Below are 144,179 nucleotides of genomic sequence, written 5' to 3' on the forward strand. Positions count from 1 at the left end.
AGGTAATTCGGCTTAGAGGAGGTCATGAGAGTGGGGGCCCCACGATGGGGTTAGTGTTGTTATAAGAGGAGGTGACAGAGACCGTGCTCTCTCTCCACACTCTCCCCCACTCCTAACACGTGGGGAAACCAGAAGAGGGACTTCACCAGAACCTGACCATGCTGGTACCCTAATCTTGGACTTCCCAACCTCCAGAACCGTCAGAAATAAATGTCTATGGTTTAAGGCACCTCGTTGACGGTATTTTGTTACAGCACCCCAAGCAGACTAAGACAACAGGGAAATAAATGTCTTTCTCCCAGTGCCAGATGTCAAACATTCCCTTCAAACACGGGCCAGGAAACTGGATGTAATACAAAACACGTTCAAAAGTGCCATCTCCTCGCAGCAAAGAGCTGTGTGCCCGGCGGTCTCAGGCGTGCTCTGGGGGTGTCTCCATGCAGGCCCAGAGCCCCCCTGCCTTAAGCAGGTGTGCGATGGAAGGAGAGGAACGGAAGCAACAGGGTTTTGCCCCATTCACCACATCAATGGTCAAAATGTGGGTCAAAGACCCTTACACGGCTCACTCTCAAGTACTCCTCAACTTTGCTCTCAACAACACAAAATCTGGTTGTCGAAATATTTCCAGAAGAGGCTTTTCTTCTTCTCCTGAACTGCTTGCTCACACATGGGTCTCCTGTCACACTGGTGCAACAGGAAAATTGCGGGTTTTCGCATTCCTGGGATTGGTATCGCCATGCTCCCTACCCCATATTTATCTCTGAGTTCCCTCGATGATAAAAGGAGTGTTGTGTCAAATATGAGTAAAAGCAATTAGTGGTGCCTGACACATGGTATAGCTAACCGGTAAGTAGTGGCTTCTTTCCTCTTTACCCAAAGAAATACATCATTTAAGAACTTGGAAAAAGAGATGAATGTTTCAATTTAATGCTGAAGTAATTGCGCCCAGAAACTTGTCCAGAAGCAAGCACACATGTTGGCTTGGGCACATTTTTAGTACGGAGAACTTGCCAGTTCATGGCAGGACCAGAAATTCCTATGGCTTCACTTTGGTCCTTTGGGGAGCCTAACTCAACCCAGACTACAATGACTCCCAAGAACCCTGTTCCATTTCCTCAGACCTTTGCTGTCCTTCGAAAGCAGGTCATCCTCTCTCTCCTCCTTTTGGCATTCCTTTGGGAGTAATTCCTGAGACAGTCACTTGTGGAGATATAGCCTTATGCACTTTGTTGTCCCCTGTGTTAACCTGTTTCAGACAGAAGTGCATAATAATGCGCTATCCTAGAAGTGACACTTGTAATGAGTTTGCTTTAGTCTAACAAATTTGTGAGCTCAAACACACTTGGGGATTCTTTTGCATTCAAGGCCATTTTGCACAAGAAGCGTGAACTTTTGTCCCCTCCAGAATGTGGTGCGTTGCAAGTATAAGAAAAAGTAGTAGCATTTGACCAAAAAACAGAGCAAAACAAAACAAACAAACAAAAAACCCAAACTGTTCAAGGATCAGTTTCCCTCTTAATAAAGTAACTGGCTGATAAAGTGATAAGGGAATAAACTCCCCCTCAAAACAAACAAACAACAAAATCTCTAACAAATGGTGATGGCGGCCACAGTAATTATGACAGGAAGACAGCAAAACAGAAAACAAAACTCAAGTTCCAGCTCTAACACTTACGAACTCTTTTTCATCTCACAAAATGGGGTCACCACATCTTTCCTTACCTACTTCACAGGGTTTTATGAAGATTAAAGAATGTATGTCAAGCATAAAAACTGTAAAATGCTATGCCTCCTTACAGGTGCCACACAGGAATTAAATATGCTTTACACAGACACAGAGTTGTCCGTAATCCATTCCTATTCTAATTTACATTAGTGAGTAATCCAGTATCCTGCTTCTGATAATCTTATCTATTAGAAGAAAAGGAAATGTTGGATGTCAAGACCTACCGAGCATCACATCAATTCCTTGTGTAATGCATTCTAGACGAGGGTAGTCTTAGAACATATGCCCAGTGCAACCAGCAGACCACAGTGTTTCACGCAGGAGGATGGCATCATCAGTGACATAAGCTTTCCATCCAAGGCTTGGGTGCACGTGGCAGAAAGACTATTCCGATCTGTACTCTATTGTGTCTGGAAAATCTAAAGAAAAAACCTGAACTACATCTGACAACTTAACCTTTGAACCATATTATCTTACTCCCCTTGCCCCACTCAACTGCCTTTACTAAATCTGTTCTGGGGCGTCATGCCTTTATCTTTCATCAGGGGGTCCAAAACCAACTTATGGAATCAACGGTAGCAGTGACTGTTGAAGTCTGCTAGAGGATATCCCCTCAGTGTCCCATTAGTGAAAGCATGAGGATGACATTTCTTTCAGGACTGAGTGACAGAAAGGACTGTTTTCTTTGACGAATTAATGATTCTGTCCCTTTGTGAACAATGTAAATCAGAATCATGGAGTGTGTAGCTGATTTTTTTACTTCCCATAAATGACCTTATATTGTTTGGAATTATTTTTCACCTTAAATCCAAGGGCAGGGGAAAAAATAACACATTCCAGTTTACTTACAGTTCTATTAATTGAAGGTTATCACCTTATTTTAATAATAGTGCTTGAAGAAAATAATCCTCTTGTGGTTTTAATAAGCACTTAAAACCAAACAAAAATTTAAAATCTTTACAGAAAATAATTTTTTTAAAACCAAAAGAAACAGTAATACTAATTTTCAAAAGACTGTTGATGTCACCGTGGTTTATTGGGTAAATACAAAGTGTAGGCTCTTGCTTTTTTTTTTTTTTGCTATTTTTTTTAAAGCAAAGCCAAGGAGATTAGAAACCAAGTACACATATCCTCTTTAAAATAGAAACATAAATTAGTTTTAACTAACAATTAGGCACTTAAAATGTAAATGTAAAATGGCATTTTTAGAAGTATAAACTATAGTTCCACTCCTAAATTCCTTCTGAAATGTCTTTTACAGACACAAAAGCACAAGCATGGAAAACATTTCTAAACGAAGATAATTTCCTCTTAAAAAAAGAAAACAAAACAAAACAAAACTTGAATGCAAATCCCAAATGATAGACCAATGATTAAGGTACTGGTGGGTAGGAGAAAAGAGCTTCTGAAATTTACATGTTTGATTAAAATATAAGCATTTAATAAAACTATTACAATAGCATACAGTATATATCGTAATGAAAAATATGTCAGGAAAATAATGAATTCTAGACTTAAAATTTTACTTTACAACAAGGCACTTAACACATTGAAACAGTACAGTAAATTTCCGAAAGAATGCAATTGGCTACCTCTCAAATCTTGTAATAATATATCTTTTGTGAATATACTGTAACATAACCATACATTTTGCAGCATTAATCATTGCATAGGAGGTAAATTAAATAATGAATTCCAACTTGGCAACTAGATTAGCTTATGTTTACAGTTTCTTCTTTTTCTTTTAAAGGACAGTTTTAAATAATTCCATAATAAAGAGCTATTCTCACTCATGATTCATTTAGAACACAGTATAGTTAATGAGTAATAAAATAAATGAGAACTTATAAGGTGTATATCGGTATAAAAACTTATCTTTGGGTACCTTTGACATGATTTTCAGTGTTTAGGTACTGAAGTCAAGAGCACTTCTTAATAGAAGAAATATTTTTAGCAAGTAAGTCAAAGGAGTTAAATTATTGCAACACAATGACATTAAAAAAAATACCAGAAATCTTTATACATACAAATAGAAAAGCCTTCAACACATGGCATATTACTTATCATATGCTCATTTAAAACTTGTAAACTCATTTATTAAGAAATTCCTTCTCACACTTCCTACAGAAGTAAGTGTGTTAAGACCAGCTTAAATTTTTAATCGGTTTTACAGTGTAAAACAAAAAACAACAAATAATTAAAAAGAAATGTTCAAAATATTAAAGAAACAAGATGTGAACTTTTTAATTAAAACAGAAACTGCATGAGCTCTAGCATGTAAAAAATAATAATAAAAAATAAGAAAGCCAACCTGGTGTTTCAAAGTAAACAAAGTATATAGGTAGTTATAAAGGGAGACATTAATGATTGTGACAATGAGAGGTAAAATGGTGTTCAAATTTTCTTTGATCAAATGGATGAAAGATTAGAACTGCAACTCTCTGCGATCTAAGCACATTTTCCCTTGGGGAAAGGTTTAACATACCTTGAAGTTCCTTTTGCATGATGTTTTCAGATTATTGGCAAAAAATAAAACAAAACAAAAAACCAACCAACCAACCAACCAACCAACCAAATGCCTTTTAAAAACACGAAAATCTACTTTTAAAAAGTGGCAAGTTTGTGTTCCAAGTCATATAACATATTTCCACAAGGGGGCACTGGTATACAGTAAAGAACCTTACACAATGTCATCATTCCACCAGACCAGGGGCTTGGGCTCACTCAAAATAGCCTTCTTTCCTCAGCAAAGCTTGTTTCCTAAGATGCCAGTAAAATTAAATAACAAATTTAAAATTAGTTTGGGTGGAGCTGGGAACAATGCTTTATTTTCAGAGCTGTGGAGGAGCTAAAAAAAAAAAAAAAATCGAACCTGAGAGGAATCCATTTCCACTTGAAAGAATTTAGAAAAAATATGGAGTAATTTACAGGAATGATATATTATAGATATTGTGCAGAAGGACCAAATTACAAGGAAAGCTTCAAACAGGAGCACTGGTTTACAAAAACAAAGATAATGGATAAGATCTTGTACTGTAATTAGCAAGGAAAAGGAGCTCCCAAAATTTATTGTTTCAAAAGCAGGATCATAATTGTTTAAGTTTTCTAAGTGGCATGTTAGGTTAAGCCTCAAGTTTGCTTTCCTACATGTAATGGAGTTTCACTGCTTTTCTTTTCCCATCTTGAAACTTTGGTTATTTGCCCTCCTTATTTTCAAACCTCATGCTTAGTGTCTACTAGACATCTATGAGACATACACGTAAAGAACATGTGAGCAATAGTGTCCACATGTGAGGTCAGAGAGGTTTTTAAAGTTCTTTAAAAGGTGATGTGTTTTTTTAAAACTGTATTACTTGACTAAAATGCAAGCTTTACTGTTTCAAGGGTCTCTGGCAATTCACACACCGTGATTTTTAAATCTTAAACACTTTTCCCTTTTTAATTTGCAGAAAATTAGGTTTTCCAACACACTGTTGAATAAGGCTCTCAGGTATATCAGGTTATGAATCAGATGCTCAAGGACTATTCCAATGTAAGGAGCATAAAACCCAGGCTTCAGTGTCACATGCTTTTGCTCATAATCAGGGAGCAGGAATTTAAACTCTGTGTTTTCAAGCACAACCCCTTATATATCACAAGTGTCAATATTTAATAAGAGAAAGTTATACAGAATTATGGCTAAGCACATCGGGGAAGCTACAGATATATTTTTTATCGGTTCATTTAATAACAAATACCTGAAAACTCCTTGCATTTCAAAGCCTGTCAAGGATATTTAGGATTTCAATTCTTGTTTTAAATGATCGGATGAAGAATGTCTTTCTTCCTCCCTTTGAATTCGACTACCTTTCCTTTAGTGATTCTTCTGTTACACTGAGAAAGAGCCATACTCAATACACAAACAGAATTTTAGCACCAAAAATAAGGACTCTTCTGAAAAATTTGTGCTGTGCTTCTCTCAAGCAATCTGAAGGTCAACTTTGTGTATCAAATCAAGGCAAACCAGTTTATAATGATAAATTTCGGGATATTTCTCATTCTTAAGTGGAGGGAAATTTTCACCTTCGATATAAATGTAACTGCTCGCTCACTGGCGTCATTGGCCTGTCTTCTGACCTAGTGTTGATGATTTTGTAACCATAAATCTTTTTTTAAACTTACTAGAAGTTTTAAGAGATTAACTCGGACAGCATTGATCTGATCCGATTTTTAAAAATCCATCTTTTTGCACCACCTCAAAGAACTTTAGAAACGATGATCCCCCTTTTACTGAGAAGCTGTAACTGTCTAACAGACCGATCTCAACAGTAGGTTATAGTGCAGCACCGTGGTGTAAGTTCAGGATCAAAGTAAAATTACTCAATTGTGGCATATGTCCTTAGGACCAGTTTATAAGAAGCTGAGTCTCTTGCTAAAAGGCAAGGATACATTACACTTTTGGACTCCTCCTTGGTTTTTCCACAAAGTACAATGTAACTAGGAAGAAATCGTCTGCAGTGAAATGTGGCCAACTGCATTTTTGGGTTCCAACCAGCAGCTCTAAAACAGATCTCCCACAGGGTAGGACAGGACAGAAATGCAGCCTTGTTCCCCAAGTGGCATGACCATCCGCTCACACGCCTATGTGTTTCCAGCCTGTGCTGGAGCAGCTGACTGCCCTAGGGATACCAGATGCGTATCTACCCGGCAGATAGCATATACATGTGTACTCAAGGACCACCTGTTTAGCAGAAACAGCTCCAGGTGTCCTGTATATCTGCCATAGAGATTCTAAGGGGAAATATTTACACACACGTAAAATCTGTGAGATGTGTCAAATACTTCCATATTTACTTAGATCACCTTTCCTATATATATATATATCTATATATATATCTATATATATCTATACACACACACACACACACACACACGTGCGCGCGCGTGTTTGTGTGTATGTATAAGTATCAGTTAAAAAAAGTAAAAGTGATACATAGTGCATGGGGTGGTAGCAGCAGTGCACATTCCCAGACCTGACCCTGACCTTCCCCATGACAAAGTGGAAACAAAGTTCACCTCCAGTTTACTCCTAACCATGGATCTCCCCCTCATTAATAAGCCTAATACTAAAACCACTCTCAACATTGGGTAATTCTATTTACACAGTAGCTGTATATATCCAGATAGTTTATTTAAAACATTAACAAATTCTTCTGACTTTGGAGAAAAAAAAATCCTGAAAAAATTCTGTAGAGGGCTTTAGTGGAGAAAGAATAAGGATAGGAATAGTATGTTCTTTGGCACCTCTTTAAGAAGCTCATTAGTAAAATCCCAGTGGGGGGGCTTGTCACCAATGAATGAAGGGCTGCAGGAGAATATACCTTTCTCAGGATGAATCAGAAAAGCAGTCAAAGGGTAATACTTCGTTCATCTTCCTAATCATTTACACAAAATTTGGTCCACTTCTTCCTTTACCAGTCAGTTCTTCTAAAATAAAAACCCAAAACTATACCTTTGGTTACAGCGTTAACTCTTTTGGTGTAAGAGCTGATGCCTTTGTTTTGCTCCTCAGGTAGATTTCTCATTATCTTCACCGATTTTCTGAACCCGTGAATACTTTTTGCATGAGGATTTAAAGCAGCCAGGGGGCCAGGAGAGTGGCCAGGAGAAGCAGCAAGGAATTGAGCCTTGTACGTTTTTCTCGAAAAAATAAAAGATGGGGAACCACCATGCTCGAGACAAGAAATTAGTCTGTGAAGAGACCTTCAAGTTCTGTAAAAAGGTAAAAAAAAAAAAAAAAAAAAAAAGGAAAATGAGACCTATTTTTCATGATTTGCATCCCATTTTTTTTTCTTAATTAAATTGTCATTCATTGTACCATAACAGAGAAAGCAGCAGAATCAGGATCACAAGGCAGTAATTGTCTTTGCGCCTTTTCCCTGATTCTGACATGTTTCTGGTCCCAGCCCCCTTCCCCCCTTGCTCCAGCTCATGCAAATTCTTCTGCCTACAGTCCCAGTAAGAGTGCAGATTCAGGAATGGATGTGAGAGTGGGCCAGGAGGAAGAGTTGTAAAGATGTGTGAGCAGGTAGATGTAGGCTGGAGGAAGATGGAAGAGTGCAGGGCAAGCTCGCAGGGTGGAACACATTTAAGAGGAAAGGTGAAGGTTTTGGTGGGGTGCTGCCAGTAGACATTTAGACGGAAGTATAAGGAAGGGGGAAATTAAAGTTCATAAAATGGGAAGTAGAACTAGAGACAAAATAACCCCAAAAGAGGCATCTATCAGTGGACACCACTAAACGAGAATTGATTTAGACCCTTTGGGAATGGCATATTTCAACTGCTCACAAATTACATGCATTGGACAATACGGCAAGACTATCCAAAGTTAGACTACACAGACTCATGCTCTTTCCTTTTTTAAAATTTTTAAAAATGTTTTATTTATTTTTGAGAGAGACAGAGTGAGAGCAAGGGGGGGGGGAGGCGGGCAGAGAAAGGGAGACACAGAATCCGAAGCAGGCTCCTGGCTCTGAGCTGTCAGCACAGACCCCAACATGGGGCTCGAACCCACAGACCGTGAGATCATGACCTGAGCTGAAGTCGGATGCTCAACCAACCGAGCCACCCAGGCGCCCCTGCAGACTCACTCTCCTACCCCAAGCACACACACCTAGACTAGGAAAACACATAGAAGGGGAGGAGTCTTCCCATCTTGGGATGACAGGAAGAGAGCAGGAGTTAGGAAGGCTTCCCAGAAGACGTGGCATTTGAGCTAGCTCTTCGACATGAACAGGAGAAGAAGAAAAGGTCATCTGGGAACGGAAGGCACCAGCAACAAATAAGGAAGGGACAAGAAGGGAAGCCAGAGAGCACAGTATCACCGAAAGACGGACTAAATCTAGGAATTCATGGACTGCTTATTTTGCCTTTTTAAAATAGATTCTGTCTTTGCCTCAAAATTTCAGTTCTTTGAAGGCGGGGAGCATGTCTTACCTGGCTGCCCCATGACGCTTCTACAGAGAAGGTTCCTGCATTTTAATTTAGCATTTATACTTCTTCAATTCTGGTATTGACTAGTTGAATTAGTAAAACACCATGCTCTATAATTATACAGCACTTTTATCCTTAAATGTCATTTATAACGGTGACATCATTTAAGAAGCAGTAATGGGTATACATTTCAGTGAACTGACCCAGACCCCACAAGTGGGTGGTGACAGCGGCTATTCCCACTAAGCCACCTGAACCCCCGCTGCACGAAAAGGGGGCCACTGCATTTAAAGAAAAGAGAATCATCCCAGGATAATTTCACTGCTCTCACCTTTTCATTGGCCATTGAATGGTACCACCAAAACAGCCGTGTTGTAATATAATAAGCAATGATCACGTCGACAGTGTAGTGTTCATGTGCTACAAGAATGCAGATGATCCCGGCGGCACTCAGCAGCCAGCAGATTAAATGATACCACCAGAAGTGACGAGGCGAATCTAGACGGGAGGAAAAGTATAGAGTTAGTAAGATTCCCAGAGATGAATTTAATGATTACAGTCTATGTTAATGACCTTAAGTAGAATAATCTAAGGTCAGGAAGTCACTGGAAGAAGAAAACCGATTAACCCAAAATGAGTCACTGTGAACAGTCCAGGATTTGCTCAGGTACAAAGAGAGAAGGAGGGGACCACCGGGGGCAGGTCTCATAGTCATTCATCGGGGAACAGTCACTCCCTAGGTATTCTAGGCCTCGTCCGCTGCTAAGTTGTTCAATAAGGAAGAGAACAGAATTGTTTATCAGGTTGGTTGGAATTGGCTCTTATTGGCTCACAGAAGAGATCCCACTGGAAAGAAAAGCAGTAGGGGTCAAAAGAAAGGGTAGTTGTCAATGAAAATGTAGGCAAAAGTAAGAAAGCAGGAGTAATTTCAGGTCTTACAGAAACGTATTTTGATTTCTCCAGGGGGAGAAAAATGGCATTGTGGCCAACAGTATTTTGCTTCTCAGCAGTTTCATACTATTATTGCTAATCGTGACTATGAAACACTCCCGATGTAAAGCTTAGGGTTCTGGCTCATTCACTTGTGGATTTTAACCTTCTCCTAGTGAGTCCAGTAAAAAAGGTCATTATATTGATTAGCTAGAGGAGAGAACCAGAGCACTCATCAGGTGAAATGCGATCATACACCCCACAGCCCGCGCACACAAGTGATGAGGACACAGGCAGCAACCTCTGGTTCATCTCTAATAACTTTCCCTTTTTTCTTTTTCTTTAATAGCTGTGTCTTTTTTTTTTTTCTATTTTAAAGCCTTATTAACTCACAAAGTTAATAATCTAAGAAATTTATTTCCTATTTAACTGTGTTTACATTCATAGTGACATTTATTTCTAAGTACAGCACAATGGTAGAATGCCAAGAGAATCCATTTCCAGAAATCCAGATGAAATAAATACGAAATCAGGTATCATTCAAATGAAGAATATTTTTTGGTGAAATAGCTGTTGCTCTTTTGGTTTCAAGTATAACAGGAAGTTTATAAACCTGTTTGCATTTGGAAGTCTGCTGTTTAATTTTTGCATGCACGCCTTATCGCTTCTCAGTTGGTTCATCCTGGCACAGACTTCTAGCAGACAATGGATAGACTCCTAGAATTTTAAAGCTGGAAGAAGCCTTACCCTTTACAGCCTGGTGGCCACATCCAGGCCCCATAACTGTTCCATTAGGTGGAGAGTACTCAAAATTGAACCAACTCTTAGAAATCTGGAGATTTCACGAAATATGTGTTCTGTAGAACCACAGACTCCACCCTTCTCTGAAGCTTCACAGCAGCTCAGTTCCCTTTGCTTATAAGGTCATCTGGTACTTATTACCTTAGAAGTTAAAAATGTTGGGCAAACCAGAACAATTTTGTATTTGTTTATCCACAAGAAGCAAAGCTGAAGTATAAAAGGAGTAAAGAGATGGGCCGAGTGGTCATTTAGTACTTGTGGAATTGAAAATGAAGTTTTAAGAATGTCTGGAAATACTAACACTGCTCTTCCATAAAAATGTATTCCCAATTATGCTACCACATTGCGACCACTGCTCACTAACTGAGAACACTGGCTGGCTGAGCCAAAGAAAAGATTTAATATAAATTTTGAAACAGAAATGGGAAAATGGTAACTTTTCTGCTTTCCCATTCTACCACAGGGATTAATAACATCAGGCTGAAAGAGGATGACACAAATATGAATTCACCCCACTGCCTGTGTGGCATCCAAGCCCTACAGACACTGAATCATACAGACAATGGACTTTGTGTGGTAGCATGGTAGGAAGGAAGGAAGGAAGGAAAGACAGAAGGGAGGGAGGGGGAGGGAAGGAAGGAAGGAAGGAAGGAAGGAAGGAAGGAAGGAAGGAAGGAAGGAAGGGAGGGAGGAAGGGAGGAAGGGAGGGAGGGAGGGGGTTTTTCCCTCTCTACCAGCAAGGCACTTGGTACTAAAAGCTAGGCTGATTTCTTCAGGCCAGTTTTATAAGGAACCTAGGCCTCAGTGAAATATTTGCACAACTGTGTAAAGCTCCCCTCTGTGTAAAGCCCACAAAATGGTCCTGGTCCCATGTTTTTATCTGTTCTCTTGACTAAATTAAAATCTATTCACGACAACCAGGCACACAAGGAAAGAGACCAAACAGATCAAAAGGCAGGAAAACAAAAAAATATATGAATGATGCATCTGATTCTAGAAGCAGACGGCTCAAAGAAACCATCTGGGACCACTGCTTACTCTGAACCAGAACACAGGGCATCACTTAGAAGGTGACTGTTTTTCCTAATTGCATAGGAAACGGGCACAAATGTGGAATGCTCTGTCCATGTACAGAACTGATGCTAGAGTTGGGTTTGTACTTAGCATTACAGATTTGCCATTTCATTCCTCACCAAAAATTAGAAACATCAGGATGTAATTCTTTCACTGCTGTATGTTAACTCACACAGTTTTTGAAACCTCAAGCCAAAATCACGTTTTGGGAAGAAAATATCTCTACATACTGCATAGCCTTTATCAGAGCATAAAAATAATCACAGGTTGCCTTGCTATTGTCCTGAAGTAAAAGAAAGAACAATAATGGGCAATATATCTGGAATGTTCCTTAGCAATTTTATAAGATCAGACAAGTTGGGCTCCCAAATATTCTAAAGAGACCCAAGAAATTAATAGCATAACCTCTAGAGTCAGCCTGCTTGAGGTTGAATACTCCATCCTCCAATTACCAACTATGGACCGTGGGAAGTCACTCTAAGTGTCCTCCCTGAAAAAGGGGAAAACAGTGCTGCTCTCATGGGGTAGCTGTAGGATTAAATGAGTTATTTTGCATCAAGGACATAGAATAGTGCCTGGCACAGAGTATTATGTCTATTTGCTATTATTGTTAGCATCACTTGGTCTTCAGTTATTTTCTAAAATTGACCTTCAGTTTCCTGGGGTGTTTCTTGTCATTACTTGCAACTCACCATGGCTTCGTTCCAACATGCAGCTCCTCCCCGCCTCACCCTCATCTTCTTCTTTAAGTTTTTTATGATTCTCAGATTAGAGAGAAACTCCTATAGCACGGGTCCACCTCTGGACTAGAAAATAATTGATCTTACACATTGGTGGAACTCTTCCCAGCAAAAGTTAGAGTTAGAGTCATCAACAACACAGATCTCTCTACTGGCTCATCAGAACCAATAACTACATATGAGAAATAACTGACATTGAAGGAAGAGACAACCCCGATATAGGTGCAGAAACAGACTCAGGTTCTCCCCATTACCACCTCTGGTAGAAATGTGAGGACAGAAATAAGGGGAAAGGTTCAGAATGGCCTCCACCTTATGTCAGGAATAATGAAGCCTGTGTACTTAACATGCTACTCTCCCCACTCTAAGTGTGTGTGTGTAGCACTTACAAAGGAAACACCTCAAACTACACAATTCTTACCAAAAAAACAAACAAAAAAACAAACAAAAAAAAAAAAAACAAAAAAAAAAAACTTCCTCTACTGCAAATAATCTCAAATCTTTGTCCTAAAGCCCTCAAAGCGGAACTGAAACCTGAGACCCCAGGTGGCCTATGGGGACAAGAACTCACTTATGTGCCACTGACAGATAAACTGTGATGTCCATACTGCCATGAAGTAAGGCTAAACCTGTTTGGATTAATGACAGGCCAAGAGAGGGTAGAAGAAGCAGGACAACAGAAGGGCAGGCGACCTTCTGTTGGTCTTTGCCAAAAGGCCTCTTTACAATGCTGAGGAAGTGAAGAAAGTGGAGATAAAGTTCTAAGAAACAATATGGAGTATTCTGGAACTAAAGGTGAAGGTTAACCTGACCAGCTTTGCAAAAATGAAGGAAAAGGTATCACTTACTTTGAAAGGATTTTGAGGTGATGGGTCTACATAAATCGAACCTCAGAAATCTACAACAATGGGATTTGCTGGGCAGCTAACCTCAAACACAGCTCCCACGATGAAGGAGGCACCATGCCAGCCATGAAAGCTGCTGGGCTCCATAAGGATTTTGTATAACGGCAATTAAGTGTATAAATATGGAAAGATACTTCACATTCTTTTTTTTTTTTTTAATTTTTTTTTTTCAACGTTTATTTATTTTTGGGACAGAGAGAGACAGAGCATGAACGGGGGAGGGGCTGAGAGAGAGGGAGACACAGAATAGGAAAAAGGCTCCAGGCTCCGAGCCATCAGCCCAGAGCCCGACGCGGGGCTCGAACTCACGGACTGAGAGATTGTGACCTGGCTGAAGTCGGACGCTTAACCGACTGCGCCACCCAGGCGCCCCAAGATACTTCACATTCTTGCCTCCATGTTTTGTATGAAGAAATGATCAATATTGGCAAAATATTTTTTGAAGATGCCTATTAAAGCACAGAAGTCAGCTGGAAAATGGTGACACTGAAATGGGACAAGAAAACATCTAAAAAAAGGGGAAAACATCAAATTATTTGGAATGATGGAATGGAAGTTTCATACGATGGAAATTACACGCTCATAAGTCATTTACATTCAGCTTTCCAGTGCACTGATTCTGTCTGTAATAAACTTAACACCTATTTGCCAACACTAAAATAGCTTTTCATACCTTGAGAGGTTCTAATGAGGGACTGAGACATTCTGGAGCCAGATTAAATGTTAGAGAATCCAGGGCCAAGTTTTAAGTCTCCCATGTTCAAATCACATAGGCCTAGTTGGAATGAATTAAACACACTCAGACACACACACTCTCACACACTCACACACATGTACCTTCCATAGATATCAAGCCCAAAGGGTAAGAGTTCCCATAAGTTTCAGGGCCCAGGGATCCCTCCTACTACAGCGGTCAATAGAATGGGAATGAGTTAGTACTCACATTCTTTGATGAACAAATAAGTAAGTGTCAGCACAACGGTGTGACCACTGAAGAGGAAGTCTCCACACAAGATATGGGATCCAGTTATGGACAATCCACCACCAGAAATCAACCGTAGAATCCGTTGTACTTTTGCCTGAGAGTCTCCGTTGAGCTGAATGACACAAGAAGATAAGGAAGAAACTTTACAAGCCGATAAAAATCACATTTCAGCCTAATTTATAAGATATTTAGAAAGGTCAAAACAAAACAGCTAAAAAAAATTCACCAGGCTGTGCTTTTTTTCTTTTTAACTTAAAAACTCAAAAAGAATCCAAGAGGGTAGCTCCTCAAACTAGGTTTTATTCATTTATTGGCGAGTTTTAGTGACATGCTTTAAATTATTCAATATGTTACTAATAATATGTTTTGGTGGTAGTGTGTCCTTGGGCAAAGCTTTTAAAAATATTAATAACCAATGACTTCACCACAGCTATGCACTGAAAAAAAATCAAAGCTACTTTCTTTCCTCTTTTTAGGGGGAAGTCAGGGTTTTGGATGGTTAATATTTGATTCAGCTGAATACCACATTACTAATATTCTAAAGTGTATTCAGACCTTGTGTTAAGTGGGCAGCCGAAAGTGTACAAATAGCTGTATTAATATCTGATCAAAACATTTCACAGTTAAAACGGGGAGCTGCAACACATTAAATAATTTAAACAGGTTTGAAAATGATGGATTAGAGATGTATTGGGAGCTTTAAAAATGAGTAGCTTTGATTAGGAAAACCATCCTCCAAAGAAATAATCTGTGTGTTACTGCAGAGGGTCAGAAGAGAGTCCCTAGAACAATGGTGCAGAAGCCCCTAGAAGCCACCATGATGACACGGGAAACAATGATGGGCCAGGATAGGAGTTTGACCCAATAGTCAAAAGCTTATATCCCATGAAAATTTTAGCATATGGGAAGGAGCAGTGGACTGAGCTGGTCAGAATAGTAGGCATGAAAAATTGGAAAACTGAAGTGCTTGGGGGTCCAGGGTTTCAGATCAGCCTAGCATCAGTTGAAGAGGCTTAGAAAATCAAAGAATGATATTCAGAAATATATTCAGTAATAATACACAGGAGAGGAGAAATATAGAAAGACCACTAATGACTATTCATTTGGCACCTAGGGGGACAGTTGTATGCCATGCTGTCTTTTTATTTTTTTATTTTTTTATTTTATTTTTTATTTTTTTAAATTTATTTTTTCAACGTTTATTTATTTTTGGGACAGAGAGAGACAGAGCATGAACGGGGGAGGGGCAGAGAGAGAGGGAGACACAGAATCGGAAACAGGCTCCAGGCTCTGAGCCATCAGCCCAGAGCCTGACGCGGGGCTCGAACTCACGGACCGCAAGATCATGACCTGGCTGAAGTCGGACGCTTAACCGACTGCGCCACCCAGGCGCCCCTGCCATGCTGTCTTTTATACTCAATGATCCCTGAACCATGGCCAGTCCAGCCTTGATGGTGGTTAAACTGGTCGTGAAGACAGGTAGTACCCTGCCCAAGTGGATGCATGGGGTGAAGGAGGGTAGGGTGTGTACAAATGGATGGGAGGAGAGTCTGGGAGGAGAGAAATTCAATTAGCCTCTAAAGCAAGTAGAAAACCATCTTATCCAGTAGAGTAGGAATCAGGGCATGATTCTTTGCCCAAAACATCACTACTGGGGAGCCTAAACATTTCCTGATAAAAAACAATTCATATGGATCTGGAAAGCTTTCTGGTATCCAGATGACTTATGTAAAAAGGCAAACACACCATGATTGGTTAATAGTTGAGAATAAAGCTCTGTAACAGAAAATGACATAAACCATGATTAGAGGGTAAAGTGAGAAAAAACCTTCTTCAAAAGTTTGTTTAGGGCAAGCCCAGCTGGCAAAAACACAACATAGATATTTTATCAAGACTTGATAGTCCAGGGGTTCCTGGGTGGCTCAGTCAGTTAAGCATCCAACTCCCGATGCTCAGGTCATGATCTCATGGTTCATGAGTATGAGTCCCGCATCGGGCTCTGGCTGACAGCGCAGAGCCTACTTGAGATTCTCTCTCTGCCCCTCTCTGCTCTTTCCCCGCTCATGCTTGCTCACTCTCTCTCAAAATAAACAGACATTACAAAAAAAAAAAAAAAGTAACAGGTGATCTTGCCTTGAAAAGACAGGCTCTAGAAGGCTGCAAAGGATCCACATCTGAGGAAGGAGAAGTACTGTGGACAGAACTACAGGACTCATTTCAGGTTCACCTCAGGAAATGTGTGCTGTAAACTACATAAAATTGTGGATACGCCCTTCATGTGCAAGACAGAACCTAGCCGGGTGCTTTATCAGATCAACCACAGTCCTTCAGGAATTTCTTGTCACGTGGTTGGGACAAACAACTGTCAACACGGAGATCAAATAAAAAAGTACATACACTGCCCAACCATTGTGTTTCCAGTTTAAAAGGACACATGACTCTTCATTTCAAAACCCTAATATATATGTATTTTTATGCGCTCATCGTTCCCAACTCAACACTCTAATTTTTTTTTTTTTTAACGTTTATTTATTTTTGAGACAGAGAGAGACAGAGCATGAACAGGGGAGGGGCAGAGAGAAAGTGAGACACAGAATCTGAAACGGGCTCCAGGCTCTGAGCTGTCAGTACAGAGCCCGACGCGGGGCTCGAACTCATGGACCGTGAGATCATGACCTGAGCCGAAGTCGGACGTTTAACCAACTGAGCCACCCAGGCGCCCCCCAACACTCTAATTTTCTAAGGGCAGAAACACTTAAAGCCATCAGTCCCTTTACCTGGGATTAGATGGGCCCCAAAGGTATAAGCAAACTAGGAGCTAAACTATTGCCACACATTCTCTTCTCCCCTCTTCCTTTCAGCAGCCAGGGTGAATGGAGATTCCTGATAGCACTGGATTCATTATGCCTTTACAGAATACAGAACAGAGGAAGCACTCTCTCTCCTTGCTCTGTCTTTTCTCAGTTCTTAATTCCTCAATCCTGTCACTGCTATCCTAGATAGCAGTTCATGCTCAAGAAAGGGGAAAAAAGAGGGCGGGGTGAGGGTATAAAGAAAACTGAGGAAGGTCAGGGAAGGTAATGGTGAGAGTTGGGATTAATGGACTTATTTTTCTAATTTTGTTCTGGTTCACTGGGACCCCCAACGCTCACCACTTATGACTCTCATTCCTATTAATTTCCTGATTTGTCAGACACCATTCTATGCCATGACTGGATATGGAACTGAAGATGCAGACAGCTAAGAGGAGAAGCATCAATCACAAGAGCCAAGGCAGAAAGAGGCTCAGTGTTCTAAGGGTTCCTCGAACTGTCACCTCTGCACGCCACTCCCCACAAAAAAAAAAAAAAAAAAAAGTACAAGACAGCCCAACTTCGTTGCTGCCAAATCAGAAAACTTACCTTGCAGACTGTCCCTTCAGTTCAGAAGAAAAGTCCTCCAGACATCCTTGGCCAAGGTGTGAGGAAAACTTTCTCAGGGAACAGACTATAGTCATTCCAGCCCAACATTCTTGTATGTGGCAAAATGGGTTTGAAAAGCTAAATCATTTCATTCACGTTCTAATAACTGGGCCAACATTTATTTAAACACACTTCTCAGAACACACAGTTTGTGACTGCAAACCAAAGCTTGGATTGCTGGGTTGAAGCAAATTGTAAGCAAAAGACTTAAAGTAAAGCCCAAGACAGACAAGGGAGAAGGCAACTGGAAAACCGAAAGCCAAATATTTCACCAATCTTGTGAAATCACTCGTGGTGATTGTATCTTGTGAGTAACAAGTTTATTCAGCACCAAGGACTAGATGTGACACCCTCTCACAGAGAGTGGTTTCAGTATACATGGTTCTGTCATTGCTCATAGCCACGAAGGACATTCTACACAGTCAGCAACAGATGAGGCAGGTAGATTACCTAATAGCCTTGTGACCACAAAAATCTAAGAAGCACTCAAAGCCAGTGGCTGAACCACATTTAGAACACAATTCTGACTCTTGTTCCATAACACCCTATCACCTCTAGTCAAAATGATTTGTGTTTGTTTTACCGAACCATTACTCAGGCACCTATAGCCTGCTTATGCTTCAGGAAGAGGTCTTGACAAATGAACATGGGGGCTATTTAGTTAGGATGCCACCAGAGCTTCCATTGGGAGTATTTGTAGCTTGGTGATCCAGTGGTATGTTTACTGATGTGGCTTCTGAAAATTGCAACTCTTCCAGGGAGGATAATCTTTAATTTACTTTCTTTCTATAATCATAGCAACTCATCTCTGCAAACCTCATCCATTACTAGGATGGGCTTGCCTTCTTTTCTGTGCCCATTTCTTCATTTAACACATAGCAATAACCCCTTAGAAGTGTTTTTACATTTCTGAACTTCTCCCATGCCTTAAATTAGTTTCACTAAAAATCAGCCAATGTTTAAATTCAATATGTACACTGTTTTAATTACAGATACTTTCTGCTTTGATGGCTTTGGAAAATTATAGCTTCTCCAAACCACACCTATATTTGGTGAGGGAGACTGTTGACTTAGAACAACTCTATTTTTCCTTCCACCTTGGACATCTGCTTAGTGTTCAGTAAAATATGATGTTAGACTTTACTCCCTTGTCCAGAAAGCACATGATTTGTAGGCTTCTTTTTTTATAAACCAGGACATACTGGGGTCTAAGATGATTAACAGCTCTCTCACGAAGTGGCTCTACCTGGAGAGACTGTAAACCCTGCTTAAGACAGTTTCAGTATTTATTCCCACAATGTATTCCAGCAAAAGGCCCCTCTAGCTTTCCAACTGCTAAAAACTTTGGGGTCATCCTCAGCTTCTTTCTTCTACATCCATATCCAACTTATTAGCACATCCTGTTGGCCTTACCATCAAAATTCATCTTGAATTGAATGACTTCTCCTCACCTCTTACCGCCACCACTGAAGTTCATTTTCAGTGGGCCACAAAGGGCCTAGGGGACCCAAGGCCTGTCCCACCTCCATCCTTTGCACCTCTACTCAGCCACATGAGCCTCCTGACACCTTTTAAATCTACTGTGACTAAGCTATTTCCTTGGCTTAGGGCTCCCCCCAACCACATGGCTCACTTCCTTATCTTGTTTCCTGCCCAAATGCTTTCTTACTACAGAAGCCTTTCTGATCTCTGTATAAAGTAGTACCTGTCCTCAGCATCGCTCTTACCCTTACTCAGCTTTTCTGTTTTTCATCTGATAGCAACCTGACATATCATTATGTGACAAGGTGTGCATTTATTTCTCAGTTGTCATCCCCCAACAGAATATAAGCTTTAGAAGAAGAAAAACTTTGTTTTGGTCATTGCTGTTGCTACAGTGCTGGCCTGGTGCAGAACAGGAGCTTAATACTTGAATGAATGAACGAATGAACGAATGAATGAATGAATAGGTAAATAAGAGGGCAAAAAAGCAGAGTTGAACACCCCACTGTAACTTTTAGTTAGTAGAAAATGAATGTCTAATGCGCAAAGATACACATTTTATGAACATATTTAAATTTCTTCCCCCAAGTCTAAAGAGAAACAAAAACTATATTAGATTGCAGTTAACACATATGAAAGTGTCTAAAGAGCATGTCAATAGGGAGCAGGTGTTCAATAATCGTTTTCTTCATCTCCTCTGTATGGTAATTCAGAGGTACTTACCTTTGGGGCACACTGGAAATGCATTCCAGGCACAGGGAGAGTAGTAACATACATTGTGATACAGCGATACAGGTATAAAGTTCCAATGATAAAAAAGAATCTGCGCCCCACAATTGACCTAAAGGAAAAACAGGGGTGGGGAAAACAAGTTTACTTGTTGTTTCTGCTCCTAATGCATTATCAAACAACGTTTAACAGAATAAAGAATAATACAGAGTGGCATTAACAGACCACAGTTTCACAGCTCAAAGGCTTATTTGTGAACTGCCCACCCCTGCAATCCCATGGAGAGGCCATACTGTAGCTTTCAGAAACAGAGGTTCACATATTGTGATAATTCTAGGTGGGTTGGGACCCAAAAGGAGTGTCTGTGGGGAGTGGGGGAGTTAAAGTTGACTCAGGGTTCTAGACAACCACCTCTCCTAAAAAAGTTACTCTTTGTGCCAAAGAATTCAATGAACTATGTTTTCAGTCAACTCACTGCATTAATAAAACCTTCTCTTGAGAACATATCAAGGTATAAACGAGCCAGTCACAGAGGAATTAACTAATGAGCCAAGGTGATACTATATAATTGGACACATAGGGAAATGGGACAACTAATTTAACCTAAGTTATATAAGCAAGGTTTATTTGGAGACCATCCAAAAGGATTTTCACAACTTGAGCATGAACTATTTTGTCTATGACTATATAGATTTTTAAAGAATTAAAAAAAAATTTTTTTTTAATATTTACTTTTGAGAGACAGAGAGAGACAGAGCATGAGCAGGGTAGGGGCAGAGAGAGAGGGAGACACAGAATCCGATGCAGGCTCTGGGCTCCGAGCTGTCAGCACAGAGCCTGACACGGGGCTTGAACTCATGAGCTGTGAGATCATGACCCGAGCCGAAGTCGGACGCTCAACCAACTGAGCCACCCAGGCACCCCAATTTTCAGAGAATTATATTTTGAAACTGTCCGAAGTATCCTTGTGCATTTACGGGCGTTTACCAGTGAAGCTCTTAACTGATGAGTTTACCCTTGTTTTATTCAACCTTGATCCAAAAAAGCAATAAATAAATAAATATCCCACAAGTCCTTTTATACTTTCGATTTTTTGGTGGAAACTGATATTAGTCCCTGTCCTGGACCACTAAGTCCTCACTCCAAGGCAGTGGTTCCTAGAGGGTGACTCTGAGCACATCTCAGGAATCCTCCACAGGGGTAGGCCCTGCCTGCTAGCACCACTGCTTCATGGGTATCTGAATGGGCTTTGAGGGTTCCGGGTGTCCTTATGTCCAGTTGAAGATGACAGCTCATTTTCTGCTATGCAGTTAGGGGTGGGTCTATAAACTCTGGGCTCTGGGGATTCAGAGATGGGTGGGGTCCATAAAGCCCCTAGAATTGCTAATTGTGACTTCCCTAGCACATAAACTGTATTACTCCAGGTCCCTCATTTTCAGAGCTCTCAAACTTTCAAAACTAATACTGATCAAAGACTTCCGGAAAAATAGGCAGTTTCAGGTATGTGGCATATTTTTAGTTTTCTCCAAGACTTTCATCTGATGTGGATCAAGGTCTAATTCAGGTAACTGTTAGGATTTCTAACTTACAGAATTATGTACAAATGTAATTTTAGTTGCATGTTTCCAGTAACTATTTTAAGAATATTCCAGGGTTTCTGGGGTCAAAATATAGAGAAGAAAAATACCTAGACTATTAGATGAAAGTATTTATTTAGTGCAAGGCCATTTATTTCAAAGGTTTGCTATGCTAACTATGCCTTTTCAAGTACTGAAAAGGAATGGGCGATAAACAGTGCTGAGTCTCTCCATTTGGTTAAGTGAAAAACAATTCATTCTTTGCTTCTAGCTCAGACCCAAAAAGTGTTGAACTGTGTGCTTCATGCTGTTAGACAAGGTGAAGTAATAGGCAGGAATTATTATGAGTCAATTATATTCATTCCAGCATTCTGAGTTCAGCTGTACTCAGAACTGAAAATTAACTTAGAAGGTAAAATGTGCACTCTGCAACCTTATTTAGAAAAATAACTAGAGCTAATGTTCCCCCCCGCCCCACACAGCTTTGAAGATGCTTTAACAAAGAAGCGCAAGTAGGATTTCTCATTCAGCCAGGATGTTCAAAACATGTTACAAAAATTATTCTACTAGTTACTAAAATACATGATACAATTTTACCTCAAAAGTGAAAAAAAATTAGTATGATTTCCCCAACAAATTTCTGATGATGGGTTGTGACCAAAATGGTAGGTATCATTAAAATGTGTGGTCATCTATGACATGGTAAAATCTCAGGTGGTCATGGAGAGGCAGTGCATAACAACTCTTTAGATGAAGATTCAAATAAATTGAGACTGTACCTCTGGATAGAAGCCAGCTACTTACCAGACCCTGGAAAATATCTCTTTTCACATATATACAAATAAAATGTTGGCCTAAATTAAAGGAGAAAGCAAACACCTTTGGCCTATGCAGGCTCTCTTATTTTCAGTGTCAATTGTAGAAACCAGAAAGAGAAACACTAAAGTTCAACAAATGTATTGTTTGCTTTTGGCATAAAGCATACCATAACTAATAACTTTGGCAGCAAAAAGTTCTAGTAAAAGGCAGTTGATGGCTATCTTTTACCTACACATATTAAAGAAAATGTTTAGGAATGACTTTGGTTTGTAGAATAAGTTTTCAAAACTACAAACCTGAATTTGGGGAACTCTTCAGCAAATAGAGACTGAATTCTTCTATTCTCAAAGCAACAACCAATGGAAAGAACAATATGACATAAATTCTTTCTTCTAAAAATGATCTTGTGGTATTAATGTGAAAATCCTATTTGTGAATTTTTGAACAGTATGTATTGACTAAATATATATTACATTTTCAAAAGCCTCAGTTTATGAACAATGCTTTGATCAAACTTATATTTTAGCGATTTAATTGCTAGAATCTTAGTAGAGAACAAATCTCCGAAGGGTAAATGAAATGAAAAAGGGAATTGAGGGGCCTTGTTTTTATGGGCTAGCAGCGAGATTTCACAGGGAAGCAAAAATAACCACTTCAGAGCTATGTCCTATTTTTAAGTGTCTTTAAAGCAAAAGTACCTGGCTTCCTACTTCCTGATTGCTCCTGTTTCAAAACAAGGAGACTGAAACCAGTGAACTAAGAGCTCCTTTGTGGTGCCACGGGGGAAACTGGACAGTGTGTTTACTTTAGAAGTCTAAAGCCCAAACTTCATAGACCCACATCTAAATTCAATTTCTAAAGCTCTTGTGATTGGATTCCCAATAGGCAAAAGAAAAGGAAATGTAAAATTTGAGAACTCCTGAATAGAAGCAAACCTCAAAGAACGCCATTGACTATAGACCAATATAGTCATCACATCATGAGTAATAAGAGAAAAACACTTCCCAGTCTACTCCATTCCCCACCTGTTAAAAGCCTAAAATAACAAAAGCATGATGATGTGAATGTTATTCCTTTCCAAGCCTCTTGATTTATCATTCAGATACCACAGTACCAAGTTGCTTAAAATCAGGAACTGCACCTTACATTCATCAACTCTGAATCACCAACCACAGCGTATCTGTAGTGTCCTCATATTTGCCCCTTTCATACACAGTTGCTCAACAAATGCTTACTTATTCAATAAGGTAGATCTTTGCATGGCTTCTTGTCATCAAATGCCTGGCTAGGAATGAATTTATTGGACAAAACTGAGGAAGACAATTTCAATTATATATTTACTCCCTTAAATACAAGCTTACGGCAAGTCCCCCTAAAATTATTAGACCTACTTACTTGTATCTCAGAAACAGCCACTGGGTGATCCATAATCCAACTAATATAATCCCATTTATTTCTGATACAGAAAATGCCCATTTTACCCGATCAATGTAATCAAAAAACTTGTCTGGTAGTGGAGGGCTGAGCTCCTTGGGAGGCACCCTTTCGTGCACAACTGTGATCATGACGGTTGTTAAGACAAGGTTGAAAAGAGCGTACACAAAGGCGATCCCTGTTTTCCACCACTCCAGGGGAAATTTGTTCCTTGATTCAGTGGGCATAGCAATTTGGATATAGTCCGGGTACTTTTTGGTGCCCTTTCGCAACCCATTGGATAAGCTCTTAGGTTTACTGTTGCCATTTTTGTTTTCTTCTTCAACAGGCTCGGCAGGTCTTGTGTAAGTATTTGCGGGATCATTGGTTTGATTTTCCATATGTTCCTCGAGTTTTGCTGTCTCTATAATATCCATGGTCCCCCAGTCTTCAGATCAAGAAGGAGATGGTAAAGTTCTTGTTCTTTGTGCACACTTAACTTTTTCAAATCCCTCTATTTCCGAGATCAACATGGACTCTTATAACTGATTTTGTTTCCTAGCACAAAGTGAAGAAGGTGGCCATCTGATTACTGTTCCTTCCATGCAGCTACCTGCTGTACACTCACCACCTTCAAGAAAGGAAGCCAATTTTCTTTCTCCCAAAGGTGTTACTCACCCACCTGTAAGAAATAAAACAAAACTACGTTCAGAAACGGTACATGTCCAATTGTTAACCATCCAAAACAAAACAAAAGCATTATCAAAATAAGGAAGCAAATACCAAAGCCATTTGCTTTATAAATATATCATAAGAACATGGTGAAAGGTGTTGAGATGGAGTTTATTTGTAAAATACTGAGTTGTCTTATCTTGGGAATCTTGTCTCTTTCTGAGCTGATGTCAGTATTAATGGAAACATTTTAATAAATCCCTTTAAAATCTCTTTAAATAAAAATCAGGACCCAACTTGGCAAATACTTCATCAGACACTATTACTTGTTGCTAACCATGAAGTCACAATAAGTTAGAACCTCTCCAGAGACCACATCATTCTTTCCTAAGACTGTAGCTTTTCTGTGAACCTGGAAGAATAAAAAACTGATGAGGTGCTTACATGCATTGAATAACCGTTACTCTCTTCACTTGTCAAAGACTCAATTTTTTATTTCCTGGAGTCTTCTTAAACGACCACTTCTCAGAACAGATTCAAGAACCACATATGCAAGGTACTTAAGGTGGCATTGCCTCAGTTTATCCTTTTATATTTAGAGATGCACACCACACATCAGGAACGCGGACAGCCTTCAAAATAATACAGTGAAAAGACACACAAAGCCTTAGCTATGTTTTCATTCAGGGAACACATTCCACTTGTTACTCGAGAAAGATAAAAATCCTCCAGCTGACATGCTAAATTAGTAAGGAACCACATTTTGAGGCGGCCGGCACAATTTCTACCGCGCAACAGAAACTGACACCCTGGGGACCAGCTCCAGGCACTTACCACCGCGACACGGAGGAGGAAAGGATGCCTTCGGCGGAGGCTCCGCAGGCTTCAAAGAGCAAAGACTTCTTCACAGCGCAGAGCCCCAGCACCAACTCTTTTATACTTGCTAGCAACACAGCCCCAGCTGTTCTCAATTTAGGAAAGCAGTATTTTAGTCGTGCTGCAGAACCCAGCCACCTGAAGAGGTTTTCGAACCTCGTAATTAGTCCCCACCCTGAGTACACTGCACAACTGCAGCGTAATTCTTCACATTTTAAAGGGCTCCCTTTCAGGGGAACTTTAGGAAAAAACAGGGAGGAGGAAAAACTCAAAGCAGGACAGCTAAACCTTCACTTAATGAAAGAAAGAGGGAAAAAAGGTAAAATGGCACAGTCAATAAGTACAGGCAATATTTGTTGACAGTATGGATGGCAAATAGATCAACCACACGCCTTTATTGTGCACCTGAACACCTCAGCGCCGAGGGCGCGACGCAGAGTCAATTAAAAGGAGTTTATTAAAAAACATGCCTGGCCTGAGCATTCATCCAAAGAGCTTGCAGTCTGAGGAGACAGAGCTCAAGTGACAACGAAACTACTGGGGAAGACAGAAAGGTGTACTGTAAAAGGAAGGACAAGGTGATCACTAGATAAAAACGTAGTTTTAGTTGTATGTCTGCTCCCCTGACAAGCTGTGTCTACAGAGAGGCACTGTCCACTTCCAGGAAAGTGACGGCATAAGGTGACCTGGAGAGAAACGGATGGTCACTGGACGACGGACACAGGCTAAGAGGTCTTACTGAGAAGCAGACATCTCACCTTTCTATGGTCCCTGTGAAAAGCCCCAGGCACTAAAACATTAGAGCAGGATGAGAAAGGACCAGCAACCTTGTGTGGAAACTGGGATTGACAGAGATCCTTTGTAGAACCCTAGCACAATGTTGTGGGAAGAGTAAGTACAAATAGCAAAGAGATGTCTTGTTAAAATATTTGCAAAACCAAACCTTTGACACCCTGGATTACCACTTCTAATGGAGGTGCCAAAACACCAACTCAGTCGTTGCCTGTCTCTTTTCACCACATCTAGGCTAATCCACTCATAGTCTCTTGCCAAATTCATCAAAATTCTCTCCAACTTTACTACTCCACATCTGCTCCTAGCCTGGTGTTCATATGTGAAAGAAGCTTGTGATTTTGAAACCCACGTCCACTGGCGGTCTTTATAAGGTAGCTATCCAGTTCTAGAACACAAAATGTAGAACAGAAGAAAATCCAATTAGTTACCTGTTTTATTATTTTTTTTTCTAAGAGGAAGCACTCAGCCACTCACCTCATGGGACAACTGTGAGGATGACTGAAATAATTAATCATAAAGAGCTTTGCACTACTGGGAGTAAGAGCACTTGGTGTGTGCAAAGCCCATTTATCGTCATTAGTAGCAGGACTGATATTTTCCTTGGGATTTCATTAAGAAGACTGAATATACAAAGCACATTCATCCTGTGTCAACCAATTTTGTGACACAATGTCACCGAGATGATGACTACAAACATATTCATTTCTATGGTGATCCTTTGCTACCAAGTAAGTATCTGGGAAAGTGACAAAAACCACAATAGTTTCGATGGACAGCAATCCCATTGGTTCATTTGTTTACGGTACTATGCCAGAGCACAAGGCAGATGAAACCTTTCCAAGTCCTTACATTGCAAAATACCAGAAGTTAACCTAGAGAATATTAAAAAATTTTTAAATGTTTTTATTTATTTTTGAGACAGAGAGAGACAGAGCATGAACGGAAGAGGGGCAGAGAGAGAGGGAGACACAGAATCCGAAGCAGGCTCCAGGCTCCGAGCTGTCAGCACAGAGCCTGGGAGCGGGGCTCGAACCCACGAACTGTGAGATCATGACCTGAGCCGAAGTCAGATGCTCAACCGACTGAGCCACCCAGGTGCCCCAGAAAAGTTAAAGACCTGTATAGACTAATCTTCCTTTTGAAGGAAAGCGCAAAACCCTGAAACTTTTTACACTGATATTCTGTTAGGTTGTTTTTAGGACAAAGAATAACTTATTCCAGAAGTGCAAGTAAGGTTTCAAATTAGGAAATGATTGTAAGAAAACACAAACATATGTAAACAGAAAAGACAGATTATCTTAAGGGAAGTACAAAAGGCATTTGATACAAATCAACATCCACTTGGTTTCAGGGGGAAAAAGTATTCAATAAAGGGAATAGAATTATCTATTTAGAAACACATTCTTTCAATGCCAGTATCCTGTAATATGTGTTTTAGTATCTGGTGTTACTCCTCTTTTCATCCCTAAATAAACTTTAGAATCTTTGTCAAATTACAAGAACACATTACTACTACTACTACTACTACTACTACTACTATTTAGGGGGTGGGGGGAGAGCACAAGCAGGGGAGAAGGGGAGAAAGAATCCTAAGAAGGCTCCACAACCAGTGCAGAGCCCGATGCAGGTCTTGATCTCACAATCGTGAAATCATGACCTGAGCTGAAATCAAGAGTTGGACGCTTAACCGACTGAGTCACCCAGGTGCCCCAAGAAAACACATTATTAGCTTCTGTTTTATTTCTGTCACCTCTATTCCATAAAGGGTTTGATATGACCATATTCATACATTAGTTATTCCCTTTAATAATCTCAATAGGATTTGTCTGTGTAATTTGACAAAACAATTCCAAGATTCACACTGGTAGGTATTAGGTTATATATTACATAATACTAGGGTAATGACACTGAGTTATTCTATTTTGAGTTTATCCAGAGGAAGTAAGAATGTACACAAAATATTTCTACATTTTTTTTTAAAGTTTATTTATTTATTTAGAGAGAGTGTATGTGTGCATGCTCCAGCAGGGGAGGGGCAGAGAGAGAGGGAGAGCATCCCAAGCAGGTTCCACACTGTCAGTGCAGAGCCCAACATGGGGTTGATCCCACAAATGATGAGATCATGACCTGAGCTGAAATCAAGAGTCAGACGCTTAACCAACTAAGCCACCCTGGAACCCCTAAATGTATGTTTTCAACAGTCGTTGATATGAGAAAATTGAAAATAATCTAGTATCCAAAAACAGGGGGTTAAATGAATTATGGTTATCTTACTATCATAAAATACTATGTTTTGATGTAGTAACTATAAAGTGTGAGACAAGCATAGAAATATTACATAAGAAGGATGCAGTTACCCAATAAAGACAAACTTAGATCTGAATAGGAGATGGAGAATCTCAGTAATTCATATCAGAGGTTATGGTTTTTAAAAACTGGGGAAGGGGCCATGTGACAGATACTCAAGGCTATCAGAAAAGGTATGGTTGTCAAACTCATGATGCACATATCTTCTTAACAGTCCTGACCTGAGGCTCACTGATGGCAGCCTGTAGTGGAGACTGAGTATAGACATGAGCTCTTGTCACAGGGCTTAGAAATGCACTGCTTACTAGATCCCTATGGCAGCCTGGTTGTGCATTTGTAGTAGTAAAGAAGACAAGACATATTAAATGTGTAAATGTAGTTTAAAAATTAAGGAAACTTATCTGAGTTTAAAAATGGGTTTTAATGTTTAAAAAGAGGTCATCTATTAAAGAAGTTAAACACTGATGGAAGGAAATGTGTTTTTAACATCTGCAAGTTGGAATTATGAATAAAAGAAAATTTATACATTCAGCTTAAAGTCTTAGGAAAAACTAGGTCTTGAAACAATTTTAATGAATGGAAAATCAGTGGAAAGAAACACCTGATAAGTTTCTTAACAGACATAAAAGCTTTTCAGACTTAAAAACAAAACAACTCAGTTGTCACCATAAAGCCATTAAAAAGTCAAGTTGTAGAATTAAACAGCCACAAATAGTTCTCAGAAAATGCTACTTACCTAATTAATCCTCATAAAACCCTAGGAAATATTTTAAAGAAATTGAGGTAAAGTGAGATGCTCAAGGCCAGACAGGGAGAAAGAACAGAGCCCAGATTAGAACCAGGAATCCCTGACCTCAGGAGCCCGTATTCTTAATGGCACATCACCACCTCTGGTGCCATTATGTTAAGAGGTCAACAATATAGTCAGGAAAAGAAAAGTGACAACTATGAGTTTTTAACATTTTTTTTAATGTCTACTTATTTTGGGGAAGAGAGGGAGGGGCAGAGAGAGAGAGAGAGAGGATCCAAAGTGGGCTCTGTGTTAATAGTGGAGAGCCTGATGTGGGGCTTGAACCTCGAGATCATGACTTCAGCCAAAGTCAGACACTTAACCAACTGAGCCACCCAGGCTCAAGCTTATTATTTTTATTTTATTTTTATTAAAAAAAATTTTTTTTAAACGTTTATTTATTTTTGAGACAGAGAGAGACAGAGCATGAACAGGGGAGGGGCAGAGAGAGAGGGAGACGCAGAATCTGAAACAGGCTCCAGGCTCTGAGCTGTCAGCACAGAGCCCGACGCGGGGCTTGAACTCATGGACCGTGAGATCATGACCTGAGCTGAAGTCGGATGCTTAACCGATCAAGCCACCCAGGCGCCCCTTATTATTATTTTTTTTTAAATAGAGATACATACTTAGGAAAGTCCTCTAGATAACATCAGAGGCATTTTTAAATCTCCGTTATTTTGCAAAAATTTGTATACACTTAGAGAAAATTTCAATATATAATTCACCCCTCTTGTGACAGGAAGAACAAAGGAGCCAATTAAGTATTTCCCATTACCCCTATCTACCATTTAACTACAGTTGTTCCTAATAAACTACCATTTAAATTTATCATATATCACTTTATGTTAATAAGATCCATTTTAGCTAAGATATGTCATGCATATAAAGTTTTTTCAGAGATCAAAACACCTTACCTTTTCCTCTAATCTTAGAGCTCAGCTTGTATAAAACTCTTCCCACCTAAAATGGGCAAAAGTCCTACTATGCTTGCAGATAATGAAGGCATCTTCTCAATCATGGGATTCTATTTCAGAAGCACTCACAAAATTTTCTGAATACTGAGAACTGAAAAGAAGATCTATAATTTACCAATAAATTATCATGTATTTTTGTGAAATACTTTCTCAACAAAAGTTAACATGAAAAGAGTCCTTGGGGCGCCTAGGTGGCGCAGTCGGTTTAGCATCCGACTTCAGCCAGGTCACGATCTCGCGGTCCGTGAGTTCGAGCCCCGCATCAGGCTCTGGGCTGATGGCTCGGAGCCTGGAGACTGTTTCCGATTCTGTGTCTCCCTCTCTCTCTCTGCCCCTCCCCCGTTCATGCTCTGTCTCTCTCTGTCCCAAAAATAAATAAAAAACGTTGAAAAAAAATTAAAAAAAAAAAAGAAAAGAGTCCTTATCAGAGCTTTATAATAAGTTTTTATACTGCCACTGGGTCTATATAGGTATGATGATAGACTTAAAATTAGGGAAATGGGCAGGCTTTGTAGGGTGACAGCATGCTGGGAATGGATCTGGGAAAATATTTTTTTTTAATTTATTGGTTAAAAAAAAATTTTTTTTAACGTTTATTTATTTTTGAGACAGAGAGAGACAGAGCATGAATGGGGCAGGGTCAGAGAGAGGGAGACACAGAATCTGAAACAGGCTCTAGGCTCTGAGCTGTCAGCACAGAGCCCGGTGCAGGGGTTGAACTCACGGACCACAAGATCATGACCTGAGCCAAAGTCGGACGCTTAACCGACTGAGCCACCCAGGCGCCCCAAGAATTTTTTAAATTTAAAAGATAAAACCGAACCTCTAAATTTTGGGAGAGATAGCTTGGGTAGAGGACAGATGTTTTAGCTTCTGGTACTGATTTACTATCCTTCATGAAGGCAGAGTAGACATCAGTTCAGTTGTTATAGAAGAAAGATCCAGGATATTGCAATGGTTGCCTGGGGCTGCTGGTGGGAATGGAGAGTGACTAGAAATGGGCTGCAAGTTTCTTTTGGGGGGGATGTGAAGGCCTTAAAGTAGAAGGGATGATGGTTTCATAGTTCTGTAAATTAAAAAAAATCATTTAATTGCACCCTTAAAACAAATGAGGTAGGTATGTATGTATTTATTTATTTACTTTTGAGAGAGAGAGAGAGGCAGAGAGAGGGAGAGAATCCCATGAGGTGCAGAAAGAAAGGAAGAGATGGTGAGAAGTGGGGCTCGAGCTCATGAACTGTGAGATCATGACCTGAGCTGAAGCCAGGTACTTAACTGAATGAGCCACCCAGGTGCCCCACAAATGAGTTTTTTACTATGTGGGTAATAATGACCTCATGAAGCTTTTTAAAACAAAACAAAACAAAACAAAACAAAACAAAACAAAACAAAACAAAACAAAACAAAACAAAACAAAACAAAAAAACCCACAGACTGTCATGCTAAGTTCTTTCTAAGGAACCAGAAAACCAAGGACTATCCCACACTTATTATATTCCTGACTGACGTATCCCTGTCAAGGGTAGTACTTACCAACTGAAAACTTCTTTAGCAGTGATTCCACAATACACATTTCTAAGTTCTCTGCAGACAAGTTCAAGAACCAACCAATGAAAATCAAACAGCTTAATAAAATCTGTGTAAACTGTGCTCCAAAAAAACCCTTGTAGCTAAATAATATAAAGTGACAAAAAAAGATGGATTTTTCTCTAACAGAATTAATCAAAATTTACTGAGTTTATTAAAAGAATTAAAAAAAAAATGGTCCATTGTTTTTCTCATTAAAAAAAAAATTGGGGGGCGCCTGGGTGGCTCAACTGGTTGAGCATGCAACTTCGTCTCAGGTCGTGATCTTGCGGTTCAGGATTTCAAGCCCCACATGGGGCTCTGTGCTGACGGCGTGGAGCCTTCCTGCTTCAGATCCTCGGTCCCCCTCTCTCTCTGCCCTTGCCCCACTTGCATACTCTCAAAAATAAATAAAACATTAAAAAAAATTGGTCACTTTAACTGGTGGGGTAGATAATTTAATACTTGTTGAAAGGAATACTTATTTACCCAGAGCAAATATTAGCTGTGTCAATTGGAAAACCTTAAACCGTGGCACTGGGAGCATTTCACAAGAAGGGATCATCTCCAGGCCATAGTGCAGCAGGAGAGGGGGAGCAGTGCGTGGCCTGTATTAACTGTTTCTGACTTACCTGTGACACAATAAAGTGCCTTCACTAAGATATAACTAGCAAAATGTTCCATTGGATGTTTCAAAATCTGGCTTCTATTTCCTAGCTGCTATTCTTTTTATTGCCAATGGCTGCCAAATTCTGATGATCAGATCTGATTCCAGTGTATATTGAAAAGACAAAACTGTCACCCTGGGGTTGAGAGACTGAAGTTCTCCAATAGGAGTTCTCCACTCAGAGAGCTGGAGTCACAGGGAAAGACAAGGTGACAGTCTGCGGTACAATGTGGAAGGTGGGGTGAGTGTGAATGTGTAGATGGACAAGACAGATTGGGAACCTGAAGACAGAAGAAGGCCGTAAATCGAGGTCAAGGACTAGGAAGTATTTAAAATAATTCTTCAGTTTCCTTTAGGTATACTCTAAAGCAGACGTTCTCAGAGTTAAGGGGTAGAGTCAGGGACACATCACACACTTTGCCCAAAGGCTGGCTTATGCTTGCCCCAAACCCTTCTCCCCACCTCTATTCTGGATACATCTAGGAAAGCTTAGAGAATTTCAGGGGGGTAGGGATAGAGGGACTCCCCTGGTAGTTTCTTCTTTCTTTATCTGGTGTTTTCAGTGTTTGGTAGAATGAGGCTAGAATTTTCTACTTCCCACTCCTCTTTTCTGAACTCACTGCCAGCAAAGTATGATATGTCCATGGCCTCAGAGAGTAAGGTGAGTTGAAGTCTTGCCTTTGTGTCAAAATGCTTATCTACTTTAGCGTATGAGCAAAAGAAAGCCCCTCTCGTTTAAACAGACATTTGTACTCTTAATAATCTGAACTGTAATTATGTCAATTCACAAGATACAGGACAGACATTTGGTCACTAGAATCATTCCCCCTGTCCCCCACCCCCACACCTGCACTACCTGCTGCATGTTTAACCATCAAACAAAAGCAGCCAGCACTTATTTAGTATAAATACCCTGGAGGCTTTACCAGAAAGGTTAAATCTACAGCCTAACTAAACAACAGTGATAATCACCTGTTTCTACATTCCTATTCTTCCTTATATACCCCAAAGATTTATACACCTAGAAACCGATTCTCTTGGGTTTTAATACTCACTACTCTGCAACGGGAGCACAGATTACCTATTGAAATGAGGATGTTTCTGGAAACCACAAAAACTCCATTTAATAGTTTTAAAATATATTAAGTCTGCAATGAGAGCTTCTATTTCCTGAGAACAGTGGCTGGTCTAAACGAAAAGCAGAAGTTAGGGCCAACAATTTCACATAGTCTCCAGACCACACAACATGTTCTAAATATCAGAAGACCTCATTCTAAGTAAGTAAAGAGATCACAGTCAAGTCAACAGTGTATTTCCTCATCAACAAAATAAAAAATGTTCTTAGATTTGGAAGCATATCTTATTTTTGGAAAACCATGATAAAAAATGAGAAGGAAACAAAGAATAGTAATTTAATAATTCTCTACTTTAATGGAGCTTCTTTATTCCATGCCCTTCAGGTTGCTTAGAAATACACCTATTGAGGGGTGCCTGGGTGGCTCAGTCAGTTAAGCATCCAGCTCTTGATTTTGACTCAGGTCATGATCTCACGGTTTCTCTGAGTTCAAGCCCCACATCCAGCTCTCTGCTGTCAGCACAGAGTCCGCTTTGAATCTCTCTATCCCCCTCTTTGCCCCCATCACGCACTCTGCTCTAAGAAACAAATAAACATTAAAAAAAAAAAAAGAAAGAAATACACCTATTGATTTCTCCCTCTACCCCACTGTGACCTCACTGTGGGGATACTTTATTCAATTTCATAGCCTATTTAAATGGGTATTTAAAAACAATATCTTGAAGCTTTCCCTGATGTTTACTAGAATCTCACCACTTTGGGATTTGAGTGAAATCGCCTGTAAGCAAGAACGACAGGAAGGAGGTAAGTGATCTTGCTCTAGTGCAGAGGCAAAGGTGAGGCTTTAGGAGCGACATTTAACCAGGCACTTGCAGTCCGTACACAGTGTGGTAACAGAGGAGAGCTGATGCTGAAGAACAGGAAGCTTACTCAATCCCCAGCACTGCTGGAGAAACGACACCCAGATACGCTCCAATACAACTTCCTCGTACAGGTCTAAAGTCTAGAATCAGACGTTTTGATAGGAATCTAAAATATAACAGTTATTGTATTTCTGCTTAGTGCTGTGCCAAGAAACAGGTTCAAGAGTTCAAGAAATAGCTTAATACAACTGGAGAGATTTTGGGGGGAGCACTTCCTGGTAGCAAGAATTAAACACCGAAAAATTAAGGAGCTGGACCTTCAGCAGGTTTGCCCCATCTGCTTGTTGCGATTTGGGTGTGGTGTTACATAGGCTTCGGGAGAGGGCAAAGGTGTGTGGGGAACACGAAGGCTAGGTATTTCTTTATGTTTTTAAGTCCTTGCTGCAACCCACCTGGGTTCCTCAAGGCAGAGCATGGTTTTCACTATAAGGCAAAGGAAACAGACCACAGAAGACCCAGAAAGGTCTGTATAAAGCCTCAGTTTCTCATTTTCTTATGCCAACCACAAAGCTGTTCTTTTGCATGACTGGCCGAACAAGCCACTGCTTTCAAATGGTATGAGACTATAAAAAGCAATACTTTCTCCAAAGCCATTAAGGTCACTATATTTGGCTCTAGTTTCTCTCAGAATTTAAACTGCTATGTTGTATTTAAATACATTATTTGTTTCTCAAAAGCACTTATTTGACCAATCTGCTTGTAATCTAGGATTTTGTTACTGCAAAAAACCTAATAATGATAATTTATGTTTCCTAATTTTAGGTCTCTGAAGAGGGAGCCAGATTTCAAACCCAAACTGACACAAGGATTAGTACACATGGGGGAAAGGCAGCAAAAAAAAAAAAAAAAAAGTAACTTAAAAGATTAAAATCTTGAATCTAACAATGCCATTTTAACAATTTCAAGGAATGCAAGGGACTGTTATATTGGTATCTGAACTATATCTATAAAATGTTTACCTACTGAATTTTCACTTGTCCTAGTAAATTAAAGAAGAAACTATCACAAAGTGTTCATTTCTGTAATTGTTACCAGAAAGTTTGCATATTAAAAAATTTTTCATTTGAAGGAAATAAATCTGGTTTAAACACCATAATATTTGAATATTATTTTAGTAAATATTAGTGGCTAAGTATCCGAATACTCAAAATGACTGCCAACCGGCATGGTGTGAGAGGGAAAATGAGGTTCTTCAGAACTAGGTCCCGATGCCCGATGTCTTCAGCGAGAGCAAGTGATCCAGGAACCTTCAGCTGCATCAAAATGTTTTGACACATTCCTCCCTCAAAACAGGGAGACAGCTTAGTCAAGACTTTTATTCTTTCCATTTGTGACCACGTGCACTGGTTCACAAGTTGCAAAGCAAAGTTTCTAATAAACAAATGTATCCTTTGTTGTCTACTGAAGGTACCCAGGATGGAGTGTGAGCCCCTCCCCACAAAGAGCAGGGACTGTGATAGAATAAGGACCACAAAGTAGATGATATACACCACTGATTATGTAAGGTCCTTAGCCAATTGCCCATTTCTTTTCAGCAAAAATCTAGAACAGGATACACAGGTCTTCTTTTGTATTTCTTCTATGTATACCATAACATGAGACATTTAGTTCCAACACACCTAAGCTATGCCTCCAGGAGATAATTAGAAAAAGAGGGAAGAGATTGGAAAAGAAAAGGGATAGCAGAAAAAGAGTAAGAGTTTTTACAATGAAACCTGAAAAGAGAAAGAGAATATGGAAAAGTATAGACATCAGGGCTGCACTTAAATGGCTCTTAGGGGACCAGAGTAAGATTTATTCTGTGTAAGGGTGGTTTATAGCTTGGGGAGTGAGAAGAGGCACTGGAAGGGAGCGTCAATCCTTGTTATCAAAAGCAGGAAAGCCCTGAGTATTTGGATGGAAAACCAAACTGGCAGGGACTGGGGGGTAGGTGCTGCAACCCAGCAATACAGTGTTGGAAAGTCTGGGGACTACCTATACTGGAATATTACTACCATAGTAATTGTCAACATAACCACAATTAAAATTTATCATGTAAAAATGTCAGAGATTCACTTAGCAGAAATTGTTATTAGACAGAAACCAGTAATTATAACATAAATATAAATAACTTCTATATAAATAATATATAAAATATTAATTATTCTTTAATCCAGGCTTCCACCTGGGGGTTTGGCCCTATACTTTCTTTGTACATTAAGTCAGCTGTTCATTCTTATATTCTGTATGTTAAAGCCAGGTGATTACAGGACCCTGATTGTGACAGTCCACTGTCAAATGTAGTGGGGAGAGCATAGAAGGAAGGGGGACAGAGAGTATTTTTTTTGCTGGGCTATTCTCCGGGAGAGTGGAGAATGGGCAGGAAAGGAAACACAAGTAGGGGATAAAACTGCTAGGTCCTGTCTTATAGCCAGAACTCATTTCCTTAATTTCTATTTGGAGCTGATTTCCCCCACACCTCCTCTGACATATCCTGGGCAAAAGAGTTCCTGCATCTAAGTATCTCCCAATTACTAGTAACAAAAACTTCCTACAGTATATCTCATTGACAGATTAACATACAAACTTCTACCCTATTGTCATCTGTGGATAAGAACAGTGGAAAGTTACCTTCAAACAAAGTCCATTAAATTATAATTTAAACTGTAATTGGAAAGGAGCATAAAAATTGCAATGAATGTCTGGTAGGATCATAAATTGGCATAATTCTTTTGAAATTCTGTCTCTTTTTAAACATGTCAAGAGCTTTGTTTAAAAAATATTTTTAATGCTTATTTATTTTTCAGAGAGTGAGCAGGGGACGGGCAGAGAGAGAGGGACAGAGGACCCGAAGCGGGCTCTGTGCTGACAACAGAGAGCCTGATGTGGGGCTCGAATTCATGAACTGCGAGATCATGATCTGAGCTGAGGTCAGATGAACCAATTGAACCAACTGAACCACCCAGGTGTCACTTAAACATGTCAAGAGCTTTAATAATGCTTACACCTCTTGACATAGTAACTCTACTACTGAGAATGTATTTTAGAACAAGTCTTAATACAGAAAAAACATTATCCAAAAATATATTCAGTGAAACAAAAATCGAAATGTCTACAGGAGACATTTAGAAGCATCTGTGAAGTACAGTAAAACATATGTAATACATTAAATATGCATCTAAATGTCCACAGTAGACATTTTGAGGCATCCATAAGATACATTAAACTTACTGTTTAAAAAACAGCACTGTATTACTTTCATAAACGTGTAAATGTATGAATTTTTAAAAACCAAGTCAATAAATACACCAAAAGAATATCAGATGTTAATGCTGATGGTGAGATTTACCAATTATTTTTATTTTCCTTTGTACTTTATTTTCTCCAAGTTTTCTACAATAAAAGTATTCACCCATGTATCTAAACACAAAAATATTTTCAAATAGTTTATGAAGATTATGTTTACAATTCTAATGATCAGGAAATACGGTATGATTTCAGTAATGTAAAGATGTATGTTGTATTTACATAGAAAAAACCTGAAGAAAATATACCAAATATTAACCCTGCTTTGATGAATTTAAGATGATTTTAATTTTTTCCTTGTTCCAAGTAATATTTTCCACTTTCCACATTAACCATTCTTGTAATCAAGAAAAAGCTGATGGCTATTTTAACTATAACAGTATTGACAGAGTTAATAGGGAGAATGTGTTTGTTTTTAAAAAGGTATTTTGTTTTGTACAATTCCAAGTATGTAAAAAATGCATGTACAGAAAAATCAGAGCACAAGTACACTAAAATATTAAGAATGGTTATCCAAGTGGTAGGAGTAGGAGATTTTTCTGCTTCCTACATTTGTGTGCAGTCCACATTTAAAAATGTTTCATTACAAATGTAACATTTTATATCTAAAAGTACCTGAAACCATGTATAGTTGTTGCTGTTGCTTTCATGGAAGTACTTACCAACTGAAATCTTTTTATTTCATGTTTTCACTCCCACAATAAAGTGCAATAAAAAATACATGTCTACAAAGTCGTGTGTGTGTGTGTGTCTGTGTGTGTGTGTGTGTCTGTGTGTTTTAATTTGAGAAAGAGAGAGAGACAGACAGACAGACAGACAGAGGGAACTCAGGCTGGGGAGAGGGGAGAATGGAGAGAGAGAATCCCAAGCAGGCTCCTGGCTCAGTTCTCAGTGCTGAGCCCAACATGGGGCTGGATCCCACAGCCCCGGGATCATGACCTGAGCTGAAATCAAGAGTCAGAGTCGGAGTCTCAACCTACCGAGCCACCCAGGCGCCCCCACAAATGTTGTTTTTCGACACACCTGCATCACTGCGGCTCCTTGGCAAAGCCTGGTAAACTAACAGCTAGTTGAATGGTACAGCCCTAACTTGACATACACACACAATTAAATTGGTGTTCAGTTAGTGTCAACTTTCAAAAAGAGACTTAATTGTACTGAAGCGTGATACCTTCTGCAGGGTTTATTTGCAACAAAGGAGGGAGGACTGCTTTATAAATTTCCATATAATGGATGTCACTCAATATTTCACAAAACAAAACCAGTCACTAATTCGGTTTAGTTTCCCCGGAATAAAACTAGCTGCCAAGTAGCAGAGAATGAGGCCAAACTGGATTTGATGGGGAAGTTGGTTCAGTCAAAAATGCAGATCCCCAAGCCCTCTTTTCAAATATTGGTAATTTTTGTGCACTGTGGATGCTTTAAGCTTATGTATTTTAAAAACCTTTCTCCTGGTATTTGGTGGACTTTTGCTTCATTGTACTCATTATCAGTTAATGGTTTTTGTCCTCTGTTCTGTGACAAAACTTCAGAAATAACCTGAAATTGCCAAATGATCATTAAATAATGTTTTTCAAAACAGTAAGTATACCATAGATAAAAGTTACTTTTAAAAATTCAAAGAATGATTGGAAACCTTAATTTAAAAGTTTACAAAAACCCATAAATCATACTGAGTAATAATCCCAAATACTACAAAATTCTAATTCCGTATCTTCTTTTTTAAAAAAAATTATATTAGTGCTTTTTTCCCTAATTCCAAAAGCTAGATATTACACTTTTTAGAATTACTTCTGGGAATTTATCTAAAGATACCAGCATAAGCATGAGAAGATTGTTTTCCAAATCTACTCAATAGAATTTTTGGGCAACAGATGCACTTTAAAACTCAGAACTTTGAATTTCAGAAAAACTTAAGTATAGGCTATATTAGGTCACACAGCTCACCCCTACCCCCTTGGCTGGATCGGGGAAACACTAGATACTCAAATATTAATATATCTGAACCAGACATATGAAAATATTCTCATTAAGTTGGGTAAATAAAGACTATAAAGAGCTTCTGGGTAGTTCAGGAGTTGTGACACCAAGGGTTACTGAAGGGAGGAGGGAAGGCAAAGAGAATAGGAGAAGGGAAGGGGAGGAAGAAGGAAGAGGGGAGGAGGGGAGGAGGAACAGATAGGTCAGGAGGGCCTTTAGTTTTTAGAAGTGTAGTTTTTGAAAATACAGATAAGTGATTCTGGACCTGTAAGACTGCAATCACACTGTCCATCAAGATAGGACTGGTTACATGATAAATAGGTTTTATTTGTACAATAAAATACTATCATACCATCATACAACGTTAGGTGAAGTAAGTAAGTTATAAAATGTTTTCCATATATAGCATGTTTCTTTATTGTGGGGAAAAACTCTTCTGTGTGTGTAAATAAATCAACATGGCTACGAGACAGGTGATACTACATGGAACATTTACGTTTTACCATTTTGTATTGAAAAAATAAATAAGCAGCACGTTTTGATTTTATTGCCTAAAAAGACAATGATAATTATTCATTTCAGGGTCTTTAGTGTTTATTATAGGAAATGCTGTAGGGATGCCACAGTTTTAAAAAAGTCACTTCCCCCACAAGCTTATACTCTGCTGTGTACAACAACAATATAAAGATTAAAATTGGGGACGTCTGGGTGGCTCAGTCAGTTAAGGGTCCGACTTCGGCTCAGGTCATGATCTCACCATCCGTGGCTTTGAACCTGGAGCCTGCTTCAGATTCTGTGCCTCCCTCTCTCTCTGTCCCTCCCCCACTGTGTGCGCTTGCTCACTCTCGCACTCTTTCTCTCTCTCAAAAATGAATAAACATTAAAAAAAGATTAAAATTGTTATGAAAAGTGTTCACTTCGGCAGCACATATACTAAAATTGTTATGATGAAAAACCAAGATGAGGCAAGAGAGTAACAGGAGGGTTATCCAAAATAGAATCTCTGGGCTTACGAGGTAACAGTCAATTTAAACATTTTACATGAATACTCTTAATCAGAAGAAAAAAGTCAGTGTATCACCAAGTCAAAGGTATATCAAGAACATCTATCATCCATCCTGCTGAGATACAATTAATATAAATAGCTCTTAGAAACCTGTGCAAATCAAACTTTTTAAAACTAAAAAGGGATTCCACTGGAAATGCTCCAATTATTACTCAATTATGGATTTTTGCCTTTGAGTTTTTTCCATTTCTAATAGACCAAAATAAAACATATGTGTTTAATATTCTAATTATATACATCACAATGGACTTTTATTTAATTGATCACCCCAGTGTTGTCTTCTAAGAAATGTTTAACCCACATGAGGCTTTTAAGAAAAGATTAAGGACGCAATATTATAATCACAGGAAGAGTAAAATCAATTATGCAGGAAAAGAAAGGTTGAAGGTAGCAAATACCTAAAGAGGATTTAGAATCCAATTAGACTTACAATGCAGAAACTTTATCATTGAATCCTAATAGATAGGATAGAAACTACGGATATAGAAAACTTCAAAACCTGTACCCCAAGTCTAGTGACCAAACTCAAGCAATACTCAAGGGTTAAATATGTAGTAACTGTTACTACACTCACTGACAAAAGCCTGGAAGGTAAGGCAAATACATGGGCAGTCAACACAGAAGGCAGAATTATTTCTGGCCTTCCGTTCTGTGCAGAATTTGGCTCTGAGTGCTAAGGAAGGTAGCAGCAGAGAAGCCCGGCTACTATTCTCAAGGGATTTTTTTGGTTAAGTATCTCCCCCCAATCTTCCCAGACAGAAGTGACTTAAAAAGACCAAAGAGCCATAAAAACAACTTTTATAAATTAGATTACAGCCTGAAATAACATTTGAAGTTTAGTAAAACCATATATACCAGATAGAAGTACAAGTGAAAAGAAAATTCAAATAATGAACTTAAAATGGGGGAAGAAGACTGGAGATGCATGTGCGTGTGTGTGTGTAATAAATGTCACAGGAATTTTAAGTCTATGAAAACTGAAAACAAAGGTTTTAAAAAGTAAAATAGTTTTTTTTTTGTTTGTTTTTAATAAATAGCCTTTTAAAAATGCCAAGCCCCACCAGGTGCTGTAGGAATATTGTACACCTGGAACTAATATTACACTGTATGTTAACTAACTGGAATTTAAATATTAAAAAAAAAATAAAGAAAAACAAAAATGCCAAGCTCCACAAATCAGGAGTGAATGGAAGATCAGTGAAGTAGTTATTCAGTTTAGCAGCGGTCTATCCTTGGGAGTAAACTATGGTCAGAATTCTTTTCTACAGAGTGAAGCAGATTTAGAAAAACACAGGATGATTAAAAGCACTGAACATGAACATGATGCCATGAGGTAGCCAGGAAACACTATAAACTCAATGTTCAATTAGCATCAGGTAACTGAAAGATGTAATTCCATACATAATCTTATTTCTATTAAATCTAATTTTCATTGATAACCCTACATAAATAGAAGTATTTGGCTATAAATAATCACCTGAAATTGTTTTTTAAAATATACTTTTGCTATCAACAAAATACATTTAAAAAACTGAAATAAAGTAACAGGCTAGAAAAGAAGGTTTTTTTTGTTTGTTTTCCAATTTGGGTTTTGTTTTGTTTCTGCTTCTAACATCTCCTGTAGCATAATCTGCAGCAATAATAGGAGATTGGGAGCCCATTTCCAGAGCTTAGGCCGAACAAGAGCAATAATTACATTCTGGTTCATATGGATCTATACTTTAGAGGCACATCTTAAGAATGTCAAAAAGGGGGGTGCCTGGGTGGCTCAGTTGGTTAGGCGTCCGACTTCAGCTCAGGTCATGATCTCACAGTTCGTGAATTCCAGCCCCGCATCCAGCTCTATGCTGACAGCTCAGACCCTGGAGCCTGCTTCTGATTCTGGCTCCTTCCCTCACTGCTCCCGCCCTGCTCACGCTCTGTCTCTCTCTCAAAAATAAGTAAACATTAAAAAAAAAAATTAAGAATGTCAAAAAGGATTATGGGTTGATGGGGAGCACTGAGAAGAAGAGAGTTCATTTGGGGGGTTTCACTGACAATCACTCCAGGTCCTATCCATTTTAATCCTGCTCCCATCACCTTAACTCTGCTTTCTCCAGCTTAGTTCAGGTCAGGAACATCCTGACTTACACAGGGCAGGATATCAATAGCCACAACAAATTTTAAATGGATTAAATCCATCCACCAAAAAGATACCTAAAAAATTATTTTTCAAATGAGAAGAAAGCTGATATAGTGCTGGGAGTATCAGGCACCACTTGTATTTTGTACTATCAGAGTGAAAAGTGAAAACATTGAGAGAAGGGTTCCCTAAGAAGATATAAACTCAAGGGGCACCTGGGTGGCTCAGTCGGTTAAGTGTCTGACTTCAGCTCAGGTCATGGTCCCGTGGGTTTGTGAGTTCGAGGCCTGCTTCCAGCTCTGCGCTGACAGCTCAGAGCCTGGAGCTTGCTTCTGATTCTGTGTCTCCCTCTCTCTCTGCCCCTCCCCTGCTTGCACTCTCTTTCTCTCAAAAATAAATAAACATTAAAAAAAACTAAATGGAGACTTGGGGAAAGGGGACACTGGGCTCTGTAACCTCACTGGGCCAGGAGTACTGTACTTGACAATTCATTTCTGGGTCCAAAAATTGTAGCAGGAAAGGTTTTTGGAGGAAATGACATTGACGCTCTGAGACCTGACACATGAGAGGCAGGTATGTAAGCAAGAGGGTAAGGGTGAAGAGGCTGCTAAAAAACCCACTCTATGTAAAGGCCTGATAAGAGGGGATACTGCAAGTAAAGGGAACAGAAGTTAAGTAAATATTGCTGGGAGCACAGGATTTAGGGAAAGGGAAAAACTCATCCCAAGAACAAAGCCTGTAAAAGGAAGGCAGAGGCCAGATTACAAAGGTCCTTGTAAGCAATGTCAAATGTCAGGACACAACACCCTCTAAGAAGCAGTCTTGGACAAAAAACTGAGATAACTGAGGAACGGTGACCTGACTGGATATTTATTATTATGGAAATTATGTTAATTTTGTTTAGAAGGAACAATGGCAGTAAGGTGTTTTGTTTGTTCTAAAGAGACCCTTTATCTTAAAGAGGCATACCAAAATAGGTACAGATGGATGATGAGATATTGGGATTGCTTCAAAAAAATCCAGGGGTGGGGGGGATGATGAAAAAGATTTCCTGTGACAGTTGTTGTAGCTGATAAGGTTCACCACACGGTTGTCTCTACTTTCAGTATAACTGCTTGAAATGGTCTATTGTAAGTTTTTTTTAAAGTCAAAATAAGCAATGGATTTTGGCCACAGAGAGCCATTTAAGGGCTTTTAAAAAGCCAGTAAAGCAGGAAATGGGCTGGGAACAAAACCAGAGAGAGAGAGGGACAGCTGCTCAAATGGTCAGTGGTCAGTCCTTCCCCACAGTGACTGTGCTGCTTCAGTTTCTTCTTGGGGAAGATTGTTTGTGACTTTATAATCTTTTTTTTTTTAATGTTTATTATTTATTTAGTTTTGAGAGAGAAAGAGAGAGCACAAGCAGGGGACGGGCAGAGAGAGAGGGAGACACAGGATCTCCCCAAGTCTCCAGTTAAAAACAAGTGCCTATTTATAACTTCGGGCTTGTTAGAAACTAACCTTCCCTTCTGGGGTCCTTTGTGTCCGACATTTTCACAGTATGGTTACTATTCTTTACGTCTGCCTGTTGACCTATGTATTCATGCATAATTACTACACAAACCTCTTATAAATGGTGTTCTATAGATGCAAATCAGATTTTGCTTCAAAATTTGCCAATTGTAAGAAAATCCAGAGCATTTAATTACACATTCTATTTAATAATCACAAAGCCTTTCAAATGTGAATTACATACTTAGTCAATATCTGGGTGTCATAAAGAAAGCTTTTATTGGGAAAAGTATTTTACAAATATGTATTCTAAACAATTTTATCAACATTATGATCATGCAAAGCTAGCTGGGATTTACCCCTATTATGCTAGATTCTCTCTGCCAAGAAGATAAATAACTATTTAATTAATAGTTTAATTAATGCTAGGTTGGAATATTTAAGTGTTGAAAATTTTTTGAATTTGTATCCTATTAATGATTTAAATTTATATAGTGTAGACTTAAGACTAAGAGCGGTAGCTAACACTTATGTAGTATTTATTATTTCCCCAAGACTATTCTAATTGCTTTACTTATCTTATTTAATCTTCACCACAACTCCAAGATCGGTATTATTATTACCCATATTTTACAAATGAGCACATAGAAGTTAAGTGAATTAGCCAAGGTCACCAGCTACTAAGTAGTGGAACCAGCATTTGGTACTTACATGGTTCTAATTTAGTATGCCATTTTGCCACTTTTTGAGAAAAAACATCTACAAATGAGCACACGGCTTCAGCAAAGAAAAGGAAATGTGAACCCCTACCAAATCTGAAGAGCCAACCATAGAGATAGTAGGTTCTCATAGCCAGATCTCCTCTGCCGCTTCCTCTTGACACAGAGTAAAAATGTTCCACAGTCAAAGGGGAAGACCTGACATTTCCTTTATAGCTGTGACTCCCACGCTCGGTCAACTCACCTTCTCCAACTTTTTCTTCCCCCCCCTCCCCCCCCCCCCCCAAGTAGGCTTCACATCCAGCATGGAGCCCAGTGTAGGGGTTTGAATTCATGACCTTGAGATCAAGACCTGAGCTGAGATCAAGAGTCAGATGCTCAACCATCTGTGCCCACCCCCCCCAACTTTTTCATTTATATTCTCTTTGAGATACAGGGGACAGAAATGCTCCAGGAAAGCAGAACCAGGTCAGGTTTAGTTTGTTGTGCTAAGGGTGGAGAAGGGCCATGCATTTTATCTGTGCTGTGTACTATACTGGAAAGAAAGAAGTACATTACAGTGCACAGTCTCAGGGAGACCATGCAGACCCATCTTCAACTAGAGGAACTCTGCTTTTCTATTTTGGAGGGGTAACCCAAAATCTCATCTGAAACCTGGGTTCTGTGGCTAAAATTTTAAAAAGTAATGGTACCATGGCAAGGTCCTGGATCAGAATAGACCAGAATCCTTATCTCTATGTATTTGGTCACAAATAAGCCATGACTAATCCTGGGTACATAATTTAGCAATGTTGGGTTTCAGTTTCATTTAATAGAGTCCCATTATTTTATTTCTAAGACCTTTTGCCACATTAAAAAAATATATCATCCCAGGGCACCTGGGTGGCTCAGTCAGTTGAGGGTCCGATTCCTGGTTCAGTTCAGGTCATGATCTCATGTTTGGAGAGACTGAGTCCCACATCAGGGGGACTGATAGCACAGATCCTGCTTGGGATTCTCTCTCTCTCTCTCTCTCTCTCTCTCTCTCTCTGTCCCTCCCCAGCATGTGTGCGTGCATGCATGCTCTCTCTCAAAATACATAAACGCACTTAAAAAATATATCCCATAAAAAGAAAGCAAAGATGCATTAGCGATCTCAACAAAGACAGCTAAAAGAAGGCAAACAAAAGTCCCATTTCTCACATAAAGAAGTAGGGTAAGGTAACTTATGGATAAAGAATGAACTAGCCATCGGATGCTCTAGGTAATTCCTCCTAGGTAACCTCCTAGGTACCTCTAGGTTACCTCTAGGTTACCTCCTAGGTAACACCACCATGAGATTGGTCCTATGAGCGAGAAATTGATTCTGTCAAAGATATAAAAATGTTTGATATTTTAATTTGCTTGATATAGATAATTTATGGGTAACAGTCCATAGGGGTTTATTAAGATAATGAACAATAAAAGTTTACTCAACAACCACAACCCCTACAACATGTCCTTGATAATATCAGAAGCAAATTAAATACAAGTTGAACTTACATGGTAATTAATATCTTAGAATCCTAAAGTCCAGGTTCTAACCCTGACTCTACCACTTGATAAGAAGTGAAGCAATCTCTTTGGTCCTCAGTTCCTTCTGCCTTACCTCTCTGACATTCTCAAATAAGGAACTAGGCCAAATGATTGGCCATTGGCATATTACAATAAAAATATGGTTTATCTTTGTTCCTTATGATAAGAAATAATATTTGTCAATATATGCCACATGAAAAGGGAAATAAATTCATGGAAGAAACATCCATTAGGTTCCATTCACTACTTAGCTGTCTAAATGGAGTAAGAAGTCTACAGTGGGGTGGGGGTGGGGGCTGATGGAGAACCCTTTTTGTACCAGGGCTGAAGCCAATTAAATAAGATCTCAACAAAGAGCTCCCGATTTCAGGTTAATTAAAGAAGAAATAAGACATCAAAACTGAAGAAAATAACTTTATAAGATTGTAGTGAAAGGTCACATCACATAGAACAAATGATGGTTAAATTAGATGCAAGGTAAAGAACACAAAGTTATTGGGTGAGCTCAGAGGCCAATACCAAAAGATGCAAAAGAACCAAGTATCATGCTTTATTATACCAATTGACCATTATATGGATGCAGATCCAAAATTAAGAAATAATATAATACAAGTTAGTGTAAACTATATAGTGTTAAACCAGGAACAGTTCTAAAATATTTAACATTGAGAAGTAAAAATATCCCAAGTAACTTGAAAAAGTATATCTTGATTTAAAGAGCTAAGCTATTCTATTAGCATTAATAGAATGTCTGTTTAAAGGCAGACAACTTACAATATCAAGTAAGACTAGACTTCTCTGGTAATGGATTAGCAATCATTGATTTGATTTTTTTTTTTTTTTCTGGTTAGCAGACTATTATATCAGTGTTAACCTCAGACATCACACACATACACACCCACAACCATACACACAGACACATACAGACAGAAAACACACACACGCTAAACCAAATATTGGACACGCAGAGGGTCACGTATTAGAGCTTTTCTCTTTCTTTCTTTCTTTCTTTCTTTCTTTCTTTCTTTCTTTCTTTCTTTCTTTCTCTTTTTCTTTTTCTTATGTTAATTTCTTTTTGAGGGAGAAAGAGAGAGAAAGAAGAGGGCGTGTGTGTGAGCCAGCGGGACAGGGGCAGAGACCAAAAGGAGGGCAGAGGATCTGAAGCAGGCTCCATGCTGACAGCACAGAGCCCAATGTGGGGTTTGAACTCATGAACCATGAGATCATGACCTGAGCCAAAGTGGGACATTTAACCAATTGAGCCACCCAGGCGCCCCACATATTAGAGCTTTCTTAATTAAAATATCAAAGTCTTCCCTCAAATTTTAAAATAAAGTGAGCTCCATCAAAGTTTCTGAACCATCTGAAACATGATTTATGGCTTCTATTTTTGAAAATAAGTTATATACGCTCAGTAATCCTTTATGAATGGTTAATACAGTTTTCCACCAAGTAACAAAGATTCCTGATGAAGACTGAAAATCTAAATTAATAGAAAAAACTCTAGGTTCGTTATAAAGCCAAGCTTAAAAACATTTCCCCAAATCAACATTCTACACTCAGGAAGTTATTCAAGGTATGAGACTGCATATAAAATGGATTCTACCGTTCAGTGCTAAATTTCATGAGCACTACTGTGGCTTCAAGAAAAGTCAGAAAATCTTAGAGTTAAATAGGCATGTCTCCTACTTTTTATAGAGATCCAAAAGTTAACCTTAAGTCACTAGGCTGTTGTTTTGGTAACACATCTTCATAGTTGCTGAATAAAATGGTGTTAGTTACTTAGGTGTACCGTTGGCCAGGGCATTGAAATAATTTTAATGAATGAATATGGCTAGCCTTTGAGATAATCCTGAGAGCCACCCCCCCCCCCCCAATCCCTTTCATCCTGTTGATTTTATGGCAGATCCTTCCTTGGGAAACACTCCCACCTGACAGAACCAGAGAGAGCCTCTCTACAAGTTCAGGAAGAAGAAAGCTTCCTATCTCACAACTCCCTCACAGCACTGCTGAATCGCTACAGGTGATCAAACATCATCCAGGCACTGCTGTCCCACTAGGCCAAAGGGCAGCAACATATTCTCAACAGAGTCTGGTAACACTCTGTTTTCCTTCAAGGAATAAATTCAAGGGAAGTTAGAACTCTTCAGAGATGTAATTGGGATTAATGCCATGGCTTCCTCCCCTTACAGAAGCTCCTCCCATTTCTTTTGTCTAGTTCTGGAGGGTTTGCAGTTTGCACCTACTGCAGGTTATATCTGCTGGGGTGGGAGGTTCAAGGGCAGTCCATGTCTGCCTTGTGGCAGTATGGCTGGCCACCAACCAAGTGCCTGGCTTCTAGAGCATTAGAGTGGCCGTGAATGAATGTATCAGCTCACACACTCAAAGACACCAGATCTATCTCCCTGTTCTCCAAAGAACCTCCTAAAGGAGTCAATAACGTGTCCGCATAATTAGGATTTCCATACATGCTACAAAGCCCAAAAATTTCACCCAACTTATGATGCTTTACTTAGTGCGACTTCAATCCTTATTATAATGTATCTTATATAAGGGGGACATAGCATAAGGTATAAGAAATAGAACACAAAAACACGTGTATGTTGCTTCAGAACATTATAGATGCCTCAGAACCCCACAAGGAACCTCTGTGATTATATCCCCCTCTCCCTGCATAATCCTGATGTAGGTTTTCAATATATAAATAACTTTCAAAGTACATAATGCTGAAAACCGTTGGAGAGCTTTCTTAAAGGATGCTATAATTATAATTTTTATTAATTGCAGCTCTCAAAATGATAAAAGCATAAATGATTCCTTAAAAGTTCTCCTTGGGGCACCTGGATGGCTTAGGCGGTTAAGCATTCTACTTCGCTTCAGGTCATGATCTCACCATTCATTCGTGAGTTCGAGCCCCATGTCGGGCTCTGTGCTGACAGCTCAGAGCCTGGAGCCTGCTGTGGATTCTGTGTCTCCCTCTTTCTCTGCCCCTTCCCTGCTCATGCGCTGTCTCTCCCTCTCTCTCAAAATAAACATTAAAAAAACATTTTTTTAAAGAAAAATAAAGTAAAATAAAAGTTCTCCTTTTTGGGTTTTCCTTCATTCCTTCACAATTCTGCCCCTGCCCCTTAGGGAGTTGTCTAGAGGATGGGATGCACGGTAACACTCACCGGAGCTTATGATAATAGACACTGGTGCTTCCCAAATATTAATGTTAATAATATTTAGTGTTATTACCACATGTGCTTGTTAACATGCACACCCACTTCGTGGGGTAGGTACCATTATCACCTCCATCTGTGGCATGAGGAAGTGAAACCCAGAAATCTAGCACGTGGCCCAGAAGATTTGAATCCAAGTAATCTGGCTCCAGAGTCCATGCTCTTCTTAGCCACTATGCTATGTTGTGATTCTCTGAGATTTTGGTCTATTTCCACAATTAGGAATGTGCTATTTTTTTCCTTAAGAGAAACGGATTTCCTTCCTCATGAATCCTTCTGGGGAGAGAGATCTCATCTTTCCCTCCTCCACCCTTCCTCCCCAGTTACCATGCAGGTAACAGTCTGTTTGCCCGTTGAGGTGATTTCCTTTCAAATATTAGCCAGCCCCACCTTCTAACCGACAGCTTTGAGCTCTAGGTCATCTGATGCCTTCAGTGCCTGTGTGAATGTTTATCCCACTCCCCAGTGACTTATAAGAGGGACATTTCCTGGAAATATTGTGGATGGACATTTCACTATGGTGAGGTGTCCAGAGTGTCTGAATCACTCCTGTTGCCTAGTAACCTGTTTGTGTTTGGCAGGAGGAAGGTGACTCACACACAGGTACACTCAGACCCAGGGCAGATATTTATTCAGCATGACCTCCTCCCGGCCCTAGACGGTTGATTTCATGTTTAACCTTGACACTGTTCCTTCTCACATGCCACTGTTAGTATAGGCCCCTTCAATTCTCTCCAAGTCAGGGAATTCAAAATATAGTATGCTGTGCATAGAATCAACAGATCTTTTGTAGCTGAAATACAGGCTACATTATTTTCCCTACTGAGTTCTAAAGGAAAAAGTTCAAGACAAAAGTAATTACAAAATTCTTACATGTAAAAGTGAATTGAAATTATATGCAGTCGTGGAAGTTACACGCCATCCCTCTGAGAACTTAGTCCTTTCATGAATTCAGTTAATATAACATATTCCTAAACAGCGATGAATCACTAATTTTGACCTCATACTTAAGAATTTTTTCAGGAAAATAGAGTTGACTCATTTGGTGGGCCACATTCTAGGCCAGAAAAACTTTTACACTTACACACATACCTGTCTTTATTACCTGAAAGAATTGATGACCAAATATAAGTAGCATCAGACTTGAAGGGATTTACTTTCAAACAGAATATGAATATATGGAGAGGTCATAGCGGGCCTACGGTCACCTCACTGATCTTTGCCTTCAAATTTAAGTTAGCATGCATGCTTTAGCCAAAACGCTCCAGAATAAAACACTCTGGACTTGCACTTCATGTAAATTCTCCAGCAGTTATTACTATTCCCCTAATATTTTACAGACCCACCATTTCTCCTAGTGATTTCTATTTATTAAATATTCAAAGGAGGAAAAGTGGCTTCAAAAAAGACACACACATACACATATACCAGACTGTGGGGTTTTTTTTGGTCCTTCTTTTCAGCCATGCCTGCTATAGACATGGAGAGTAAGACCTAAGAGTGTACCTAAATGGCACCTCTAATCTTGATGGGAAAGTCCTGAATCCTAAATTTATTGGACTTATGGACATATTGCTTATAGACTGAAGGGTACAAATGTAGTTTAGGAAGTTTTCTTTTTTCTTCCCTGCACTAAGTAATATTCATCCTAACAAAGGGGTTCCAGTATGCCTGGTATCTATAAGTACTATTAAAATCTAATACAGGATATAAATTTTATTTTGTTCTCGATAGGTATAAAAGGGATACATAAATGTACTCGGCAAAGATTTTCATCTTAAACATATGTTAAAACTTTTCTCCAAAAATTTTCTCCAAAACTTTTTTGAAAGGCATATTTTAGGAAACAAAATCTTTCCATGTCTAAAAACTTCTTGAAGTCTGCCAAACTCCATGGCAGGCTTAAGAAAAAGATGCCTTCATTATCCAGAACTGGCTAATTGGTTACAATTACTACTGGCAAGCAATATGGGGATAAATTGCCCTCCAAAGTATTTTGAAGTCCTTAACCATGCCTAAAGCAGGTTCGCCCAATTTGAGGTTCGTAGTTGATAAGTGAACCTGCTGGAGCCCACATGTTTGGGCTTGTGCATATAACCGGGGATAGAGAGTAAGCTCTGTTCTTCAGAGTCCCAAAATGGAGCTAGGCTTGGGAAATGAAAGTGCCAGCAGAAAGCTTAGGATTTAAGCTCATGAATTTGTTGCTGACCATCTGCTTCATGCAAGTTTCAGTCACAAAAGAACTTTCATTAGCATCAGGTGAACCAGACAGACATTGTCCCTGCCTTTACAGAGCTTGCTGTCAGAAAAACAAGTAACTATAACATAGGGAGAAGACTCTAGGAACACCTTGCAAAGGTATACCCCTTAGTTTGGAAAGATCAGGTAAGCCTTCCTGGAAGAAAAGAGCCTCTCAACTCAGATCTGAAAAGTGAAGAAAAATCAGGCAAGGTGGGGTGGGGTTATTTAAGGCAGAGAAATAGTATATGCAAAGGCCTTCAGGAACAAAGGAGAATGTGGTTAGTATGGATGGGAACAGAAGGAAAGTCAGCTTGGCTGAAATGGAGAAAGGCAGGCTCCTGAAGAACCTGATAAGACCTTTTTATGATGTTTGGATTTTGCCCCAGGATGATGGGATCAGGGACACACTCAGTTTTGTAATTTATGAGGATCTCACTTAGGATTCCTGACACTTAGAAACCAAGGAGATGAGCATTTCTTACACTCAGCAGAAAATGAATAGGTCACTCCTCTACCCAAGGGTGAATGTATGAGATTCTTCATGTAACCTGTTTCCTGTAGAGCCAGTGAGATGTTACCATGTGACCTGGAAAGAGAGTGGCTAAGCGCTCAGCCTGTGGAGAGGACTCAGATTCAAATTCTAATTCTATCACGTTCTATCCAATACTTAACTTTGGGCAAGTCCTTAAACCCTCTGTCTCCGAGTGGACTTAAAAGTAGCGACCTCATACCGTTGCTGTGTAAATGGCATGAGGTACTATATGTGGCCAAGAGCAGCAGCTGCCACGATGTCATTCAATCTTGGTCACTGTCATCAAACACATGCCAGTCAACCAACTGCAAGCATTAAGAACCATTGCTGTAGACTACATTTAATATTTTTAAACACTATAAACACTTTTCTTTAGAAGCCATCTATTGAAGAAAAGTAGCTTACACAAATACTGTACATCTTTCTGTTTAACACTTATCAGTTTCCCATTTGAATATTTAAAATTTAAAGTGGGATGCTAAAGTTGTATGATTATTCAAAAATAAGCTTTATTTCCATCTTTGGGCCTTATGTCTATTTGGACAAAGATCCGCTGTCCTAAGCAAAGTTTCCAGGACGATTTGCAGATGAGCTTCAGAACTTCAGAATCAGAGCATAGTTAGAAATCACACTGCCTAACTATACTTCTATGGTCATGAGTCCAAAGGAATTTGAGTAAATCCATTTATTTAATAATCAAATTATAGAAAATTAAAGCAAAAGGTGTTGAAGCCTAAATGTAGACATTGGGAAGACCAAAGAACCAGTTGTGGATTCACCATTAAATGTCTAACCCTCTGATATCAGCCGCCTTCTTGCTGCCTCCATTAGTTAGATGTAAATGCTAAATCAGTGTTCAGAAATCTGAGGAATTATACATTTTACAAGAGAACACAGACTACGAGTCAAGATATAACGCCGAAGGTCGATTAACTGCATGCTAACAATATTTGTGTCACTCACCACGAACACCTCAGAGTATTAAAGTCTTTTAGAGCTGATTGAGCTATAGTGCAAGACCACTTCCAGTTCAGTGATTCACTAGGAGGACTCCCAGGACCCTGCCTGTAGTTCTACTCATGGCTATGATTTGTTACAGCATGAGGCTAGAGAGTCAGCAAAGGGAGAAGGCACATGGGATGAAGTCCAGAGGTGATCAGTAGCAAGCTTCCAAGGGTCCTCTCCCACTGGTATCACACAGGTTGTGCTTAATTGCCTGGCACTGACTGAGTTGTGACAACACCTGTGAAATATCATCTACCAGGGAAGCTCATTAGTGACTCAGTGTCTGGGATTTTTACTGGGGCTGGTCACAGAGAAACCTGCTGTTGGGCATGTACCCAAATTCCACACTCCTGGAATGCAAGTGGGTATTCAACAGAAACTGCACTGTTTGCACAGTTTAGGCACAGTGAGCCACGCTAACGAGGGAATGATGGGAACCCTCCCCAAATCTGTTCCCAGACGCCAGTCAAGGGGCCAAGGGTGCAAGCAGGCCTCTAGGGAGGGCAGTCTCTCCATCTGATTTCAATTAGCAATATAAGACCAAATTATAGGAGAAAGGTCTTACTCTTAGCAGGTCACCTAGGTACATTGTGAGCCTGAGAAGCACTTTTATCCTATATACTTTCAGTATTCAAAATGTAGCATTTTTAATGTAGACAACCATGATCTTAAATTACGTAACAGAAGATTTAAGACAGCCTTTTGTACAATAAAAAAAAAAAAGCTGAATTCTAGTCCTATTTACTTTTCTGAGCATCTTCTTTTCCAAAATACCACTGAAAAATCTGAACAAATAGTGTTCCTACATTGAAACTACTCTCAGAAACCATTTAGCCTACCAGATTGGCAATAAAATCCAGACCCAGATAACAGGTACCCTTCACACGTTTCTAGTAGGGATGTGAATAAGAAAAACTCCCTCTGGCAGGCAATCTGACAAGATATCTTATGAAAATTATACATACACCTTATGACCTGCAGTTCTGCTCTGCAAATTATATGCTCTGGAATATAATTGTGTACACGCAGAATAACCTATGTACAAAGTTATTTATTGTGGCATTGTTTAAGAGCAAAGGACTGGCCACAACCCAAGTGTCCATCAATAGGTCACTATTTAAATTGTGGTACATCCATACAATGGACTACTCTGTAACTGTTGAGGGGAAAAAAAAAAAAAAAAGAACGAGGAAGCTCTTTTAGTACTGATTTGTTAAACCCTTCTACATATGTTAGGAGAAAAACATACATTGTACAGAAGTACAGTTTACTATCTTTTACTTTATGAAAAGGGCAAATATGAAACCACATTCATATTGTCTGTGTATGCAGAAACTCGGGAAGGATGCATGGGCCCCTAATAACAGGCTGGGAGAGGGTAGTGGAGGCAGAATTGGGGCAGAATCTGTGAACCTAAAAAAATATATATTAAAATGACACCCTTGACATGTAACCCTTCTGTCTTTTCTAAGTCCAGGTCATATCCCTTGGCACCTTTTTGCATGCGTGTGTTTTTTTAATAGGCTTCTGTATTTCTGCAGTGGTTAAACTAGAACATAAGATTGCTTTATCTTCTTTTCCAAATCCGGTTCCCGCTCTCTCCTTTGCATCTTGAGTCTGCCTGCCATCTTGAAGGGGGTCTCCCCAGGACAGCTGACAGTGAATTAAGTTCTCTATGCCTCCCTTTGAACATATGCCTGCTGAGGAAATTTGGGAGCTTCTTAAAAGCTCAATTTCTGAAAGCAGGGATTTTGTTTTGTACACTGCCTTATTTGCAACACTGAACAGAGCGCCTGGCACACAGAAATTGCTCAGTAAGTATTTGTTGAATAAATGAATTCTTTTTTCTTCATCTAGCTTCAATGGAACAGACACTACCAGACAAAGAGGGAGATATCATCGGGGTCAAATATTTAGAAATAGTTGTCATGCCCAGTATTGGCTCTATATAGGCATTCTAATCCTAGCAACATTCCTAGGATTATTTTGAATTTTACAGAAGACAAACAAGCCTATAGAATGCTGTGCTGAACGAGGACTCTTAAATATTCATAAAAATTTATTTTTAATTAACTTGGGATTATAAGGCCTTGGAGTCCATCTCAGGGCTGAAGTCTTTTTAGGCAAACACCACACTAATTAGTAATGATAAAAAAAAGAATGGCTAAAAGAACCAATGAACCCCCAATCGTAAGGTGCCTGCCCACAAGCAGCATAGAGAAAATATTTTGCATTAAAAATGTTACTGCTCTTTTTAGTTAGAAATAAAATTCTCCTTCAAATTAAATTCAAATCAGTCTAGACAGTGAACTGAATTGCACAATGTCAATCCTAAAAGAGAAAGTTTCCTCCTCAGTGAGTCCAGAAGGGGTATGACTACCATGCCTTTCTAACCTTGGTTTAAATGACTATAAAAACCAAATAACTCTGCTAGTAGTAATTTCAGTAATGTGGCTAAATAGGTGCACACCTGACTGATGTTCCTTTGAAGCATTTTCTTAATGCATGCTTGAGGTGGTTCCTGAATGCTGTCTTTTGGCCATTAGTAATGCAGAGAGATTAGGAGGTTTTGGTGCTCCATCTCTTACTGTCATTTAAGGCAACAATCCAATGAGTGAGGAAACATGCCAGCACCTGGATCAGCATGAACTCTAAGACTTTCCTGAGGACATTCTCAGTTAAGGCATTAATGGAATGTTTTAACTGGAAAGGGAAGACAGAGAAGTTTCAGGACAACTGGTAGGTAACCAACCGTCAGCTGATGCAAATCGTACTTATGATCTCGCACCAGGAAGCACTGAACCTACTGTTTGCAAATGGTAGCACGCTGAGCCCCACCCTGGTTCATGCAGCAGGCAACACCCGAGGTCTCACAGCAGATCCTTTCTGCGAAGAGTGGTATAGGGCAGAGGCTGACAGCTCTAAAAGGACGGGAAGAGTGAGAGGTTCAATAAGAAAGATGCTTTGTTGTTATGTTTTGTTGGTTTTCTGGGGATGGAGGCGAAATAAAGAGCTAATACTGTCCTCCTGGAAGAGTCACCAGGAGAACACGGACTCTAACAGGTACCAGCATTTCAGGAGGAGAAATGCAACTCTTGGCCAGTCATTCCCCTGACATTTAATACCTGCCAGACCCTGTTCAGAGGTGGAGCAATGAAGGTGGGCATATTCCTGTCCCTTGTGATGCTCACATGGAAATGTGCCAACAAACACATAGATAAACAGGAAGACTGTGATAAATGCCACTGAGAGAAGTCAATCAGAATCACAGCAAGGTTGGTGTGGCTCATTTAGAGCAAGTGGTCAGGGATGCAGAGGACGCTATTTAAGACAGTAATTGTGGGGGAGGAGGGGGTTGGGCAGCCAAGGAAGAAGAGCACTCCAGGCCAAAGGAGCAGCTGGTTCAAAAGCCCTGAGGCAGGAATGAGCCAGGCGGTTTAAAGACTGGAAAGTCATGCATGCAATGCTGAAGCACTGTGATCAGAGGAGGACCAAAGCACAGTGGAGGGCAGAGGCCAGGTCACCGAGGGTTTTACGGGCCAGGTGGAGGGACTGCCTACACACAGGACAAAGTAAGCATCCAGGAACCCCAGGCTGCTCGGGGGTGCACACTTGGTCACTTCCACACAAAATGGTGGAAGACTCTCTTTGAAATACATACAGCTGCTGCAACCTTTTCATGGATTTTTTAAATAGACTGTAACTGTTTATAACTTGGTATTCATGACATAATAATATATTTGGCTTGCAGATTTTTTTTTCAATTACATAGCTAACATGGTGCCTTTCATCTAGTCAAACTTAAAATACGTCCCCTTACTGGGGCGCCTGGGTGGCTCAGTAAGTTAAGCCTCCGACTTCAGTTCAGGTCACGATCTAACGGGTCCTGAGTTCGAGCTCCACACCAGGCTCCATGCTGGTGGTATGGAGCCCGCTTGGGATTTCTCTCTCCTCCTCTTTCTCTCTGCCCCTCCCCCACCTGCACATGCACGCTCTCTCTCACTCAAAAATAAATTAAAAAAAAAAAAAAGTGCCCCCTTGTCAAAAAGAAGAATGGGTAAAGAGGGGGTGGATGGCAGAATGCAAATTCATGGTTACTATTCCAAAATCTCTTATGTACACATGCTAACGTAGTAGCATGTTAAGACGCAGTTTTAAAAAATGCCACCAAAGTTTATGATTTACTGTAATTTGAAATATACGTACTATGCATGACTTCCTAAAGGAATAAAGTAAATGATATAACTTACAAAAGAAAATGCTACTATAAGAAGAGTAACATAGAATCAGAGTGAGGTAGATCCAGACCAGGGGTTCTTGGTCACAAGATAGAGTGGAAGAGGGAGAGGTATTGCCTGTGACTGAATATTGTCGCACCTGCTCCTGGTAAGCAATCACTGTTAAGGTAGCAAAGCTGGGAGGTGGGGGTGGCTTATGAACAAGGGCTCTGACACCTAACTTCACAATCAGCACCTGTGTGACTCCAGGAATGATACTTAACCTCTCTGTGCCTCAGTTTCCTGGTCTACAAGTGGGATAGCAACAGTACTAACTCCATGGGGTCTTTAAGAGGATTGAAGGAATTCATATTTATGGAGCTCAGAAATAGCACCTGGCATATTGTGTACTACTGTTAAATAACTAAAATAGAGATGAGGTAACAGAATGTACCCAGTCCTACAATGTGACAAAAGCTCATGCCGAGCTGGGCTGTGTGTTAGGTTCTCACTTCCTTTGTATAAGGAAGAGAGACGAAACAAAATTTTCTAAACTCAGAGAGACAGCGTATGGATCGCCATACCTGCATGTGTTGGGACAAAGTGGGGAGCCGTGTTTCATTCCCCAGGGGACCAAAGCTTTTCTTGACATTTAGCTCAAGAAATACACTCACTGCGGGTCTCTACACAGGAGGCCAGCCATAAGCAATAACGCAGACCAGGGAGACCATCGTCTGACATCATATGATGGTTTTCCAGGGTATCCCTCCATACATTCCAAAGCAGAACTCTCTAGAGTTTCTTTGGTAGGAAGCCAAGGCAACATGATACAGATAAGCTGCTCTGACGGTCTGGTTCGTTTCAGGGATACACCTGCATCAGAAATGCATCCTTTACTTCCATTTCCTTGAGCCATGCTTCTGATAAGAGTTGAGGAGGAGACTGCTCCAGATTTGTAAAACAAATTCTCCAACATCAGGAGATGGACAAAATGCAGCCATATTAAAAAAAAAAAAAAAAAAAAAAAGAAACCTTAAGTAACCTGATGCATTGAAAGCAACTTTCCCTAGAAGCATCTGGTTTTAAGTCTAATGGACTTGAGAGCTGTTGTCTGGCAAAGAACAGCCATAATCGTCTCAGGGGATTAAACAATTTAAGAGAATATTCCTTTTGTCATAGTCATCTCAGGCTCTACCTGGCAGTAAAACATGGAGATTTTCCAAACGACAAAAGCCACTGTGGTTAAGGCACATTTCATTGTGATGTAAGTTGGAATGTAAAATATCAGCTGAAAAAGAGAGAAGTTTTTATTTAAAAAATTAGTTATTAGAAAACCTTAGCTAGAAAAGGACCTTTGTCCCTTCAGATATTCCCACACCTCACGTGCAATCTATGGTGCCACTGAACTATCCCCCCAAGTCCTATGGATAAGAATGTATCCCAGCGGTTTGTCAACCTTTTTCAACCCATCAGGCAAAGTATGCTGTTTTTAAGGCTAGTTGTTTAAGCATCTTTCTTCAGTTGACATAGTGTTAATCTTCAAATTGTTAACTATGGCAACGTATTTTCCTTTTAATACTTGTGACGTATTGTCAAAGCCACCAAAGAAAGCAGAAATAGATAAATTCATGTGCAATTCACAGGCAAGGAAGCAGAGCAAGAGAGGATGTGTATAACTTATCCCTACGCACCCTTGGACAAGCATCATTTCCTCCAAGAAGGCTTTCTTGATTCTTCCAGACTGGATTGTGGCCCCGTTCACCAACTCCACATTACTCTATTCTTTTTCTCCATCGTAACAGTGGTAATTTTAATTATGCAGTAAATTGTTAGCAAAGATTTACTTGTCTCTTTTCTGTAAACTCTATGAGGGAAGGGACCATATCTGCCAGGTTTTCTGCAGTCCCTGGCACACAGTCAATGACTATTTGTTCACAGCCTAACTCGCTCTTTGTAAGACAGTCAGCTATGATCCTGAAGAGTCCCATGCAAGCTACTTGCAAATCAGATAATTATGGAAGTCATTGAAGAAATCCTATAAAGGGTGGGGCGGGGTGACGACAGGAAAGCATTTTAATATTATAAAACCGACAAATTTGATGCCTTGAATTTTTTCAGAAGCAGAATCCGTGGATGTACATATGGCAGATACGAGTGAGAGAGGGAAGGAGAAAAGGAGGGGCAGGAACGACCCACCAATTCAGATGGGTGCTTTAAGAGTAAAATTGTGTTATGAGAACTCAAATAGGGTTTTCTAATTATAGACCCTTAAATTTAAAATATCTTGAAAGGTCACTCTGTACTTCCCTCTGCCTAATACAGGCTGCATTCAAAACATCCCAGAAATAGGAGTCAAATTTTTTTAAGGCTAGAGAGGTTGAACAACAGATTAAAAAGCCCTGTGTCTTGCAATCTCTGCTTTCTACAGTTTTTCTGTTAGGTCTTCCGTGAAGAAATGATTGCCAATCTAGTCCTTTCCTTCATGACACAAAGGTGTTATTGTTACAGCTGAACTCCTAAACTCCTTCGAGTAAAAGTCCTAAGAAATGACAAGACGGTCACAACAGTGAAACTTTAAGAAATGCTTTCATATCTTCTGCAACAACAACAAAAAAATAACCCCTTTATACTTTAATATTGAAAGGGAGAAAGTGCCGGGGCGCCTGGGTGGCTCAGTTGGTTAAGCAGCCAACTTTGGCTCAGGTCATGATCTCGCGGTTTGTGAGTTCGAGCCCCACACTGGGCTCTGCGCTGACAGCTGGGAGCCTACAGCCTGCTTCAGATTGTGTCTCCCTCTCTCTCTGCCCCTCCCCTCCCCTGCTTATGCTCATGCTCTGTCTCTCTCTCTCTCTCTCTCTCTCAGAAATAAATATTTAAAAAACATTTTAAAGAAAGTAAGAAAGTGTCTAACCTTATTGGTGAGCAAAGCAACCCAAATCAAAAAGTGAGATACCACGTTTTTACATATTGAATTGGCTAAAAAAACAAAACCCAAATCATCAAACTCCTCTCCAGGACCACTGTAAAATACATTTCTTATATTTTACAAACACCCTAAGAATGTGAGCCAAGATTTAGCTCTGAGCTTCTAAGAACATTAACAACAGTAAAAAGCTGATAATAACTAAGTGTCCAACAATAGGGGATTGCTTAAACTGTGGTGGATGGACACAGTGGAATTCTGAAATATACTTCCTTACTGTGTTTAATGGGGAGGGACAAGAGGTTCAGGAGCATTCATGAGGACACAACAATAATATGTATATGACCCTATCTATCCTATAAAGTGGCATGTGTAAACATAAATGCAACAGGTGATAGATTTATGTGTGATTTGAAATTTCCTTCTTATCCAGGTTTAAGTTTTTCTAAAATAAACATGAGTTATTTTTATAATTACAAAGTTAAAAAGAAAAGATGAGGCTAAATCTCCCAACACAAACTTCCAAATATCAGTTACCATATTAACAGTCTCTTTAAAAAAAAAAAAAAAAAACAACCATTTATCATAAGCACAAAGTCTGTTTAATATCATTATGTACTAAGGATAAAAATAATAAACCCGAGTTTTCATTTTGGTCACTGTGCGTGGGGTAAGCAAATAAAAATACTCTGTCCTGGAAACTTAAAAGTTTTCTTTATAGCAAGATGCCATTTGTGGTAATGTACCACTGGGTAGCAAAGAGGCCAGCCTCTCTGGTTAAATATGGCATAATTATATAGTTCATAAAATTAAAGCAACATGTACATATGTGCTATGATTACTCCTGCTCAAATAAAATCTTGTCTTCTGAAATAAAAATGAAGCTAGAAGTAAAAATGAAATGAGACACGGATAAGCATGAACTAAGATGGAAGCAAATGTGGGAGGAGGCTGTTATTAGAGAGTTCACCTCTGGTCACGGAGAGAGGACTTTGAAGGCAGAGTAACTCCTCAGGATACACGTAAGCATTACAGCTGAAACCACTGGGATCCTACAGTATACTGTACATACCTGAGGAGGGTAACAGATGGAGTGGACGAGCTACCCCTGAGTCACTCTCCAGCGCTAAACCATGCGGACCCTTTGTCTTCTGCTCAGGAAGTCCCCAGGTTCCAGTCCATTCCAGTCTTTTAGATCTGCGACCATTTCCCTCCTGTTTTTATTTTTCTCTCTCACACTTTTGTTGTCCTTGGTCTTAAGATTTCTAAGGATTGTTTCCTCTAGCTTCTTCACTAGTTATTAGCAGTTTGCTTCTCTTGTGAGAAACTTGTTTGGGGGCACCTGGGTGGCTCAGTCGGTTGAACGTCCGACTTCGGCTCAGCTCATGATCTCGTGGTTTGTGGGGGTTTGAGCCCCGTGTCCGGCTCTGTGCTGACGGCTCAGAGCCTGGAGCCTGCTTCGGGTTCTATGTCTCCCTCTCTCTCTTTCTGCCCTTCCCCCACTCATGCTCTGTCTCTGTCTCTCTCTCTCAAAAATAAATAAACGTTAAAAAAAAATTAAAAACTTACTTTAAAAAATAATCTAGTTTACCCTTGTGCTTCATCACCCATCTTACAGTCTCACCCAACAGGCTTCCAACATTCCTTCAAAGCAATCCCAGGGCAAATTACATTTTGGTATATTTACATAATCCTTATTTCACAGAGCAACATCTTTCAAGGTCTTCTTTTAAGTATTAGATGAAGGATGATGTTCAGAGAACAAAATGAGGGTCAAGAAAGTCAACTCTCAGGGCTCCAAAGAGTTATTTGGTGTCCAAATAGAAGACCAATTAAAGTACCAGGAATAGGGGTGCCTGGGTGGCTCAGTCGGTTAAGTGTCTGACTCTCGGTATTGGTTCAGGTCATGATCTCAGAGCTTTGGGAGTTTGAGCCTTGCATTGGGCTCTGTGTTGGCAGCTTGGAGCCTGCTTGGGGTTCTCTCTCTCTGCCCCTCCCCCTACTCATGCTGTCTCTGTCTCTCAAAACAACAAACAAACAACAAAAAAACTTAAAACAAAAAGAAAGTATCAGGAATAAATGGAAAAGAGGAAGAAGAAAGAAGGAAGTGAAATGAGGGAGGCACACTAATAGAACTTTATGTAACTGAATCTTGAGCAAGACAAAGGAAGATGAAGCAAAGCACCCAGAGGCCTGGCATGATGAACACATTTTGGGGGTAAGGGCTAGAGCTGAGCATCTAGATGTAAACTAGAAGTGCTGAGGGTAGAATCTGAGGCACCACCCAGACTCTAATGGGCTGCCACAAAATGGGATGGTGATGCTGACCAAATAAATAAATCTGCCCCGTGCTTTTACCTTCAGCTTCTAAATCATGCATGCTCAGAGGTTACACCTCAGGTACAAAAAGCAAGAGCTGAAGGAGTAAACATTAGGAATGTCATTATTCACGACCATGCTTCTCTCTCTTGCTTTCAGAGTACTATCTACGGGCTTGGACACCTTGGATGTTACTTTGATCTTAGAATATGCCACCTTCAAGAGAAGGATGAGGTTTAGCACATGGAAAAAGAACTCCGGATTCACCCTGCCTCTGTCTCCCTAGAGTAGGGAAAAGCAAAGAATAATTCTTACTTCATCCTTGAAGAAAGGTTTACAGATAGTACATAATCCTAGTTTTTCCATCACATTTCTTTTTTTTTTTTTTTTTTCAACGTTTATTTATTTTTGGGACAGAGAGAGACAGAGCATGAACAGGGGAGGGGCAGAGAGAGAGGGAGACACAGAATCGGAAACAGGCTCCAGGCTCTGAGCCATCAGCCCAGAGCCTGACGCGGGGCTCGAACTCACGGACCGCGAGATCGTGACCTGGCTGAAGTCAGACGCTTAACCGACTGCGCCACCCAGGCGCCCCTTTCCATCACATTTCTAAACAAACAAAATGCATGAAAGAAATGCACACCTGTGTCCTCTCTCCAGTCAGGGTATACACAGTCACTTTTCATGGTACTTTGGCTAAACCGTAATAGCGTATCAGTGGTGAGCTACTCCTAACTGTCAGCAGTAAGAAATACGATGGACGAAAACAAGAAGCAAAGGGGTTTCCTGGGGGAAGCAGAATAGACAAAGAATATTTCATTACAATGGAGAGACCTGGCTTTCATCTGGATTCTGATATTGCTAATTGTGATCTTTATTTTTTTTTTTTTTTCAACGTTTATTTTTGGGACAGAGAGAGACAGAGCATGAACGGGGGAGGGGCAGAGAGAGAGGGAGACACAGAATCAGAAACAGGCTCCAGGCTCCGAGCCATCAGCCCAGAGCCTGACGCGGGGCTCGAACTCACGGAGCGCAAGATCGTGACCTGGCTGAAGTCGGACGCTTAACCGACTGCGCCACCAAGGCGCCTCTCTAATTGTGATCTTTAAAACGTCACTTGAATAGGTCCAACGGGCAGAAAATCAGTAAGGACATAGTTGAACCCAACAATAAAAACTAATCAACAGGATCGATTGACATATATAGAGGACGTCATCCAATAACAGAATACACATTCTTCTCAAGCTCACATGAACATTCACCAAAATAGACCACATTCTAGGCTATAAAATACACCTTCATAAATTTAAAAGACATAAACAGTGTCTCTTTTCTCAGACCACAATGGAATTCAACTAGAAATCAATAACAGAGAGCTGGAAAATCCCCAAATAGTTGGGAGATTAAACAACATGCTTCTAATTAACACATGGGTCAGTGAAGAAATCAAGAGAAATTTTAAAATATTTTGAACTAAATCAAAATAAAATCACAACTTATCAAAATTTGTGGGATGAATTAAAACCAGTACTTAGAGGGAAATCTATAGAAGTGAATGCATAGATTAGAAGATATAAAATCAATAAGCTAGGCTTATACCTTAAGAACTAGCAAAAAAGGGAGCAAATTCAATCCTAAGTAAAAGAAAAGAAATAATAAAAATTAGAGCATAAATCAGTGCACTTGAAAAGAAATTAATAAGAAAAATCAATGGAACCAAAAGCTAGTTCTTTGAAAAGATCACTAAATGTAATAAGGCCTCTAGGTAGGCTAAGAACAAAAGGGGCAACATAAATTACTAATATCTGAAATAAAAGAAAGGACATCACTACAGATTTTAAAGGGATGATAAAGCAATACTATGAACAATTCTACACCCTCAAATTTGATAACCTAGGTGAACTGGACCAATTCCTTGTGAGATACAATCTGAGAAAATTCACACAAGAAACGGACCACCTGAATAAGAAGCCTATTAAGGGAACTGAATCAATTAATAACATTCCAAAATACAAAACACCTGGCCCAGACAGCATCATGGGTAAACTCTTCCAAATATTTAAGGAAGAAATTCTACCAATTCTCTGCAATGTCTTTTGGAAGACAGAAGCGGAGGGAGTACTTCCTAACTCACTGTATGAGGCCAACATTACCATAATACCAAAACCAGACAAAAACATTAAAAAAGAAAACTACATACCACCAATGTCTCTCATGAACACAGATGAAAAAATGCTCAACAAAATATTAGCAAATTTAATACAACAATGTATGAAAACAATTTATATCATGACTACGGATTTATACCAGGCATGCAAAGCTAATTAAATATTCAAAAATCAATAATGCAATCTATCACATCAAGAGGCTAACAAAGAAAAATCACATCATGTCAATAGACGTAGAAAAAGCATGTGACAAAATCCAGCACCCCATTCATGATAAAAACGCTCAGTTAGCTAAGAGCAGAGGGAAACTTCATCAGCTTGATAAAGAATATCTACCAAAAACCTAACATCATACTCAACACTGAGGAGCTCTTTACCAACATACTAAAATCCTAGCTAATGCAGGAGGAAAATGACATAAAAAGTAGACTGGGAAGGAAAAAAATTAAACTATCTTTGTTCACAGGCCACATGATCTTCTATGCAGAAGATCCAAAAGAACTTACAAAACCCCTGAACTAATAAAAGATTATAGCAAGGTTGTAGTTTACAAGGTTAACATACGAATGTCAATCACTTTCCCGTACATCCACAATGACCAAGTAGAATTTTAATTTTATAACACAGTACTATTTACATTAGCACTCTCCAAAAAAGAAATACTTAGGAATCAATTTAAGAAAATATGTACAAGAGCTACATGAGAACAACTACAAAACTCTGAAGATATCAAAGAAGTAAGTGGAGATATTCCATGTTCAAGCATAACAAGACTCAATTATTGTCAAGATATTAGTTCTTCCCAACCTGAACTACAGATTCAATGCAACCCCAGTTAAAATCCCAACAAGCTATTTTGTGGATATCAACAAAGTTGATACAGAAAGGCATAACACCCAGAATAGCCAGCTCAATGTTGAAGAAGACTAAAGTCAGAAGACTGACACTATCTGACTTCGAGACTTACTATAAAGCTATAGTAATCCAAACACTGTAGTTTTAGTAAAAGAACAGAAAAACAAGTCAATCGAACAGAATAGAGAGTCCAAAAATAGACCCATCTAAATAAAGTCAACTGATCCTTGACAGAGGAGCAAAGATAATACCTTGGAGCAAAGACAGTCTTTTCAACAAATGGTACTAGAATAACTGCTGGTCATCCACGTGCAAACAAAACAAAAGTCTATATATAGATCATAGCCATTCATAAAAATTAACTAAAGATGAATCATAGGCTTAAATGTAAGATACAAAACTATAAAATAATAATCCTAAATAGATAACACAGGATAAAAATGATTGACTTTGGGTATAGAGATTTTTAGATACAACCACAAAAGCACAATTCATGAAAGAAATAATTGATAAACTGACTTCACTAAAATTAAAAACTTGTGCTCTGTGAAAGGCAACGTCAAGAGAAGGCAAGCCTCTCAATGGGAGAAAATATTCACAAAAGGGACTAATAATAGTCCCTTGTAATAATAAAATGTTATCTAAAATACACAAAGAGGGGCGCCTGGGTGGCTCAGTCGGTTGAGCATCCAACTCTTGAGTTTGGCTTAGGTCGTGATCTCACAGTTCAGGAGATCAAGCCTCACATCGGGCTCTGTACTAGCAGTATGGAGTCTGCTTGGGATTCTCTCTCTCTCGCTCTCGCTCTTGCTCTCGCTCTCAATCTCTCTCCTCCCCCCCCCCCCGTTTCTCTTCTGCCCCTCCCCTACACTCTTTCCCTCTTAAAATAAATAAATAACTTAAACATTTTTTTTAATAAATAAAATACACAAAGAATCTTAAAACTCAACAATAAGAAAACAACCCAATTCATAAATGTGTAAAAGACCTGAACAGATCTCACCAAGGAAGATATACAGATGGCAAATAAACATCTAAAAAGATGCTTCATATCGTATATCACAGAGAAATGCAAATTAAAACAGTGAGATACCACTATGCACCTATTAGAATGGCCGAAATCTGTAACACCGACAAAATTAAATGCCGGTGAAGATAACAGAGTAACAGAAACTCTCATTCACTGGTGGCAGAAATGCAAGATGGTACAGCCACTCTGTAAGACAGTCTGGTGGTTTTACACAAAACTATACATACTTCAATCATATGATCCAGCAATCACACCACTTGGTATTTACCCAAGGAGTTTAAAAACTTATGTCCACACAAAAACCTGCACACATCAAATATTTATGGCAAGTAATTGCCAAAATTTGAAAGCAACAAAGATGTCTTTCAATAGATGAATGAAAAACTGTGATATACCATAGAATGGAATGTTACTCAGTGATGAAAAGAAATGAGTTATTTCAAGCCATGAAAAGACATGGAGGAACACTCAATGTAAATTGCGAAGAAGTCAATCTGAAAAGGCTATCTACTGTATAATTCCAACTATGTGAGATTCTGGAAAAAGCAAAACTCTAGGGGCAGTAGAAAGATCAGTGAGTGCCAGGAGTTAGGGCGGGGGAATGAAAAGGAGAAGCACTAGGAATTTTTAGGGCAGTATAACTACTTTATATGATACTGTAATGGTGGATACATGTCATTACACATTTTTCAAAACCCATAGGATGGGTTTATTCTATGCAAAGAGTGAACCCTAATGTAAACTATGGACTTCAGTTCATAATAATGTATCACTACTGGCTCAACAATTATAACAAATGTATGACACTGAGGCAAGATGTTAATGTTAGGGAAAACTGGGGAAGTGGGGACACGGTACATGGAAATTCTGTACTTTCTGTTCAGTCTTTTTGTAAACCAGAAAAGAAAGGCTATTCATTTTTTAAAAGTTCTTCTCAGATTTACCTAAACTCATTCATATTTAAGACAGCGGTAATTTAAAAAAAAAAAAATACTCCAAATACTGTGATTTAAGCTGTAAAGCAACATTCGAACATTAATGGCAGAACAGCCCCAATTATGTCCTTCAAGAACAATGACCATTTGCTCAAATACAACCACTGATCTGAATTTGCCTTATAATTCAAAAGCACTTAAGCCTTCTAAATGTAGAAGGCATTCTAAACACTACTTAATGTTGACGAAACATCTGTGGTCAGGGCAGCATTCCATTTTGTGGTATAACATGTTTAGATGTATAACTCCATCACAGCCCCCACAGGTTTTCATATTCTACATACGTATTCATTCCAACAAACACGAAGGCTATGCTTTGTATACCAAATGGTAGGGCACATCTCATCCCTGTGGAAATTAAAGGCCCCATTCAGTGTGCAGCCTAAACCCATATAGGGAGGGGCTCAGAACAAATCCATAACGTGCCATTTGCAAAACTGTACCCAGATGAAACCACACCTAAGACTTGTTGTGCTTCAAAAATGACACCTAAGACATCCCTTAAGAACATGCTTATAGCCGAACACTCACTTTAACGGAGCCCTCTAAGTGAAGAGTTTTCTCAAGCTGTTTGCCTCAAGGAACCTTGCTACCAAGAACCTTGCGATCAGTTAAAACGCAGCTGAAATTTGCAACAGAAATAATGGCCAGGTCCAAAAGATATTTTTCTTCCATTTGCAAAATCCCATGTAAGTTGTACACTGTGATTTTAAATGAAAATATCTCAATTTTGGGGTGCCTGGGTGACTCAGTCAGTTGAGCGTCCAACTTCAGCTCAGGTCATGATCTCACGGTTCATAAATTCAAGCCCCACGTCGGACTCTGTGCTGACAGCTCAGAGCCTGGACCCTGCTTCAGATTCTGTGTTTGTGTCTCCCTCTCTCTCTGCCCCTCTCCTCCTTGCACTCTGACTCTATCAAAAATTAAAATAAGAAAAACATTTTTAAAAATCTCAATTTTAATCAGCCTTCTTAAGACTTCTACGAATTACATCTTCGGTTCACAAGTGCACATGAATGCCTTTTGTAAAGAAGCACTTTACTGCACGATGATTTTACTCTTTAGTCCTAATCCAAAGGGTGTGGGATCTGGGAACCTCTTCCTATGAAAGCACCCTTGGGATGGAGGCTGACGCTAAGGAGTCTGGGCCTCAGAGTTCCATTTCCAATGTCCTGTTGCTGGCACACCCTCAGCTTATTACACTTCTCATTGACAACCGCATCCAGGGCAATTCACAGCTGACACCACATTACTTCCACTACTTCCGTTTCCAGACACAATATTTAGAAACTATTAGTAACACTTGTGGTTTATAAACAAATACTTAATAATAAAGCTGGCTCATCAGACAGCTGTATTTGTTAAATTCTGGCTAGGTTTAAAGAGTCAATCCAAAATCTTTGTAAAATATAATCAAATCTCATTTAGAGGAACAAAAATGTTTTTGAGGACAAATGATTCAAAAAAGAATTCTGTCAATATTTCTTTTTTTTTTTAAGTTTCATGTTGGAAGGAATCAAAGGATTCTTAGAATTCAAAAGTAGGTAATTAACTACTTATATAAAAAAGGGAGTATGTATCCAACCCTGATTGTTTCACAAACAGCATTTTAGAAGCACAGTGCAAGGACATCATTTAAAACAAACAAACAAACAAACAAACAAACAAATTCAGCTTCATTTTCTTAATGATGGCTGAGTAGGGCAGGGCTCCATGGCTTGTATAAATGGGGCAAAAAGAACAGAAATGAAGTTTAGGGACTGATACCATACATTACCTTTACTTTTTGTGTTTCCCACTTAACCATTTGGAAGGAACTTTTATAAATGACATCCTTCTGGCTCTAGTTTCATACTTTTCCTCCTTCTTGTTCACCTACTAGAGGCAATGGACTTGTCGAGAAGGTAAACAAAACAACCAAAAAGAAGGATTAGAAGGGGGGAGAAGTAGACTACACCACTGAACAGAGAATCTTGAGAAAAATCATTAAAATCTGTATGTCACTGATGGTCGATGTTGGATGAAGATACATACAGTAAGAGGAAGTAACCACTGCAAAATTTATAAGTCTGTGACACACACTAAGCCTATGTCCAAAATTCACAGAGGTACAATAGGAAATTACAAGACCGGTCATTAAGACAGGTACACCTTTCTCCGGTTTCCATGACTGTTGGCCAGATAACTAGCTTAATCTAAATTTCTCTCTCACGTACGTGAACACAGATACAGATACAGAGAAAGAGCCAGACCAGAGGTTCTATCACCTAATTTCAGATATATTCCTTGCATTTCTCTCAACCTTATATTACATGAATTATCCTTGATAAACTCACATCCTTTAGACATGTATAATCTCAACCTGAATGACCAAAGAATCTTAGTGATAAAGAAGAGTTATATCACCCCCTTAATTTTCTTCTCTAAAAAAGGTTACTAGTACTCTCTACCTTTACTTCGCTTTTCTCCTAAATTCCTATAGAGTTTCTTTTAGACAAATGTGCTGTCTCTGAAACACAGAAGCAATCACGAATCAGATTTTCCTTTTTATCCCTCTACGCAGCACCCGTTTCATGATCTTCATCATGTTTTATGAAAGTACTGGAAGAAACTGCCAAATTAATCTTCCTAAGTAGGATTGCAACTTTGTGCACATCCAAATCTTCAGGCTGCAAAACAAAACCTGAACTCCCGACAATCACCATCTTCTCGAATCTGGTCCTCACCAGGAATGCCCTGAAAATGGCACCAAATTAGATTAGAGGGACTGATTAATCCCAGCCTTCCTAGACCATTTAAGGATTTTTCATACTGTATTTCAAATGCTTTTATTTCTCCCTTCCCAACCTTGTGGAAGATTTAAAAAAAAGTGTCTAGGTAGGTGGCATCATTACTATTGTCCTATTAGAGATGGTGTCTGCCTCAAGAAACGCTAAAATGACCCCCACAGACAATAAGTAATAAAGTATGCATTCTCAATGGTGAAAACTGGTGCTCTAAGGGTGGAAGAAATGGTTTGTAATCCTCCAAAAGGCATTAAAATTTCACAGGGGGAAGGGAGTAGTTAGGAAAAAACTGTCTAAAAAAGGCAATAATGAAAAAAAAAAAAGGCTGAGAAACACAGATAGAGGAACCCAGAGGGCACCTTATATGCGAATTGGCTAAATGATCATGAACAAATTACTTAACCTGAGTTCCACATTCATATACAGCTGACATCATGGGTTTTTGCTCACACTGGCCAGCATCTTCTCATCCTTCACTTCTCACTTTTAATGTTCTTTCCTCAAGGGGTCCTTTCTTGACCACTGTCTAAAGAAGGTCTCCCCTCTTTTTCTCTCTGAGCACTACTGACCCACTTTCACAATTTGTGATTATATGCTTGTTTCCTTGTTTTTTTTTTTTTTTTTAATTTTAACGTTTATTTATTTTTGAGACAGAGAGAGACAGAGCATGAGTGGGGGAGGGTCAGAGAGAGAGAGAGAGGGAGACACAGAGTCTGAAACAGGCTCCAGGCTCCGAGCTGTCAGCACAGAGCCCGGATGCGGGGCTCGAACTCAGCCACAAGATCACGACCTGAGCCGAAGTCAGACGCTTAACCGACTGAGCCACCCAGGCGCCCCTTGTTTCCTTGTTTTAATTGGATGGCTCCCACAGTAGGTGGTAGGCTCCATGCGGGCAGCAACCACGTCTGTCTGTTCACAACAGCACACACCCAGCCAGGCACAAAAGGGTGCTCCCTGGTTCTTGCCAAGCTCTTCCCCTTCAACCGACTTGTATTCCCCTGACATACTGAAGGGTGCACCAGCGCTCTTCTCTAGAGATTAACCCCAAGAGATAGTCGTCAATACTGGCAATTCACTAACTCTTACTTTCTTTTAAAACCACTTCAAGGGGTGCCTGGGTGGCTCAGTCGGTTGGGCATCCGACTTCAGCTCAGGTCATGCATGACCTCACGGCCCATGAGTTTAAGCCCCAGGTTGGGCTCTGTGCTGACAGCTCAGAGCCTGGAGCCTGCTTCACATTCTGTCTCTGTCCCTGCCCCTCCGCTGCTCATGCTCTCTCTCTCTCTCTCTCTCAAATATAAAATAAAACATTAAAAAAAAAACAAAAACAACTTCCAGGTCTCCTTGGCCCCAGAGCGTAACCTGCCAGAAATTTTCCCAAGGATCTTTGATCAATTATAAAAATTTTAGTATGGGGGCACCTGGGTGGCTCAATCAGTTAAGCGTTTGACTCTTGATTTCCACTCTTGATTTCCACTCAGGTCATGATCTCACGGTTCATGAGATTGAGCCCCACACTGGGTTCTGCGCTGATAGCTCGGAGTCTGCTTAGGATTCTCTCTCTCTTCCCCTCCCCTGCTTGAGCTCTCTCTCAAAATAAATAAACAAACATTTAAAAAATTTTAGTATGGGGGCCCCTGGGTGGTTCAGTTAAGTGTCCATCTTCAGCTCAGGTCATGATTTCATGGCTCGTGGGTTCAAGACCCATGTCGGGCTCTGTGCTGACAGCTCAGAGCCTGGAACCTGCTTCAGATTCTGTGTCTCCCTCTGTCTCTGCCCCTCCTCCATTCACACTCTGTCTCTCTTTGTCTTTCAAAAATGAATAAATGTTAGAAAATCTTTTTTTTTTTTAAATCTTAGTATGACTTTCAGAGTTTTTACATTAATAAACTTGATATCAAGAGGGATGAGTTAGGGAATGAATGTGCATATTTTTTAAATTCAATTTTGAATATCAAAATGGTACTTTTTACTCTTCAACGTGTCCAAGATTTTTTTTTTTTAATTTTTTTTTCAACGTTTATTTATTTTTGGGACAGAGAGAGACAGAGCATGAACGGGGGAGGGACAGAGAGAGAGGGAGACACAGAATCGGAAACAGGCTCCAGGCTCTGAGCCATCAGCCCAGAGCCTAACACGGGGCTTGAACTTCTGGACCGCGAGATCGTGACCTGGCTGAAGTCGGACGCTCAATCGACTGCGCCACCCAGGCGCCCCAACAACGTGTCCAAGATTTTAAAAGCCCTTCCTTTTCTTAGTCTAGTGGCTGTTGTTCTACCTTTGGGTGTATCAATAACTGAGCTGCTAATAGATGATACAATGGAATAGTCTAGGATATATATCCAATTCCACTACATGCAGGGAGAAAATTCTGATGTGAACAAGAAGTGAGTGTTTGTATTAGGTAGAGAGAAACCCAATGAGATATGAGAAGTCATTTCAAATCAGAATAGCTAACATTTGGAGAACACTGCTCCCTCAAAATAGCTCCTGTCCATTTAGGAGGAGCCAGGTCAGCCATTATTACAGTAAAGTGAATCTTGGTAAAAATGTAACATGAGGGAATCATGTAAAATCCTAAATGTAAAATTGTTGTAATGTTTGTTTATTTATTTTGAGAGAGAGCTCAAGCAGGGGAGGGGAATAGAGAGAGAATCCTAAATGTAACAAGAGAATCACGTGTGTATATATACATATATATATATACATATACATATGTGTATCTGTGTGTACATAGATGTATGTATATATGTGTGTGTATATATAAGTATATGTGTCTCTCTACAGCATCAAGACATTTGGCAAGTTTTAAACTATAAGTTTAGTTGGAGGCAGTAAAAGAAAAAATACATATACACATATGTATGTGTTACATATATATATATATTACACATACATACATGGGAGTATATAATCCACATATATCTACCTAAAAATATGTACATTACATGGATTAAAACAAAAAAAAGCATAAAATATTTCATTCCTTCCATTTTCTATTAAATGCGGTCTTTACTTAGGGTGGCCATATAATTTAACATCCTAACCAGGCCAGTTCTGAGAGTGCCAGATAACCTTACCAGTAATGACACCAGCACAGCAGTTATACACTGCGGCTGTCCTGGGCATACGAGGACATGGTCACCTTAATAATAATAAAGTCCATGGAAAACTGCAAGATTTCACGAAATAAATATAAGATGAACAATATTAAAATGTGTCCCCTTTAGAAAAGTTTTTTAAAAAAGGCTCTAAGAAATAAATCTTAAAAGATGAAGTCCACAAAAAACTTGCTCTATTTGGGACAACAACCTGCCAAAGAATATAAATTAAAAAATGAATAGTAAAGGATTAAACTAGGGAATTAGCCTCTAAGAGGACCAGCAGCTTAAATTAATATTTTCTTTAATTAAGAAAGCCAATCCTTTCTAAAACCATAAGCCGATCCCATATAGACATTTCTGCACCACAGACTCTAATACCACTTAGTTATTTTTGTTACTAGGAAACATTTGCACGAAAACAAGATTTATATTCTCCTCTTGCTTCTATTCTTCCACCTAAAGGAGTAATCCTCCATTATTAGCAATGCACTTACTATCTCCACAGCAACTAGTGTAATTGTGGTGTTGCAACAGGCGGAGAATGAAGTGGAAAACAAAATAATAGAAATAGTGTAGAAGAAATAAAATTTCCACACAGCCTTGGTGAGGAAATAAGCGTACACACACACACACACACAAGGAAACTTGCCAAAAAGAAGCCTTTTGAAGTTGTTAGTTGCTTCTAGGCCTTTAAGATGCGTAAGTATGCAAGGGGGTAAAAATGGTAAATTGTATGGAGTAACTGCAGATGTCTTCTCCCCAAGAACTTGAAGGTGGGGAAGAAGGGTGGTTTCTGGAAGAGAAGTGATTTCCACAGGTGTTCACATGTGGATCTCAAGAAAGTATAAAGTATAAATGAAAGGTCTAAGAGAGGACCAGAGCAAAGACTAGAGCTAAGCAAGCCTTCCAAAGCAATCACTGGCCAACAGGTGTTGGGGGAGGAGTAGAGGGGGAGGGGGGGGCAATCCTGGGCAAAAGGGGAACATCAGTCCAGGCAAGACTATGGCTGTAGAAGGCAGAGGGCAGCAAACTAAGAATCAGGAAATCTGGGCTCTTCATTGGCCTCTGCTGATACAACACAGGAGTAAATAACACAAGGAAAAACGCAGTTTCAAAAATACTCAACGCATTAATTCAGAAAACATGTACTAAGTGTCTGCATCATGCTAAGAAATTAAAACACACACACACACACACACACACACACACACACACACACACACACACAGTATAAGTTTTGCTATCAAAGAGCTCAGTCCGAAAGAACCTAATTTCAACAGAAAATCACCTTCCAATATGGTAGTCCAGTTGACAGAGAAAGGCCTAAGTACTCCAGAACAATGAGGGAACCCCTAGCCCCCAGGGGTGATGTGGAGAAGGGAGACTGTGAGGAAAGCTTCCTGCAGGACCTGCTGTGGGTCAATTCATTTGTGCTTTAAATCACTTCTCTAAAAAACAAGGTCACTACGTAAAAGAATCTTCCACATTGCTAAACGCAATGAATACTGTGTTCTCCTCGTAATCAACTTTTCAAGAACTTACAACAGAACTAATTACTCCATCCTCCTCTAGACATTTGATTCTGCTGGCATCTGGAACACTGCTCTTCTGGTCCTTCTCCTGCCTTGCTGGTTACTCCATAGTAACCAGCTTGATCTTTCAACTCGGTTATTCCCTGGGGTTTGATCTCAGTCTCTCTTCTCTGCCTACAAAATCTCCTTAGATGACAGTAGATTCCCCATAACTTTACATAGCACCAGTCCCATGCTGAAACAGCTCCCACACCGACCGCATCCCTGAATGCAGGTCTCTTGGTCATGGCTGGCTATCTGACATCTGTCTCCATTAGGATGACTAACAGGCAACTCAAACTAACCAATGTCCAAAACAGAACTCTATTCTCTACAACTGTCTCACCCACCAAAAATCTGGGAGTCCTCCTTGACTTCTCCTACTCTCTCATGCCCCTCATCCAAACCTAACCATAAGTCTTGTCAATTCAATCTCCATACCTCTCAAATGCATCTGGGGCTCTCCCTCTCTCATACGGCCTCCCATACAGGCTGCATCCCTTCTCGTGCAGTAGCTTAACAACTGATCCTGCTTCTACTCTTGCTCCTTTCCACCTCATTCTCTGCCCAGCAGCCACAGTCTTATAAATGTAAATCAGATCATGCCTGCTCCTTCTTAGATCAAGTCATAAGGCCTTCTGACTGCATTTGCAGTTAGGCCCATACTCCTCACAAAGTCTGCAAGCCCCATCCAACCTGGTTCTGCCAGCTGAGCCACTTCTCCCTCACTGCTGGCTCCTTCCCACCACTTGTGTGACCAAGCACTCTCCTCCCCAGGCTGATGCATATGCCCTTCCCTCTCATCCTTCACAACCCAGTACAAGTCTCACTGCTTCCAACAAACTTTTCCCAACTGTGCTAGAACAGGCTTCCCCAGTCACTCTCCACCATATCACCCTTAAGTTCCCCTTAAAGACCGGCTCTACCTCTGAACTTAATCTTCTTTACTTATTGGTTTTACTTGTTTATCATTGTGCAATCTTTCTTTTCAGCGTCCTTTCCTCTCTCAACGCATAAACTCAAACAATCTCCATTAGGGTAGGAGCCCTGAGTGCTATTCACTGAATCTCTAGAATCAAGAATAAAGTCTAGCACCTAGCAAGTGCTCACAACATTGTGTTAAATGTGCTAATCAACTTCAGAAGGAATCAAGGAGGGCTTGGAACTATGTCTCAGCCATCTGTATAGTGTCAGTACATTTATGAAACCCAAAGAAACCTATCTTGAGAATTTGGTGAGAACAGTGGCTTGCCCAATAGCTGGGGAATGTTTTGCTATGAAATCCTCTGCTTTTAGTTATGTTCCCACACAGAAATGCACTCTTCCCTTCCTTCCCCCCTCCCCTCCCATGTCTCCCTCTCTCCTCTCTCCCTCTCACATCGTGCCTGTGTCTTCTTATATTCTAATCTGTTTCTGGCAGACCAGTATTTGGTATCAAGTAATAATTTCTGTGATCTAGGTTTTAGAGTGGACTTGCTCCTCAAATTGTTACAATAGGGAACTGAACAAGGGCATACATGAGTAAGCAGCATTATGTATATACACAGGGCAAGGACAGGATGAAGACAATGGTACATAAACAGGTAGAGAGTGAGGTGACAGATGAGAGGAGTTAAATGTGGGGAGGCACTGGGGCTGAGACCAGGCCAGATGCTTCACACATCCTATGGTATCAGCTCATAAATGCATAGGAACAGTCATCTTTTCTCTAAGCATTATCCTAATAATCTACACATTTCATTTATAGGCCTAGGCACACCTCCTGGCATTGAAATTCACAAATTTATGTTACAGATAACCTCAGAGAGATGTTCCCCGGTACCATTCAGCCTGTTCACTCTTTCCAGCAAAAGGCACCAGAACCAGTTTTTTTCTGGTGCTAAGGCGACACCATGATATAATTAATTCAGTTTTTATACAACACACCAGAATCACTAGATGGCAACTATTAAGGAATTATCCTCAGATTCATGCAGGGTATTTTTGCTTAAAGATAAAATTGGTCACAGCTGCACTTCCCAGTACAGTAGTTGCTAACCACAGATAGCTAAGCATGCGAGACGTGGCCAATGCATGCAGAAATGTGCTGTTAAGTGCAGAATGTATACCAGATTTCAAAAATTTAGAAACAAATAAATATTCCCAGAATTTTTATATTGACTATAATTGGCAATAGTAAATAGAATATTTTGATCTATTGAGTTAAAATATGCTCTTAAAGGGGCACCTGGGTGGCTCAATCAGTTGAGCATCTGACTTCGGCTCAGGTCATGATCTCACAGTCCGTAAGTTCGAGCCCCGCGTCGGGCTCTGTGCTGACAGCTCAGAGCCTGGAGCCTGTTTCAGATTCTGTGTCTCCCTCTCTCTGACCCTCCCCCCGTTCATGCTCTGTCTCTCTCTGTCTCAAAAATAAATAAACGTTAAAAAAAAATTTTTTTTAATATGTTCTTAAAATTAATTTCACTTTAAAAAAACTTTTGTAATGTGGCTGTTGGAAAATTCAAATTATACATGTAGCTATCATGTGTGGCTCATATATATTTCTATTGGCAAACACTGAGTTCTTAGGGGATGGTTACCTCCTGGGGGGCAGGGCAGCACCTTGGTCCCAGGTCTGATCTTTGCCCAGAAACTATTTCATCAGCTCACCCAGGAGAGAGAAGCTCTGATTCATACTAACAAAAGGTACAACAGGAAACATTTATCTATTAACTTATCAGGGATGGCTATGAGATAGGATAGATACCTTCTGGTACTGGTGAAGGTTACTAGGCCTCTTACATAACTAAGACATCTTCATTCCATGATGGAGATATTGGCAGGGAAGGCAAACTATTAACCAAGAATTGCCTGATGAGGAGAAAATGCAAGCAAAGGAGTCCAGAGTCCTATAGGAGACCGGCACTCCTAGAGCCGAGGCTCGAGAAGTTCCTAGACTAAGGAGATGAGAGCCCAGAAAAATCTCCTCCCAAAGCATTTTAGAACACAGACCAAAAGCTTCTTTCCTACACATCATTTGAGTTTCTTCCAAACCTTCACATTTAAGATGAAATCAATCTTACTTTTTTTACGCCTATATAATTTCCCCCTTAAATTAACAAAGTGACTCCAAATCTCAAAGGGGTACATTCAAAGGAAATGCAAATATGAAAATGTCCTATCTCTGTGGTTTTAAAAGTTTCCATTTTTTTAAATATTTCTACACAAGGCAGTCTCTTCTCCTAGAAACAGTCATATATATATATATATTTATGCCATCCAGCTAATTTTCTACCAATATTTCTTTAAAATTATTTTTAGGGGCGCCTGGGTGGCGCAGTCGGTTAAGTGTCCGACTTCAGCCAGGTCACGATCTCGCGGTCCGTGAGTTCGAGCCCCGCATCAGGCTCTGGGCTGATGGCTCAGAGCCTGGAGCCTGTTTCCGATTCTGTGTCTCCCTCTCTCTCTGCCCCTCCCCCGTTCATGCTCTGTCTCTCTCTGTCCCAAAAATAAATAAAAACGTTGGAAAAAAAAATAAAAATAAATAAAATTATTTTTAAAAATCTTACATTAGCCCTTATTTCATTTGTTAAAATTTTATTTATGTATTTATTTGAAAGACAGAGAGATGAGAGTGCTTGGGGGAGGGGAAGAAAGAGAGGAAGAGAGAGAGAATCCCAAGCAGGTTCCATGCTGTTATCGCAGGGCCCAAATCAAGAACCATGAGATCATTACCTGAGCTGAAACCAAGAGATGGATGCTTAACTGAGCCACCCAGGAGCCCCTTTCATTTTTTAATATAGGAAAATCCCAAGATTTTATTCCTTACACTGCTATGTCTACATTGTACAAAGGAGAGACCCTGACTTTTAAAATTGTATGTATGTATGTATGTATGTATGTATGTATGTATTTATTTATTTTATTTATTTAGATGGAGAGGGAGAGTGAACAGGGGAGGCACAGACAGAGGGGGAGAGAGAGAATCCCAAGCAGGCTCCACGCTGTCAGCACAGAGCCCAACACAGGGCTCAATCTCACAAACTGTGAGATCATGACCTGATCCAAAATCAAGAGGCTGAAACTTAACGGACTGAGCTACCCAGGTGCCCCAGAAGAGACCTTAATTCATGGAAGTTGTCTCCAAATCACAACATAAGATTAGCTATTGGATGATTCCTTTAAAAAACAAAACAAAACTAATCCCATCCATTATAATCCTTGTTATTTTTTTTAATGTTTATTTTTCAGAGACAGAGAGTGTGCGTGCATGCAAGCAGGGGAGGGGCACAGAAAGAGGGAGACACAGAATCCAAAGCAGGCTCCAGGCTCTGAGCTGTCAGCACACATCCCGACATGGGGCTTGAACTCACAAACCATGAGATTATGACCTGAGCCGAAGCTGGATGCCTAACCGACTGAGCCACTCAGGCGCCGCCCCCCCCCCCCCCCCAATTCTTGTTATTTTTAATTCTAGTAATTGATTCTTCGATTCCAAGATATCACCTACTCTGGGGTCCTCTAACCCTCTGGATACTTACTATAGACGATCCAATGAATGATACCATCTTTTATTTAATTTACTGTAGTTTGGGAAGTCCTTGTACAGATATGCCCTTGCTCTCAGAGAATTCATGACAAAGTTGCCGGATAAGCAAAGAGCAGATTTAGAAAAAAATTAAAGGACTCTGGAGTCAGAACTCAAGTGATAATCCCCCCCACATTTGGACTATCATCTTACCCCCAAACAAACGCAGAGTGGTGATGACCACCACGTGGAGTGCAGAGCCATATTTCTGTCCTGCAACTCTGATGAAAAAGGCCCAGCAAAGTGGCGCTACTTGCTCCAGAACCAACAGACTTTTTTTTCGCTGAAACCTTGGTACTGTCACTTTAAATGTTTGCTAGGTATAAGAATGTACAGAATTATCAAAAGCCCCCAAAGCGGTTAGTTTTGCATGTAAAATATGATAGCCCCCAAAATATAAACACTTGCTATACCTGATGTGCCATAACAATAAATCATGAGATTACACAGCTTTCCCAGTGCTGGCCTAAGGAACAGATCCAAATGCAGACTGTTGTGGTAACTCTATTAGTTTCTCTTTGCTGCTGTAACAAGTTACTACAAATTTGGCGGCTGACACAACACACATTTATTTTCTTACAGTTCTGGAGGTCAGAAGCACAAAATGGGTTGCACTAGGCTAGAATCCAAGTGTGAGCAGGGCTGTATTCCTTTTGGGAGGCACTAGGGAAGAATCTATTTCCCTACCTTTTCCAGCTTTGAGAGACTGCATACATTCCTTGGCTAGTGGTCCCCTTCCATCTTCAAGGCCAGCAACGGTCCTTTAAGTTTTTTAAACTCAAAACTGCTAGTTCGGACTCTCTGATTCTGACTCCTGTGCTTCTCTTTTCCACTGGGTCCAACCAAATAATCCAGGCTAATCTCCATGTGGTAACATCAACTGATTAGCAACTTTAATTCCCCCTTGCCATGTAACATAGTAGATACACAGATCCTGGGGATTAGGATGTGAAACCTTTGAGGGGGGCCATGATTCTGTCGACCACCATCTCCAATACCAATTAGAAGACAGTCAATGAAACCTCACATGTACAAATACTGGCCCCCAATAGAACTTTCAACTATGTTATAACGGGTGAAAGCCTTAAAACTTAAAAAATAAATATCATGGGGCACCTGGGTGGCTCATTCGGTTGAGCGTCCAACTTCAGCTCAGGTCATGATCTCACAGTTCGTGAGTTTGAGCCATCAATTCCTGTGACTTACCACCCAGAGGATTAAACTAGGTCCTGTATTTCAGTATCAGTATTGAAAGATGGTGATGCTTAACTTTCAATACAGTATTGTCAGACATAGTTCTCTAAAAGTTTCCGAGCGTTCAGTCAGGGTTGGTATTGAGTCTGGAAAAGAAGTACATTCTTCCATTCCTGAGATTAGTGCACACGGCTCAGCATGATTTGCAATTTTATGCCTGCTACTCTAATGATATATATTTTTTAATTTTTTACGTTTATTTATACTTAAGAGAGAGAGAGAGAATCCCAAGCAGGCTCTGCAGTGTCAGTGCAAAGGCCGACGAGGGCCTCGAACCCATGAACTGTGAGATCATGACCTGAGCCAGTCACATGTTCAACCAACTGAGCCACCCAGGTGCCCCTCCATGCTAGATTCTTTAAGTGCAATGGTTCAACTCCACTGCCAAACTGTCTGCTTTCAAAATCTAATTCTGCCTCATACCAGCTCTGTGACCTTAGGCAAGTTTAACCTCTCTGTCTCAGATGGGGATTCTTAAAATGGGGATAATAATATGGGCCTCAGAGTGTTTGGGGAGAAGTAGAGAAGTTCTAAGTGCTCAGAAAAAACCCTGGCAAATACTGAGTGCTTTAAGTATTTGGTGAATAAAATTTTAAATGTTCCTGCTTGCTGCTTATAACTTGCCAAACTATATTCCAAGGGAATGTGCTTCTCAGCACTAATCCATTATAGAGGATATATCATAAACACACACAGATTATATATATATATATATGTATATATAATATAATATATATATAATTTTATTATATATATTTATATATATTATTATATATATAATAATTATATATGTTATTATATATTTATTATATATATTATTATATATAATATATATATATAATTTTTTAACAAAAACAATGCCTTTTTTTGCTATTAAAGTTGGGTAGCTACTGGGGTGGTCATAACTGGACATTAAACAACTTGCTGGACAAATGCAAATCTTAGAAAACAGTAGCAGCTGTGTGAAATAAACCGTCTCAGGGCCTCCTAAAGAAAGACTCACAGCATCGGGGAGGACAGTGGGGTCTGTGATTCTTAATGGCCCTGGGCATTTTCTGGGACAGTGGTGTTCATGGTACAATACTCTTCAGAAGGCTGTGCTCCGTAAGGCACAGCAATTGTGCTCCGTTAATGCTACCAGCATCTGCTGAGAGGGCTGGCATATTGTGATTGCTACTTTGAAAGCTTTTCAGCATTCACAGATGATGTTATATAGTTCTTATGAAAGTTCTTGAATTCAATGGCAATGCACAAACAACTTCAATTATTTCATTTTAACCGTGATGAGGAGGAGGAGGGAAGGGTGAAGGATAGGACCCAGACCCTACCAATACAGGCATGATGGACGAATGGCTATTCTATTGCAAAAGAAATAATGATGGAGCACCTGGGTGCTCAGTCGGTTAAATGTCTGACTTCACCTCAAGTCATGATCTCACGGTTCGTGAGTTCAAGCCCAGTGTCAGGCTGTAAGCTGACAGCTCGATTTTGTGTCTCCCTCTTTCTCTGCCCCTCCCCTGCTTGTGCTCATGCGCGCGCTCTCTCTCTCTCAAAAATAAACATTTAAAGAAGTTTTTAAAAAATAATGAGAAATAATTCGATTTTTGAGGTAACAGAATTGAACCCTTTGTTTTAAAAGTTAGAGATGCACGTTATATGCAAAAAAATAAATAAATAAAATAATGAAAGCTAAGCCACTGAGTATTTACTATGAACCAAGCATTACCCTTGAAGTTTTGCTCACAAAGTTTTATACATCATACAGTCACCTTATTGAAGTAAATATTTTATTCCCTTTTTATAGCCGGAAAATGGAGGTTCATCTGAGAAAGCTGCTCAAGGTCACCTAGTGGCGAGGGGTGGTGTTGGGATTCATGACACCCCGCTATCCTCCCTGATGAGTATGTCTTTCTTTAGGAGGCCACAAGACCATATATTTCACACAGCTGCACTTGTCCAGGTGGGCCTAAGCCTGTGTGTGTTCATCTCTCTGGTGTTACTTCATGACCTGAGGTCAGCTGAGACCAAAGAAGCATCCCAGCAAATGGGGTGGTAAACATACAGTCCCGTATCGAAATATCCACTCCCTAAAAACTGCCATATTTCCAAAGCCAGTGAAAAGATTACAGAAAGCCTGGAGGGATGTCGGGCAGTGTGGGACATTAGAATCAGCCGGCCCTCCCTTCAAACCCTTGCTCTGTGGTCTTGAGTGTGTTAACATTTCTAAAAATGGCTTCCCTACCTCCACAGTGGAGACAGCACAGTTTCTGTTTTGCAGGGCAGTCTGGAGATGAAGAGAGTGGTTCCAGGGTAGATGAAAAAATGCTATCTCAGAGTATCTGCCATTACTCAACCATCACTATTTTCCCCGATTAGCTCCAGCTTCTGGGTGTGAGGAAGCTTGGAGGACAAGCTCTGTGTCAAAGGCCTGGCTTCAAGTTCAACTACTGCTGCAAGTGTCTTCCGAAGAGGTCTCCACTTGTCTTTGGACATGGGCTGCCATCTAAAGGTATGCCTCCACGGCCCCTCAATTCATAAGTGGTCCATGATCCAAAACCATATAGTCTTTCTTTGACTGGCATCCCTACCCCTAAATAAAAACTCATTCCTTCTCATTTTCTCTAGGTATTAGATCAGATTACCTACTTAAAGTAATTCCCAGGTTAAGGAAAAGGATCCTTAACCCATCCAGTGAAGTGTATGTTAAGAGTGCCTTCCCAGGATGATTCTCCTTGGCAAAACAGGCCAAGGAGGCCTCTGACACATGTTGTCACACCTGCCAGGCCAGATGCTCCAGGGTCACGCACGACCCCAGTTCCAAGAGGAGGAGCCAACCCTGAGCAGGCCTCTAGCACATTTCCATCTTGGTCTCTGCAGTTGTCTCTCCATCTCCAGGGCTACCCCTCTCTTCAGCTCCTTCCCACTTGAGGAACAGCTTTTCAAGAGTTTAATTCGTATCACGTATTTTGCATTTCTAATCATCTTAAAAAGAGGCAAGGGCACCTGGGTGGCTCAGTCGATTATGCACCGGACTCTTGATCTCAGCTCAGGTCATGGTCTCATAGTTCGTGCGTTCGAGCCCTGCATCAGGCTCTGCACTGATGGCACAGAAAGCATCCTGTCTCTCCTCTCTGCCCCTCACCTGCTTGTGCATTCTCTATCTCAAAATAAATAAACTTTAAAAAAATTTTAAGGAGGTAATTAAATTCCAGGGGTAGACACTTCTCCCCCAATTTTCCATAAATATGATGCCTCCAGTTCCACAGTTTCAATTGGAGAGCAATTTACCTTTGTTCAGATACTCACTGAACACTTTCTTGGTGAAACAAGTACAGCCAAATAAACTTAAGAGTCAAGGATGCCCTAAGGTGGGTACTTCAGCTCCTTCCCAATTCTGCCCAAGGCTAACCCTGACATCTGGGCATCTTTCTTTCCACAGATGAAATGCATCACTATAAATGAACCTCAGCACAGACAGTACCAGGCAAAGAAGTGACATTCACCTGAAGGGGTCCTTCCAGAATCTTTCACCTGATTTGACTTTTAGTACCTGGCTTTCTTTTCGGACACTTTGGCTTTGAATTTGTTACCTCCTCTTTAACAACTTTAATAGGTTGTGTTATTCTTTTTTAACAGTACAACACTCAATCCACTTAATGCTTCTTTTAAAAAAAAAATCTAAGAATGTGCCAAATTTGGTTTGAAAGTTTTAAGCGCCATGATTAAACTACGAAACAAAATTGTAAAGCTGAATCTTAAATTGTCAGCAAATCATCAAGTTAGGGTTTGGTAGCAGGGAAAACTAACCAGCAAATAACAGATTACCCTATTTATATTTTCATCCTAGAAAAGTCATGGATAGAAATTAGAACTGATCTGAGTTTCTGTATGAAAAGGCTAAATTGGGGGCGCCTGGGTGGCTCAGTCGGTTAAGCATCCGACTTCGGCTCAGGTCATGATCTCACGGTCCGTGGGTTCGAGCCCCGCATCGGGCTCTGTGCTGACAGCTCAGAGCCTGGAGCCTGCTTCAGATTCTGTGTCTCCCTCTCTCTCTGACCCTCCCCCGTTCATGCTCTGTCTCTCTCTGTCTCAAAGATAAATAAAAAATAAAACATTAAAAAAAAAGAAAAGGCTAAATTGAACACTATGCATAATCTAACATCCTTTATTAAAACCATAATAACAGAGTAACTGGCATTGGAAATGCAAATGTAAACCCATAGCAAAATTTAAATGCTGACTCCAGGTAGCAAAGAGGGTATGATAGAATAATAAAACATGAGAATGCATAAATGAAGAAATGCTTTATACCTATAATGAAAATTAGCTAGTGGAAATTTATTGCCCTTTCGTTAAATCAACCCAAAAATGTGTTACCAATGATATGCTTTTCAAGAGATCAAACAACAAACACATAAGGTTTTTTAAAAGGTGACCTATTTAAAAATGATGGTGCTTAGTCTAAAGCTAGTGTAGTGATAAATCTGCTAAATGCAATGACTGAAAGTTTTAACTTGGTCATCCTACTGGGAATGAAGTTGGCAAATTGTAGAAGCAGAATTTCTTCCAGAGAGCTACCAGGCAAAATTAGCACTGCTCCATTCTGCTATATTTCCCCACAAAACTTTAGCTTTACAGCGAACAACAAAATACAATCCCAAATAGCTCTTTAAGAAAGCCTGTGTGTTCTGTTTTCATCAGATAAATCCCTTGCGTAATGAGCTACTGACCTATTGTGCAGCTCCACAGAGAATGTTGATCCTATTGCTGAAATCTTATGAGAAACACTAAAGGAACACAGAAACTAAAACTCTTAAATTTTAAAGAGAGAGGAGAAAGTTTTCTAATTCTGAATATCATTTAAAAAAAGGCAGCTAAATTGAACATTATAATTCACTTTTTAAAATGCAAAATGACTAAAGTGATCATGGATTATATACTCATAGACATAGCTAGAAGGATACTTAATGCAGAGTTGCTTAAAATAGTAAAAACTGGAAGCAAACTAACTGTCCAAAAATAGGCGATTGGTTCAGCTGGGATGCAGCCATATAATAGAAAATTATAAAAGCTGCTGTAAAAGAGTATTTTAGTGATAACGACGTCCATATTTGAATGAAAAAAAGCAAGTTAGAAAATAAGGTATAGGGAACAAACTCAGTTTTGTAGAGAATGACTTTCTAGCAGTGCAACTTCAGGAAAGTTATTTTCTCTCTTTAAATCAGTGTTCTCAATACACATTAGCTCTTTGTGTTATATGTTCACAGGGTGAAAAAATTTGAAGATATAGTATTAAGTGATTTTCTGAGTGATGGCTGGTTTGTTTATCTGTACTTTTAAACTTACATAAGTAATATACTTATCATATGGGGGAAAATTAAATAAATTGGAATATTCTCACACAGAAATCATCTTCTTAAAAACCTACCATAGAGCTTTGCTCACAGTAAATAAGCCTTGGTTGAGTTGAATTTACCCTTCAGATTTCATTTAAACCAGTTTGCTCTGGGGTTCATTTAAAATTACTTAATTTAACAGCCAAACTTGCCTATAATATTTTTAGTGGACAAAGGAAGGCATACTTGCATTGTTCAGCCTCTTACGAATTTATGAGCCCCATTTCAGGACTCATTAGAAAGCCACTGGATCTTGCTATTACCAGTGGGAGGCAGCCTATGGGAGCCTAGTCACTTTCTGTTTCCTCCCCATTCCCCACTGTCTCCTCTTTTTTGGCTCCTTCTTTCCCCCTCTATTTTCAAAGCCAAGGGACGCTCTGTACTGGACTGTAAGCTTCAAGGACAGTTACAAAACCTCCTTCGTGTTAGCATCACCAGTACCTAGCACAGTGACTGGATCTGTTCACTAAATGTTCATCAACTGAATGAAGTGAATAAATGTCTGACAGTTCAGGTTAGAGGCTTCCATTCCCCCGTAAGATAGCCAGATAAAGGTAGGTAGGCTACTCTAGTCTGAAACTGTCTAGTAATTGTCAATCCCCCCTCCCCCCAAAACAAAACTCCCTTCAAAGTGTCACTTCTTTAAAAAAGAAAAAGTCCAGGGGCACCTGGGTGGCTCAGTTGGTTAAGCCATGGACTCTTGATTTCCACTTGGGTCATGATCTCACGGTTCGGTTCGTGAGTTCCAGCCCCACATTGGACTGTGCACTGACAGTGTGGAGCCTGCTTAGGATTCTCTCTCTCCCTGCCCCTCCCCATCTCATGCTATCTCTCTCTCTCTCTCAAAATAAATAAACAAAAAAATAAGAAAAAGTTCTCATTTGTATTCTATTGTCTATTTTAATAGATGTAAGATTATTTTTATTTTCCCCTATATATTGTTTAAAGTATCTGGAAAATCCCAGTTTAAGTAACTTGCTCAAATAGGGAGAGTCAGGTTACCACCCAGATAGCCTCAGGTCTCCTGGATTCCAAAGCCCAAGACCATTCTACATCATGTGGTGTGAAAAATTCCCTCTGACCTTTGACCCTAAAAGCCGTTTTAGATATGGTTAAGAACAAACGTTTTCAATATCACCCAAGCAAATACTTCCTATCCCTCCAAATACTTCCTAGGGCTTTATAAAATCCCAGAAGAGAAACGGAGACCAGGAGGCAGCAGCCCAAAGGTGTCCAGTGTTTCCCTCCAGGTTTATAAGTCAACCAGCTTTACTTAAAAATGAAAACTAAAGAAACCAAATTAAATATTAACTCGCAAAACAACACTTCAACCAGAAGACTACCCTGAAGTAAGGCTAGCAGCAAACTAAGGAAAGGACCATGAGAATTTTGCACTGCTTATTTGGGGGTGGGGGGGGGGAGTTAAGGGTAAAGTTAGAGTTTTCCACACGTCCAGTCTTCCTCCAAATTCTAGGTTTGTCAGTTTCAGCCGTTGCTCTGGCCCTGTTTAAACAGTGAACAAGCAATTCCCCTGAAATGGGGTGGCAACCAAAACCTGTCAGGTATCCACAATGAAAGGTTTAGCTTCCTGAAGATCTGAGGAACTTGCCAAAGGGTTTCCCACGCTAGACCACAGCCCACCAAGTTTACTGAGCAGGAAATTCTGTGGCAATTCACTGGTTATCACCCAATCCAGCACTCAAACACACTATTATTTATACATAAAGTCACAATTTGTTGGGGTCTGAGTTGTGCCATACATTATGACAGGTCTTTCTTGCTTTAACCCTCATTATTCTCATCTGTAGTTATAGTCCCATTTTACTGCTTCAGAGTGTTTAATGTGACTGGGAACCCACCGTTAGTAGAGGAGACTACGAGCGACACCAACGATCTGAAAAGTTCAAATTCAAAATCCACACCCAACCTGGGGTCACTAAACAGTTGAATGTCTTCAAAATTTAGCATAAACGTCAAAACGTTTTGAGGTCATATTAGAGCGAGCAAGATGAAACAGAAGAATGGCCAAGACTGATGAACAGAAAGAAAAGACTGCAGAACATTTGAGTTGTTTCAAGGGGTCGCCGCGGGTTACTGACGACGATCCGTATCTCGGAGAGGTAGACGCGTCCACTCCCACCCATCTGCGCTGAGAAACCCACCCTCCCTTTCCTTAAGCCAAGTAACTCGGGAATGCCAACCGTTGAAAGGCTTCAGGGAGGGCAGCCCAGGGCTGGACTGTTACTGTCCACACGTCGTCAGTAAGTGGCTCTCAGAAAAGAACAAGACAGTCCCTCCTCCACCTCCTGAACTTCAGTCCTGCCCTCCGGAGTGGCTCTGGACAATGCACGGTTTAATCTGTGTCCTTTCAACGCCAGGACCGAGTTACCCGAAATGGTTGCAAATGAATGAGACGAATGAATGCTCAGAGCTGGGAGACTCGGCCACACACGCACCCCCTAGCAGGCAAAACCTGGAGAAGGATGCCCTGGGGCGGGGCGCGCGGGGGCCGAATTAGAGCCACGTCCGCGTTCGCCATCCACCTTCCCCCTCCCCGCGCCGCGTCCGTCGCGCGGCTTCTCAGCCCGGTCTCCTCCCCCGGCCCCTCCGGGCGCTTCTCACCCGCTCTCAGCCTGGGGCTCCCGACGCTCCCGGCCGAAGGCGGCGGCTCCCGGGCGGGATCGGCCAGGGGACGGAGCCCGCTGCCGCAGCCACCCCCGGACCGAAGCCGCTAGAAAGTTTGCTCGGGGTCTCTCGCCGTGCGCGCCGCGGCCCCGCCGAGGAAGCCGCTCTCCGGTTCCCTCCCGCGGCCGCCGCCCCCGAGGCCGCTCCCGGCGGCGCTGCAGCACGGGGCCGGGCTCGGCGGCCGAGGACGGCTCCGTGCGCGCCGAGGGCGGGGTCTCCCCGCCCGCTCGGCCCGCGGCGCGGCGCGGCGCGGCGCTCCGTGTTTACCGCGGCCCGGCGGCCCGCTCTCCCCGCCCGCCGCCCTGCGCGCTCCTGACATCATTCATTCTCTCACACCCTCGCCCGCCCACTCCATTTCCAAACAGTGACTCACCCGCGGCCCGGTGGTGGCAGCGGCCGTTCCCGCTGCTGTGGCTCTCCAGGCGCAGAGCGGAGCTCGAAAAACCGGTGCGACTTCTTAAGAAGAGAACCCCAGCCGACCCTCCCCTCTCTCAACCATTAAAGGTGCTGGGAAGGAGGGGCTTGGCAGGCACGGCCGATTGGCTCCGGGCGGAAAGCCTGAGGGCCCGGAGCAGACCTCCCTGAGCGGTGACAGAGATCAATCTGGGAAAGTTCTTTGGGTGCCGCTCCCAGCAACTTTTAAGGATGGGGCGGGGAAGGGATTCCCCCACCCCGTGCCTCGCCTTCTTCAGGAACTGCTTCCTGACGTGGGTGTGAGTGGGCTTGGGGACGTCAGCGGTTATTCGAAGGGTTGGTGCCCGGGCCTAGGTCGAAGAAGTGGGTTTCCAAACCTCGCAAGGTTGCCTGGCTGTGTCAGTAATAGGTCCGCTCGGTGGCCAACTCTAGGTGTGAGCTGGAAGGGTGCTCCAAGTTAATGAGGCTAATAATACTTTCCCCTCGGTGACTAACCGCCGTGTCATCTGTCCTGTTAATTGATTTGCTTCTCTTTAAGGACAAGAGACCGTAACCAAAATAAACATTGAGAGAGTAGTTCTTTGCTCAAGTGAGCGCTGCGCTCTTCCGCAGCTTTTGGAGCACAAGGCGGCCCAGTGGTTTCCTTGATGAGCTCAGCAGATATGTTTTTAGAAGGGGTGTTGCCTTCTTAAAAATGGTCAAGGCTCTACGTTTCTTGGAGTTGCTACTCATACACCTGCTGGGCAGTTTTCAAAGTAAACAATGGCAGTCTCAGAGTCTAAAGAGGATGAATTAGAATTGGCCAAATCTTCATTGAATTTAAATGACAAATATTTTATGTTCATTTCTACTTCTGGACAGGGTAATTATGTTTGGAATTTGCATTGCCTTATGGGTGATTACATACAATCAACAAAAATAATCCAGAGGCATCTCTAGGTGCCTATTGCAGAAATCATGTAGGGAAACAATCATTTATCTATGACAATTAAAAACTACTATAACATGGGGCGCCTGGGTGGCGCAGTCGGTTAAGCATCCGACTTCAGCCAGGTCATGATCTCGTGGTCCATGAGCTCGAGCCCCGCGTCAGGCTCTGGGGATGGCTCAGAGCCTGGAGCCTGCTTCCGATTCTGTGTCTCCCTCTCTCTCTGCCCCTCCCCCGTTCATGCTCTGTCTCTCTCTGTCCCAAAAATAAATAAAAAACGTTGAAAAAAAATTAAAAAAAAAAACTACTATAACAATAACAACAGCAACAACAACAACAAACACACAGGGCTGTTCCAAAACACACAACTGTAAGATTCCACTACAGAAGCTTCCCCCAAATGAACTTGCTCCTGAAATTAACCAAAGTTTCAGCATCGTTGTTGTGAAAAAATGCACTCACTTAAAGCTGCAGAAAGGCAAGAACCCGGAAGAGCACACCAACAATTGAAGTTAATTTTCCTTGGGTTTATTTTTCCTTTTCAGGAGGAATTCATTTTCAATTTTACAAAGCCTAGGCATTTTGCCCAGAAGACAATAGCAAATAGATTGGTTTGCTAGGATGCAGTCAAAGTAAATGGAAATTCAAACCAACAGTTTTTGTGGAGAATCACAGACAGACCTCATCAGAAGTTTGGGTGTCCTGGGACTAGATTCAAATGTGTAGCCACAGGCAAGTTTGGGTGAATATCCCACTGATTCCCTACTTTATAAAGTTCAAATATCTGGACGTTATGGAGATAGGTACAAATAAGGTTTTCTACAGATCTCAAAAAATGATGTTGTGGACTTTTGGGCCTATGCACAAAGATAAACTCAAAAAATTCATAACAAAGCCTGCCATCCCGTCTGTCTTACTACATGATGTAAATCCCGCAGCTCCATCAGGGGAGGATCACTTTCTTTACAGAAGGCTGTTTTGTTTTGTTTTTTTTATGTTTATTTATTTTTGAGAGAGAGAGGGATAGAGAGCGCACGCCTCTGCAAGTGGGGGAGGGGCAGCGAGAGAGGGAGACACAGAATCCCAAGTAGGTTCCAGGCTCTGAGCTGTCAGCACAGAGCCCAAAGTAGGGTTCAACTCACCGACCGCCAGATCATAAACCTGAGCTGAAGTCAGACACTTAACCCACCAAGACACCCAGGTGCTCCCAGAAAGCTGTTTAATGGATAGTTCTGGATTTGTGGTTATTACTGTGCCTCAGTTTAAATATTGTAAAATAAATAATTAGGCCATATTATTATTCACTTAAATATCCTCCAGTGAACATAATAGTATAATTGTGATTGAGTTGCATGAAGTTTTTACATTTTATTCATTGTTAACATATGGGAAAACAAATTATTCATCTTAATTTCTGTGTTTTGAAAAATAGTGACTTGTCCTCACAGAAAGAGGTGCTTTTTTTTTTTTAACTTTTTGTTCTTACAATGTATCAAAGTTGACTAAGTCCTTGGTTAGTCACATTACAAAAATTATAGTGCTGAATGCTCTAAGGGAAAGGAACGGTTGACCAGTATGTTCTTGTCAATTTTTTCGAAACTAGTGCATACTTCAAATAACATTTTATAGATCTCTCTTTGTTATGATAAAACATACTGATTAAGTTAGGGAAACATTTGCAGTACTTATCTCCTCTTATACTAACTCTTACTCTGGACATATCTAACATTGACTCAACCAACAATGTTTATTAAGTTCATACTTTGTGCTCACATTGTTTATCTCAGAATCACCATGTGCATCTTCTAAACATAGGTGTCAGTAATGGGAAAGTTTCTTTAAAAAATTTTGCGTTAGAATGTTTATTACAGTATTATGTATTATTTTCCCAGGATCCCGTGTAGTGCCTGGAATGTAATAGTCAATGAGTGAAATAAACAAATGAATAAGCCTTAAGGAACAAACCAATAGTGAAGTGACTCCATGTTATGGGATATTATGTAGGCAACAAAAGAATAAAGTAGTCCCATAGGCTCTGACTTCAGAAAACTGTCCTTGTTAGTGACAGGTATAAGCAGTGAAAAATATAAGCAGAGGGAAAATACAGCACACACACACACACACACACACACATACACACACACACACCCCATTTTTGTGAAACAAACACCACTCCCATGAAAAATTTCAGAACCACACTATATTACCTCTCAATAGTGAGATATAGAAAGGCAGAGTGTGAAGGAGAAACTTGTATTTTTGGACTATTGCTCAACACAAGCAGTATTAGAACTTAGAAGACAGTAATGTAAGTCCACGGCATAGGAAGTTTACAGTCTAGTTGGAGAGACAATGACACCCAGAACAACTAGAGACTAAGGCTGTTCACCTTTCGGATTTGGAATTTCAAATATTCACTTTGTGCCAGGCCCATCCAAAGGCCAAATATTTACCATTTATTGAGTACTTACTATATGCCAGGGACTATGCAAATCGCTTTAGCTGTATTATCTCATTTAATCCTCTTTCTGTGAGGACAAGTCACTATTTTTCAAAACATGGAAATTAAGATGAATAATTTGCTTTGTCATATGTTAACAATGAATAAAATGTAAATACTTCAACAATCTGAGGTTAGGTACTCATAATGCCTTCCTCTGCACTTGAGGGAACCAAAGATAAGAGAGATTATCATTTTCCTGAGATCACACCCAAGTAAGTGGCATCACTAGGGCATAAAGCATTAATTTTTGGCTTCAAAGTACACACTTTTTGACACCTATTCCATAAATTTCACCTACACAGATATAACTCTTCTCATTTAACATTACTTACTTTTTTTTAAAGAATTTTTTAAAAGTTTATTTATTTATTTAGAGAGTAAGCATGAGTGGGGGAGGGGCAGAGAGAGAGAGAGAGAGAGAAAGAGAGAATCCCAAGCAGGCTCCTCACTGTCAGCACAGAGCCCCACCGAACAGCGAGATCGTGACGTCTGCTGAAACCAAGGGTCCATAGCTCAACTGACTGAGCTGCTCAGGTGTCCCACTTTTTTTTTTTTTAATGTCTATTTATTTTGAGAGAGAGAGAGAGCATGCGCATGTGCACACAAGCAGGGGGAGGGGACAGAGGGAGGGAGAGAAAGAATCCCTATCAGGCTCCAAGCCATCAGTGCAGAGCCTGACACGGGGCTGGAACTCAGAACCACGAGATCATGACCTGAGCTGAAATCAAAAGTCAGACACTTAACTGACTGAGCCACCTAAGTGCCCCGATACTTACATTTTTTTTAGTTTTAAACACATGTTTATTTTAAACTTAAAAAAAAAAATTGTAACATTATCATATTCTAAAGCAATTGAAAAGTGAAAAACATAAGCACTGTAAACATTTTGGTGTCTAATTTCCTTTCCTTAAATTTCTATTGTTAAGATAATTTCAACAACATCATACAGAGAATTCTTATTCTGATTTTTAAAAATTTAGCACTATATCTGTATCCTTTTCTCACAATTATCGTATTAGTGGCTCTATGGTATGCCAAAAAATCGTATATGCTTCCGCATGTATGTGTTGTTGAACTTAGTCTCAATCTGGTAGTCTGTTAATTTGGGGGGTTAGTATAATATTTTTTCATTTTTCTATCAATGAAAACTCTTAGACTACCTTGTTTATATTAGTACTACTATACTATGTGTGCAAATGTTCTACATTAAATAGAAGTGTTTTGAGTCTTCAGAAAAATGAAAGGTACTATGTGCCACACTTAATATCATTGTCCATCTGCCTCTGGCCTAGAGGAAGACGGGGAGGGTGTAGGAGGGCAGCTCCCAGCTTTGCAGCAGCCCAGGTGCAGAATGGCCATGGTCTGCGATGGTAGATGGGATTGCAGGAAGTACAGTGGATTTGAAGTAGAATGAACAGAATTTGCAGATTGATGCGCTATGGAGATGGAACCAAAAATGACTCCAACTCATTTTTGTTTGCTTAAGCACTTGGGTAGATGGCAGTGCCCTTTACCAAGACAAGGGATGCCAAGATAGGAACAGGTTTGTGAAGGCAGAGAATGATTTTTAAAAAAGGAGTTTGAAGGGTTGCCTGGGTGACTTGTCGGTTAAGCATCCGACTTTGGCTTAGGTCATGGTCTTACAGGTTGTGAGTCTGAGCCCCACATCAAGCTCTGTGCTGACAGCTTGGAGACTGGAGCCTGCTTTGAATTCTGTGTCTTCCTCTCTCTCTTCCCTTCCCCTGTTCATGCTGTGTCTCTCAAAAATAAATATTTAAAAAAAATTTTTTTAAAAAGGAGTTTGAGATGTGGGTGGTATAAATGGAGATGTCAAGTGGGCACCTGATGATGTTAGTCTGGAACTCAGAAAAGAGGTATGATCTGGAGACAAATTTTAGAATAGTCAGCATGTAGATCCTAAGGGGAAAAAAAATGAGATGGCCTGGAAATAGTATCCAGAGTAAGAAGAGAAGAGTCCAAGAGAGGGCCCAAAATTAGAGGGTTGGTAAAGGAGAACCCTGCAAATGGGTGAAAATACATAACTAGGAAGAAAAGTAGGACAGTGCAATGTTAAGGAAACTGAGAGTGTAATGTTAAGGAAACTAATGTTAAGGAAACTCTACATTAAATGCTCCTGAGAAAGCACATAAAATAAAGACCAAAAAAGTCCACGGATTTGGTGACACAGGGTTGTTGCCTTAACTGGGGTGGGCAATGGGGGGATGATTATGCCAAGATGGAGTGGAATCTGAATGAGTGGGAGTGAGGAAGAGCTGGGGTTGGCAGGGGGCTGACTGGGGTAGAAGCTTACTTGGCTTCCTGGAGTGCTAGTCTATAGGGGTTCCAAAGCATTACAAAATAACTTCATAAAATATAACTTGGGTTTGGTAGGAAATGAGAAGTGACTGCTAATGGATGTAAGTTTTATTTCTGGGGTGATGAAAACGTTCTAAAATTTATCTACAACTGATTGAATGCTGATGGGAAGCCATCAGTAAAGGAGATGAGGAGAGAGACAATGGGGAAGATAATCAGTAGTCAAGGTTCAGGAGAAGTCAGGAGAAGATAGTACCCACCACACAGAAGGAAGGAATGGCCTAACAGGCAAGAAGGAACAGCTCCTCTAATATAAGAGGGGAAAGGGAAAAAAGAAGCATGGGACTCATGTTTGTAGATTGCTTATAGGAAGTTGAAATCATTGCTTTCTATTCTTCCATTCCTTTAGGAGTTCAGAGGTGGGTATTAGTTTTCAGTTGCTGCTGTAACAAATCACACACTTACGAGTTTGAAACAACACAAAATATTAGCTCACAGTTCTGCAGGTCAGAAGCCCTCCAAACTCTCTGCTGAGTTTCCCAGCTCCCGGTTTTCTGGGGCTGAAATAAAGGTGTTGGCAGGATAGGCTTTTATCAGTAGGCTCTGGGAAGCTTCCAAACTCATTCAGGCCCTTGGCAGAATGTAGGTCCCTTTGGTTGCAGAACCAAGCCCTCTGTTGCCCTGCAGGCTGTCAGCTGGGGGGCTACCCTTGGCAGCCAGAGGCATCGGCCCCAGAGTTAACGATGGAGTGCCGAACCCTTCCCACACTTAAAATTGTTCTGACTTCTGCCACGTGTCTTTGCCTCAGCTGGAGAAAGGTCTCCGTTTTTAAAGGGCTCATGACTAAATTGGGCCCACTGGATAATTCAAGATACTCTTTCTATGGTAAAGCCCATAATCTTAATGACATCTGCAAAGTCCCTTTTGCCATGTAATGTAACATATTCACAGGTTCCAGAAATTAGGGTGGGGACAATTTGGGGGCCCATTCTGCTGACCCTAAGGTGACATAGTCAACTAAGAATAAGGAAGTGGAAGAGGTGGGTGGTTTTAGAAAGAATGAAAACAGTCTGAAGTCACCACACTGCAGAGTAGGAATGTGAACTGACTAGAAAAATATAAATTTGGCAGATGCTACTGAAGACTCAAGTCAGGCCGCAGTGGTACCAAGAATGTCCTTCTCCAGCAGTGTTCAGACACCAGGGCATGGGCACCAAGAATGGGGGTGGTGGATGGGATAGACAGGCAAGGAGGGGGGGAGTCTAGGATAGTGTCAGTGGAGCAGTGGACTAGGGAATAAAAGAAGGTCAGGGGGAGAAGCAAAAACACTCAGAACTATTTCTGCCTTTATAGCCACGACGAGTGGGCTGATGCAGAAGGGACAAGAAAAAGGACGAGTGGCCTAGAGATCCTGGAGACATGGCAGAAATGTGAACCAGGGGTAAGAGACAGAAAAAGTTGGAAGCACAAGAGATTGGGTGGTGAGACTTATGAACTACTTATCTGAGTAGTTTGGGCAATGGCAGGGCCTGAAACGTGGCTGTGAGTGGGTGGCTGAGGTGGAGGGAGGGAGAAGAGAAAGAGTACAGGGCACTGGAAGAGCAATTCTCATGGCTGCCGAAGTTACCCGGAACGATGGCCAGACTAGGAGTAGAAGACTGTAAATCAGCTGTCAAACAATTAATAAGTGGGAAGAGAGGAAGAGGATAGCAGAAAAGATGTGAACGCTTCAAACAAGCAGGGCACTTTACGAAAGCCTGGCATAATCTCAGTCCAGACATATATCTAGAAATCAAAGAGACACAGCCTTCACCTTTCAACTCCAAGGGATGTAGAGTGTGAGAAGATAATCAGATATCCTTGATAGGCTTCAAGGAAAGCATGTTCCTAGATTTCACGTAAGGCCAAAAGATATGGGGGAGATTCAGAGACATGATTGAGCAGATAAGAGAATTTGTGATCATAAAGTAGGTATTTCAGAGGATATAGGAGAAGGGTTTAGGGAGCCTTGGGTTAGAGTCAGAGACATCGGGGAAATAAGTCACAGAGTATTATAGAAATAAGTATATGGAAATATGTATGGAGATGGAATAGGCAGGTGTTGGGGGAGATTTTCTCCCTAAACCCACTGCCTACATTTTCTGAAGCTGACAGCTTGACCCTTTCCCAAAGCCAAGGTAGTAAAAGGTATTCTTGTGTAATATAACTCAAGGCTGAAATGGAGACATACTTATTTAGCGTAATAGAGTTCTGGAGATATGTCAAGAGGAGATTAATCTTAGTGCAAATGGTCTCATTTTATATTGGCTATTCCATTCTGAGGCCAAACTACTATAAGGACCCCTGCTCCTCTCCTTTTCCTCCTTCAGGATCCAAAATCCACGAATTGGCCCCTAATCACCTGCACTTAGATAGACTTCACAATGAGTGACAAATCATGACAATGTTTTGGAAATAGGCAGGAGAAACTGGATTTGAAAATACTGAGCACCTCTTCTTGGGAAGAGAGAGAGAGAGATCCGGTAGGGGTGGAGTTGGGGGGGGGGGCACACTTTACTGATCAACATAGGAAGCCATGGAGTCAACTAGGATAGGGCACGGCTGTGGATGGAGCAGGAGTGGATTGGGCTAAAGAGAACAGTACCAAATATCCATCACTTGGAAGAATCTGGTCATTTCAAATATAGTACTTGAACTAAAAGTAAGAGCTGATCTAATCTCTGGGGTCTGCTTGACTGGCTAATGTTGAGATTGCTTTTTTTTTTTTTTATTGTATGACACTCACTTCACTTCCACCATAAAGGGATAATTGTTGGGACAACATGAGAAAAGAAATGGCAGAAATAGTTCCGAGAGTCTCCTGGAAGGTAGTGGGAAAAAGTTCTTTAGAAAATTCAGCAGGAGCAACAACAACAAAAAAAGATGACAATGAGTTGATTCCCAGATAGGTGAGCCTGGAGCAGCATTGCCCAAACTTGCCAGTTTTGTAACAATCGTCATCGTGTGAAGCCCACCCATGACTTAATGAATCTTCAGGGGAGGGATTCCAGACACCATCTTAAGTCAGTGTCTGAGATGATTTGAATATTGAGAAAAAATTGGAAAATTCCACCTCAAGGTAATGATTCTCTACCTTTTTTCCCTTTATTGTTGAGCAAACTGCACTCTTATTAAAGAAGCACTAGCCATAATTTTCAACCTGGGATCATGCCATCTCAGAAGGGCCTATCGGAATCACAAGACTGTCTGGGGTTGGGTGAGAGGGGGGAGGGAAGGGAGGATGGAGGGCACTTCAACTTTAACCAGCTTCTTCAGGGAGACTGGAGGCTCCTTTTCAAGAGGGAGGGTCATCCCCCACCATTCTACTCCCAAACTCCTTCCCTGTGTGAGTCACTCATCCAGACTAGTCTAGGGGAAGAGAATTTACTAACAAGCTTAATAGTTATATTCTAATGTTTAGAGTGTTCTGTGACTATGATTCTTGTGAGTCAGTCTCTAGTGGGCCAGTCACCTTGATGTTCTAGCAAAGTTGAATTTTAAGCCAATCAAACTAAAGACCAGACTTCACAGACAGGTACCCACAGCAGGGAAGTCACTCCTTATAGGACACATGTCCTTATTGGACAGCCTGATAGCCTCTCAGGCCACACTCACTTTCTCCATTCACTGCCTCTTCAATTGTTCCCCCTGCTTCCCTTCCAATTAGAATGTGTGCACACATCCTCCCTCCATACCGTTTATTAGGGCACTACATGTGATTATATCACCTTACCCCACTCTGCCCTTCTTAAAAGGAATGGGACTTGAATCGCAAGTTTTAACAGACTTTTTCCCCCTAATTTAAAATGTGAAGGAGGACGATATTGCTGTAGGACATGCTAACTTTATGCAGATCTGACTTTTCAGCTATTAGTTCAAACTGAGATGTCTAATGCAAAAGGTACAAAGTCCACCTGGTTATCCAAGCCCTTTCTAGAATGAAGGGAGGTAATAATTGCATCCTGTGCTTTCTATATGAAAGTATCCAGTCAATGACCTTTAGTACGTAATAAATACTATATCAATCATGTTTTCAGTTACAAGTTACATGTTACTTCCTAGTGACTAAATATAGTCAGGGATAAAGAGACACGGAAGATAGATGAAAATCTTTGACTTCTCAGCTTTTTCAATTCTTCCAGTCATAAGTGTATTTTTAGGCAGTGGCCACTAAAAACTATATCATATATACAATTTATAATTTTGAGATGAAATAACATCTGCTTTTATACTGTCATTGAAAAGAATCCAGAATACTTTCATATAACATTAACTCATGTATTATATCTTTACAACATCCTCTTAAATTAAATTTTGATGGCTCCTTAGTCTGCATTCAGTATTGAATATGCATGCTCCAAGATTCAGAAGAAAGTAACTGACTCTAATAATTTTTAAAAACATTTCTCATTTTCCTTTGTGTTTTTAAAATCCATTGTTTTCTGTTTATTTTTTTTTTTTTTAAGTATGCCCCACACCCAGTGTGATCTGCAGCTTGAACTCACGATCCTGAGATCAAGACCTGAGCCGAGATCAAGAGTTAGATGCTGGGGCACCTCGGTGGCTCAGTAGGTTAAGTGTCCAACTTCAGCTCAGGTCATGATCGCCCATTTGGTTTGTGGGTTTGAGCCCCACATTGGGCTCTGTGCTGACAGCTCAGAGCCTGGGGCCTGCTTCGGATTCTGGTCTTCTTCTCTTTCTGCCTCCTCCCCAGCTTGCTCTCTCTCTTTCTCTCTCTCAAAAATGAATAAATGTTAAAAAAAAAAAAAAAGAGGTGGATGCTTAACTGACTGAGTCACCCAGACACCCCTACACTTAATTTCTTAACATTATATCATCCACTGCTCCCCCCAACCTGGCATTCTTCATTCTCTCCTGCCCTTGCCCTTTCTTAGCTAGTTCCCATAAATTAATCTTGTCCTTGTTTTAACCATCTATTCCTTGGTCTGGTTTCATTCAATTTACTTTTCCTTTGATTAAATCTGAAGAAAAAGATTATCTTATTTATTATATATATCCTAGGTTTCTCCACTTAGCAACCTGTCACTACTCATTTGTTTAGTTGTACTTTTCACTTGTTTTGAGTCCATCCATCCCATAAACATTTATCAAGTACCTACTGTATGCTGGGTTTTATAGGGAGACAAAGGTATAGCATATATCCCTGGTTTCAAAGTATTCTCAATACAGTTGGGAAAACAAGATGAACACATTAGAATTACATGTGTCAGATTGTGATCATATTTCATCTAGAAGTAACTTAAAATTTAATGCATTTATTTCACATTTGTTTTCAAAAGTTCTCACTCCAACTCATGGGCCCCATGACAACCTGCTTAGAACCCACTTTAATTGTGTCTACCAGTGTCAACCAACCACTTCTGGCTTCTGGCTTCCCACTGCCCCTTCATCTGTAGGATAACAGCCTTTGAAACATGCTAGGTGATTTAAGTTGGATGTAATTGCATTAACAGAAAAAGTTAAGAGGAAAACACAGAATAATAATTGTAATCATATTCACTAAAATGCCGCACCATAGGCAAACGGCTATACATGTACCCATATAGCCAGGGTCTTGGCAGGAAAAAGTTGGCATACCCAAAGAGATTAACTAAAAAGAGTTTAATGAAGGGACTATTTATAAAGGATGTAGTCAGAGAGGCTGGTACAAAGATAAAACAAGAAATGATGAAGCACCCAGGCACACTGGGAAGTCATTACCACCTCTGGGCCTGAAAAGGAACGGAGGGAAAGACGTTTCCATTGCCAATAAGAGCTAACACTGTGAAAACGGGCTGCCAGACAGAAGCTGTGGCTGCAGGTGGAGGAATGTAGCCATTCAGAGTGGAGAGAGTGAGATGAACACTGACCCCGACCTCTCTCCTCCTGCCCCCACATTTCCTGCTGGTGACTGACCTGGAGCTGAAGGGTGAGGAAGCCCAGATGATACAGTCAGTAAAGTTCAGGGTCCAGGGCTACAGAACAGGGCTGAGAAGGATGAGAATGGATCTGGAAGGGCAAATGGAGAATAACCACAGCATAGCTCCCTACAGAGTTTTGGGACCTATGACAGATGGGTTTATGATGAGGTATATATATTTTTTAATGTTCTGTTTTTGAGACGGAGAGCACAAGTGGGCGAGGGGCAGAGAGAGGGGAGGGGAACAGAGGATCCCAAGTGGGCTCTGTGCTGACAATAGTGAGCCCGATGCAGGGCTCGAACTCATGAACCGTGGGAATGAGATCATGACCTGAGTCGAAGTCAGACACCCAACTGACTGAGCCACCCAGGCACCCTTATGACAAGATATTTTTACAGGCAGTGAACTCCAGCATCCTCAGCCCAGTTGGGAATAGGCGTAATAGGGCATATTATAAAGACCAATGACCTCAGAGTTTAGTCTAACCAATCACCCTCCCAAACTCCTCCCCTACACCAACTACTGTATGTTTTTTTTTTTTATAATTTTTTTTTTCAACGTTTATTTATTTTTGGGACAGAGAGAGACAGAGCATGAACGGGGGAGGGGCAGAGAGAGAGGGAGACACAGAATCGGAAACAGGCTCCAGGCTCCGAGCCATCAGCCCAGAGCCTGATGCGGGGCTCGAACTCCTGGACCGCGAGATCGTGACCTGGCTGAAGTCGGACGCTTAACCGACTGCGCCACCCAGGCGCCCCACTACTGTATGTTTTAAACGTGGCCAAGTTGTTCACATTACATTCCTTGTTGCTTTTGTGGGAAAATGCTCTTGGGTCATGCTAAACCTTATCTTTATAGTAACTAGGAGAAAAAGAAGCCACCATGAAGGTAAGGTAAGCAGTTATGCAGGTATGCCCCTGGATAATTCCAAATTAAACCACACATACAACAAAAATCATCCTAAGGTTTGTGATTCAAAGACTCCCTAAATGGCCTCTCCTCAGAAATATGCAAATAATCCATTCTGAGGATCTTAAATAATTAGAATTAATTTGTGGAAGCATTCTAGGGGTAGGGTGATACACAAAATGATTCTTAAGTGTCACAATTTGCCAATTGTTTAGTCAATGAAGACTCGGACTCTTTTCCTGTAGCAAATGACCTTCTGTGGGCCACATAATCTGACCATGGATTCCCAGGCATTGTCTGTTGATAGCAGAGTTCTCTGAAACAACTGGGCTTTAATCAAGGAGACAGTGAAAGGAAAGTAGCCTGCTCTTCTCATCTCCACCTACTTCCTGGCCTCCATTCCACATTATCTTGACCAAACTGTGGTCATTTTAAATAAAGAATCGTCATGATCAATAATCTCTGTTACAGAACGGATGAGGACAGGGGAACAAACATTGCATTTTTCAGTGAGGTCACTGATGTCCTTTGCCAGAGCAGTTTCAGTGAAGCAGAGTTTCCCATGTGGTAAGACAAGGGAGGCTGCTGAGCCATGAGCGATTGCAGGTGAGCTAAGCCCCTTAAGTTTCTAACATGGCCAGGAAAGGGGCTGAAGCGACCTTGATGGGATCCTTAGGATGTCAAGTAAATACAGTAATTTCCTCTGGTTGCCACGGCATGGGAAAGTGTGGAAAGCACAGCTGTAAGGTCATAGCAATGGAAGTCAAATTGCAATTGAGGGGGAGTAAGCAGAGAAATGGAGGTGGAGGCTGCAAGTACAGAGAATTCTTTCAAGATATAGGTCAGTGAAAGAACAGGGAGGGAATAGACTGATTCTAAGCAGGTTCAGTAGGTAAATACTTGAGCACATTTGTGGAGAACAGAGAAGGATCTGGCCATGGGGAAAAATTAAAGATACAAAGGAGAGGAAAGCTATAATGTTAAGGTGGAAAGGAGGAGTGCTGAAGGACTTTACTACTTATACTATTTTCTTTGTTAAATAAGAGGTTGAGTTAATGGCTGAAAGTGAGAGAGGCAGGATCTTGATATAGGGTTTTAAGAGAGAGAAAGATTTGAGATATCTGCTTTCAGAAATGAGAAAGGAAGCTGGCAAAAGATAAGTAAAAATTTGCCAATGTTGAGAGCCAAGCTGAGGATGGAGCTCATAAATATATAATGAAGCTAATCAGCAGAATTATATCTTTAACACAGCTGTGCCAGGATGCCCGGGTGCTTGAGTAGAGACAGTTGGATGGTTTCATCTGGGATCAGGACCTGGGAGACTAGTTTAGTAGAAGGGTAAACTGGTGAGAGTACTAAAGCAGTAAGAAGAGGAGGGATAGAATTTGAACTCATTAGAAGATGAGCTCTGCCTTACTTTCTTGGTCATTGCTGTATCTCTGGTCTCTGGAGCGGTGGTCCCTAATCTTATCTGTGGATTAGAATCACCAGGAGAGCTCTAGAAACTCCTGATGCCTAGGGGCTCAGTGGGTTAGGCGTCAGACCTCAGCTCGCGTCTTGTTCTCGCAGTTCGTGGGATCGAGCCCCAGGTCCAGTTCTGCTCTGAAAGCACAGAGCCTGCTTGGGATTTTCTTTCTGCCTCTCCCTGCCCATGCACTCTCTCTCTAAATAAATAAACATTAAATTAAAAAAAAAAAAAAGAAAGAAAAGAGATTCCTGAACCACTTAAATTGGAATCTCTGGGTGGGCTCCAGGCACAGTATTGTTTAAAGGTCTCCTAATGATTTCAGTGTACAGCCAAGGATGAAAACAATTGGTCTAAAACAATGTCAAACATAAAGTAAAAACTTGATAAATTTAGTTCAGTGAACGAAGCAATGGAATTCAGATTAGAGAGGCCCTAAAGCTAGGAAGGGCTGAGACTAGGAAAAGGGATAAAGACTGAAGTCTCCATGAACTTGAAATGCAGGTTTGAGGCCACGGCTCTCAGAGAGAGGGATTATAAGTTTATTATTTTGGAGTGGACACAGCTGCAAGAGATATGATTGAACACAGTTCAGGCCAAGGGGACTTTGTGCATACTACGGAGTGATGCTTGCTATTCAGCAGAAGTTAAAGACCTAAAATTAGGGTATTGGAAGATTTGTGGAGTGAAATGTCAAAACTGCACAGGGGATTGCCAGAGAGGAGGGGAGGAAGACTTGCTGTTCACAGCAGTCAGATTGGACATCGATCTCAACTGAACTGGTTCGGAGACGGACTTCCTCCTGTTGGTTTCATGATCCCAAAATTCACGTTTTCAGCAAATTTGTCATGCCTTCTGAATCTGAGATCACCTTTGCTTCCCTGGGACTGCGTCTATACCTTACACTAAGACAAACATACTAAAGACTTATTGGGAATTAGTTCATTTGTTTTCCTGCTTCTAAGTGAGTATCACAAGAAGGCATTAAAGGCTGGCAATGCAGAGCAGCAAAAAGTGGGAAATGCTGTCTAAATTCACATCCTTTACCTACAATTTTGCTTGAGGCTATTCTCATCAGGGCTTCTGTTGAACAAAGATGACAACAGAAACAAAAGCAAACCATAAAACTCCCCCCTCCTCAAATCCCATAGTGGCTTAGGAGAAAAATATTGAGGCCAATAACCTTTAAAATGTCATGTCTTCTTATTTGAATAGGGTATTTATTGCTTACTTATCTTATCGCAACCCATGACTTCAATATCGGATTATGCCCAGTCACATTGAACTCTCATGGTGAACTAAACGATTGGGGTGGGGTGGGTTCCCAGGAAAGAGCTAGATACACCCTCCCCCTTGCCCAATACCCAAGTCATTTTCAAGGAACTATTTTTAAGTGGTTGGACAAAGTATGGTCAGGTGGTGAAGAAGTTGGTAACTCATTATTTTATTTTATGAAGTACTTGTACTACTCCTCCCAGTGAGGTGAACATTAACTTTCTAGATGGAAAATTGCAGTTCTAATCATCTCTACAGCACTTCTGTCATGTGACCTATCTGGGGGCAGCTCCAGATGGCAGCGTGCAAAACAAATGGTGTGAGCCTCAAGCAGTATTTGATTAAGAATTGTTCTTTTTGGGGCGCCTGGGTGGCTCAGTCGGTTAAGCATCTGACTTCAGCTGGGCCATGATCTCGCGGTCTGTGGGTTAGGCCTGCATCAGGGTCTGTGCTGACGGCTCAGAGCCTGGAGCCTGCTTCAGATTCTCTGTCTCCCTCTCTCTCTGCCCCTCCCCTGCTCACACTCTGTCTTTCCCTCTTTCAAATAGATATTTTTAAAAAACATTAAAAAAAAAAAAAAAGAATTGTTCTCTTTGTGGGAAACAATCAGCACTCAAACCAGCAAACTCTGGTGAACTCTCCAGAGCCTGCTGCCCTGGCAGGATGTTTTGGGAAGTTTCAGGAGGACAAAAAATACCCCTCACTGTAGTAGATGAGAGGGGGTGAGCCAAAGAAACGGTCACAGGAAAAATGTATGTAAGAAAAAAAGATGATTTCAAACTGAAGACATGAAGTGTTCACCAAAATGGCAGGACTAAAGAAGCATACGAGGGGCGCCTGGGTGGCGCAGTCGGTTAAGCGTCCGACTTCAGCCAGGTCACGATCTCGCGGTCCGTGAGTTCGAGCCCCGCGTCAGGCTCTGGGCTGATGGCTCAGAGCCTGGAGCCTGTTTCCGGTTCTGTGTCTCCCTCTCTCTCTGCCCCTCCCCCGTTCATGCTCTGTCTCTCTCTGTCCCAAAAATAAATAAACGTTAAAAAAAAAAAAAATTTAAAAAAAAAAAAGAAGCATACGAGTCTCCCCATCTCTACCCTGTCCCAGGCCACCACCTTCTATCCCTCACTTAGAACCTAGGACAGGCAGCAGACTCCAAATGATTTCCTGCCTCCGGTTGTGGACCCTCCATTCCATTCTATATTCTGCAGCCATCTGGCTCTTTCTAAAAGGCCATTTTGGTTTTATCACTCCCCTACCTGAGCCCATTACATGGCTTCTCATTCCACCCATTTCTCAGGATAAAGTACAACTCTGAGGATAGCTGAAAAGGTCTATTATGACTTGATTTCTACCTACCACGCCAGTTTTAAATCTTGCCACTCACTCCCAGTTCCTTTTCTTCATATTAAACTTCCACTGTGTTTAAACCAGTGGCTGGAAACTCTCTTGCCCTTCTTTTTCTGGCTAACTCATCCTTATTTATCAGGACTCAATGAAGACATCCTAGTGGGTGCTTCTATAGCACCCTACACTTCTCTACCGTAAGTTATGACATCCCGTAGGCTGTTTAATTATCTGCCTTTCTTGCTGGACGATATTAGCTCACACTGAGTGTTTAATATCTGCCATACCCTGTTAAGCATTTTCCTTAGCTTATCTCTTATGATTCCCACAGCAATCCTGCGAGGGAGACACTCGATTACAAATAACTAAACTGAGGCTTATGTGAAGTCATTTGCTTAAGTCGTAGGTAGAAAGCTCCATAGAGCAAGATGTTGGTTTTGCCTATCATTTGATCCCTAGCAACAAATGTAAACTTAGTCTACGGGTTACCTAGCATTTACATTGCACTTAGAGTGCACTGGGCATGTCGCAATCTTACGTATCAATAGGATGAGGAAACTGAGAGATAAAGGTTAAGTGAGGAGCCCTTGGTGACACAACTAAATAGCCAGGCTGGGATTTAAACCTAAGCAGCTAGCTTCAGAACCACTACACTCTTAACCACTGCACTGTTGTTCCTTTGCATGAGTAGAAATATTAAGGAAATGAATGAAACAGTCAATAAACCAAAGCAAATTAAGGCCACCGTTTCGTAAGGCAATTTGTTAGTCTTAGGACTGCTCCCATGAAGTCTTTCACAGCACCAACAACAGAAGGATGAATGCACAGTTCCGACAAAACAAAAACGTGTCTAAAAAAAAGAATCCTTTTTTTATCTGGCAGCGTCCTAGCTTCGCTGAGTAGTAATCAGTGATTTAAAAAAAAAAAAACAAAAAACCAGGGGCGTCTGAGCTGCTCAGTTAAGCATCCCACTTTGGCTTAGGTCATGATCTCACAGTTAGTGGGTTTGAGCCCCGCACCAGGCTCTGTGCTACAGCTCAGAGCCTGGAGCCTACTTCAGATTCTGTGTCTCCCTCTCTCTCTGCTCCTCCCCTGTTGGTGCTCTGTCTCTCTCTCAAAAATAAGTAAACATTTAAAAAAATCAACTGAAATTTCCTTCATTATTATTATTATTTTTTTGCGCTGAAATATGTACTCAAATGGCATTCTGTAGAGAAAATGGGGGGAAGAAATCCAATGGAATTATAGTGAAAAGCTGAAGTCAACCAGCTATACTAGAAAGGCACTGCTGTGGTCTGGGAAAAGCAAAGAAGAATGGAAAAATCCTTGCAGTTCCTAACAAGGCAAAAAGTTTAGTTTGGCCTTGTCAAGTACAAATAGAACTTGGGTGGCAGAGAGAAAAAAGCAAAGGAATGCTTTCCTAGTTGTGTTTTTCTCCTTTCCCCAAATGGAAAATTTTATTGCTGTTTCTTCTGATTTCCATATTGTTTTGGTGGTTCCTACCACAATGAATTGTTTTAAAAAAATCACTTCAGCATTTTTCTCTCTTTATAAAATAGAAGAAATTTGAATTAATGAGAAAAAAATTCTTTTAGGAGGATAATAACTTGGAGTACATGAAAGCAAGAGGATTTCTAAGTGAGTGAGGGACTTTCCCCCAATTATTAGAAGAAGATATGACCCTGCAGTTGTTGTAGCTCCTATGCAGGAGACCCCCAGTAACTGTCCCAAATTTGATGCCGGAGCCCTATTTGACTTGGTTAATATACATATGTGTGTATACACACACACACACACACACACATATATACACATATACACACACATATACATATAGACTCATCTATCCACCTGTCTATTTTACATCTCTTACACGTCAATAAATCCTACCCCTAATCTGTGCACTCTTCCATATCTCTGAGGCAATGTCCCTAGTCAACAACGATTGTCTTTCGTCTCTTTAAAATATATATATACATTTATATTATTTATATACACATATATGTTTATATATATTTATATTATTTATATACACATATAGATTTATTTATATATATATTTATATTATTTATATAGATTTATTTATATTTCTATATATTTTAAAGAGACAAAAGACAATCGTTGTTGACTAGGGACATTGCCTCAGAGATATGGAAGAGTGCACAGGTTAGGGGTAGGATTTATTGACAGTTGGATAGATGAGTCTATAGATCAGAGAGGTGAAGTCCAGAAATATTGATCTGGGAATGGAAAATAGTTAAACCTATGAGAATTTGATAAAATTACCTAGGGAAAAGGCTTGACTAGGAAAGAGAAGTTCCAATATTAATACCTGCGAAACTCCAACATTTTGACATCAACTAGAGATGGAGAAACCGATAAAGGAGGCAAATGATTAGAAGCAGTAATGTAGGAGAAAACCAGGAGATGTTTGGAGAGGAGTGTTGTATGAAGGAGAGATGGATCAACAGTGTCATCTCCTACTGTGGAATTAAGTACGATAAGTTTAGAAAAGCCTCCAACACATTGGCAATAATAGAGACATTTACTGACCTTGGTAAGGACAGTTTCTGTGGAGATGGAAACTAAGGTGTAGTTTGCCAAAATGGCTTGAGGATATACAAGGGGACTGCATCTTAATATATTTCCACCAAGTAAGAAATGAGGAACAATAAGAGATAATAAACCACAAGGTCAAAATTAATAGGAAAGGAGGCAACAGCAGATAAGCAGTATCAACACATTTTTGGAAGATGGAAAGCACAGGAAGTAGAGGCTGACTTGACCTCGCAGAGCATAGGGGGGGATATATGCTTAGGTACCTGGGGGCGGCGGCAGGGTTGAGGAGTTTTGATGAGGAACAAGTCAGTTCGCCCTGTGGAACTCTTTAGATGTTCTGCACTTGGATTCAGCTGGTACTTCAGAAGGTGGATGTGAGTACCTGGATGAAAATAGAGATGTTCATTGAAAGTTGGTATACAGTGACCAAGCTCACTGATTCCCTTCCTTATGTGACCCAGCCAGAGGACTACATTCCCACGTGTCTCCTGCCTGCCCAAGAATTTTATTCTCTGGAGAAATTGGATTAGAGAGAAACTTTTGACTTTGGGACACGTAGTCCAGTGAAAGGACAGGACGAGGCATGGAGTTGTAAATACACAGATTAAATGAACATTTTCATACCGAATTATAGTTCTTGGATGCCTTTCCCCTGCTATGCTCCCGGAATTCTGTCAACAGACTGGTAAGCAGATGGGAGGATTCTTCTCTGGAGAACCTAAATTACCCCTAAAAAAAGACTGACAAACACTGATATTTTCAGATTCACCCAGCGAAAAGTCACTGCCTTAGATTTCTCAGACCACTATAACAAAATGCCAAAGACTGGGTGGCTTAAACATTTATTTATTTCTCAGTTTTGGAGGCTGGGAAATCTGGTGAGAGCCCTCTTCCTGGCTTGAAGATAGCCAGTTGCCTTCTCGTGAGGATTTCTTTCTTTTCCTCTTCTTATAAGGCCACCAATCTTATCCAATTAGGACCCCACTCTTAGCACTTCATTTAACCTTAATCCCTCCTAAAAGCCCTATCTCCAAATATAATCACTTAGGATTAGAACTTCAATGTATGGATTTAGGAGGGGATACAATTCTGCAGCCGTGCTGGAAAACAGTGTGGAGGTTCCTCAAAAAATTAAAAATAGATCTACCCTATGACCCAGCAATAGCACTGCTAGGAATTTACCCAAGAAATACTGGAGTGCTGATGCATAGGGGCACTTGTACCCCAATGTTTATAGTAGCACTGTCAACAATAGCAAAATTATGGAAAGAGCCTAAATGTCCATCACCTGATGAATGGATAAAGAAACTGTGATTTACATACACAATGGAATAGTACGTGGCAATGAGAAAGAATGAAATATGGCCTTTTGTAGCAACGTGGATGGAACTGGAGAGTGTTACGCTAAGTGAAATAAGTCATATGGAGAAAGACAGATGTCATATGTTTTCACTCTTATGTGGATCCTAAGAAACTTAATAGAAGTCCATGGGGGAGGGGAAGGAAAAAAAAAGAGGTTAGAGAGGGAGAGAGCCAAAGCATAAGAGACTCTTAAAAACTGAGAACAAACTGAGGGTTGATGGGGGGTAGGAGGGAGGGGAGGGTGGGTGATGGGTTTTGAGGAGGACACCTTTTGGGATGAGCACTGGGTGTTGTATGGAAACCAATTTGACAATAAATTTCATATTAAAAAAAATAAAAATAAATAAAATTTTCCCTAAAAGGAAAAAAAAAAAAAAGAAGGGGATACAATTCAGTGCACAGCAGTAAGGAAGAAATAAATGTCAATAGTTTGTCTTTTAATATATTTGGGGTCTGTTGATAATGGTGGTCATCCCACCATGATTAATACAAAAGGATCCAACAGAAAATAAGAGTGAAGGGGTTGTCTGTCAGGCACCAAAACTTTCTAGAGGGCAGCCAACCTCTCCCAACTAAAACAGAAGACAAAGGGCTTTAGGAGAAAGGTCTCTAGGTGAAAAAATGGAATGGATGTGTTAAAATGTTTGGGAAAAATTATTCAGAGGTTCATCAGGTCTCTTGGAAAGAACATTCGGAAAAAAATAAATAACAAACATAAGGGAAGCTAAGAAATGGCAGTCTGAGTCCAGGAAAACGAAAATGCTGTATGAAAAGGAAATATTCATTATGTATAACTTGAGTTGAACAGTGAATATTTACTGGTTATAGTAATGTAAATGACTGCTGACAGCCAAATATTACAATAAAGTTATACTGAGAAGATGAAGAAGGAAAGGGACATGTGTATACGTCTGTTATGACATACTTTAACTTCTGTAACAAGAAGTGTATGGAAATTGTTTAAAATAGATCAATTAATAGCAGTATAATCGTATAATTTAAAAAAAACACACATAATTCCTAGTAGAAAAAACACAAAAGTTGAAAGTGGTTTTCACTGCCAGTGGGGTGAGGAACAGGATTGTGGACTGGGCAGGGGAGTGTTAGTTTTCGCTCAAACCTTTTAGTACTAGCTGGATATTTCAAAACTATATGTATAAATTGCATAAAAATCAGTTACACATTTTAACTTTTTAAAATATATTGAATGAAAAGTGAGGAAGGGGAAATGGGAGCATCAAAAGCTCTTTCAGGTAGCTTTGCCCCCAAAGAGGAACGAAGGTATACAGCAGCTCCAATATTCAAGAGCGGGCTGAAACTTTTTTTTTTTTTTTCAAAATAATTAATTAATTTATTTATTTGGAGAGAGAGATAGAGAATGAGCAGGGGAGGAGCATAGAAAGAAGGAGAGAGAGAGAGAGAGAGAGAGAGAGAGAGAGAGAATCCCAAGCAGGCTATACACTTGGTGTGGAGCCCGACACAGGGCTTGAACTCATAAACCCATGAGATCACAACCTGAGCTGAAACGGAGAGTTGGATGCTTAACCGACTGAGCCACCCAAGCGCCCCAGACGTAAACATTTTTTAAAAATTAAAGTAATAACGCTTAGTTAACAAACCAAATAGTGCAGGTTAATAATGAAAAGCAAAGTTTCCTGCCCCACCCTTTCCAGCTCATTGCTCTCCATTCACTTATAAACGTTTAAACATGGTGTCTGTCAGCACAGAACCTGCGTATGGTTTCCTGCCCCGGGAGAGAAGGCACAGATAGCTACAAAGGAAGAGGAATGTCCCACGATCCTCTTACTATCTGGGGCTGGATGCCCCTTTAGAGGGAGGGATGCCCGGGGAGGAAGCTAGGAAGCAGACAGGGCATTTCTGGGTCACTGCTCTGCGCAATCCTGTGATCCCTCAGAATCAGCATCCTCACTAGGAAGACGCCTACTGGAAGAAGAAAGAACAACCAATTCTGTGTGTGGCATAGCTTAAAGTTGTGAGGACCGCATTCCACAAGGGAAGTAAAAAGAGTGACTTCCCATCTCTGTCCCCCTTGAGAAAAAGGGTGAGAAGAAACTCACAAAAGCTTTCTGTTGGTATCTTTGTCCAGATCCTGTGTGGCCATAATTATAAAGAGGCATAGAATGGTTCTTGTGGTCATAGTTCTACAAGTGTATGGTATGTAGGGATGCATTTTATTGCACTCCAGTGCCTATAACCATAACAATATGTTGTAAACATACACTGCTTACTTTCTGAACATTAATGAAACGACTATACTAGTTCAGAAGAACAACCAAAACTATAAAAGATTTCAAAAGAAACATTAAAAAAAACCCTATGGAAAATGACTTAGCTGGCCTGCAGATCATTATCTAATGATTTTTAAAGATTACATTTTAAATTATTTGGCATCCTATGCTTCTCCTGTTCCCAGCATATTTAAGAGAATGACAGATGTGCCGAGTTTAATGTAATACAATCCATTATAAAAATTACTGAACTAAAATGCTATAGGCAGGGCTGAGCACAGGTATGAGCCACTGCCCTGGACTGAGAATTCCTTTTCGGAGGGAGGTTGTGATAACCAACTTGGGAAGAATCAGCCAACCATTTCCAGAGGGATATTTCATATGTATTCCCCAACAGAGACCCAACTCTGAAGTTTTCCATGATATTGTCATATTGACATGTTGACAGAGGAGTAGATTAGTTGCATCTTTGAGCTGTGGCACATAGTGACACCAGCCTGGAAGAGGGACCAGACTTCAGGGACCAGACAGGTAAGTAAAATAGTATTGATGGTGGGACACAAGAGTACTTGTGTTAAATGAAGCCTTCACTTATATGGTAATTGGCAATCTGCCCTTATCCCCAGGGGATACATTCCAAGACCCCCAGTGGATGCCCACAACCACAGATAGCAGTGAGCCCTGTGTATACTATGTTTTCTCCTATACGTACACACCTACGATAAAGTGTAACTTATAAATAAGGCACAGTAAGAGATTGAAAACAATAACTACTAATAGAGTAGAACAATTACAATAACACACTGTAATACAAGTTATGTGAATGTGGTCTCTTTCTCAAAATATATTATTGTACTGCACTTGCCCTTCTTGTGATGCTGTGAGATGAGATGGAATGAGGCAAATGATGTAGGGGTGGTGACGTGGCGTTAGGCTACTACATATCGTCAGAAGGAAGAGTGTCTATTTGCAGACTGCTGTTGACTATGCGTAACTGAAACTGTGAAAAGTGAAACCATGGATGACAGGGAGGATGCTGTACATACATCTACACATACATGTAGCAGCCACACTGAGCTGGCCAAACAAGAGTCTGCTGGTCACATCCTTCTTAGGGGCTGCCAATTTGTGATCTTTGATTAGCTGTAGGAACACTGCCCCTGTACAAACTCTAGGTTCAGAAATGACCTCTAGAGTCTCCAGTATTTCTGACCCCATCCTGGAGCAGAAATGATTTAGGCCTAACATAGTTTAATCCAAAATAACTGTCTAAAGTCCACCTATCCTTCAAGTCCTGCTCAAACTCCAATTTGTCCATGAAATTATCCCTTTCACCCCCTGAGATTTAGACTTGCCCTCTGCTGACCTTGCTTTTTTTTTTTTAAGTTTATTTATTTATTTTGAGAGAGAGAGAGAGAACACAAGCAGGGTAGGGGCAGAGAGAGGGAGAGAGAGAATCCCAAGCAGACTCTGTGCTGTTAACACAGAGCCTAATGCGGGGCTTGAACTCATGAACCATGAGATCATAACCTGAGCTGAAATCCAGTTGGTTGCTTAATCACTGGAGCCCCCCAGGTGCCCCCTGCTGACCTTGCTTCGTATTTCTGTTACAACAATTCCACTGTCCCTTATTGCAATGGCTTGGGTATGTGTCAGCTTTAGCCCCCCAATGGCCCAGCCTTACATATAATTCTTTGTAAAGTTTAAATGAAGGAATTTCTTAGTATTTTAAATGGCATATAGAAATTATAAAAAATCCTGTATCTGTATCCAAACCAAAGAGTATCTCCCCCTCCCCAAACTATTCTCTTCCCATTTCTCAAACTGGTATTCCTCAGAACATTAGTCCCAAGCTTCCTTAAAAATGCTCTGTGAACAAATGGTGGACTCCATATCCTGACAAAGAGTCATAAAGCACATTGACATTGTAAAAGCTCTGAGAAGATCAGGAGACACTAAAGAAATGTTTATTTTTTTCACCCAGGGTTCTCTTCATTTATTTGACCAAAGATCCCTTTTCAATAGGACTATTTAATGGCTTGCTCTTGGAATGTAGCCTTTGCCAAGGCAGGGAGGACAGACTGGCCCCAGGCTGCCTACAACCAACTCCTCACCATTCATTGTCCTTGGGTAAATTACTTGACTGCTTGATGCCTAAGCTTTCTCATCTGTAAAATAGGCGTAATAGAAGGACATACGTTTATAGGGCTGCTATGAAGGTTAAATGAATTAATACGTGTACACTATGTGCTTCAGCCTAGATTTGGAGTTTAGGCTAGAAAATCAGGCCTCTGGGGCGCCTGGGTGGCTCAGTCGATTAAGCATCCGACTTCAGTTCAGGTCGTGATCTCAGGGTTCGTGGGTTGGAGCCCCGTGTCAGGCTCTCTGCTGTCAACACAGAGCCTGCTTCGAATCCTCTGCCCCCAATCTCTGCCACTCCCCCACTGGTTCTCTTTCTCTCAAAAATAAGTCAATAAACATATAAAAAATACGAGAAAAAGAAAATCAAGCCCATGTCTTTCAAATTCAACAACTGAGAAATAAGATACTGATCTGTTAGCTTTGCTACCAATAAAAAGCATTTAAAGAAGGAGGCATGCTGATGGATTTGCTAATATGATCCACCATGACCCTGCCTTACCCACTCCACTTCACCACTTTGATTGGAGTGTCTCGGTCAGAGGCCAGGATGGACATGTCTTTCTTTGTAGGGGCAGAGTGAGCAGGGAAAGTGTTTGTCTCGGTGAACTAGTTTGCTAGGGCTACTGTAACAAAGTACCACAAATTAAGTGGCTTAGAGCAACAGAAATTTACATCTCCCCTTTCTGGAGGCTAGAAGTCTGAAATGAAGGTATGAGCAGGGCCATGCTCCCTCAGAAGCCTGTAGGGGAAGAACCCTTCCTTGCTTCTCCCAGTTTCTGGCAGCCCCAGATGTTCCCTGGCTTGTAGCAGAGTGATTCCCACCATTCTCCCTGTCTCTTCATGTGGACTTTCCTCTGTGCACATTTGTCTCTGTGTCTATAAAAACATCAGTCATCCAAGGTTACAAACCACATTAAGGCCCTCATTTCAACAAGATTACCTCTGTAATCTAGACCCTATTTCCAAATAAGGTCTCATGCTGAGGTATGGGGATTAGGACTTTGACATATCTTTTTTTATGGGGACACAATTCCACCGACAACATCTTGAGACCAGGTGTCTAAAATAGAGGAAAAGAGGTTGAAGATAAGTTCTGAGGCTTCTTCCCCACATCACCAATCAGAGACATAATTCCTCTTTATTTGGGAATCCAGAAGAGAATCCAGAAGTCCCTCAGTCCTTTCTCTCTTCCTAGAGCTGAAATTTAGAAATGTACCCCTCTCTCTATGGAAAATGAGGAAGTAGGGAAATGTCACCCCCCCCCTCCCGCCTCCAGTCCTCAAAATGTAGCCCAGGGATAGCTCTGGGATTAAATAGGTCTTTTGGAACTTCTTGTTGTCCTGCTTAGGTCCTTCCATCTCTCAAGGGTATATACGTGTTTACTGAAAAAAAGAAACTGGTTACCTAGACACTGGAAGACTTGAGTACTCCTTGGTGTTGCACTTGGGGCCACCTCAATTGGCTATGCCCTTGGGACCTATGCTCTTTCAGGCCTGATTTTTTTTTTTTTTTTTTGGCAATATCCTCATTAGTCTTAGAAACAACTTTTAGTGGCTAATGCACAACAACAATATGTATTTGGATTTTTAATAAAGTTTTGGGGGAGGGGAATGGCTATTCAATAATGAGGGAAAAAGATGGAGTTACACGTGGAGCAAAGATACTGTTCCAAATAACAATGTATAGAACAAGCCAGGCATTTTAGTCTGGGGAGAGGAGCTAGGAAGTGTTAAATGTTTACGAAATGCTTGATATGTATTGTCTCACTGAAATCTCACGCCCTGTGAGGCCTGATGGTGGGCTATAGGTTGGGGCACTCTGTCTCCAGAGCTTGCACTTTTTGGAACAGAGCTATACACCCTCCTCTGCATGTTACAGAGGATGTTGCTCTTATCTCTTTGCCCTGAGAGAAGTTTGTAGAAGTTCTTCCACAGGGCTTGATACATTTGGAATTATTCCTTCAGAACAGGAAGCGGTCTACACTCACCTAATTTGTTGCCTGTCACCTTGTAGGCAAATTCTTAGTTAAATGAATGAATAATTTTTTTACCAAAGAATCTTTTGAGGATTTTTCTGATCCACGCAGATGTTACAGTCTTGAAAGTAGCATGATGAATAGTGATTGATGTCCAAGCTGATGATCTATATTCAGAGAAGAGACATTATGTTGACCATTGTTTTTCATGACTTAGAACTTTCCTCCTCAGTTTTAAACTGAGAAAACCCAATTTCTTCCTAGGTCTCTTCATGGAAGTGTCCAGAAACTGGTGCTCAATGCTAGTGCCTTAGTATCCTCTGGGAACCTGCTGAGTGGTCACTTGCATAGGCTCTTTCTAGACTCACTGGGATAAGGTGACTTTCAGCCATTGTCAGTAGAGAAACACATGGTAATCTGGTGCCCCGTTCAAATCTCAAGTTCATTTACATAGTGGATTTTAGAATGCAAGGATTTGACTGACCTTGGTGTTACATTCTACTTCCTATGAAGCACCTGATTTCTGGAGACCCTGAAGCACAGGGTGGGTCTAATAAATTCATGGAAGGAAATGCATATATTAGAAGAATCTCAAATCAAAATCTGATGGTAACTGACCCTATGACTTGCTTTGGGAAATGGAAGGAAATGGAAAGGAAGGAAGCTGTGGTTAAACTCAATACCCTTGCCTTATGCTATTCTAGACAATTTGTTCATATAGGACAAATGAAAGAGCAAGAGGAAATAATGTATTCAGGAAAAAATAGGTACTGGAGGCTAAATGGGGACCAAAGGTAGGCAAAGAGTATGTCTCTTCTGTTTTCTAAACTTAAGAGAGAAAAAAAAATGGCCATTGCTTCTTGGTCTGGTGGTTTCTGGCAGCCTAGATCTTCAAATATTTTTTCAGTAGCTTCTATTTCTTAATTCAGTCATTCATTTATTAGTTTATTCCTTGATTGACTTGAATAACAAGCATTTATGGTGTACCTACTGTGTGCCAGGCACTCCGTGGGACACTTAAAATATAGAGATGAATGAGACCTATTGCCCATCTTCCAGAGTTTGTGGAAGAATTTAAACATGGAAACAGAGTAGACTGGAAACACCTTGGAGGCAGAATATTCATCAGGTAACACCAATACCTGGCATGGTGACTGGTACATAGTAGGCATTTAATAAATGTTTATTGAATGTCTTAATGAAGGTATTGGTTTGACATTAATAAAGCAATTATGACATTTTAGTGTTAAACTACAAAATACACGTAATATAGTCAAAGACTTCAGTAAATACCAAAAAGAGATTTGTGTGGTAGGAATTTAATTAAATTTGCTGATTGGGAAAATATCCCAACATAATCTATACAGTAGACATTCTTTAATATAGTGAAACCTCAACTGTGCTACAGCACAGCTAAGTTCCGACTACGCTTTAAATGATTCATCCTGAGTTAAACGTCTCAGGGTAGAGTGTTCTTCCTTAAAACTGGCTAATATTTCATTCAGCTGTGGCTCAACCTGAGGAAAACAGCTGATATAAGAAGGGCATCAATTGTTCTAGTTATATCTGTGAAAAGAATAGCATGGCATGGGATGACAGTTGCTATGAGGACATTTATAACAGTGGTGTGTTTATATTCTTATTGATTTCTGATAGCACTTTTAAAATAGAAGCCATAAATTATGTATGGCCAAGACCTATTAAGAATTGCAAGGGAACTACACTTAAAACAAATGGCCCAAGAAATGTAAAGTCAGCTGGCTTAGAGCAAGAATTTCTAACAATCATTTATTTGTAACTGGTACTAGTCATGCTCGTGGCCTTACTGGATACTAAGGGGTGTCTCTGGTGTGGCCACAACCAGGGGTCAGTTACCAGCTATGGGGAGTGCACATATGATCCAGTGCCTGCCAAGGACTAGGGGTTATATTACCAGGGGCTCTAGGATTTTGCTGATTTCCACAGATGACTGCCAACAGAGGGCCACGAAGTTCCCCCTCATGAGACTGTGTCCTTTATAACTGAGCAACACTCTTTCCATAGCATGATAGAGACAGAAGAGCATGAGATAGGGCTGCACATGTCCAATATCAGGGCCAGTGACACTGCTAGTTTGAACATGCTTCAGCCATGGCTTTTCCCAGAGCTGCATAAGGAGGTCTTGAGGCATCAGCTGTCCTGGAACAAAATAGTGGCATGTTCTAAGCTCTCCTAGTCAAAGAACCCTGTGGATAAGGGATTATACTTATATGAATGTTCTTTTTGAAGTTCAGGCCCAATAGCATGTGACAATTTGGCTTGAAGGACTGCAGAGAGAACATTCCTTAGCTTCACCTAATGTTTGAAGACATACAAACAGCTCCTAGGAGTGCTTTTTAATGCCTTCTAACTGTGTAAGTGGAGGAAGACATCCAGAAGAAAGTAGGAAAGTATACAATCTGTGTGGAGAACAGAATAAAGCATACAGTTTCTGACCAGCATGCACAGTGACTTTGTGGCCACCTGTACCTAGCCTTTTCCTGCTAGCACCAGTCAGGGAATGAGCTAGTTGTTCTCAAGGATGGTTGAATGACCAGGGCTGGAAATCAATCTCTGGGCATGAGCTGGCTCTATGACAATTAAAAGGCACATCCCGGCCCTTTTCAATAGCTTCATCATAGGGCAGGGACCTAGAATCTGGAAAATGGTTGGCCAATGTTCTGAGACCCCTCCTCCTGGCATGTAATGTGGAAGTGAAGTTCATTCTTTCAGCTAATATTTATTGTTTGGTACATGCTAGTTTCCAGGACTATAGAGGTGAGAGACCCAGACTGCCTTGATGGAGTTTGCTATTAGCCTAGTGAGATAAATAGATAGATAGATAGATAGATAGATAGATAGATAGATAGATAAATGAAAGAAAAAGAAAAAAAGTTTTAAAACCCAGTCATAAAAATAAATATATATTTTCAAATAGTGATATGTGTTGTAAAAGAGAGAAGTACAGGATACTTTGAGGCATTGTTATAGAAGAGCCTAATTTAAATTTGGAGGTTGGGGAAGGCCATATTTTGAGTAAGTGACATTAAGCTGAGAGTTGAGTTGAAGTTAGCCTGCATGTGTGAGGGTGGGAGACGAGCCCTGGGGAGATGGGAAGGCTAAAGGAACAGCAGAGGTCTTGTGGGGGAAATCTAGCCCTTCTGAGGAATGGAAGAAAGCCAGGGTGGTTGTCATGTAGCGTCTGACACAGAGATGGGTATGACTTGATGTGGGAGGTAGGCAGGGAACATACCATTCAAGGTTTTATGGGCCATGTTGGGCATTGTGATTTTTTAAAATGTTTATTTATTTATTTAGAGAGGGAGAGAGGGAGAAAGCACATGTGAGCAGGGGAGGGGCAGAGAGAGAGGGAGAGAGAGAGAGAATCCCAAGCGGTTCCTCACTGTCAGTGCAGAACCCCACGTGGGGCTTGAACCCATGAACCATGAGATCATGACCTGAGCCAAAAACAAGAATTGGATGCTTAATCTATGGAGCCACCCAGGAACCCTAAGAATTGTGATTTTGTCCTAAGGATGGAATGTGGTGGCCCGTGACCTGTAGTGGGCAGCTGCTGACCTGAATCATACTATGATACTGCTTCTCAGCAGTGGTTTTTTTGTTTTGTTTTGTTTTTAAGGGATTGGAGTGTGACTTTGGGTACAATGCCAGAGAAACAGAGTCACATTTCATAACACATTTTGTAGATTATCAATGATGATGGTGATTGTGCTTTGTCAAGGTTGTGAGAAAGGCACGCAATCCTGCAGGAAAATACTTCATGTTAACTGGATATCCCACAAACTTCCAATGCTGCAAGCACATGTGCAAACTTCCAGGAAGGAGGGGCCAGTAAACAGAGAGGGTCCTTGCTAAAAGGTGAATCTGAAGGCAGTTGTTCACTCCCTTGTAAGCTGCTGCCTCCTACCATCAATTCAAGAAATAAAAAGTGGGTTTAAATAGCCCCCTCACTGACCCTTCTCTTAAGCTTGAAATTTTTTTTTCCTGTATGTTTCTTAGGAAAGAATAACCAAAAAATACCAAGCTGCAAAATCTTTAACACTCCAAAGAATGCCCGTGGTGCTGCCCACATTTGCAAAGCCTGAGCTGGGATTTTGTTTTTGATTGAGATTCTAACAATAATCCCAAGGAGCATGTACCTTTTGAGATGTTTTTTATAAGTATGTAATTCAACATGTTTTGCATTTGGCCTGGGAACTGATTTTATTTCTTTTAAATTTGGTGTATGGGAAGCATATGTATAATTATGTGTAGAAACCTACCACCCCAATGAAACAGGGGAAACCTATGGATCAGAAGAGGAAAGGGCTATCATTTCAAGTTATGTTTTTATGAGTTCAACCATCAAATATTTAAAAAGGAAGTAGCTGTCTAAAAGCATTATTTATAGAATATCACATAAACTATATGATCTACTGTTTATGGATGTATTAGTTCAGAAGAACAATAAATTCTTGGTTTTAAGTAAATGTTAGAGATGGCAACCATGACCTCTACAGAATAAAAGTAGGTTGGAGAGGTGATGGACTAATTGTTTCAGAAGATTGAGAATGAGAACAAAAAAGTGCTAGGATCGCACAGGGTGTGTGAACTCCTCACACTGCTCAAGACGTGGCCGACAGCCATCAGTCCTAAGGCAGTAAATTGGAGCTAATACTAAACTTACTACGTGCCTTATTCCATAGAAAAATAGTTTCACTTTCCTGTCTCATTTGTGTAACCTTAAGAGAAATGGGAAACTAATAAAAACCTACTTGACAGCTAGAAGTATGGCCATGAAGAAAAATGATTCCAAAGCCATTGGCAGATAGGGGCTGGATCCACCAAACTGAACACTATGAGGTTTGAACAAATATTTTTCAAGTCCTATTTGCCACGGGACTGTGAAGCTGGCCTTCTAGAAAGGACAGCAGGCCAGTCTTACCCTGGTCTTACTATTATTATTTATGATTCTTGATTGTCCATTGAGTCCCATTTTAAAAGTCCAGAAATTCAAAGGGCACCTGGGTGGCTCAGTCAGTCGGGAGTCCTGGCTCAGGTCATGATCTCCTGGTTTGTGAGTCCGAGCCCCGCGTCGGGCTCTGTGCTGACAGCTGGGATCCTGGAGCCTGCTTCAGATTCAGTGTCTCCCTCTCTCTCTGCTCCTCCCCCGCTCGCACCCTGTGTCTCTCTGTCTCTCAAAAATGAATAAACATTTAAAAAAAATTTTTTTTAGGTCCAGAGATTCTTGGGACACCCGGGTGGCTCAGTCAGTTGAGCATCCTACTTTGGCCTGGGTCATGCTCTTGCAGTTTGGAGTTCGGGGCCCCACATCAGGCTCTCTGCTATCAGCATCAAACCCGCTTGGGATCCTCTGCCCCCCTCTCTCTGCCCCTCCCCCACTTGTGTTCTCTCAGAATAAATAAATAAATAAACATTAAAAAAAAAAAAAGTCCAGAGATTCCATACTTGAGTATAAGGGAAATGAGCACTTCTCAGCTGCGAAAATGGTATGAAGGTGAGTGTAAAATTCTGAGTATCATTCAGTCCAGATGATTTCCAAAGCTTTGTACCATATTTCAGCTGTTTGAAAATTAATTTTTCTTTGCAGTTACTTAGTTTTGGAGAAACTTAAGGACCCATTCAGGTAACGTTCTAGTATTTTAATGAACGATCCTTAAAAGAGTTGTTCCAGGGACGCCCGGGGGGCTTGGTCAGTTGAGCATCCCAACTTCAGCTCAGGTCATGATCTTGCAGTTCCTGAGTTTGAGCACCACCTAGGGCTCTGTGCTTACAGCTCAGAGCCTGGAGCCTGCTTCCTCCCTCTGTCTCTGCCTCTTCCTCACTCACGCTGTCTCTCTCTCTTTCTCTCAAAAATAAACTTAAAAAAAATTTTTAAAAGGTTATTCCAATGATTTTTCAAATGCTTGTTTATTTAATTATTTACTTACTCATTTACTTATGAGCAGGAGAGAGGCAGAGAGAGGGAGACAGAGAATCTTAAGTGGGCTCCATGCTGTCAGCACAGAGCTGGATGCGAGGCCCAAACTCATGTACTATGAGATCATGACTGGACTTGAAATCAAGAGTCAGACATTTAACCCATTGAGACACCCATGCGCCCCAAAACTTCTGTTAGTTATTTAAAAGGGAAGGTCTTGAAGAGAAAATCTAGAAGCTGATTTTTTAGCTGTAGTAATAGAGATAATAGTTTTATGTGTACAACTGAGAGGCCCCATCTTCCTGTCTTACTCCCACCAGCTCCCTTTATTTGAAACCCTTCATGGGACACAGTGAAAACCAGAGGAAAGGGTATTCATTTGAAATGGTTTCTTTGTATTTTTTGGCAGACGAATAAACTCACTGCCTAAAATAACATGAATTCTTGCAGTGAGGCAATAATAAATGTTTTTTATATGAACCATGGTTATTTTCAGATATGTAATACATTTAATTTTTCAAAAGAGTAGTCCTCATTAACAAATTTTTTGTGTGTTTATATTACGTTTATATTCTGACACATGAGAACATAAATTCTAGGGGTGCCTGGGTGGCTGGTCAGTTGAGCGTCCGACTCTTGATTTTGGCTCAGGTCATGATCCTAAGGTCATGGAATCAAGCCCCACATTGGGCTCTGCACCTAGTGTGGAGACTGCTTGAGATTCTCCCTCTCTCCCTCTGCCCCTCTTTCCTGCTTGCTTGCTCTCTCTCACTCTGTGTCTCTAAAATAAAAAAATAAAAGATCATAAATGCTATCTGGTGACTATGGGAATTAGCTTCAATTAATTAATTTTATAAGACTGAAAGGGACTTGAGACTTTTTAAACTTTAGATAAAGCACAATAATGTCACTTCCAGACTACTGATTAATTTCAATACCTGAGACTGTTTCCTGCAAAGATCTATGCTTGGACTTTGGATTGTAGATTTTCCACACCCCACGCTTCTACATCATCCAGTTTTCTGGAGGTCATTCACATAGATTGCTAGAATCTATTAGAAGGAGGAATCTTAGTCTATTGTTTTATTTCAGGAGTTCTAGTAATTGAGGAGATAATAATAGGAAACTCAGTAACAAGTTTCTTTCACCATACTATTTACGGATTTTCACCTACACTTCTTTTTTTCCCTTGTTCTCAATACTATTTCTGCAAAACTTTTGCAGGTGGCACTGAGCAATAAAATAATAAAAGTCTAAAGATATGGTCCATGTGTTCTGGGAAGTTTCGGTCTAAAGCAGTTAGTAAGACTATCTAGGACTTGGCAGAGTCTTCCAAATGGGATTTGCCTCAGCCATGCTTTAAGGAGCAAACTAGTGATAAAAGGCTTATAAAATACTCTTTGGTTTGCATGCTATTGAACAGCTTGGTCTGCCTTCAGCCTGTAATTTACTTCTGGGACTCCAAAGTGGGTTTTGTTGTCATTCTGAATAAAATGAGTTGTGTAAATAACAGGTTGGTGGAGACTGCTTGTTGTCCACCAAATTCTGTTCCACCCTTTTCTAAATTATAGAGTTGTAGGTGGGCCATAGCTTACAAGCTAGAAGTGCCATTTCCAAACTCCCATATAGCTAGATATGACCATTATCTAAGGTCTCCTTAACAGAATATAAATGGTAGTGATGAGGTTTAGAGCCTAAAACACTACATGTACATGCCTCCCTAGACAATGGGGGAGAAACATGAATCATTCATTCTTACAGCTAATATTTACTGAGAATCTACTCTTTTCAGGTAGCATTTTAAATGCTGGAGATATTTCAGTGAACAAGAGACCAGAGTTCTTGCCCCCTCCTTGAGCTCATACAGACAATAAAAACAGGTGAATAAGTATAATGTACAGTTTGTTACAAATAAGTGGTAAGGACAAAAATAAGGCAGGGAAGGGAGATTTGAAACATCGACTAGGTATTAGGCCATTATAGGAAGTGAAATGAGACCAAATACAGGTATAGACAAGGCAACGGGAGGAGAAGCTGTTGTATTCTGGATGTATGTTGAAGGTACAGCCAAGATTTGTGGAAGGACTGGATATGAGGTATGAGATAGAAAAAAGAAGAGTCAAGGATGACATCAAGATTTTGGCTTGAGGAACTTAAAAAATGGTACTACCATTAATTTAGGTTGAGAAGACTGTAGGAGGGTTTAGAGGGAAATATCTGGAACTCAGTTTTGGACATGTCAAAGTTGTGATGCCCATTAGATTCCAAGTGAGGTGTTAAATGACTACTAAAAATATGGTCAAAAGAAGGATCCCAACTAAGGGTATTTATCTGGAAGTCGTCCATATGGATGTTATTTAACATTACAAAATGGGATGAGATCACCTAGGGAGTGAATGATAAGGAAAAAAGAGATGATCCAAGGACTGAACCCTGTGCCCTTAACCTTTGGATGTAGGGTTGATGAGGGAGACCGAGCCCACTCAAAACAGAGGAGAGACCAAAAAAAAAAAAAAAAAAAGATAGGAGGTATACCAGCTAAGTGTGATGTTCGAAAAGGCAAGTGAAGTAAGTTAGAAAGCTGGGGAGAACTTGGATCCTTAAGTGACTATGTAAAGCACAGCAGCCGCCTTACTCACCCTGTGGGAATGTTAAATGAGAAAAATAGACTTCATTATTTTTAGCCCACTGAGTTGCATCTCTTTGATACAAAATTTTAAACTATTTACCCTAAAAGCAGGTCAACGGCAAATAGTATCACTAGATAGATCTTCAACAACAACAAAGTCAGATACTAACTTGAAGTGTGATGTACGTGTGTGTGCATGTCTGGGTGTATTTGGAAGGGTTTGAACATTTCAATAATGTTTTTTAAAACCCTGCATAATTTGGAGTCAACTCTACTACCACATTTATAGTCTTAGAGAAGGATTTATTTCTGGGAAAATAGAATCTACTTATATGTACATAGTAAGCATGTCTAGTTATGTTTTCTTGATAACTATCCAGAGGGTAAATTGAGACAGAAATGATTTATTTGAAGAGCCCTTTTCGAGAGTCCTTTTTGTGATCTTTGACCTTAGTTTTCCGATGGTTCTGTTGTATTAATTCTCTTGACTTTCAAGGACCAAGAAGTGAACCTCCTCAACCAACTTCTACTAATCATTCTGCCTAAAGGAAATAAACACAGAAGGATAAAGTTATTTTGATACTCATGAATTTGTGTAGTAAGCTTTCAAATTTTGCTTCTGACCTAGCTATTTTACAGTGGGCACATTTTCACAGCCCTATGACTAAATGTTTACATGAGGACTCCAAGGTTTTTAGAGAAAATCTACTTGCTGATATTCCTTTCCTCCCACATCCTATTATCATCTCTTAACCTAGAAACGATGAGGATCTTTGCCACCATTTCATAGCAGTGCTGATTTTGTACCCCCATAATCTTCCCTTTTGCCAAATAATTTGTAGTATGGTCCCAGTGTTTGGCAGGATAGAAATGCTATAAAGTGCTCCTTTTAAAAGATGACAGAAAACTCAACAACAACAAGAACAAAACAGAGTAAAGTTGCAAATGCAAAGCTGATTTTATCAAATGCACAGCTGACTTTATCAAATGCACACAAGGCAAAACTTGAATAGGAGCCACACCTTTCACTGGCCAAAATGGAAAGATCCTAGCTCAGAGAAATTAAGAGGAAAATAAAAGTACTCTGAGTAGTAGATTGCCAAATTTCTTAACCTTCTATCCAAGAACTGCATATTGCTAGAGTCTAAATGGCATCATACACCATGAGTCAGAGAGCTGGGTTCTTGTGTCAGCTTAAATACACAGCAGCTGTGGATCTTGGGATTTGGGGAAACACCAAAATCAAGGGCAAGAGCAAAACTGAAGGCAAGGAGGGAGCCCATTCAAAATGCTAGAAAGTGGTATCTATGCATGTTGCCAAGATTGAAGGGGCCAGAAGCATTTCTCAAAGCTCAGCTCATGTAATCAGAAATGTGAAAGTCAGAGGAAGAGACCAAGGGCAGTCAGCAGAGGGATTTCAAGAAGAAGGGAACATTCCAGGGAAATTGTCTAGAATAGGTGTTTATGAGTGACCATTATGGACCAGATATGGGGTAAGCTTTGGATGGGTGCACTCTTTCCGTATGAGACAATAAAATCTATATCAGTTACATTGTTTGATTCTTCCTCCACTGGCACACTTATTCCTTCACTCATTCAACAAACACTTTGATGCAAAAGACACAGAACTAGGTAGTGAACATAAAATGGTAAGTGGAGTAGACATGATTTCTTATCCTTACGGACATTACAATCTAGTAGAGACCCACAGAATTTAATCAAATCATCCATTTATCTTACAAACACATAGTGCTCTGTACTTGCCACTTACAGTGTTCTAACCACTTTATAAATAGTAACTTATTTAATACTCAACAACCCATGAGGTAGATACCATTATTGTTCTTGTTTTATAGATAAGGAAACTGAAGTATAAAAAAACTTGCCCAAGGTCACACAGGCGGTGTGTGTTACAGCAGGATTTGAATCCAGACAGTCTGGCATCAAGGTCCATGCTCTTAAGCATTTATTTACAAACTCTCATAAGTGTTCTGTAAGCAAAGTATAAGGTGCTATAATAGGTTATAACTAGGGGATCTGATCTAATCTGGGAAGAAGAGATTAGATGAGAAGTTCAAAAAAAGTATGTGTTATTAGTGTTAAGTGCTCCAGGTAGTTCAAGCAATATGAAATTAAAAACAGGACACTGATTTTTGCAGTAGGGAGGTCAGTGGCAAATGTGGTAAGAACAGTTTCAGAGGATACGTTGCAGCTGCCAGCTCATGGTTAATTGTTAGAGCTTCCCAAGGAGGAATGGGCTGCTTTGTGAGGTGGGAGTTCCTCCTTTTAAAGATTTTCTTCAGAAACCCTTGGCTTATCACATAGTATACGCTCAACAAATACATGCTTACTAACTGGTAGGGATGTTACAGAGTATTGGATTGTTAAACCAGATAAACTTTAGGTCTCTTCCAACCTTAAGTTTCTAAATTGTCACTAATTCTGAATTTGTGAAAACAGTACATTTGGTTATGCTGAAGTTTTTCTTCAAGACCTATCAAAATGGCTTGACATAGAAATTTATAGTGGGTGTAAGATTTTAGGGACTGTTTTGAACAAATTGTTTTCAAATGCTAGGGGTCCAATTTACATATAGTTAATGTGTTAATCTAAAACAAGATACTCTAGGGGCACTTGGGTGGCTGAGTGGGTTAAGCGTCTAACTTTTGATTTCAGCTCAGGTCATGATCTCACAGAGTGGGATCGAGTCCCATGCCAAGCCCCACACCGGGCTCTGCCCTGAGCATGGAGCTTACTTGGGATTCTCTCTCTCCTCTCTCTGCTCCTCCTGCATGGGCATGTGCTAGCATGCTCTAAATAAATAAACAAACAGGGTACCCTTATTAAAATTTTTGGCATTATTCTTGTGACAGTTTCATATATATCACTATATGAAGGTAATAAAATTGTATTTATTTAAAGTAAGTATATAGTCTAGACGTTGATTTTTATCTGACCTTTCCTATCATTCCCTAATTAGTTGCATTAGTGAAAAAGGACAGACAATTTTTAGAACATACACTCAATGGCTGGCTATAATCCCCATTCAAAGATTTACAATAGATGTTGCTCAATTACTTTCCAAGAGATATGTTTTGCTCACATTCTGAAATGTTTGCTGTTCAGGGTACAACTCACATTGTAATCCTTGTTCTTGAAACTCTCTGCGGAGAATGACTTGAGAGGAATTTCACTCTTTTCCACATGCTTCCCCAATTTCTGAAGACCATAGACATTCAGGAGGGACCTCAGTGGTGGCTCTGATGTTTTAAAATGTGATTTGGGGAGTGCCTCGGTAGCTCAGTTGGTTGAGCATCTGGCTCTTGGTTTCGGCGCAGGTCATGCGGTCGAGCCCTGCTTGGGATTCTCTCTCTCTCTCTCTCTCTCTCTCTCTCTCTCTCTCTCTCTCTGCCCCTCCCTCCACTCACATATATGCTTTCATTCTCTCCCTCTCTCTCTCAAAATAAATAAATAAACTTTTTTTAAAAATGTGATATGGGTACCCAGCTGCCACTGTCACACTGCAAGGGAATCTGGAAGGCAAATAGAGAATGTGAATTCCTTGCCACTTTGGGGAGAGAAAAGCATATTTTAAGAGTTGCAGTAGAAAAAAATTTTAAAGGTGGGTTAATTTTATGGCACTCCTGGAACATTTAAAGGAAACAAATAATGACACAACTTAGCTTTAGTTGTTCCTGCTGTGTCAGCATTACAAAATAGTTAATCTTATGATCTCTCAGTGATACTATCGGAGGTAGCAGTGGAGTGGTTCCAGAATGTAAACTCACAGAGTGAGTGCTTTAGGCTAAGACAGCTTCTGCAGGGTAAGTCAGACATCCACTGGAATGAACTTCTATGAGGGCGGGCACCACTTCTATGCTCCCACAATAGTCCCTCACTGATGGATACGTAAGTGCTTTCTAATTTTTCTCAATTACAAACAATGCTCTACTAATATCCTTGTGCATACTTTTTGTGTACGTATTTCAGTTAGGTCTGAAGAAAAGATCTCTAGAAATGAAACTGCTGATTAAAGAGTAATTATATTTTACATTCTTATAGCTATTTCCAAAATGCCCTTCAAAGAAGTCACAGCAATCTATACTTTCTGAAATTTGTGTTCCAGAAATATTGACCCAAGAAGAAAGACACTAGGGAGGCATTTATAAGTTGTGTGCGTGTGTGTGTGTGTGTGTGTGTGTGTGTGTGTGTGCGCACGCGCGCGCGCACGCATGCGCGCACGCATGTTTTTATTAGAGATTAAATCATACTTCATTAGATTCCTGTTGAACTCTAAGGCTTTTACACTACCCATTCTCAGAGACCTGGGTTGATAACAACTTCTGTCTCTACACTCAGACCTGAGACATTGTATCCCAGAGATTTGTTGTGTTATTTTGGGGTGTTTCAAAGAAATTCATGATTTGGTCACTTGAGTTTTGCTTCTTTTGCCAGGTTTTCTTTTGGCAAGGAGGAGACAGGGTACAGAGAATGACAATCCCAGGGGAGGTAGGAAAGGAGATGTAACTCCTTGTGCATCTGGGTGTACTTCTGCCTACAGCACTAGGTATGGAGAATAGAGAATGGTCGGGAATCCCTAAAAGGATGGGTTTTGAATACACATAGAAGGAATCCTAGAGCGGTTGCCGAGCTTGGTGCTTGAGATCACAGGCACTGGTGTACAAGTACAACAAAAAGATGGGAAGGTAACACACAGAACATACTTCAACAGTTATCTTTCACGGCTATGCCTTTTTATTCTTGCTGACTTTTTTATATTTTAGGATTTTCTTACAGTGTGCATGTATTATTGGAATGTTTTAGGTTTCCAAATTGGAAAAAAAAAAGAAACAAAGAAAAAGAAAACTAAAGAACTTGGATTTTAGTTCTGCTACCTCCTAATTCTGTAACCTTGGGCAATTTAAATTTAAAAATTTACCTTTAACGTTTTATTTATTTTTGAGAGACACAGAGAGACAGAGCGTGAGCAGGGGAGGGGCAGAGAGAGAAAGGGAGACACAGAATCCGAAGCAGACTCCAGGCTCCAAACTGTCAGCACAGAGCCTGATGCGAGGCTTGAACTCACAGACTGCGAGATCATGACCTGAGCTGAAGTCAGATGCTTAACCAGCTGAGCCACCCAGGCACCCCAACCTTGGGCAAATTTTTAAATCTTGCTTAGCCATAATCCTCCCATTCTTAAAATATGAATAAATAAGTTAATCATGAAGATTAAGTGAGATAATATATAAAAATGCTTAATATGCACGAAGGACAAGGACCTGGTATACAATAGAGCCCAGTGAATTGTTTCCTCATCAAAATCATTATTATTACTAGTGGTGGGGATGATAGTAAACAACTTACATACAGAAGTGGTGGACTGTGTAAAGATATCAGTTGGTAAGAACTTCTTCATACAATTTATAATTGAAAAAGCATTGCAATTCTCAAGAAATGAAGGACAAGGAGAGTAAAGTGCAACAGTTTTCTCAAGAAGAATGCTTTTTTTACAGGTGGCTGGTGCATAGAGATTAATTTTAAATCTGAGGAAAACTTTATGTATTAAAAAAATTTTTAACGTTTATTTATTTTTGAGAGAGAGAGAGAGAGAGAGAGCGCGAGCAAGTAGGGGAGGGGCATAGAGAGACAGGGAGACACAGAATCTGAACCAGGCTCCAGGCTCTGAGCTGTCAGCACAGAGCCTGACGTAGGGCTCTAACTCATGAACCCCGAGATCATGACCTGAGCCAAAGTCAGACGCTTAACCAACTAAGCCATCCAGGCACCCCAAACTTTGTGTATTTTTAATCAATATCTTATAGCAGGTGATATGTACTCTCCAGACTTTCCTCATGAAACACAATTATTAGCTCTCACTTTGGAATCAGACCAATACCCATTACTGCGGGTCGTAACACCAGCACTGATATTTATTGTTTGGGTATTCAAATAAAGTCCAAGAGGGGCACCTGGGTGGCTCAGTCCGTTGAACAACTGATTCTTGACTTCAGTTCAGGTCATTATCCTAGAGTTGTGGGATTGAGCCCCATGTCAGGTTCCACACTGAGTGTGGAGCCTGCTTGGGATTCTCTCTCTCCCTCACACTCTGCTGCCCCCCAACTCACATACACCTGTGTGTTCTCTCTAGTTCCTTCTCTTTTGCTCTCTTTCTTAAATAAATAAATAAATAAATAAATAAATAAATAAATAAATAAATAAATAAAATAAAGCCCAAGTTATTGTTTATGCTTTTTTAAGTCAAGCTCTCAGCTTTTGTGGAAGTGCCCCTTTATGGATCAAATTAAGGTTTTTAATTCATTTATTAATAGCCTACAAGTAATTTCACGTAACTATGGATTATCTTTTTGTCTTTACAGTTCAATATGGATTGTTATGCTTCCTTAGAATTTATATACCAAGAGAAATAAAGCCATATTAAACTTCTGGCTGAGGAAGATGGGTATTTCCTCAATTTTAATTGTTCAAAGTCATCTCACCACTTCAACTTTTCTATTACTGGTAAGCAGCCTCTCTCTCTACCAAAAAGCACTACCATGAACTGGCTTCTTTGCATTTTCTTGCTTTTCAGCATTTGTGATTTCTGTCTCCCTTGTTTTATGAGGGGTCTCTTGGCTTATTCATAGTTAAGTGATAGACTTTTTTTTCCAATTTTTTAACATTTATTCATTTTTGAAGGACAGACAGAGACAGACAGCGAGCATGGGAGGGACAGAGAGAGAGGAAGACAAAGGATCTGAAGCAGGCTCCAGGCTCTGAGCTGTCAGCCCTAAGTGGGGCCAAACTCATGAACCCGAGAGATCATGACCTAAGCCGAAGTCGGACACTTAATCGACTAAGCCATGCAGGCGCCCCCCCACCCCGTGACAGACATTTTTAATCTCAGGATTTTTATTAAAAATTGTGCATAAATCTGAGAGGCGTCTTTTGGCCATCTACTCTGAACTTATAATTCCTCTTTTTGTTTGAACTCCTAACTCTAGTGTTGACCTGAATCCTAGAATCATTGATCCTCATTTCTTATGAGTAAGTATTTTCATTGTTAGTGCCATTTGTGTTCTTATTTTTCAAAGTCTTTCATTTTCAAATATTTTTGCACTCTCAAAGCCTAACACAGTGCCTGGCAAGTGCAGGCCCTTTGTGAGGGTTTATTGGTGTTAAAGCAACCACTTCCTTTGGTTAAAAATCTGCCCAAGTATTTAATTGGTTAGATGTAGATCTGTGTTATTAGCCCTCTTGCACATTAAAACCATCTCTGTGATTTGAAAAACGCCAGTGCTTAGGCCCCACTGCAGACAATTTTGTCAGAATCTTAGGAAGGTGGGGCCCAGGCATTTCATATAATTTAAAAGCTTTCCAGGTGATACTAACATGTACTGGGGCTGAGAACCACTTATGCAGGTCACATTTTTTGGTAATTTATTTTAATGTTTACCTGATAACATTTTTTCCCTTTGTAGTCATTACATCAATATCCAATAACCTAGACTTCCTATGAGATTTAACGTAGATGTTTGCCCAATCTTTTATATGCCAAGAAAAAAAATCATTTTCCACCTTCTCCTCCTTTCCACTTTTATTTAGTACATTTAAAAATCTGTGAGAAAGATAAGAGATCTTGAAAGGAACACAGTGTTGCTCTCAGAGCCTTTGTTCTACCCACTAGGTGTATTATGACCTCACCCTTTGGTCCCTAGGATGGAAATTAGCTCTAGAAATGGTACTTGGTAACAACACATACATACATGTGAGGGGCCTCCCTTACAAATGTTACCTATAATCCAACAAATAGTGACTTTGGGACTTGAAAGATTCAATGAGAGAGTACAGTTAAAATCTAAAAGCCACTTAGAGTTCAAGGCATTTTTGCCTTCAAAGGCAAAACAAAGTTAAATTAAGGGGTTGAAAATCATAGTTCTGAGTGTGATGTTTTTAAAAAGAGTTATTTTTTGTAGCTAGTGTAGGGCATAGTTTTGTCTACGATTATAAACACTGCCTTCTAATCTTTTTTCCTCCGTACTCCTAGCCTGTTTTTATGGCACAAGGGCAAGAAGTTCTAGAATTAAAGGGCTTTTTGGTGTCCTTTGTAGTAAAACACTGTATTCTTTCCATAGTAAATGAAACAGCCACAAAAATTATGATCTCACTTGTAAGATAAATATTTGGACAATTAGAGTGGTTTTAAAAGGAACTATCCCACACACGAATACAAACAAGAAAATGTTTATTTAGTGAATAAAAAGATTCTATCAGTAGAGCATAAAATTTTGAGAAAATACTTGAAAATATTTTTAGAAGATATTTGTTCTATAGGAATTAGCATTTCTGGAAAATCATGAAAAATAGGTCACTTCAAATGATAAACAAGTACCTTTGTACTAAGTTTATCAGATACAAAGCAGAGTGAAAAATTGACTATTAACTAGTCAGCCAAACTAGATCATTTAGACTATTCAAATTCATTCTAATTAGATTTAGCTAAATTAGCAGTATAATGACCATTTTTAATGTATTTTTACATTTTATTATATTATTGTTATTCATTTTTATTACTGTGTATGATTATAATTTCACTATGCAGTAAATAATCGATTCCAAAAAGATTTTTAAATATCTTAAGCAGTACAACAATCTTATTATTTCTTGTTAAGATTATTATAAAGCTGTTGAATTAATAAATTAAACTACCTAATTGTTTGGTCAATACCTACCCATGGAAATGCTTTGAGGTAAACAAATCTAAAAACTAAACTCTGGGAGTGCCTGGGTGGCTTAGTTGGTTAAATGTCCAACTCTTGATCTTGGCTTAGGTCATGATCTCAGGGTTGGTGGGATAGAGCCCCACATCAGACTCTGTGCTGACAGTGTGGAGATTGCTTGGGATTCCCTCTCTCCGTTTCTCTCTGCCCCCCTCCCGCTCTCTCAAAATAAATAAACTTAAAAAAAAAAGAAGTAAACTCTGAATTTGCCCATGTACATGAATTTATGCTTCATTCTATATGCTCCCTCGTAGTTTTCAATATTTGTGTGTGAACTAAGTGAATTAAATATTTTAAAAGCAAACCAGAAGGCATATCTGTAATGTATTCAGACTGTTGTGACTGAATATATATATCAAAAGTGTTAAATAAGTAGATTTAGAAGAACAATCAAGTTACCTGTGAAATTAATAGAGAGTTCTACTCACAAACAGGAAATCATGGTGTATTATTATTGGTTTTCTACTCCTCACTATACATTTTCAGTTTTACTCCCTTTTTTTCTTTCCTTCTTGCCTGCCCTTGCCTCTCCCTTCCTCTTTCCTACTTCTTTCTCTTCTTTCCACTCTCCTCTTTCCTATCTCTATCCTTCCCACCCTCCTTTCTTCTAAGAAACACATAGTGAGCCCATGCTATGCCCTGAGTATTGTGCTAGTTGTGGGGACATAAGCAAGAGAGACCTAATTCCCACTTAATGGCAATTTTATATTCTTTTTTTTTAATGTTCATTTATTTTGAGAGAGAGAGAGTGGGGGAGTGGGGCAGAGGGAGAGAGAGACAGAAACTCAAGCAGACTCCACACTCAGCATGGAGCCCAATGCGGGGCTTGATTTCACGACTATGAGATCACTACCTGAGCCAATATTAAGTCGGATGCTCAGTCAACTGAGCCACCCAGGTGCCCGGCAATTTTATATTCTGAGTTGGAAGACATAGAAGAACAATTGGGAAACTAAATGAAGAATTATAATAATATCAAGCAATAATAATTAGTATTTTCTGTGTCAATACCCTTTTAATCATTTTACTTGTATTGTCTTGTTTATCCTCAACAACTCTATGAAACTAGTTGTATTGCTTGCTCTTTTCTACAGAAGGTGTAACTGAGGCCCTGAAGAAGTTAAATCACTTGGTCCAGGGTGTGGAGCTAGTAGGTGGTGGGAAGTGACATTTAAATGCAGAGAATCTGACTCCAGAACCTGTAGTCTTAACCACTAAACTGTACTACACAGTAGAGGAATTCTTTAGTTGAAGAGAAGGGAGCAGATTAAAGAGTTTGGTTGGATTATGTTGACCATAAAAACAACAAAAAAAATTTTTTCTGTCCCTTTTATATGGATGTAATTTTAACCTAGCTCAGCAGTGAAATTTTCATCTTGATTATGTGGTTCTTATAGATTGTTTTACTAAGATTTAGTTCACAGTTATCCTTTTAAAAATTTTTAACGTTTATTTTTTGAGAGAGGGAGACAAAGCGTGAGCGGGGGAGGTGCAGGGAGAGAGGGAGACACGGAATCCAAAGCTAGCTTCACGCTCTGAGCTGTCAGCACAGAGCCCAACTTGGGGCTTGAACTCAAGGACTGTGAGACCATGTCCTGAGCTGAAGTTGGACACTTAACCGAGTGAGCCACCCAGGTGCATCTCACAGTTACCTTTTTATATATGGGATCCAGTCTGGCTTGAAAACATGCTCCAAATTTTGACTGCAGGACTGACAGGTGTCTTGGCTGCATACTAGATTGATCAACTAAACCTTCCAAATGAATTGTTTTTCAAACAGGTTTGGCAAAGGATGTGTGTTTAGTGAAGATAAATGTCATGTCTAAGCATTGGTAGAGTGTTCCCTTAGGAGATGGTTAATATTGCACAACTAGCATTTCCCATGGCAATTTTGAGATAAATAAGGGAATCTTTCAGTTTGGGAATTGATGTGCTATGTATGATTACAGCCTTATCCAATAGCTCATATTTCAGATGCTAAAGATAGATGCTTCAGTTATAATGTGTGTTTGTGTGTGTATTTTAGATGTAGCAAATAGTTTCTAATTCTTTTCGTATACAAATGTGCCAAATAATTCTAGAAGGGGAAAAAAGGGCTCTTTGTATATTTTGGATAACAGTCCTTTATCAGATGTATGTTTTGCAAATATTTTCCCCCCAGTGTGTGGCTTGTCTTCTCATTGTCTTGACACTGCCTTTCACAGAGCATAAGATTTTAATTGTAGTGAAGTCCAGCTTATTAATGATTTCTCTCATGGATTGTGCCTTTGTTGTGTCTAAAAAGTCATCTCCATACTCAAAGTCAATTAGGTTTTATCCTATATTATCTTCTAGGAGTTGTATAGTTTTGCATTTTACATTTAGGTCTATGATCTATTTTTAACTAATTATTGTAAAGGGTGTAAGGTTTGTGTCTAGATTTTTTTTTTTTTTTTTTTTTGCGTGTGGATGACCAGTTAGTTGTTCCAGTATCATTTGTTGAAAAGATTTGCTCCATTTTCAAACATCAGTTGACTTTATGCATGTAGGTCTACTTCTGGGTTCTCTGTTCTTTTCCAATGATCTATTTGTCTATTCTTTCACCGGTACCACACTGCATTGGTTAATGTAGCTCTCTAGTAAGTGTTCAAGTCAAGTAGTGTCAGTGTTCTGACTCTGTTCTCTTTCAAAATTGAGTTGGCTATTCTGGGTCTTTTGCCCCTCCATGTAAACTTTAGAATCAGTTTGTCAATACCTACAAAATAACTTGCTGGGCTTTTGATTGCAATTGCATTGAATCTATGATTCAAGTTGGGAAGAATTGACATCTTGAGAATATTGAGTCTTGTGCATGAATGTGGAACATCTCTCCATTTATTTAGTTTTTTTTGATATCTTTCACCAAAGTTTTGTAGTTTTCCTCATATAGATCATATATATATATATATATATATATATATATATATATATATATATAATGTATGTATGTATATATATAGTTGGATTTATTTCATTCATTTCATTTTTGGGAGTGCTAATGTAAATGGTTATGTGTTTTAAATTTAAAATCCCATTTGTTCATTGCTAGTTGACTTCTGTATATTAACCTTGTATCCTGCAATCTTGCTGTAATCACTTGTTAGTTCCAGGAGTGTTTTTTGTTGTTGTTGATTATTTCATATATTACATGGACAGTCATATAATCCCAGGAGATTTCTTGTCTGGTAAGTTGTGACTGTATCTGTATCTGCGTGTATGTCTCTCCAATTTTGGGGGGAGTGGCTTGCTCTGTGACTTCACTTCTCTGAAGAATTTAAGAGGAGTTCTTGATTTTTATACTTGTTCAGCTTTGTACTTGTTGTTAGGACTGAGTGGCAACTTCTAAGCTCTTTGTGTGCCAAACTGGAAATCCAGGTTTTCTCTTCATGATCTTTTAATAGTTGATTTCTTTTCAATTTCACTGCATTGGGTGTTTAGTTGTAAACATCTTCAAATAAACTCATTCCTGTCACTATTAGAACTACACATTCCAATAAATTTCTGCCTTTACTTATTAAATTAAATTCTAGTGCCTTTCCACTGTTAGAATGATTTTTAGTATAGACATATGTGCTTGTGAGACATACTTATATTCAAATGTAAGTACAAAATCACATTATAAAGCTACACATTACACATTATTTTTGTTTGTAAGTCACTGTAGATTTATTTATTTTCTTTATTTTTTTTAATTTAAATCCAAATTAGTTAACATATAGTGTAATAATGATTTCAGGAATAGAATTTAGTGATTCATCATTTATATATAACACCCAGTGCTCATCCCAACAAGGGTCTTCCTTAATATCCATCACCCATTGGCCCATCCCCCCCACCCAACACCCTACCAGCAACCCGCAGTTTGTTCTCTGTATTTAAGAGTCTCTCACAGTTTGTCTCCCTCTCTGTTTTTATATTATTTTTGCTTCCATTCCCTTATGTTCATCTGTTTTGTTTCTTAAATTCCACATATGAGTGAAATCATATGATATTTGTCTTCCTCTGACTTAATTTGCTTAGCATAATACACTCTAGTTCTATCCACATTGCTGCAAATGGCAAGATTTCTTTCTTTTTGATCACCGAGTAACATTCCATCGTGTGTGTGTGTGTGTGTGTGTGTGTGTGTGTGTGTGTGTGTGTAGATATACATGTGTATATGTGTATACATACACTACATCTTCTGTATCCACTCATCAGTTGATGGACATTTGGGCTCTTTCCATACTTTGGCTATTGTTGATAGTGCGGCTATGAACATTGGGGTGTTTGTGCCCATTCTAATCCTTTGGATAAATACTTAGTAGTGCAATTGCTGGGTTGTAGGGCAGTTCTATTTTTAAATTTTTAAGGAACCTCCATACTGTTTTCCAAAGTGGCTGCATCAGTTTGCATTCCCACCAGCAGTGCAAAAGAGTCCCTCTTTCTTTGCATCCTCACCAACATCTGTCATTGCCTGAGTTGTTAATTTTAGCCATTCTGACTGGTGTGAGGTGGTGTATCATTGGGGTTTTGATTTGCGTTTCCCTGATGGTGAGTGATGTTGAGCATTGTTTCATGTGTCGGTTGGCCATCTGGATGTCTTCTTTCAAAAAGTGTCTATTCAAGTCTTTTGCCCATTTCTTTCCTGGATTATTTGTTTTTTGTGTGTTGAGTTTGATAAGTTCTTTATAGATTTTGGATACTAACCCTTTATCTGATATGTCATTTGCAAATATCTTCTCCCATTACGTCGAATGACTTTTAGTTTTGCTGATTGTTTCCTTCACTGTGCAGAAGCTTTTTATCTTGATGAGGTCCCAATAGTTCATTTTTGCTTTTGTTTCCCTTGCTTCTGGAGACATGTCAAGTAAGAAGTTGCTGCAGCTGAGGTCAAAGAGATGGTTGCCTGTTTTCTCCTCTAGGATTTTGATGGCTTCCTGTCTTATATTTAGGTCTTTCATCCATTAAAATTTTTTTTAATTTTGTTTAATTTGTGAGAGCAAAAGCAGGACAGGGGCAGAGAGAGGAGAGCAGAGAGTGAGGAGAGACTACCAAGCAGGCTCTGCGCTCTCATCACAGAGCCTGATGTGGCGCTCAAACTCACAAGCTGTGAGATCATGACCTGAGCTTAACCAACTGAGACACTTAAGGCAGACACTTAACCAACTGAGCCACCCAAGCGCCCCTAGGTCCTTCATCCATTTTGAGTTTGTTTTTGTGTATGGTATAAGAAAGTGGTCCAAGTTCATTCTTCTGCATGTCATTGTCCAGTTTTCCCAACACCATTTGCTGAAGAAACTGTCTTGTTTCCATTGATATTCTTTCCTGCTTTGTCAAAGATTAGTTGGCCATACGTTTGTAGGTCCGTTTCTGGGTTCTCTATTCTGTTCCATTGATCTATGTGTCTGGTTTTTTTTTTTTTTTTTTTTTTTTTTTTTTTTTTTTTTGCTAGTACCATACTGTCTTGATGATTACAGCTTTGCAATATAGCTTGAAGTCCAGAATTGTGATGCCTCCAGCTTTGGCTATTCAGGGTTTTTTCTGGTTCCATACAAATTTTAGGATTATTTATTCTAGCTCTGTGAAGAATGCTGATTTTATTTAGATAGGGATTGCATTGAATATGTAGATTGCTTTGGGTAGTATCAACATTTTAACAATATTTGTTCTTCCAATCCGTGAGCATGGAATGCTTTTCCATTTCTTTGTGTCTTCTTCAATTTCTTTCATAAGCTTTCTGTAATTTTCAGTGTATAAATTTTTCACCTCTTTGCTTAGGTTTATTCCTAGGTATTTTATGGGTTTTGGTGCAATTGTAAATGGGATTGATTCCTTGATTTTTCTTTCTGCTGTTTCATTATTGGTGTATAGAAATGCAACCGACTTATGTACATTGATTTTATATCCTGTGACTCTGCTGAATTTGTGGATCAATTCTAGCAGTTTTGGGGTAAAATCTTTTGGGTTTTCCACATAGAGTATCATGTCACCTGCAAAGAGTGAGAGTTTGACTTCCTCCTTGCTGATTTGGATGCCTTTTATTTCTTTGTGTTGTCTGACTGCTGAGGCTAGGACTTCCAGTACTATGTTGAAAAACAGTGGTGAGAGTGGACATCCCTGTCGTCTTCCTGACCTCAGGGGGAAAGCTCTCAGGTTTTCTCCCATTGAGGATGATATTAGCTGTAGGCCTTTTGTATATGGTCTTTATGATCTTGAGGTATAACCCTTCTGTTCCTATTTTTTAAGGGTTTTTTTTTTTATCAAGAAAGGATGCTGTATTTTGTCAAATGCTTTTTCTGCATCTATTGAGAGGATCATGTAGTTCTTATCCTTTCTTTTATTAATGTGATATATCACATTGAATGATTTGTGGATATTGAACCAGCCCTTCATCCCAGGAATAAATCCCACTTGATTAATAATTCTTTTAATGTATTGTTGGATCCAGTTTGCTGGTATCTTTTGAGAATTTTTGCATCCATGTTCATCAGGGAAATTGGTCTGTAGTTCTCCTTTTTAGTGGTGTCTTTGGTTTTGGAATGAAGGTAATGCTGGCCTTGTAGAATGAGTTTGGAAGTTTTCCTTCTATTTCTTTTTTCTGGAAAAGTTTCCAAAGAATAGGTGTTAACTCTTCTTTAAATGTTTGGTAGAATTCCCCTGGAAAGCCATCTGGCCCTGGAGTCTTGATTTTTGGGGAGATTTTTGATTACTGATTCAATTTCTTTACTGGTTATGTGTCTATTCAAATTTTCCATTTCTTCCTGTTTCAGTTTTGGTAGTTTATATGTTTCTAGGAATTTGTTCATTTCTTCCAGATTGCCCAATATGTTGGCATATAATTGGTCATAATATTCTCTTATTATTGTTTATATTTCTGCAGTGTTTGTTGTGATCTCTTCTTTTTCATTTTTTATTTTATTTGGGTCCTTTCTTTTCTCTTTTTGATCAATCTGGCTAGGGGTTTATCAATTTTGTTAATTCTTTCAAAGAACCAGCTCCTGGTTTCATTGATCTTTTTTACTGTTATTTTTATTTCTATATAATTGATTTCTGCTGTAACCTTTATTATTTCCATTCTTCTGCTGTTTGGGGGATTTATTTGCTGTTCTTTTCCCAGTTCTTTTAGGTAAGGTTAGGTTGTGTACCTGAGACCTTTCTCCCTTCTTTAAGAAGGTCTGGATTGCTATATACTTCCCTCTTATGACTGCCTTTGCTGCATCTCAAGGTTTTGGTCTGTCGTGTTTTCATTTTCATTGGCTTCTATGTACTTTTAAACTTCCACTATAATTGCTTGGTTAACCCATTAATTCTTTAGTAGGATGTTCTTTAATCTCCAAGTATTCATGGTCTTTCCAAATTTTTTCTTGTGGCTGATTTTGAGTTTCATAGCATTGTGGTCTGAAAATATGCAAGGTATGATCTCAATCTTTTTGTACTTGTTGAGGGTTGATTTGTGACCCAGAATGCATTCTATTCTGTAGAATGTTTCATATACACTCGAGAAGAATGTGTATTCTGCTGCTTTAGGATCAAATGTTCTGAATATATCTGTGAAGTCCATCTGGTCCAGTGTGGCATTCAAAGCCATTGTTTCCTTGTTGATTTTCTGCTTACATGATTTGTCCATTGTTGTAAGTGGGGTGTTGAAGTCCCCTACTATTATAGTATTATTATCAATTAGTTTCTTTATGTTTGTGATTGATTTATATATTTGGTTGTTCCACTTTGGGGACATAAATATTTACAATTGTTAGATTTTTCTTGGTGGATAGACCCCTTAATTATGATATAATGCCCTTCTTCATCTCTTGATACAGTCTTTATTTTAAAATCTAATTTGTCTGATATAAGTATGGCTACTCCAGCTTTTTTTTTTTGATGACCGTTGGCATGATAGATGGTTCTCCATCCTCTTACTTTCAATTTGCAGGTGTCTTTAGGTCTAAAACGAGCCTCTGGTCAGCAATATATAGATGGGTCTTGTTTTCTTATCCATTCTGATAACCCATGTCTTTTGATTGGAGCATTTAGTCCATTGACATTTAAAGTAAGTAAAGAAATATATGAATTTAGTGCCATTGTGTTGCCAGTAGAGTTGGTGTTTCTGGTGATGTTCTCTGGTCCTTTCTAGTCTTTGTTGCTTTTGGTCTTTCTTGTTTTGTTTTGTCTTTTCTCCATTCAAAAAGTCCCCCTTAAAATTTCTTGCAGGGCTGGTTAAGTGGTCATGAACTCCTTTAGTTTTTGTTGGGAAACTCTTTATCTCTCCTATTTTGAATGATAGTCTTGCTGGATAAAGAATTCTTGGCTGCATGTTTTTCCAGTTCAGCACGTTGAATAGATCCTGCCACTCCTTTCTGACCTGCTAAATTTCTATGGATAGGTCTGCTGCAAACCTGATCTATTTTCCCTTATAGGTTAAGGACTTTTTTTCCCTTGCTGCTTTCACGATTCTTTCCTTGTCTGTTTTTTGTGAATTTGACTATGATATGCCTTGTTGATGGTCGGTTTTTGTTGAAAAAAAAAAAAAGCCAGGGAGTTCCCTGGGCTTCTTGGATTTTGATGTCTATGTCCTTCTCCAGATTAGGAAAATTTTCTACTATAATTTGCTCACATAAATCTTCTGCTCCCTTTTCTCTCTTTTCATCTTCTGGGACTCCTATGATTAGGATGTTATTCCTTTATAGTAAGTCACTGAATTGTCTAAGTCTTGTATCATGATCTTTTCCTTTGTTTCCCTCCTTTTTTCCCCTTTATTATTCTCCATAATTTTATCTTCTATATCACCAACTTGCTTCTCTGTTTCATCCATCTCTGCCATTGTGGCATCCATTTGAGATTGCATCTTGGTTATAGCATTTTAAATTTCATCCTGACTAAATTTTATTTCTTTTATCTCTGTGGAAAGGGACTTGATTTCTTTTATCTCTGCAGAAAGGGACTCTATGCTTTTTTTCAACCCCAGCTAGTATTCTTATTATTGTGGTTCTAAATTCTAGTTCACACATCTTGCTTACATCTGTCTTGATTAAGCCTCTGGCTGTCATTTCTTCCTGTTTATTCTTTTTGAGTTAAGTCCTTCAATTTGTCATTTTAGATGAAGAAAAAAATAATAAAATGAAATTTAAAAATTAAAAACAAAACAAAAAATCAATTAAAGGTAGCTGTATCCTAGGTGCATTTTGGTCTGCTTGTTGAAAGAAGCTTGACAGAATAGAGAAAAAGGGAAAGAAAAGAAAATTAAGAAAAAAATTAAAAATTAAAAAAATAGAATAAAATAAAATAAAGAAAATTGAATAGATTAAAAAATTTTTAAATAAAAGAATAAAGTAAAAAAATAAAAATTTCTTTCTGTATCCAAGAAAGAAAGAAAACATAAAACAATTTAAGCAAAAACAGAAGCAAAGAAAATGAACCAATAAATGAACGAGCATACAGAATGAAACCCAAATGAAGTTACATCCAGTTTCCCCTAGAACTGATACTATGAAGCCCTTTATAGTCCATACAGTAAGTGGAGTGACTTGTGCTGGTCTTCTAGGGAATGTGCTTGGAGGGCACAGTTGGGTGGGGCTTGGTGTAATGGCTCTGTTCTCCACTAGGTGTCACTGCTTAGCTTACTGGGGTGGATCAGCGCGGTGAGTATGTGCATGCGCAGGAGAGGTGGAAATGGTTTCCGCAGCTCCTTAAAGGTCACTGGCACAGGAACTCTGCTCTCTCACCAACCCGCAATCATGCACCCCTCCTTTGTCTCAGGCCTCCGTCCACTCCCTGCCTTTACCCTATGTCCAAGCTGTCCTTGGACAGCTGCCAGGTGGCACCTCCCTCCAGAGTTTTATCTCAGGTGGGGTTCAAAACCCCACACTTCAGAAACCCCTGCAGCTTGGATTCCTGCCAACTCTCTGGAGGAGGGTCTCTCTGAGCAATGGCTGGGTGCCGGCTTGCCCTAGAAAACATTTGTGTGAATGTGCAGTGGCAGAGGTTCAGAGATTATGGCAAATCACAACATACAGTCAGCCTCAGGTTTCACCTCACTCTGGCATCTTTGTCCCAATACCAGCAAACATGGCTGCT

At 40.0% G+C, this 144,179-nt stretch overlaps 1 protein-coding gene across 7 annotated transcripts; it reads right to left on the minus strand.

Moving 5' to 3' along the window:
• Positions 1 to 3,145: 3,145 nt before the first annotated feature.
• Positions 3,146 to 89,821, minus strand: SGMS2 (sphingomyelin synthase 2). Of its 7 annotated transcripts, none has more exons than XM_045056029.1 (7): positions 89,719 to 89,821; positions 24,731 to 24,918; positions 23,597 to 24,296; positions 19,800 to 19,917; positions 14,092 to 14,245; positions 9,030 to 9,196; positions 3,146 to 7,477 (listed from the first exon to the last, which is right to left on the minus strand). In XM_045056029.1, exons 3-7 carry the CDS (start codon positions 24,049 to 24,051, stop codon positions 7,274 to 7,276), a joined length of 1,098 nt encoding a protein of 365 aa, XP_044911964.1. In that variant the 5' UTR covers positions 24,052 to 24,296; positions 24,731 to 24,918; positions 89,719 to 89,821; the 3' UTR covers positions 3,146 to 7,273. The 7 variants fall into 7 exon arrangements, with proteins under 7 accessions (XP_044911964.1, XP_023108646.1, XP_044911963.1 ...); XM_023252878.2 differs by lacking the exon at positions 89,719 to 89,821 and adding an exon at positions 89,283 to 89,414; XM_045056028.1 differs by lacking the exon at positions 89,719 to 89,821 and adding an exon at positions 25,121 to 25,329.
• Between the last annotated feature and the right edge of the window lie 54,358 nt (positions 89,822 to 144,179).

The sequence above is a fragment of the Felis catus genome, chromosome B1 (genome assembly GCF_018350175.1).
Source record: "Felis catus isolate Fca126 chromosome B1, F.catus_Fca126_mat1.0, whole genome shotgun sequence".
NCBI classification, from domain to species: Eukaryota; Metazoa; Chordata; class Mammalia; order Carnivora; family Felidae; genus Felis; species Felis catus.

Excerpts from the sequence above, each read along its gene's own strand:
- SGMS2 (XM_045056029.1), bottom strand. The coding sequence starts at position 24,051 with ATGGATATTATAGAGACAGCAAAACTCGAGGAACATATGGAAAATCAA. Across the intron at positions 19,918-23,596 it reads TGGCTGTTTCTGAGATACAA|GTCAATTGTGGGGCGCAGAT; the intron begins GTAAGTAGGTCT and ends TTTTTCCTTTAG. Across the intron at positions 14,246-19,799 it reads ATTTCCAGTGTGCCCCAAAG|CTCAACGGAGACTCTCAGGC; the intron begins GTAAGTACCTCT and ends TGTGTCATTCAG.